The sequence below is a fragment of the Bidens hawaiensis genome, unplaced genomic scaffold (genome assembly GCF_021521415.1).
Source record: "Bidens hawaiensis isolate Kalapana, Puna unplaced genomic scaffold, B.hawaiensis_p1.1 tig00419509_1, whole genome shotgun sequence".
Classification (NCBI taxonomy): Eukaryota; Viridiplantae; Streptophyta; class Magnoliopsida; order Asterales; family Asteraceae; genus Bidens; species Bidens hawaiensis.
The window spans coordinates 179,590-303,879 of record NW_027504884.1 but is presented as its reverse complement, the minus strand read 5'-3'; the positions used below and the strand labels follow the sequence as shown (position 1 = coordinate 303,879).

The 124,290-nt window shown below is 40.0% G+C and overlaps 4 protein-coding genes and 2 pseudogenes across 6 annotated transcripts; 4 read left to right on the top strand and 2 right to left on the bottom strand.

Annotated features, from left to right (window-relative positions):
* The first annotated feature begins 35,138 nt into the window (after nucleotides 1-35,138).
* LOC143609186 (uncharacterized) lies at nucleotides 35,139-38,033 on the top strand. The gene is made up of 8 exons (XM_077084013.1): nucleotides 35,139-35,457; nucleotides 35,562-35,650; nucleotides 35,739-35,877; nucleotides 36,308-36,382; nucleotides 36,519-36,640; nucleotides 36,716-36,791; nucleotides 36,887-36,946; nucleotides 37,718-38,033. The coding sequence occupies exons 1-8, from the start codon at nucleotides 35,359-35,361 to the stop codon at nucleotides 37,853-37,855; spliced, it is 798 nt and encodes a 265-aa protein (XP_076940128.1). The 5' UTR covers nucleotides 35,139-35,358; the 3' UTR covers nucleotides 37,856-38,033.
* Nucleotides 38,034-38,087: 54 nt separating this feature from the next.
* On the bottom strand, nucleotides 38,088-42,136 carry LOC143609182 (bifunctional bis(5'-adenosyl)-triphosphatase/adenylylsulfatase FHIT-like). Its single transcript, XM_077084009.1, has 5 exons — nucleotides 42,030-42,136; nucleotides 39,075-39,194; nucleotides 38,543-38,698; nucleotides 38,351-38,449; nucleotides 38,088-38,263 (listed from the first exon to the last, which is right to left on the bottom strand). The coding sequence occupies exons 2-5, from the start codon at nucleotides 39,192-39,194 to the stop codon at nucleotides 38,147-38,149; spliced, it is 492 nt and encodes a 163-aa protein (XP_076940124.1). The 5' UTR covers nucleotides 42,030-42,136; the 3' UTR covers nucleotides 38,088-38,146.
* Nucleotides 39,972-42,152, bottom strand: LOC143609173 (bifunctional bis(5'-adenosyl)-triphosphatase/adenylylsulfatase FHIT-like; annotated as a pseudogene). The gene is made up of 5 exons (XR_013149379.1): nucleotides 42,030-42,152; nucleotides 41,856-41,955; nucleotides 40,648-40,795; nucleotides 40,390-40,488; nucleotides 39,972-40,133 (listed from the first exon to the last, which is right to left on the bottom strand). The product of XR_013149379.1 is annotated as a bifunctional bis(5'-adenosyl)-triphosphatase/adenylylsulfatase FHIT-like (transcript).
* A 7,802-nt stretch (nucleotides 42,153-49,954) lies between these two features.
* LOC143609169 (large ribosomal subunit protein bL17c-like) lies at nucleotides 49,955-78,155 on the top strand. Its single transcript, XM_077083998.1, has 2 exons — nucleotides 49,955-50,229; nucleotides 77,599-78,155. Exons 1-2 carry the CDS (start codon nucleotides 50,022-50,024, stop codon nucleotides 78,006-78,008), a joined length of 618 nt encoding a protein of 205 aa, XP_076940113.1. The 5' UTR covers nucleotides 49,955-50,021; the 3' UTR covers nucleotides 78,009-78,155.
* Nucleotides 78,156-79,406: 1,251 nt separating this feature from the next.
* Nucleotides 79,407-90,830, top strand: LOC143609162 (ABC transporter B family member 25, mitochondrial-like; annotated as a pseudogene). Its single transcript, XR_013149377.1, has 20 exons — nucleotides 79,407-79,837; nucleotides 86,185-86,400; nucleotides 86,664-86,849; nucleotides 87,358-87,419; nucleotides 87,501-87,544; nucleotides 87,640-87,742; nucleotides 87,873-87,980; nucleotides 88,229-88,312; nucleotides 88,422-88,482; nucleotides 88,557-88,696; nucleotides 88,800-88,916; nucleotides 89,009-89,094; nucleotides 89,191-89,279; nucleotides 89,359-89,414; nucleotides 89,542-89,622; nucleotides 89,711-89,776; nucleotides 89,878-89,970; nucleotides 90,071-90,135; nucleotides 90,256-90,391; nucleotides 90,484-90,830. The product of XR_013149377.1 is annotated as an ABC transporter B family member 25, mitochondrial-like (transcript).
* A 16,079-nt stretch (nucleotides 90,831-106,909) lies between these two features.
* On the top strand, nucleotides 106,910-112,002 carry LOC143609189 (uncharacterized). The gene is made up of 6 exons (XM_077084016.1): nucleotides 106,910-107,336; nucleotides 108,045-108,227; nucleotides 108,315-108,428; nucleotides 108,546-108,746; nucleotides 109,934-110,101; nucleotides 111,519-112,002. The coding sequence occupies exons 1-6, from the start codon at nucleotides 107,097-107,099 to the stop codon at nucleotides 111,753-111,755; spliced, it is 1,143 nt and encodes a 380-aa protein (XP_076940131.1). The 5' UTR covers nucleotides 106,910-107,096; the 3' UTR covers nucleotides 111,756-112,002.
* The last annotated feature ends 12,288 nt before the right edge of the window (nucleotides 112,003-124,290 follow it).

Here is a 124,290-nt window from a genome sequence, read left to right as displayed (position 1 = left end):
TAAAACTTGCAATTTATTTGTAATTTTAGTGATTTATGAACTTTTCATTCTTCATTATTATATGTAATATATAACGTATTTAAAAAGATTTATCAATTATACCGTTTTTAATGTTCAACCCGTGTAATACATGGGTTCCTAACCCAGTTTACAATATATATAGATGAACCGGGTTTGTGGGGTACTACAAAATATATGTTGCAATACTCCTCACGGTATGAAACCGGACGCTCTAACTGGAAAACTGTGAGTCCCAAATAACGGGTTGATTACAATTTGATATCAAGTTGACACGGCGTTTAGACAGAATCTAAATACCGTTATGATTTTAGAACAATATATTAACAAAATGAAGATGACGAGTACGTAACTAAATGCTCCAGACAACGACTTCTGTTAGTTAAAAGGAGCTTCTTCCTTTTATATATGTTATCTAAAGTATTAAACTATTGAATATAAAAACTAGTTGAAGAATGGTATTAAATCTTTTTTCTTCTATTGCTAGGCAGCTATGGTGACGTGATAGTGTCAAATGGTCTTATTATATGGTCCATTGTCTCTGCCATAATATTTATTCAATTATTCATTATCCAAATTTTTGGCTAGTAATAATACCACTGGAAATAAATTCAGTAATATTTGATATTATCAAACTATTGAGTTAAAATTTGATTTGAGTTTATGTGAGAGTTTACAAGTTTAAGTTCAAGCTCGAGCATAATCAAACCTAGCTCAAGTTTAGGTGTTGTACCCCGGGAGACAAACGTGTTCTCAATGGAGACGAGGAAACTGTTACAATCAGGGAACCGTGTCAAACACGTGCCTCAACTTTCTATTTCTACCACTTTCTTCGTATTTGCTTATTTCAGTTCAAAGGGTTCGTAGAAGAAGATTATTCAATAAAGGTCATGACGATATCTTCTCAAATCACAATTTACCATTCATGTTTAGTGTTTATATGTTTCATTTGGTGCATAAAGTTCATGAAACATGTTTATAACGTTATCCTTTTAGAATGTGAAATAAATAATTACGTTTAGGGTGTATTTTGATTATATAAGCGTACTTAGAAACTAGTATAGGTTGAACATAAAACGAGGGGAGCAGATAATGTAATTAATTTGTGTGAATATGTGTTTTTCTTTTATCCTTTTACAAATTATAGACACTATAATTTTCGAATGTAGTACATTGATGGTGGTTACGTGATACAAACGGGATGAGGCAATATCAAAAGAGAGAATGAAGTGAGCAGTGCTGGATCTGATGAGGCGCGACGTTGAGAGCGCAAAACATCCAACATGGGGCACCTTGGTGGATGGACAGAGCGAGTTTATTATTTCAATTACTTTTAAGAAAGAGTAAACTGTGGTTTTCGTCCTTATGGTTTGTCCAAATATGCGGTTTTAGTCCAATAGTTTCAAATTTGCGATTTTTGTCCATATGGTTTCATTTCACCTACAATTAAACCCAAATTCATTAACATCGTTAAGTCTGGTCGTTAAACCCATCAGCGTACCCTTCACGTGAGGGGCAATTTTGTCCTTTTTTTTCCACAAATACGCCCCATCCCCTCACGTGAGGAGGGGTTGTTTATTTAGGTAGAAAAAGGACAAAAATGCCCCTCATGTAAGGGCCACACTGATGGGTTTAACAACCAGACTTAACGGGCTTAATAAATTCGGGTTTGATTGCAAGTTAAATGAAACTACATGGACGAAAATCGCAAATTTGAAACTATTTGACTAAAACCGCAAATTTGGACAAAACACAAGAACGAAAACCGCAGTTCACTATTTAAGAAAATTGCATAACTAGTGTAACATTACGAAAATTTCGAGTCAATAATGTCAAGTTTTCCAAAGACAATGGACCAATTTTGTTAATTTCCAAACCCCAAGGGTTAAAATGAAAATTCTAATTCTTTGGCCTATCGCGATACGCGACGGCCTTAGAATCAAGGTCATCGCGATGACCCTTCTCGCAAAATGTGACACGTGTGCCACGTGGCAATCAGTGGCACTATGTGTTGCCACGTGTCACCACGTGGCAAACGGATTGCCACGTGTTGCCACGTGGCGCAACGCCTAGTCACGGCTGGCCTTGGCTACGTCGCGATACGCGACGGGCCTAGCCAAAGGGCCTTCGCGTATCGCGATGGGACCCTAAGTTTTGCCTATAAATAGCAAGTCCGAGATCTTCACAATTCACATACATAATTCTCTCTCTAACATCTCTCTAAGCCTGAGAATATACCCTAGATCCACCTCGATAAACGTGTCCTCGATTCCTCGTAAACCGTGCCAAAATACCAATGTTCCTCGAATTGCGTGCCATCTTCCGACGACGTTCCAATCAAAGAAGGTGTCGTTATTCCAACGTCCCGACGACTCGCCTCGAAAAGCATGCCGACGTGTGGAGAAGTGTTAGTGACTCGAAAAGCGTGCCACGAAAGAGTGTTGATCAAGAAAATAAGGAAAACAAAGCGGCAACAAAGTGCTGCTCGATTGTGTAGGGTTTGATAAGCCGACAAAGGTAGGCATAATACCCGAATAAAATAATAATAAAATATTATAAAAAGGCTTAAAACCCTAAGTCGGGGTTATATTCGATATTTTAAACTAAGGTTTAAAGATAAAAGAAATTACTTTATAACTAAAGGTTTTAAAATAAAATCGAGGTGGTGATTATAAAACAAGACTAAAGGTCTTAAGCCGAATTGTATATCCGACTAACAAATAGTTATACTCGTACTATAGGTTCGAGATAGCAACGGGAAAGACCCTCGGACGGTGTTTGAAGCCGATCCAAAGCAAAAAGTTGAATACGCCCCACTTTACAAACTTATTTTCAAACGAGTCAAACGTGTTATATGAAAAGATTTACATGAGACTACGTGTCTCTAAAATATTTATAAACAAGAGTAAAAACACAAGCCTTCAGGCTATAGTATACGTTTGTCTGGATCCTTACATATGTGGTAAAATGCGGTGGGCATATCACACCACACTTGGTTATAGTACGCTCACCTGCGGGGAGTAATGACCATGTGTATATCTATGGTACCTAAGTAATGTCGAATGTTGCGGTGTTGATGAGGTGTTATGAGTAGAGACTTAAGTTTATAAATTGTGTTGTTTATAACTTGATTATTCCTAAGCCACGACGGGACGGACATAAGTTATGTCTCGAAGAGTAATCAAGTAAAAGAAAATATTTTAGCGTCAACATATTCACCAGCATTTATTGCTGACGTATTTTCTAACATTTTGCAAGTAACCAATAATAGGGCTTGCAGAACGAAGTGCTCATGAATCCGATTGCTCAGATCTTTTTTATAAAACTTAATTATTAATGGTGGTTTGTAAAAGTATAAACAAGTAAATTTAATTGAGACTTTTGTCTCATCTTTTGTAATGCAAATATTTACAACTTTAATTCACAAGTTTTCTAAGACTTCCGCTATTAACTCGTAACTCTGATTTATTTATAAATGTGGTACCAACTGTTGGTCGCACTCATAGACCTAAGATGAGGGTGTGACAACTAGCCTACTTATTTTGTCAAAAAAATTGAAGAAACACTAAGTGACCCCGGGCAGATTATGGGTAATCTGGGGGCTAAGTAATGTTTCCCTCGAAGGTTAGGTCCAGCAGAGTAAGTTGTACTTCAGGGAACCTGCAAAACAGACACCGTGAGCTCGTCACTGAGAAGGGGGGGGGGGTTCCTCCTTGTGACCACCCTCCGGCGTGAGAATCAGTCTATATTGCTCTTTAAATATAAAAGTATATGAATACTATTAGAGCAATTATCAAGTAAGTTATACGAGATAGTAGATGATGAAATGATAATACCATTTGCTGTCTTTTATAGCCGAAGGTGGGTTTCCAAGGGGTTTAGCCGGCCCAACACGCTACCAACTGTAACCTATGCACGTGCCCTACCTGTGAGTGGTGGATAGGTAGCGGCTGACACAGAGCAGGCGTGCCGTGCACTCTTCGTCTTCTACCAACTGCAGGCTAGGCACGTGGTCTGGCAGGAGTTGGTGGGCAGGCGGCGGCTATTGGTCACAGTGCTGTGGCGTGCTGTCTGCCACGCTGCTGTCAGTGAGCTGTCGCATTCTTGGTCAGATCTTTTGTCTTTACCTCGTCAGGTATCACGCAAAAGATCCTCCATCATACGGACTGGCCCATTTTGGCGGGAGTTTTCCCCCTCCCGCCTTTGCTCATTCTTTCAGGTGACACTGAATATTTGTAAGTGTTAAGCCTTATGCGTGTAGCTATGCTGTGCGGGTAGCCTTCCCTGATGGCTTGTATCCGCAACTGCGGGAACAGGCGGGTTACTTTACCATTGGGAGGCTTTTCCCTGCGTATGCAGCTTGCATACTGCGCGTAGGCTTCTCTGAGCATGGTGGGTCCTGCGGGAGTAGATGGTCTTTGCGCAGACATCCCTGTTCAAGGTGAGTCATGCGGGACCAACTGAGCCCTGCTGGGACCTACCTCTTCAAGTCCCCCCAGTCCAATGTTCTTCTCACGAATGTCTAATAAAGTGAGGTGAACTTTTGGACTTAAGCAAAGGGTTTTGAAAAGGGGTTTTTGTAAGGTTTTCCATGGGGGTTCTTCCCGCGGAAGTCCTTGTCACTTGCAGAAATTCCCGAGTTTCCTGCTTGGTCTTTGGGTATGATGCGGGTAGGTCTGTAACCTCCTCGCAAGTCAGGAGCATTGAGTCTTAGTTGTGCGGATTCTCCCTGTGGTTCTGGTAGTTTTTGAACATAGTGATCAATTATGTTTAAACCACCAATTCCATCTTGGAGCCTCAAACAACGTAGTACTCGATGTTCCCGCTATGCGGGGATATTATTTCCGTTTTCACAAGCATTGCCCAGAAGATCCTTCCTGGTTTCAATTCTCAGCGGGTGCTAGGTATGTGAAGGGTTTTGCCTTTACACTGTACCTGCATCCGTCTTACGGTTACTTTACTTCCAAGGTATTCCTGGCGTCCATTCCCTGCGGGTGCTAGGTATGTGAAGGGTTTTGCCTTTACACTGTACCCGCACCCGTCTTATGGTTACTTGGTTGCCAAATATTTTGGCTTCAATTCCCTGCGGGTGTTAGGTATGTGAAGGGTTTTGCCTTTACACTGTACCCACACCCGGCTTATGGTTACTTGTTTGCCAAGGTAAGGGGTATTTTCCCGCTTACTTTTTTGAACCTTAGTCTTCAAATTTTTAAATTTTGAAATTTGAAGAGTTGGTGGATGGATAACAACCCAATACCTCAAACGTCGTGCGACGGTTTCTTCTGACTGTGTCAGGACGTGCCAGAAGTTATGGCGACATGACATTATGTGGTCATTCCAGTTGCTTTTTCAGGCGCGTGGGCACGGGATTTCGGGCGCGTAGCCGCGAAATCTCTGGCACACGTCCTTTTGACAGCTGTTGCCAGCTTGCCTTTGCCACGCGTCATAGTTTCATTGCACCTTTGATTTCTCTCTCTTCCGTATTAAATTCATCGCATTAATTGCGATTACTATATAAAGGGGGAGAGGGTTATTTGCAATTCACACTTTCCACTTTCATCTCTTCTTCTCCAGTAATTTCCGGCGAATTTCTCTTTTTCGGTAAAGCATTACTCTGAAATCTCTTCTTTCTTCCACCATGTCTTCTCACGATGCTGATGATCAGAAGACTGCTGGCGAATGCCAGTGTTCTCTTCCTGTCGAGCTGTACCAGTATATCGTCAGGAAGTTCATGCTCGAGTCTCTCGAGCCTGAGTTTCCTGAGCCCCACCATACTGTGTACGATGCCCCTAGTGGCAAGATCGGGGTTTATGCTGCATTCTTTGTCTACGGGAACCTTAGGTTTCCGTTGACAAAGTTTGTGTACCGTGTCCTAGAGAGGCACGGTGTGCACCTGACAGACGTGCACCCCATGGCCATTGCCAAGGTCCGGCACTTTGAGTGGGTGTGCCGGATACTGGGCCTTGAGCCCCTCGTTGACCGCCTGATGACCTTCTATACTTGGAGGTGCATCCAAGGGTGGTACACTCTTACAACCCGTATCAAGGGTTTAAAGATTTGTACCACCGAGCGGAGTCTTCGCTCATGGAGAAGAGAGTTCTTCTTCATATCCGCTCGAGCCATCCCCATTGCCATGAAGTTCAAGAATGGCCAGACGCTTCCGAACCTTCCCGCCATCAACTATGAGGAGGCGGAATGGTTCGCGAAGATATCCCGGGTCCAGTCCCCGGTTTTCCGTTTTCCGGAGTCGGCGATGGTGATGCTGGGGATGAGCCGGGTGTGGAAGGCGGCGAATGCGGATAAGGTTCCGATCGTCCTCGAATATGGTTCGAACTCTGTCCCTTATGGTATGTCTTGTTTCTTTTTGCTGACTTCGATTTTTTCTAACTTTCTTGTTGATTTCAGAGGGTAACGATCTTCAGTCGCTCCTGAATCCGCGGGAGGAAGATGGTCCTGCGCGGATGGGTACTCGTGCTCTGGACGAGAACGAGTTGCCCATCTTAGAGCAGACCGCGGGTCGGTTCGTGGAGGTTTACCCGCCGGGCCAAGAGATCTTGAGCCACCGACGGCCAGGTAAGCCTATCTTCTATCCTGAACCCCTCAATGCTGTGCCTGCTGCTGGAGTTAACATGTCTTCTTCTGAGGAATCCGCAGAAGGTCCTCCGCTGGTGCGGAAGAAGAAGGCTGCCGTCGGGAAAGGCAAGGAGAAGGTCGCCTCTACGGCCGACCCGGTAGTCCTATCTGACTCAGAATCAGATAGTGCAGAAGTGGCGGGGAAACCCGGTGGTGAGGAGACCACCGCTCCGGAGGCTATAGCTGTTACCTCCGGGGAGGAAACGACGACGATGGTTACCGGTGTCAAGAGGCCGGTTCCCTCGGGTTCGCCCCCGCTCGTCCGTACGTTCAAGCTCAAGAGACCCCGTAAGTACCATCATGATTCTTGTCTAAATTTATTTCAAATAAATTTTTCTAACACTTTTGTTTGTGCAGGTGTGGATGTTAACGCATTCCAGGGTGGATTTGGAGCGAGTATTCCCCCGCCAATGACGGTAGGCTCGGTCAGCCTTCCCGAGGCGTCGACCCAGGCGCCTGCGCCTGCTTCCGCTGGTTCCAGCCTTCCTGAGGCTGTTCCGGCTGAGAAGATGTCTCCGCCGGCTGTGAGTGCAATTTTTACAGCATCTCTCACGGAGCCGGCGGTTACTGCTGCTGAGGAGGCGGCGCCAACAATGGCAACCACAGCGGCTGCCACTATGCCTGCGCCCCCGGCACCGACGGCCGAACCATCAGGTATGCGCCGGGCTTCCCGCCGATCTATGCCACCTTCCCGTCTGCCTGACCTGTTGGATGGATTTCCTTTAGGTTCAGGTGATGGGTCTGGCGGCTATCGGCCTGTTATTGACCCTACAGGTACGTAGGGTTCTTTTTCCCTTATATATTTTTATCATCTTTTCCTAACTGCCTTTGTTTCTTTTGCAGTGTCGGATTCCAATGAAGTGTATGTTCCAAGATGGAACATACGCCGAGGAACAACCCTTCGCACCCCTGTGGAGTGCGTGGACTGGGCTCGCCACGCTGCTCCTCATGGTGCGTTGGGGGAAGCCATGGCTAGCTACCAAGAGGGTAGGCTAACCAATGAGCTTCGGGTTCTCCAGGCCCGGACGCAGCCCCGCGTCGAGCTGCTTTGTCGTGAAAACGACAAGTTAAAAGCAGCGCGCGCCAAAGATGTATCTGAAGCGCGGGCTCTTCGGGAGGAGAACCGGCAGTTGGCCGCTGCCGCAGCCGAGAAGGAGAAGGCATTCAAGGCCCTCGAGGTTGAAGTCCAGGCGCGACTCGAGGCCCGCTCCAAGGCTGCCCAAGCTGTGAATGAACAGCTTCGGCTGGCCAAGGAGACTGCGCGAAACTCAACTGAGAGGGCTGCCAAGGCTGAAGCTGTTGCTGAGCCACTTCGCGAAGAGAATGAGCAGCTTAAATGTAAATTAAAGGCTCTTCAGCATGCTCATGACGCCTTGGCAATGGAAGATGCCAAGAAGCTGCAGGAGATCCTTGACCAGAGGGGGGTGCTTGACCGCACTGAAAGGAAACTCAAAAGCGTCGAAGAAGCTGCCGCCAAGGAAGTTCAACTTGCCAACCTTGATAAAAGCGGAGCCGAACGTGCTTACAAAGAAAGTCAAGCTACCCTCCAATGGCTGCTTCGAGAAGCGTTGCCTCAGGTATCCTCTTTTTTTTCTTCTCTTTCTACTTGTAATTAGAAAATGTTCTAACTTGTAATTTTCTTTTGTAGGTTGTGCGTCGGGTCCTTTCAGAGACCTCTTACGACGATGCAATGAGCGCAGCCCTCAACGCTTCTCATGAGGATGGGGAGAAGACTGGCTTCCTGCTTGGTCTAGGGTTTGCTGAGAGAGGCTTTCCGCCCTCCAACTTCCCTTTATTCAATGTTAACACTGCAGTTGCTTATGACCAAGCAGTGAACCAGTACGCTGCCTTCCCGCATCCGGTGGTGGAGAAGGTGAATGAAGCTGCTGCTGCTGATGATGGGCTAAGCATCCTTAAGACTTTCCTTGGACAGCCGCGCTCTGACGGTGCTGGTCCAAGCGGAGGTGGTCCTGAAGCCTGATCCTGAAGATCCCTTCCCACTGCTAGGATAGAATTAGCTTTGTATAGATTTCTTTTAGGCGGGTAGTTACCCGGCCACTGTTGTAATATATCATTGAAATATACGATTGTTATTCCTTTCATTGGATTCTTTGCTTTATAAACTTATGACTTGCATACTTAGTTTAAATTAGCAATTTTCCAAGTGTTTAGAATAAGTTAACCTGTGAACGTGGTTGATGATGGGTTAGAGTTTTGCTTCCTCCTTCGTGATTGTGCGGGTATAACCGTCACTTGCACTTGGTAGGATGGCTGAACTTTTGCCTTCATCTGACCGCGTGTAGGTTTTTCTTATCCTTTTTTAAGTGTTCATAAGTTAACCTTTTAACGTGGTAGATGGTAAGTTAAGTTTGGCTTCCTTGTTTGTGATTGTGCGGGTAAGACCGTCACTTGCACTTACAAGGATGGCTAAACTTTACCTACATCTGACCTGCGTGTAGGTTTTCCTTAGAACTTTTTAACATTTTGGCGTTGTGTTTATGCGGGTATTGCCGCCTTCCACACGCAACTACTTCTTCCCGTAAGGGAAGTTCATAGGTTACAAGCTATCAATACATCATGAAAGGAGAATCATTTCCATTAGAAGTGGCTCTAGGCCTTTTCTTTACAAGTTGGAATTGATCTACATATAACATTTGCGTAATTGAGCTCCATTCCATGTTCTAGGGATGGGAGTGCCATCGAGCCTTTCGAGCCGGTATGCGCCCTTTCCCAGAACTTCTTTGATAACGTATGGCCCTTCCCAAATCGGGGCCAACTTTCCTGGGCGTTGTTGGTTCGAAGCCTCGTTGTTACGCAGTATGTAGTCTCCTTCATTGAAATTGCAGAGTTTTACCCGCGTGTTGTAGTATTTTTGCATTTGTCGTTTGTAGTTTTCTTCACGCACGGCGGCTAAGTCTCTGCGCTCTTCGGTTAGCATAAGGTCTAACCGTCTTTCCGCATCATTGTCTTCTGGTTGGATTAAGACCCTTGGTGAGGGTAAACCGATTTCGACTGGGATCATGGCTTCAGTGCCATAAGTGAGACTGAACGGGGTTTCTCCCGTACTGGTCTTCTTCAGCGTTCTGTTTGCCCAAAGGACGTGTGGAAGCTCGTCCACCCAACCGGATCTATGTTCCAAGAGTCTTCTCTTTATGCCTTCGACAATGCTCTTATTTGCTCTTTCCACCTCACCGTTACCTTGCGGGTGTGCCACTGAGGTAAAGGTGTGGGTGATTTGAAGTTCTTTCAGCCACTGCTGTAGCTTCTTGTCAGCAAAGTTGGTGCCATTATCGCTTACCAAATTCTGTGGAAGTCCAAAACGACAAATAATAAATTCCCAAATGAATTTTTTGATATGCTTTGCGGTTGTTTGGGCTAAAGGTTTCGCTTCTATCCATTTGGTGAAGTAGTCAATGGCTACCACTAGGAACTGAACATTCCCAGCTGCTGTAGGAAATGGGCCTGTCACGTCAATGGCCCACTTCTGAAATGGCCACGAGGAAGTGACAGGAACAAGTTCATTTTTCGGGCGATGCGTGTTGGGTGCGTAAAGCTGGCAAGATCTGCATTTTCTGATGTATGCCAACGCGTCCATATGCATCCCCGGCCAGAAGTATCCCGCGTTGTTTAGCTTGGCTACCACAGCGCGGGGGCCTGCGTGTACTCCACAGATGCCTTCGTGAACCTCCCTTAGGAGGTAGTCAGCATCTTGGTTGTCCACGCATCTTAACAATGGGCCAAGAAAGTTACGTCTGTAAAGGGTGTCATTGACCAGCTGATAATTCAGTGCTTTACAGCGTAGTTTTCTTGCCTGTGACTTTGACTCTGGTAACGTTCCTGCTTCAAGGTATTTTATTATTGGGGTCATCCATGTTTCTGTACAGGTTTGGATGACACAAATTTCCTTGTGCGGGACTGATGGTGTTTCGAGGAGTTCAACGCGGATGTCCTTTCCCAAGTGGGTGAAGGCCAGTGATGCAAGCTTGCTTAACGCATCCGCATATTTGTTTTCGCTGCGCTTGACGTGTATCACTTTACAATCATTAAAATCGCGCATGATGGCTTTGGCCTGGGCAAGGTACAGGGCCATTGTGTCGTTCACAGCCGTGTACGTCCCGTTTATTTGGTTTGCCACTAGCATGGAATCTACATGGGCTTCCAAATTTTTTACACCCATTTTACGCGCAATCCTCAATCCGGCCAGGAATGCTTCATATTCAGCTTCGTTATTCGTACTTGGAAAATCCAGCCGAATAGCATAAGTATATTCCTGGCCTGCTGGATTTGTTAATTTTAACCCTGCGCCTGAACCCTCGTTACTAGCTGCTCCATCAGTGTAGAGTCGCCAGACCTCATTGATTTCGTGTGCTGGGGAGGGTTGAACCTCCTCCTGACACTCTTTCTCCCGTGAAGCGGGGACTTCTGCAATAAAATCAGCCAGGACCTGGCCTTTAATGGCTGGTCTCGGCTTGTATTGAATCGCATATTCTCCCAATTCAATTGCCCATTTGGCTAGACGTCCCGATAACTCGGGTTTGCCTAGAACATTTGAGAGTTTGAAGTTGGTGAGAATAGTGATTGGGTGACCCTGGAAATATCGTCTCAACCTGCGTGAAGCGTGTATAAGTGCCAAGACTAGTTTTTCCAGGGTAGAGTACCGGGTTTCCGCGTCTGCCAGCACGCGGCTAACATAATAGATTGGCATCTGGATGCCTTTTCGTTCTACAAGCAGGACTGCCCCGGTTGCTCTATCTGTTGCGGAGAGGTATAGGATTAACTCCTCCCCCGCTTGTGGTGCTGTGAGTGTTGGGAGTTCGATCAGGCGTGATCGAATCTCCTGAAAAGCTGCTTCCGCTTCTGGTGTCCAGCGGAAGTGCGTTTTCTTTAAACAATTTCTTAGCGTTGACACAAAAGGGAACGACCTATCCGCATGGTTTGCCAAAAAGCGGTTAAGCGCGACTAGTCGTCCATTCAGTGTTTGAGCCTGTTTTATGGTGGTAGGTGATTCCATTTTGACAATGGCTTCGACCTTTTCAGGGTTCGCTCTGAAGCCATTTTTAGTAATAATGACTCCCAAGAACTTCCCTTCTTCCACCCCAAATGAACACTTGCTCGGGTTGAGCTTCATGTTTATCTTTCTGAGCGTGTTGAAAGTTTCGTCAATGTCTTTCAACATCGCCTCTGGCTCGGGGCTTTTGATGACCAAATCATCCATATAGACTTCCAAGTTTCTCCCAATTTGGGCGTGAAACTCTTTGTCCATTAGTCGTTGGTACGTGGACCCCGCGTTCTTAAGTCCGAATGGCATCATTTTATAACAAAATGTGCCATCGGGCGTCCGAAAGGCGGTTTTGTCCTGGTCATCTACAGCCATGTGGATTTGATGGTACCCCTTATACGCATCCAAGAAGCATTTAAGGCGAAATGGTGCCACCGAATCCACCTTGAGATCAATTTCTGGCAACGGATAACAATCTTTGGGGCATGCTTTATTCAAATCTTTGAAATCTATGCACATGCGCCATTGTTTGTTATTCTTCGGTACCATTACGGGATTTGCAACCCATGTTTGATATTTGCTAACGCGCACGATGCCCGCGTCAAGGAGTTCTTTGACTTGGGTTCTGCACGCGTTGGTTTGCTCGGGCCCCATTACTCTGCGCTTTTGTACGATCGGCGTAACGGCCGGATCGCATTTGAGCTTATGCTCTGCCTTACTCCGGGGTACACCAGTCATGTCGGCTGGTGTCCACGCGAAGATGTCTGCGTTTCGCTGCAGTAAGCGCTTGAGTAAGGTGCGTGTTGGATCAACAATTGTCGGGCCAATGGTAACGGCCTGATCGGGATATTTCCCATTGAATGCCCACTTTTCAGGTTCAGTGATGGTTTGTTTGGCCATCTTCGGTTTGGGTTTAGAGGAGACGGATGCGATGCATACCTGGGGAATGCCCGTGATCATCGCTACGCCTTCAGTTGTTGGCCATCCCATCATGCCGTGGACTGAGGATACCACGGCGTTGAATCTTGCCATCCCGTCTCTCCCGAATAGGATGTCATACGTATGATGTGGTTTTTTCATTACAACAAAATCCACATCCTCCGTGCGTGAATAATTCCCATCGGTGAGAGTGACGGGGAAAGATAGGGTGCCCAAGGGAGTGTTCATGCTGCCGTCAAACCCTTCCATTGAAGCGTAGATCGTCTCCAGGCGTTCCTTGTCTTCATCGTCTAGCTTGTCGAAGAACTGCCTGTACATCACTGTCGACGATGCGCCATTGTCAACGAGGGTGCGGGAGGTGATGTAGTGCCCCAGCTGGCTTTTAATGACAATGGGGCCTTCTTTGTTTGGGCCTCCCGGCACTCGCGGGAAGCGCACTTCTGCTTCCTTCCATGCGCATGGTTCGGTCATCGGTCTCTTTCTTCCTCTGACCTTACCATGGACCATGTTGATGCTGATGTCGACGGGCTTTCGTCCGTTACCCCTGTACCTGTTGTCGTTCCTTCCTCCCTTCTTGATAGATGCCACGAGGTGTGCGAGCCTCCCATCCTTGACGAATGTCTCGACGATGTCCCTCAAGGATGTGCACTCCTCAGTGCTATGGCCCTTTGTCCCATGGAAGTCACAAGACTTGCTTTGATCCGCATTGGGTTTCTGTCGGATCGCTGGGGCTTTTGGCCATGGCAGTTTTTCCGTGGCAAATATCTCCGTGACGCTCTTGGTGAGTGGCGTCCAACGGTTTTTCCGGTTCGAAGGGTGCGTGTTGTCCCTTCCGCCAACCAGAGGGCGAGAGCTTGAGGGGGTGTCAAAGTTTATCCTTGACTGCCAAATACCTTGCCGCCTCTTTTTGTTTAGCCGGGCGGTTCTCACATTGTTCTCCCTTGTCCTCTGTGTGTAGAGGTTTGTATTCTGGGGGAGATCTCTTCCCAGCTGTTTCTCCGTTTCGGCAAAGCGTTTGGCTGCCGTCATTATGGCATCCCATGTGGATGGCATGCCGTCTTTACCTGTCAGAGTGCGGATAAGTTCTGGGTACTCAGCGCCCTGAATGAAAGCGGCGCGAACGAGGTCTTCGCTGATGTTGCCCAGACTCAGCTTCTTGGAGTTGAAGCGGGTGATGAAGTCCAGTAAGGATTCATCCTCTTCTCTCACACAGTTGAGGATCGTCCACTGCTCCTCAGTGTGCTTCCTCTGTTGACTAAACTGTTGACTGAACTTGTTCTGGAAGTCTGCCCAGTCATAAATGTGGTGGACCGGTAAACGGTCGAACCATGCTCTGGCTGCTCCTACCAGAGTCATCTGGAACATGTAGCACCACGTGGGTTCCGTCCAGTTACTGACGGTTGCCCCCGCAATGAACCTGTTCAGATGGTCATCTGGGTCGGATAGACCATCGTATGTGCCAATGTTGGACATTTGTTTGGCACTCCTCGGGGCGATTGCTTCTGCAATGTCCCTTGCAAATTTTGACCTTCCTGCGTTTGTGGCAGTAGGTCTAAAGGCCTTGGAGAAGTCACGCGAGCTTTTTTCCGTGACTGGTTGGAATGCTTCCCCAAAATTCCTTTTTGGCTGGGGATCCGTTTCCTTACGCTTCCCTTTCGCCCTATGGCGAGGGTTCGCGTCGGTGTCGGAGTCTTCCCTCTCGTCGTCTGAGTACTCGTACTCACTACTCATGTTGAGGTGCTGGCGAGTACTACCGAATTCCTCAGCTTGTTGGACTGAACGCAAGCGTTCGTCCAACTCAGCCTGAAATTCTCTTTGACGTGCCTCGGCCCATGCCTTCACTTGATCAAGTGTTTGGCGAGGGGCTCGAGTTCGTTTTTCCAGCTGGGCATCAGTGAATCCCAGTGGAATATTTACTCCACTTGCCCCTACATGAGTGACTGGGGTAGTGTTCGTAAAATGTACTTCACTTGCCCCAGCTTGGGTGGCTGGGGTAGTGTTTGTAAACATTGTGTTGCCGGTGTTTACCCCAGTGGCTGGGGTTGTGGTTACCGGAATTTCTCTAGTCATCTTGGAAGTTTTGAAAAACTGGAGAAAGATGTAGTTCTAGCTTTATGCACGGATGGCGCCAATGAAGAAACACTAAGTGACCCCGGGCAGATTATGGGTAATCTGGGGGCTAAGTAATGTTTCCCTCGAAGGTTAGGTCCAGCAGAGTAAGTTGTACTTCAGGGAACCTGCAAAACAGACACCGTGAGCTCGTCACTGAGAAGGGGGGGGGTTCCTCCTTGTGACCACCCTCCGGCGTGAGAATCAGTCTATATTGCTCTTTAAATATAAAAGTATATGAATACTATTAGAGCAATTATCAAGTAAGTTATACGAGATAGTAGATGATGAAATGATAATACCATTTGCTGTCTTTTATAGCCGAAGGTGGGTTTCCAAGGGGTTTAGCCGGCCCAACACGCTACCAACTGTAACCTATGCACGTGCCCTACCTGTGAGTGGTGGATAGGTAGCGGCTGACACAGAGCAGGCGTGCCGTGCACTCTTCGTCTTCTACCAACTGCAGGCTAGGCACGTGGTCTGGCAGGAGTTGGTGGGCAGGCGGCGGCTATTGGTCACAGTGCTGTGGCGTGCTGTCTGCCACGCTGCTGTCAGTGAGCTGTCGCATTCTTGGTCAGATCTTTTGTCTTTACCTCGTCAGGTATCACGCAAAAGATCCTCCATCATACGGACTGGCCCATTTTGGCGGGAGTTTTCCCCCTCCCGCCTTTGCTCATTCTTTCAGGTGACACTGAATATTTGTAAGTGTTAAGCCTTATGCGTGTAGCTATGCTGTGCGGGTAGCCTTCCCTGATGGCTTGTATCCGCAACTGCGGGAACAGGCGGGTTACTTTACCATTGGGAGGCTTTTCCCTGCGTATGCAGCTTGCATACTGCGCGTAGGCTTCTCTGAGCATGGTGGGTCCTGCGGGAGTAGATGGTCTTTGCGCAGACATCCCTGTTCAAGGTGAGTCATGCGGGACCAACTGAGCCCTGCTGGGACCTACCTCTTCAAAAATAAAGTAGTAATTCTACATAAATTTTGAAGAAACTTACATTGTTTTAGAACCCCAAACGTGTTACACAACGAGAACCACGTATAACCCAAACGTGTAAAATTTTAAACTTCAACCTCAAATGTGCGATTTTGACCAAACAACATAAATGCCACGTAATTAATCACTCAAGATAATATGAATCTCGCATTCTCACCTACGATTAATTGTGTAAAATTTTTACATATAAGTAACCGGTAACCATAACATAATAAAAAGATAATAATAAATAGAGCAAGGTACATTACAAAATTAGAAACAAGTTTCTTTTATGAATCAAGAGTAACGTGCCCGACCTCATCACTTTATTGATTATTGGTAAATTGACTTCACATAATCTGAATTATGCTTGATTGGCAAATATAAGTCCCAGCTATTGAAATGACAAAAAATAATCTCAACTACGCATGTGGGATTGTGGGTACAAAGTTAATGGAAACTTAACCAACCATTAGTTTTTGGTGACATGGCCGCTGATATGTCTCTTAACTAGCTAACAGGGACGATGAGTTGTCATTAACCAGCTGAATGGGACGATGGGTTGTAATTAATTAAAATAATAATAATAATAAATCCACTTCATCTTCATGTCATCTCTCTCGTCACTCTCTCCGGCCACCATCTCACCATCTCTGACCACCGTCATCATCCGCCCCGACCACCGTCATAAGCCTCGTCCACCCATCACCACTATCTCTGTACACTATCTTCATTGGTACGACAAATCACGCATGTCCATTTGCAGATTCTTTCGATTGTACGGCGAGTGTCGTGAACAAGATCGTTTTTATATGCATACCAACGAATATATTAAGGAGTGTAACATGTAAGTTTCTGTGTTTTTTCTTTCGATTGTATTGTCTTCACTTATAACTACTTTTATAAAATATTAAAAATTTATTAAGGATAAAAAGTGTTTCTTCAATTTATTTATCAACATTAACTTTTTTCCTCTTCTTCACTTATAGCCGCTTATAACTTCTCTAAACAATATAGAAAGCACACTCACAACATGTAAATGCTCTAAGTGGTTTTATTTTTCTTTAAGAGATGGAAAGTTAAAAATCGAGGTTTTTTCCAGACACATCCCTTTTTGGGAAAACAATGTTCTATACATCACGTATGAACCGGTGTTCCCCAAAATGTGTTTTTTTGTCTTATTATGTATGCTTTCGCTTTCTTTGTAATATATGTTTGTTTTTGTACCTTTTTAATTAATACTTGGCTCGATTTCAAAATTCTAACAAAACAAATATATATAAAACGAGTTCTTACAAATATAACACTTAAAAGTATTATAAATATTAGATTATGTGAAAAAAAAATAGATCCACACACGCGTTATTACACGGATATTAAATGGGAAAAAATTTTCGTAGAAACATAAAACCATACACGCAAGTTGCGACGTGTTAAACGCAAAATTATAAGAAAACGTAAAACGAAATATTTGTAAAAGATAAAAAAATATATGGAACCAAAGTTGCAATGCTAAATAGCGTACGCCCGTCCCCAGTCCTCACCGCCTTGACAATACATCAAATCGAGAAACCAAGAACAACAGAAGACACCAGGCGATGTATCTCCGCGACCGTCGCTCCATGTTCATCATCAGCTCATTGCCATGGTTGGACGTGTTAATCTAAGATTTCGCCGCCACATAGACAACTATATATTGTTATCCCCAAACCACGCTAAAGACCAAAGGATCATCATAGCCAATTTAAACTGATAGAACAAATTCAATGTCACCTTCACAGCCACTGTGTTAGGAATATGCACCCCCCACCCCCAACCCAAAAAAAAAAGAATCTCTAATCAATAACCATTAAAAATAAATTGCAATCATTTGCAATAGGGGTCTTGACCCATAGGTTGAATGAGTTGTATCAAAATGCATAAGATGGGTCAGAATAGGTCAACTAAAAGAAGAAAATGATTGAAACAGGTCAAAACGGGTTGACATTTCTCGGTTTTCTTATGGAACGAAAAAAACGAAGGAAGCTTTTTGGTATTTTTACTTTTTAAGTTTTTGATTTATATTTCGGGTTATAATTTTTTAATTATTTTTTGGTGAGAGTTTTGAAATAGGTCAAAATGGGTTGAGATTTCAAAACCCATTTCAAAACCTCACACCCAAAAATTCAAAAAATATAATTAAAAAATTATAACTCGAAATATGAATCAAAAACTTAAAAAGTCAAAATACCAAAAGTTTCCTCCGTTTTTCTCGTTCCATAAAAGTAAAAAAAAAAAAAACCGAGAAATGTCAACTCGTTTTGACCCGTTTCAATCATTTTCGTTTTTCGGTTTGACCCATTCTGACCCATCTTATACATTTTGATACAACCCATTCAACCCTATGGTCAAGATTGCCACCACTAATTTGCAAACAACACAAACAACCAACGAATTTATGTGGCTAGAGAATCTCTAATCAAATAATCAATAACCAGTAAAACAATAGTTAACTGAAAGCAAAAATAAACGCGTATCTTTTACTGAATTTGTTTTAGGATAAGTTAGTTTTGTTTTGTTTCATGGTGTTTAAATTCCATCAATGAAAAGTTAAGTTTATGATATGATAAGTTATTTAGGCTGACACACCGAAGCTATATGAAATGAGATAGGAATTAAAGTGGTTTTACTGTGCTTTTACAGTCTAAGACACTCCCATTAACAAACTATCTATGGTTTGTTACACTATTCGAAAAAAAAATTCAAAAGATCGAAGCTAACGGTTTGTGTCGACAAACTAGCTTGAAAACCCTCACATGGCCACATGCCAACTTTTTTATGGATCTTTTTTTTATATATTTTCTCTTTTTATTTCACACTAACTAGTTTTAACTGTAATATTGTTTTCTTCTAATAACTTTTAATAATTACGTTTTTTTTTAAATCTGAAAACATAGTCTTGCTCAGTGTTTTTTTTTGTGAACACGGCAACAATGAAGATGGTGGAACGTACCGCTACCCTCCAACAACCAACCAACGCCACGAAAGCTTGTTGCTATGTTTGAATTGCGGTAAATGGATACAAGACTACGAATTCCTTGTCACGGCCAGGTTAAACGAAGAGGCTGCATTATTGGAAGAACAACGATTTCAAAAAATGCAAGAAAATTATGGATATTAGTTTTATGTTTTTTTTATTATGTATTTTTTTGTATTTATTTTCTAATTTTAATGTATTTTTATTGGTTTATTTAATTTGATGGGTTTTTATTTGTTTAATTTTATTATAAAAAGAAAATAATAAAAAGATGATGTGGCAAAAGAGGAGCTACAACACCATTATACCTCTAAAAACAAAAACCAATTTTTGTTAACTAGACGCCACATGTCGTAAGTCGCTCCATTTTACATACCCTCCACTACACATAGCCTAATAGTACATGTCATAAAATATGGCAAATGTCGTTGTATTGTCTCTATCAGCTTTTGAAAATAGGCCCCCACCACTCCACCAGACCTTTTCTTCTGACTCTATTGTTGTATATACTTGTACCATCACCTTTATATTATCTCCACTTAGAACTACTTTTATAAAATATAAAACAGTAATTAAGGATTAACAGTGTTTCTTCAATTTATTTATCAACACTAACTTTTCCTCCTCTTCCTCACTCACAATCACTTATAATTTCTCTAAACAATATAGAATACACAGTCACAGCATTAGAGGTACTGTTGTAAATGCTCTTATATGTTTCTTTAAAGAAAGAGATGGAAAGTTAAAAATCAGGATTATCTCCAGACGTAGCCCCTTATGGGGAAACTAGGGGTGCAAACGAGCCGACCCGAGCCCGAGCTCGACTAGGCTCGGGCTCGGCTCGTTTAACTTACACAGAGCTCGAGCTCGATCTCGGCTCGTTTCGAGCTCTATTTTCAAAGCTCGAGCTCGGCTCGTGAATGGATTTTGAAGCTCGAGCTCGGCTCGGGCTCGGCTCGTTTATTATTTATTAATTATATTTTTATATAATTATGATTATTTTATATATTTTTTATATTATAATTTTATTTATAAAAGAATATATATTATTTAGTTATTTTTATTTATTTTTTCACAACATAATATTTATTAACTAATAATTATTAAATATATATTTTAAAAAAATTATATAAATGGCAGGCTCTTTTAGGCTCGCGAGCCGGCTCGGGCTTGATAAGTAAAGCTCGGGCTCGGGCTCGTTTATTAAACGAGCTTATTTTTAGGCTCGAGCTCGATAAAGCTCGACTCGATCGAGCTTTTTAAGGAGCCGATCTCGAGTTGCTCGCGAGCAGCTCAGCTCATTTGCACCCCTAGGGGAAACACCGACCTATACACCACATATGAACCGGTGTTCCCCAAATGGTGTTTTTTTGTCCTATTATGTATGTTTTCGCTTTCTTTTTATTTTATTTTTGTTTTTGTATCTTTTTTAATTAAACTATCGTTATCAATATTTGGCTCGATTTCAAAATTCTAACAAAACAAGTATATATAAAACGAGTTCTTACAAATATAACAACACTTAAAAGTATTATAAATATTAATTTATGTGAAAAATATAGAACCACACACGCAAGCTGCGACGTGTTAAACGCAAAATTATACGAAAATGTAAAACAATATATTTGTAAAAGTAAAAAAAGTATAGGGGACCAAAGTTGAAAGAGTAAAAAAGTGTTGAGGTTAAATTGTAAAAATATTAAGGTTAAAAGCAAAAAAAATTAAAGATAAATAGAAAAGTGGTTAGAAAAAAATATACATCCATACTTGATTTACATAACAGAAAGCTTGTTGTAAAACTAATGATGCACGCTAAGGTTGCAAATTATATATGTATATAATTATATATATATATATATATACACATACTAGTAGGAGAGCCCGCGCGTTGCAGCGGAAACGCAACAAGAATTTGGTCGGTAGTGGTTTGACTCGTTATATAACGAGCTATTATATCGTTATCTTGTTTTCTGAATAAGTACTTATCATTATTAGAGATCATCTTAGATTGATAGACTCAAAATTAGATAACAATTAGGATTGGTTTATATATTACTTGTTTTGATTATCAACCCGCTAATAATTATAGTTTTTTCAAGATCCCACCAAAAAGAATAAAAGTTTGTGAGTTGCGCGCAACTAATTTCATCATAAAAACATAGGTGGTAATTGAAATAGACCCAAAATATCGTTAAAATGATAATCACACACAAAGTGACTACCTTGCAATGCAGAAACAATTCGCATATGTTGGATGGCAACAAACTGTTCGTCATGGTGTTTTGATGTAATTGTCATTTGGTGCACCTAATAAAATTCTCCAAGATAAATGCAATCACATAAATTCAAACTAATTAAGAAAGAAAATGAGCGAAATATTCATTATTACTATGTTTAAATTAGATATATATGATACATAAAGATGGTAAATATACAAAACCGGTTGCCACTTGCCACTATTTACAAATCAACAATTAGAAACAAACATGACAAGTATCTTCTTATTTGGGTTCCTCCACTTGCCTAATTGTCCATATATAGTTGCTACCAACAACCAATTCACCATAAAACCAAATGAAGATTAGGCGAATTAATTGACGCAAATATATTTTTAAAAAACCGACACCGGTTCATAGCATGCAGGTTTTGGTTTTCGGTTTTTCAAATGGGTTCGGTTCAGTCTTGGGTTCAAAGTGTTTGAGTGAAACCGAAACCGAAATAACCATACCCAGACAATAACCATCTTTTTGGTTGTATGTTTGGCTTAGCACGAAAAAAATCTAAAAAGATTAATAACTTATATTGCATAAAAAGTTTAAAAAGATTAAAAAAAGTTTAAAAAGTCAATTACTTAAAAAGATACCTTGATTAGAAACTTTCTCGTGGTCACGAACGAATTAGTTACTACGATTTCTTGTTTGAATATAGTAAGTTTATTCTCAAAGTAAACCTAAAAAAGATGTAAACTTGACTACTTGCTGCAACACGAATTGTGCTGTAAGCCATGCAGGGTTTTCAATCTGCATACCATTCCAAGAAAGTCAAACACTATGTCAATGTATTACCTATATATTTTTTGTCATTGTTGAACATGATATTTAATATTACATTTAACTAATATTCAAGAAAGAGTGATTCTCAAAACCGTTATCTAACCCCTAATTTTTTGACCAGTTTCTACCAAAATTAAAGATACTACCCATTTGACCCGTTGACTGTTTCAGCTATAATTATAGAATTTACCCATTTGACCCTTTGACCCATGACCCATTTCAGCCAAGACTAAAGAAGTTACCCATTTGAGTCGTTGACCCGTTGTAGCCAAAATTATAGAATTTACCCATGACGGTTAATATCTTACATGCCGATCTTTATATGGTAATTGAATCGTCTCAAAGAAAATGTATTTTGCTCCCAGTTCTCCGATAGATACGACTGCAAAAATAATAGAAAAAATAACTTTTCCCACCACTAAACAAGCAATTAAATTTAAAAAAAAACTGTTTACAAATATTGTAACCCAATGACGCTTGCCCCCCTAATTGTAAGATAATTATAATTGGCTCGCTCAAAGCTCGAATGAAGACAAGATTAAACAAGCTTGAGCGTGAGCCAAAAAGTAAGCACATTTAATAAATGAGTCCGACCCGAGCTTCGCTTATTGAACTCAACGAGCCTATTATATTTTAGATCTTTATTTCAGTTTTAAATATATAAGTAATTTGACATGGGCATGTATAAACAAGTAAACATCAATACTATCATTTTAAATATATGAAAGCAATAGTAATTTTTCACTAATCATACTCGCAATGGGCCGTTGCCCGTGATGATACAAGTATTGCCTTAGTTTTCTAGAACAAACACCGCCATCACAAAGCCATTTAGCAGCAGATGCAGATTGCAATCCTTTCTAACTAAAGCTGTTGTCGTCCCCGAATCAAGTGGGCTTGTGGCAGATAATGCAGCAACAGGTGTTGGTGTTGGTGTTGGTGTTGGTGTTGTTGATGTCTTAATCTTTATTAGAGGGTGCCTCTATAAATTAATTATTAGCAATTATATATATATATATATATATAATAAGTGTCAAACTCACAGGCTAGTTAATCTTGTTGTCAGATGATGCACTCTACACTAACAACTTAAAATGGAAACAAAAACTATAATGCTGAATAAAATAATTTGTGGTAGATATTGTATTAAGTGTGATTATAGTCTGAATAACATTATTACTGTTTGACTGTCAAAATCGGTTAAATTTTTAGTTTAGTTAATTTTGACAGTTGACTCTGAGACGTCACAGATGACCCAATTTTACGAGTGTTGGCAGTTTGAATTTTTAAGGCCAAATTTGAAAGAATTTTATTGCATTTTGTGTTTGTGTGTAAGGCTATTTTGTTGAAAAGTATTGGAAGTTGAAAGTAATTTTAGTTAAGTGCTTAATGCTATTTTGTTCTAGAAGTTGTGTTTGTGTGTAAGGCTATTACGGTGTCTCATGAGAGAGAGTATAGGAAGTTGAAAAGTCATCTATATGTTTTATAATGTAGTATAGATAATAATGTGGTATGCATGCTGGTTGAAGCAACCACAAAAAAGAAATTGCACAATATACATTTCTCTATCTTCGCTTCCTCCTCCTCCATCCCTCTCTCTCTCTCTCTAAATATACATACACATATAATTTTCCGGCCAACCACTTCATCATCGTCTTCACATATAACACATAGAGCAGTCTTCTATCCGGTTTTATTCAAACTTATTTTTTACTTTTCCAATTCTAGCCAAAAGGATTTAGGGTTTCTCCACAGTTTTCATTCCATCTACTCATTCTAGTCTCGGTTGTTTTAGTGGTTGGATCTTCTTATCCCATGAAGTTGTGTTTGTGTGTAAGGCTATTTTGTTACAAGATCCCATGGCTATTATTTTCTTCATCTCTTTGTTGGAATCGGTGATCTCGGAATATGGTATAATTTTTTTTGTTTCTTACGATCTTAGTTACTTTGTATGCATATATTTTGTATAAGTGTATGAAATCTGACTTTTTTCGACTACTGTGTTAAAAAACTTGTCCCGAGTAACGAACATAGTTGAGGAACATAGTATAAGTGTATGTCCCGACGAACATAGTTGAGGAACGAAATTTCATCCGAGTAGGTGTGGATGTGAAAAATAAATGGTAGCGGTGGTTTGGAGGCACATTAGAATCACCGGAATCCATGGCGGTACGTACTGTGAGTGAGGAGTGAGAGTGTTTGTTGCGTGAAGAAGGTGTGTGAGTGACAACTAAACACAACTTCCATGTGGATATCAATGGAGGTAATTGTAACAAAATTAGTTGGTAGAATCCCCGTGTTGCGGGAGGGGGGTACATGACAAATCCGTTTAAAAAGACTCCAAAAACTATCATATGCCACCGCGAGACAACTCTAGCCTGACAAGACCGGCATACAAACATCAAAATAGTTAAGAAGACATTATATTTTAGCATAAAGGCCTAAATATTAACATTGATATATGTACACAAAAATACATAAACTCAATTACAAAGTTTGTTGTTCTTTCCAATATTGTTATCAACCATCACATTTACAAATTCATATCCTCCTATTCTGAAACAGAAAAAACATGTCAAGATACCTAAAACAGAACAATGGTTGTCCTATCTGTTTATTGTAATAAAAACATGTTATCTACCAAAAAGAACTCACAGTATGAGACAAATACTCAAGGCTCATATCTTCGTCATGGTTGCAACTTAAGTTTCCATGTCAAATAGTGGGCCGTCGTCACAACCTTTATATCTAACCAAGAAAGGCTCAAGCCTCCACCATGGCTGCAACATAAGTTGCAATGCTAAATAGCGTACGTCCGTCCTCAGTCCCTACCTCCTTCACAATACAGTAAATCGAGAAACCAAGAACAACAGAAGACACTGGTTATATAGGTCCACGACCGTCGCTCCCTGTTCATCATCAGCTCATGGCCATGGATGGTCGTGTTAATCTAAGATTTCGCCGCCACATAGACAACTAGATATTGTTATCCCCAAGCCACGCCAAAGACCAAGACAAATTCAATGTCACCTTGACAGCCACTGTGTTAGGAATATGCCCCAAAAACTGAATCTCTAATCAATAACCATTATAAAGAAATTGCAATCCTTTGCAAACAACAACACAAACAACCAACGAATTTATGTGGCTAGAGAATCTCTAATCAAATAATCAATAACCATTAAAATAAAGATTTTAGTTAACTGAAAGCAAAAATAAACGCGTATCTTATACTGAATTTGTTTAGAGATAAGTTAGTTTTGTTTTGTTTCCTGGTGTTTAAATTCCATCAATGAAAAGTTAAGTTTATGATATAAAAAGTTATTTTAGGCTGACACACCGAAGCTACATATATGAAATGAGATATAGGAATTAAAGTGGTTTTTAATAGGATTGGTTTCCTGTTTAAAAGGGGTTAGTTTCCACATGAAGAATCTTCAAAGATTCCTAAGGAAGATTTCTAAAACCAACAACGTGGATGACCTCTTTATTGAACACGATAGCAAATTTAATATGGTGCTTACACGATATCAAAGTGAATTTGGTGGTAACACGTGTCAGAATCTGTTTTCATTTATTATATATAGAGATAAAGATTATCATATTGTAAGTTGTGTTTATTAATATAATAATAATATTACATCTTGATCAAAGTTTAGGTACGATTAAATACCTAATTCGCTAAGATCGATGGCTCTGATACCAACCTGTCACGCCCCAATTTAGGGCATAGGCGTGTGACCAATAGTTGGTACATGTTTTGTAAATCTATCAGAGTTTAAGGTTGTAAAGCAGAAGTTATGATTAAAATATTATTATATTTCAAAAGACGGGAATTAAACACCCGTTAGTTTGTTACAAAAGAATTAAAGTTATAAACCATAATTTATAATATTTTAATATTAAAACTTCATGAGCCATCGGATCATCTAACGGCTGGACTCCAACTCCAAACGTCTAATCTTGATTACCTGAAAACAGTTATAAAATACGTCAGCAACGCATGCTGGTGAACATGTTGACACAAAATATTTTAATACTTAATTATTCCCTCGAGACATCGTAGGCCTCGGCCCAACGTGACTTAGGAAACAATCAAGTTCTAAAAGTCTGAATAACTATTACAAACTCCAGCTCAACTCGAAACTGCTCAGCAAACACTACAGTGTTCCAGATCGTAGCCACTACCTACATACACAAGATTATCCCCACTCAAACATCGTAGGTCCCTCCCAACGTGGTGGAGGCATAATCAAGCGTGGTGTGGTGTGTCCATCATCTAACCACATATGAAAGGATCCAGACTAACGTATACGATAGCCTGAAGGCCAGCAATTACCTTTGTTTATAACGTTTTAGGGATATGTAATCCCATGTAATCATTTATAAGACTCGATTTATAGAGTTGTAAAGAGTTGGACATATTCACATTTGTTATGATTAGTGTAGTTCACTGATATATTTCCTTGTTCCCTCGGACCTATAGTACGAGAATAACATTTTATAAATACTAGATCAACGATCTAGCTTTGACCTTTAGTCTATTTGCATAATCATTACCTTGATAATCATTTTTCTTTTATAAAATACTTGGACCTTTAATCCAAGATGTTTTATCATTTAAACACTATGTTTCTTATTCATGAAGAAACGTATATACAAAGTTTCTTATTCTTAAGAAACATTATGAAATCTTTTTAATTATAAATGTAACATCCCGAAATTTCTAAGAATAATATTATATATATTATTTATTTATGAAGGGGAACGTTTACTTGAATTGGTAGAAAAGTAGTAAAATAACAAAGATGGTTCAAGTGGGCTAGTTAGATGGAATTAAATATGGACCAAGAATGAAAGATGGGCCTTAGGTCCATGGGCTTAAGGTAGTATAAATACCCCTTAAACCCTAATCCTTTCCATTATTATCTCTACACCATAGCCTACACCTTAGAATAATATTATATATATTATTTATTTATAAATACACACAACCCGAGTCTAGATCCGAAGGGGAAAACCCGAGCTTGTTGGTGCTAGATCATCGTAGCAAACCTAAACAACATCAAGACCAGCTCGTGCTTGTAGAACGACTCCTTTAAGGTACGTTTATATTTAGAAATCGTTCCTATAGGTTCGGTTTGGTTTGGGAAAATCATAGATCTGTTGTAGTATGTTATAAACGAGTCCAAAGCAACAAATCTTATGGAAATTGAATAACATTTGATAGGTTAATTGTTAACATAAGGTAACCCGTAACTAGATGCACAAATCGCATCCCTTAAACATGGATGTTTGGCCGATTTGATGGTTAGGGTTTGTAGGCGCTGGTTAGACTAATCCGTTGATACCTAAATCGTGATTTTTCGTTAAGATTTGAGGGTTTAATTGCAGATCTGGCTTAGGTTGACTGTGGGTGTTCTTGACGATTTTGACTTTGACTCATGGATAAGATTGAACAATTCGTTATAAAGAGATAACGAATTAGTAAACCAATTCGTCATAGCAAGATAACGAATTAGTTCACCAATTTGTTATGTCCAATTAACGAATCAGCCCTCCAGTTCGTTAAGGTAAGGTAACGAATCAAGTGGTTCGTTACTACCTAATTCGTTAGCGAATCAACCAGCGAACCAGATCTTGCAAGATAACGAATTAATTTGTGTCTGGGTAACGAATCAGATGAAGGTAAGGTAACGAATCAGTTAGCAAATCAGACTCAATTCGTTATAATTGAGATAACGACTAGGCCATTCGTTATAGCGAATGAAGGAGGATTTTGTAACGAATTAGACTTTAAATTCATAACGAATTAGCCAACGAAATAGGCTCAATTCGTTATAGAAAATGAGTTAACGAGTTAGATAGTAATTAAAAATCATAATGGAAAATGTGTTAAGACAGTTAATGGAAATAAAATTTTTCCAAGCTGACCTGGCAGCTCGACCCCAGTCAGGGGATCTGCCCCTTGGACCCTGCTAGGGGCTGCCGCCCCTAGAACCCTGCCGTCAGGGGCGCTGCCCCCGAACCTCCGTTCATTGAGGGTTATAATTGGACCAGGAACGCGTTATTAGTAGTGATAGTTAATTGATACGTATAATTGTTATACAGTTAGTCACGCACAGCTCGAGAAGGAATAACCAGTAGCAGAAGAAGTAATCGCATTCAGGTGAGTTTCTAGCCCCATTCCTTGTTATGTTTTCGGGGATGTGTGCATACTCGATGTGATTAGTTAATACACTTACCTTAAGTGGTAAGTGTATGCTATATATGATATGTGATAGATATGAATGACTGTTTGTCGGTACGTGAACGATCTTCGGATATTGCGTGTACTGTCAGGTTAATATAAAGATATGAATGTTATATGTAACGTATAGATGATGTATGACCGTGATAGATGAATGCTTGTCGGGGCGGGAACGATCTTCAGATATTGCATGTATCGACAAGGAGTATGATTGTTAAATGAATGATGTGAAGAACACCTAGAGTGTTCTTATGCTACGATGTGATTATTGTATATGCAAATAAGTGTATGCAGGTACAGGAATGGCAAATGAGTTCTATATCTGACTTAGTAAGTTAGGATGGCAAATCCCTCTAACTTCCGTTGAACATAGACTTGGCATGTGATGGCGAAGTTAAGGACGGCGGGCTTTATACGAGTTATATACGATAGATGAGATCGTAGTTAAGGACTGTGGACCTTATACGTGTTTATGAAATAGGAAAGGACTGCGGGCCTTATACTTGCTGTAATTGTGTTGTGATAGCTTAGGGGAGTACTGCGGACCTCTTACGTGCTAAGAAATAGGTTGTAACACAGGGAAGGACTGCGAACCTTGCACGTGTTGTTAATATAGGATGGTACAGGGAAGGACTGCGGACTTTGTACGTACCATAAATAGTGAACATAGGTAAAGACGGCGGACCTTTTTCGTGTTCACGACCCTGAGTATAGGTATAGACGGCGGACTATGAACATACTCTCGGTGGATTTAGGTAGGTTGTAGTAAGTATGTATGTAGAATAGAAGATTAACTGGATAAGTATGAATATGTATCTTCGGATACATAAGTATGTATGATATGCGTATGTATTGTATGTTACCTGATTAACTAGAACTCACTCAGCGTAGTTGACTTTTAGTATGCATGCAGGTATATATGTTTATCGTGATGGCATGAGGATGGCACATGGCATGGATTGAGCGGATGGCTTCTGAAGATAGAAGAAACGATGTTTTAATTATGATGCTTTATGTTATGGTTTTTAAGAAAATATTGAATGTTTTGTAGCGAATGTTTAATGTTTTATATTCCCCGAAAGTTTTAATAAACTCTTATCTATAGAACTGCGTTTATAAGTAAATCAAACACCAAAGTAGGGCTACCGATAACAGAGCCTTACAATAAAGAAATAATATTTTATTTATACACTCGTCTTATGAAAACTATATTCCACTTATTATTTAATCAAGGTATAGACTATAGACTATACCCTCGACTAGGGTCTAACCCATATATAATAAATTAATCAGGCGGAACCCCTACCTTGTATGGCTTGTATTTCTAGAAATGCATAAGCTTGACGCAGGCAGCACTCCTACATGTCTTCGGTATCGAGGGAATAATCTAACAACACTTATACGCCTTGCATGTATTTCGAGAACAGATCGTCGGGACAACGGGATCAAGGCACGTATTTCGAGACAAGTGATTGGGAAGTGAGAATTTAGGATGCATAAAGCAGAGCCCGACACCCCTATTTATAGGGCTGAGATTGTGACCCATCGCGATACGCGATGGGTCAAAAAGGGATCTATCGCGTATCGTGATGGATCTGTTAACCGCCTTTGAATATAATATTCCATCGCGTATCGCGATAGAATTTTCGTTTGGCTATTGCGTATCGCGAGGCCACCCACTAGGCCTGATTGGTCACATATTATACCTGTCACGTGGCTGGACATGTGTCACGATTACTTCGCCTGGTCTCGCGATGACCCAAAAGGTTGGGCGAACGCGTATCGCGACACTGCCCATCATGGGGCACTATGATGTACCCACGACGATGTGAGAAGTGCGCCCCATTACACCCAACGCCCTTCGCCCGAGCCCGTGCGTGTCGGGTGCTCCGCACCCTCTACTATGACCACTTGGTGCATGCTAAGCATAAAAGAATATTACTATGGAAACTTCATCCTTAAAGCTTTCAAAATCTTTCCCACTTTCCATGTGAGATAAAATATATTTTCCTTATCTATACCCATGAAAAAGAATTCAATTTTCTTTCTCCTTTTCATGTGGGATGGAATACTCTTCTCCATTTCCTTAATATAAATTTTTCTAACTTAATATAATCCATATATTATTTTCTTTACCATAATTATTATTAAATTATTTTTGGGTCATTCTATTTTCAAAGTTGACATTTTAACCCAAAAATAAATATGGTATTTTTCGAGATGTTACATTCTTTACTTTTAGACGCCACAACAAAGAAAAATAAAAACGCGGAACCGCCGTCACTGCAATATGATAAATAGCAATTTCATAATCGTGAAATATTACACTCAAACAATTACGTACAAACGTTAATATTACGCAATATTTTGCCGATAATATTATGTATTTTGCTCAAATCGGTTTGAGTGTTAATTTACATAACTAAGCGTGATAATTATTTATGTCCGAAAGTAAAAGAACAAACACCATTGCATTACGCCATTATATATCCGGTTTACATTGCAAAGCATCAACCATAAATTATTGATGTTGTCATATTGCTCGATCCAATAAAGTCCAACACATGTTACTACTTAAATCAAAAAAATAAACAGCGAATCCTTTGTCTGAAACGACAACTCGACAAGATCATATTACGAACAACATCATGCAAAACTCGACGTTCACGAACACTACCTTTGTCTTGTGAAGACTCATTCTCTATTCGTAACATCAATTAATGCCCACAAAGCAGTGGCGGCCCAAGGTTTTCGGAGGCCTTAAGCTAACTAAAATGTTTGGGGCCTTTTCAAAATCTTTTTAACATAAACCCTTATTCTTTACTAGGGTTTGAGACCGACAATAATAAATTAAAAAGCAACGGAGTTAAAAATATTTACTTTCAGCAATTCAATTAAAGCCTCCATTTTTATTTTTTTTTCTTGCCTTTTTTCATAATCAGGTATGTAAGTTCGGTGCCGATTTGAGATTTAAACAAGTACCAAATAACAATGTATTCAAGTAGCAAAACATAACATAGTTAGATTTACATATTCTAAAAGATTAAAAATTAAATAAGAAACTAGCAAAAGTTAACCCAGATTGTAAATTGCCATATAATTATGAACACAAGTATATAAAGTGTAACTAAACTAACCTCAATCGGTTGACTAGCAGATCCAAAATCACTTGACCGGCAAAACCAAAATCAATTGACAATCGTCAAATCCAATCCAAACATCCAAATCGAAAGTAAAAATTAAATTGGGTGATTTAAATACACAACACACCAATTTAGTACATCATATTACTCATATCAAAAATCGAGTCAAATAAACAGAGACATGAGACTTAGACTATTAGGTGTGGATGTCATTTTGCTTCTCACCTTACACTGCCACGTCAGCGCCACATAATACCCTACTTCATTTCACTCTCTTTCACAATATCAAGGAAATAGTCACCAATTTACCAATTCACCATTTTTCTCCATTTTCAAATAAAAAATAATAATGTTTATATAACTAAAATTAATTTAATATAACTAAAATTAATTTTATTTTATTTTTTAAAGTAATTAATATAACTAAAATTATAAAAACAAAGTATTTGATATTAAACATTAAAAAAAATTACATTTAAAGTACTCCGAATAAAATAAAACGCATAACTTTATTAATATAATTAAAATTCAGCATAATTTCAATATATAAAAAATTAATCACCTACCCAACCCTCCATTTTCTCACTATAACCTCTCTTCCACATAGCCTTCTCAACTCCATATTCTATAAAAAAATAACTCTTTTACTTTGAAATATCAAACACACAGCGGTATTTTCATCGGTAATTCCTCCATCAAAATTTCACCGCTAGCGGCGCCGATGTGAGCGGGGCGGTGTTCACCGCCAGCCACGTAGATTCCTCCAGCGGCAAATCACCACCCACACCAAGAAAGAAATTGGCGATAGGAATTCTAAATTCTAGAGTCATTAGCCATTAATAATGATTTATTTATTTCATTTTCCATTTCATCAATATCATTAAATCGTGTGTGTGGAATGTTTCCAAGATTGCCGTTTCAGTATTTTCCATGCGTAAAAACTAAAAAATAATATATATATATATATATATATATATTTTAAATAAAAATTTGGTGGCCTAAAGTCCTAGCTTGGCCCAACAAAGTTATTGGGCCGGCCCTGCCACAAAGGTAATAATAAAATATAAAAAAAATGATATAATCAAATCGTTTAGAGATTTCGTTGCTAAGTATAATTTGGATTTTTAAGAGTGCTTTCAAAGAAGTAAATAATAATATGATTTACACCAATTCTAGTTTTATTTAGTTCTTTTTACATAAATGCAACACGATACGCTTGATACAATGTGTAACCTGTTTAGGAAAGGCTCGGAGGGTGTGCGAGCTGCACTATCGGCTTGGACACATAAGTTTTGGGGGCACAAACTTTTTTATACATGTTACATATATATGTTTTTTGGTGTTAAAAAAATGTTATTCGCAATGGTTTATAATATAATTACATGCTCAAATAAATCGGTCGATAAAAGTTTTATCCATGTATATTAGCGAATAAAAAATTTTCGTTAAGGCCTACGAGCCTTTTTATTTTGGCTCAGCTGAGGTATTTAAATTCTTAGAGACGTCCCTGAAACTGTCTTATATGGCTATATACATTTGAATGTGATTGACCAATGATACATAATGGTCTAATAGAGTAATAGGTGCTCTACAGAGAATCATGATTTTAACGTTATTTATGAGCAAACCAAATATGCAGTAGAAAAATCAAAGAAGAGTGATATTAAATACCAATTTAAAATAATAATTATAACTAAAAAAAAGCCTAAAAAGATGTTTTCAAAATATGTATAAACTCAAAAGAGTAATAAATGAGTTAGAGAAAGAACTAAAAGATAACCACCTTTACAAATGAGAAAAATTTCGATCTTATAAACTATATATACAATACCCCATATAAATGTATTTGACGATTACTTTTATGTTTTACAAGTATACACGTACATTATGAATAGTGTGAATTCTTAATCATCAATAATATTTTGAAAGTGTTTCGATTAAATCAACCAATATCAACTAGAGACTTAAATAAAATCTATAATCTATATAAACGAAAACGTAAAAATCCTATGTGTCGCGATGTGGTCGCTCCCCCTTTTTTTGGAGTCACCAGATTACTTGATTTTTAAATGGAGGCTTCTCATGCATTTGACCCGAATTCATGGGTATGGGTCTTACCAAACCCATTCATTCCTTAAACGGGTTATAACATCTCAATAAATTAAAAATTATTCTCACCAAATTATTGATGTAAAATCTTATAAAATAGGATATACTAAAAATTAATATCTTATTTATTTTTAAAAAGATACATATATTATTTAAATTAAAAACCCAATTTTATAGTAAAAAAATAAACGGGTCTTGGGTTTCATCAAGCCATAAGTATATTATTAACTTTCATAAATATTATTTATAATTAAAAAATCAATTTTATAGTAAAAGAAATAAACGGGTCTTGGGTCTCATCAAAACCATATAGCTTTTAAATCGGGTTATAACATCTTATTTATTTGTGAAACAATTTATCACCAAATCATAAGTATATTATTAACTTTCATACAATAAAAAAATATAAATTCAAAAAATAAATAAATATTAGAACAAATAATATAAAACAACCCCGTAATATGGGGATAAAAACTAGTAGAATCATAAATATTAATTTCGGTCAAAATAACCGACAATAATATTTAAAATATGTCATACAAGGATTACTTTTTGGGACTCATGCCAATATTAATTTGTTCACCTTTTCTTTTCCGAATTACCATTGATCCACATAGAAAATAACTTATAAAGTTATAATAATGTTTGTTTTTCATTTTATGAATCTTGTCCAACTTAAGCACCAAGGAAGTAGAATATTGTTGAGAGGTTGAAGTAAACAAGATAACTAGAATTCATTCCCTCATGTACAAGGCATGTGTAAATTGGTAGTTGTTTAACGGTAAACAAATAGTCGTTAAAAAGGTCCAAAAGGAGAGGAGTTCAATCACGTTAAACTTATAGAAATTAATAACTAATTTGAAGCAAAGAACCTTTGTTGTTAATTTGCCAAATTAAGTTATCATAATTTAATACTTAGATCTTAAAATTAACTATGTATGTGTTTAACTTTAAATAAATGATATCGCCAGTTAAGGGTGAATTAAAACGGTTGAATTAAGGGATTTACAAGTAATGAAACACATAACACAAGTTTAAACAAGGACAAAAAAGTCATTATAACATCAAAACTCACCTGTTTTTTAAATTGTTTTAAAATAGTTACAATTTTTCTTCTTAAGTATAATCATCTTTTTTGTAAATTTAATGTATAGTTACAATTATAACCCTTAATCGTTTACTCATGTTTATATATATGTTTTCACTTCCCCCCACCCCCCACCCCAATGATTTATAAACGTTAATATTTTTTTAAAATTGTACCATAAAAACGAGCATATTTTTCTCTTTAATTTAAGTATCGTATTGTTATAGTTTTTTTTTTCAATTTAAAAAAAATTTTTTTGCGTAAGGGTGCTTACGGTGTGGGTATGGTTTTCAAGTTAAACCGTGAACCAAACTGTTAGTAACCTTTTTTTGTCGCCGTAAACCGAACCGAACCATTGAAAATTGAAAACGGCTAGCCAAAAGCTAAAGAAAAAAAATCAACCGTGAAATCAAACCAATGACCGATTTTAACAGTTTTTACGGTTTCAAACCAAACAATGAACACCCATAAACTTGTTACGTGATTACCGAGTCAATGTTTCGCGTTATATCGTACGGACACCCGTTTAGTTATAGTTATGTTTAAACTTTAAAGCATAACAATTAAGTCATCATCATTATTATATTATATGGGTTAATAAAATAAAAGAAGACCTTGAATGAAAACGAAACCCAAATCCAAACGCAAAAGAATGGAATTATGTAAAGGATGATCAAACGTCGCCTACATAATAATATTAATAATAATATATTATTATTGTTGTCGTTATTCCTATCCCATATACATCTCCGACTCCAACAAACAAAACACCCTTCTCCGCCATTATTCATCCATAATCTTATTATTATTATTATTATTATTATTATTATTATTATTATTCAATCAAGGGGTTCTTGTTTCATCGATTCCCAAGATTTTGATATTGTTTCATATATAAATCATATAAAACCCAGTGTATGTAACGTTTTTTTATTATTAACTAGTGACATAATATTTTGACGTTGAATTTTTATGTTTCTAATTTTGTTTTGTTTTTTTTGGTTTGTTTTGATTACTGAAGAATCATCATGATGTTGGGTTTGGATATACCTGATTATTATTCTAGTTTAAGTACCCAAACACGATGGTTGGTTTCGGCTTTCGGTGGCATCATCATGTGTAAACTTGTAAGTTTGTGTTTTTGTTTGTGTTTCTGGTTTTGCATTCATGCAGTTTATTTGTAACTAATTTTCTGACATGTTGTTACATTATTTTTTTATTCTTTTTGTAGTCTTATGAATTTACAGGAATAGTTACCCCTTTAATGTTTAAAGGTTTTAGCAAACTTAACAAGGAACAGAAACTTGAATGGAAGAACAGGTTATTTACCTTTTTGCCCCTTACTCATGATTATTATTATGTTGTAATAATCTGATGTTAATGTGTGTTATTAACTTGTGTGTTTCAGAGGATTTTCCACCTTCCATGCACTTTATGTGGCCATTGCTTCTCTTTACATTTTTCTGATCTCGGATCTTTTTGACGAAAGTATTAATGATGAATTGATTGTTTACCGAAAGTCTACCTTGTCAGAGACCATACTCGGGGTATTTATCCACGTGTTTCAAAACTTACTTTTGTGTTGGAAAAATTGCCGTTTGTGTCGTAAATGTACTTTTGAGTCATATGATGTAAACCAATCAGATTATGTCACGTGTTAAATGTGTTATTATGACAGGGTGAGGCAACATGTCTTGTTGACTTAAAAGTACCGTCACGTGTGGCCTTCCCAGTGGTTTCCCAAAAATTGAAAAGTTAAAAAATGATAATTTAAAAATAATAATTGATTGTTAATTTGTTTTTATCGTTCGCGGGTCCCGTTTACTTGATGTAATGGATGTAGAAAATGAAGTTGCAAGAGTCAAGAAAATTAAATTAGTATAAGCAACTTTTTAGTGGCTTTTAACATTTGTTGTGTTATATATTATGCTTTTTTAAATATGCACTAACTTGTTTTTATTCATTGTATGATTGCAGATGTCTTCTGGTTATTTTTTGTCTGATATGGCTATGATCATCTGGACTTATCCAACTTTAGGTGGTCTTGAATATGTAAGAAACATCTTTTGTCATGTATTTCAATAATCAGTTTCCAAGTTCTATAATTAAAATATGTATTTTTAAAGACAACTCTTTCCTTTGACCTAAAAAGTCAACTCTTTGACCAAGTTGTGACCATTTTTCTTAGGTATTGCACCATGGGCTCTCAACTTTTGCAATCATGCAATCCATTTTAACCGGTGAAGCCGAATATTACGTCTTCATGGTTCTTTTTACCGAAAGTACAACACCGTTTGTCAATTTAAGATGGTAATTAAAGTGATCTAAATCTTTAAATTTTTATAACATTTATAGGCTGCAAGTCTATTTAACACATGGTTGCAGGTACCTTGATGTTGCTGGTATGAAGTCTTCGGTGTTTTATGTTTGGAATGGTATTGCAATGTTCTTAGGTTGGCTGGTACGCGTTACATACATTAAACAATAATAAAGTTTATGGTGTTTGTAGTAATAAAATACTAAAATTGTTGACATGAAACTGTGTGGTTTGTTCAGGTTGCAAGAATTGTGTTGTTTGGCTTCTTTTTTTACCACATGTATTACCACATTGATCAGGTAAATTGTTATGACTAGGACTTTTTGAATGTTACCAAATAGTTATTTGATTCAAGGTTAAACGGATTGACACGACATGATAAAATAATCATGTTTTGGTTGTCATATATAACGTGTTTAATAAACAGTCATGCGTAAGTTGATCTGTTTAATTAAATGCGTCCCGTTTGACTCGTTTAGATAAAAGTCAATTTGAAGGTCATTTTTTTGACTTTTATTTACTTTTTTTGTCATTCTTTATGGTTTATCTGATTTCAAAAATATGAAAAAAAAAAATTCAATGAATTTAAAATATGTCTATTTTAGATTACTCTAAATTGAGACATATTTTGTGCAAAATATTGCAAAAATTAAGTTCTTTTATTGATTGGGCTGAAAATTGGAGATATCGATATATAGAAAACTCATTCCATATCCATATAGTAAATAAAGTAACATATAATAAAATAATGAAATAAAAAAATTAAGAAGTCAGAAAGTTATTCAAATTTTTTTAACATGGAATGAATTAGTTTCAACACGTCATTAATTTGAACTAAAAAGCTTATATCTTAAACGGGTCTTGTTCAGGTTGCACGATTTTGATAGCGTCCATGTCAGGGTTGATATCTTTGACACGAATAAACATATGGGCATGTCTGATTTAAATAATTCAACCTTTCAACCCAACCCGATTGACACTCTGCTTTTTTGGGTCATCATTATTTTGACCCAAAATATATACAATTTGTTCTTGGTATGACATTGGATTAACAGTTTTTTTAATTTCAGGTAAGACAACTTCATATGGTCACCTTTTACGCGTTACATATGATTCCACCGGTGCTGGCGATCATGAATTTGTTGTGGTTCTTTAAAATCGCCAAAGGGATGGTACGAACGCTCACGAAAAAGACTCACACCAGCTGATTTCTAAGGACAGGGCTAGTTATGTAATTATTACATCCTGTGTAGCTCAAACTTTGTACAGTCTTATTCTCATATTTAAGCCAACTTTTTTATTTTGGCTCACATAATTTGCTTTATGTATTAACTTTGTTTATATTCTAAAATTGGAATGTTTATTATTCAACTTCATTTCATTGCATGTAATGTTTTTAAAACAATTATTAAGATCCAGTAAATAGGCAAACACATACTGGTGATCAAACATGTAAAGTTGAACATCAAGTAACCGAGTGGTGACGGTTCTTGTGTATATTAGAAAGAAAAGTGCTTTCTGTATTCGGCCGCCTCTCGAGCCCTTTCCTCCATGCTTCTATCTTTCCTTTCCTTTTCCATATCGAGTTTTTTCTTTAACTTCTCCTTCTCATCAATCTGCAAATATATAATAACAAAGCATCGTGTTTTTTAATGATTATGTTTACGAAAAGTATGAAGTGTATGAACATTGAACAAACTTACAGCATCATAGATCTCATCATTGTTTTCAAAATCACCGTCTTTTCTCGGGACGATATGGATGTGAACATGAGGAACTGTTTGTCCCGCCTGCGGCCCATCCTGCAATATTATGTATATGTGTGTGTGTATATATACAAGGCACAAGAATGAATGAATGAACACAGATTTGAATTGAATATGCAGGGAGATTACTTGGATGGTAAATGTAAGTGAAGAAGCTTTGTGGTAATTCTCGAGCTGTTTACCGATTTTATGGGCTGAAATCCATAAGTCAGTAGCCTCCTCAGCGGTCAGGTCAACAAAGCGTTTGACTTCACGCTTTGGGACGACAAGCACATGTGGTTCATCGTCAAGTCAACCAAAGAAAAAAACTTGTAAAATATGAATAGTGCGATGAACTAAGCGGGTTGGATAATGAGCTGACCCGCGACCTGACTCGTAAATAGTTTTATATTGAGTTGTATGGAGAATAAATGCATAAAATATGGTTAAGAAACTATATAGTTACAATGATAACCTATATGAATGAATAAAAAGAATGCACTTGAGCACATCATCATTTTTATTTACTTATAAGGTAATGCATAATAAATTTCTGATCATAATATTGCATATATATAACACCAAGTGCATGTTGTTCAAGGATATGACCTGCCAAAAAGAAAATTAAAATAAATCAAAATCTTATTTTTTATAAATTAACCATCACATTAACATGTCTAATCCTAAATATACCAGGAAGAACAGGACGGAGATTGACAAAAGCATATGAAAGATCAGTAGAGTAAAACGCTTCCTTTTGATAGATCGTATACGGTCCAAATTTATAATGTTCTGGCTCCATCTACACTCGTCAATTTTCAGCGAATGTCAAATTAGTAATTTGAATTCCAAACAGCTACCTGAGTAGAATGTGATGCCGGTATACTTTTCATTCGTGTATTTAAATATTTGTAGTGGGAAATGGTTCTAACAAACCTCTGTACAACGTCGTTTCACGCTACGTATAATATGTTACGACAAATGATTGTCTATAAACCATGACAAACCATGGGCACCTGCTGCATTTTTTATTATATTTTTTTTAATGTATAGACAATTTGTTCAATAGATTTTGACTAAATTACAGTGGTTGCTGATTCAGACTTAAAAACCAAGTGTCTCTTTCAGTGGTTTTCAAAATAATACAACTTTTTTCTTGTCAAGATGGACTTTATTACACTCAGAATGGCTTCTTTAAGATTAAGTGTTAAATTAGATGAAAACCTTATATTAAATGGATGAAGTTGATATCATAAATAAGATACAAATCTATTTTAAACTTTTATAAACAAAACTGTCAAAGTACATTTAAACGTATCGACCCGTTTATATTTTAACAAAGTTATTATTTTTTACCAACAGGTTAGTATAGTCAGAGTGCTTCAGTTGTGTTTCGACACTACACTTTGAATTTGTTATATCCACATGACACCCAAAGAGAATGAATGTCACATGTATAGAATAGTCATGTTGCATGACAATTGGTTCTTAATGATTAATTAGATTCAAAATCTCTACATAAAACTTGTTGTCAATCAAATAACCTGCCCTCACACTTTAATCTTTTTAAAATCTTGAACAAATTGCTAGATGTTTGTCATTTAAACGACAACAAAACACGAAATTAGATGAAAAGCTTTCTGTATTCTGCTGCTTCTTGAGCCATTTCGTCTATGCATCTATCTGTCCTTTCCTTGTCCAAGTCGAACGTTTTCTTTAGTTCCTTCTCTTTCTCATCAATCTACATATATATATATAAACAAATTATGATCCTTTGTGATGCTATCAATCAATTTAGATAAAGACTATATTTTGCCTTTTATTTTCTTTTGGTAACCACAAGAACCCGTTAACAAAAAAACTCAAAAAACCCCATCAATACCCAGTGCTAACCAAAAGGATATCATGTAAATTCAAGTGCTTATCAGCGAGTTGTCCCATTGAAAACTTTAAAGATTATATCTTAAGAAAAGTAAAATGAGTATGAACGAACTTACAGCTTCATAGATCTCATCATTGTTCTCAAAATCCCCGCCTTTTCGAGGAAGAATATGGATATGAATATGAGGAACTGTTTGTCCTGCATGGGGACCGTCCTGTAACAAGATTTACATAAAATTTGAAGCACATATTACACTTTATCACTATTAACTATTAACATAAGATACCACATGTCGGTAATATAAACATATATATATACAAGACACAAGCATGAATGAACAAAATAATTTAGTTGATTTATAGATCAAACTTACTTGGATAGTAAATGTAAGTGAAGAAGCTTTGTGGTAGTTCTCAAGCTGTTTCCCAATTTTTTGGGCTGAAATCCACAAGTCGTTAGTCTCCTCGGATGTAAGGTCAACAAAGCGTTTGACTTCACGCCTCGGGCAGACAAGCACATGTGATTCATTGTCAAGTCAAGCAAAGAGATAAAATATAAACTTAGCCAGTTAGGAAGGTTGGTAATTGGTAATGACTAATGAGCCTATATTGGCTACGGGGTCGGGTCAAATAGTGCCGAGTCAAGCCAACCCACAAATACTTATTCTTCAGTTCTAGAAGTTATTAGTGTTATATATGGTTAAAGAAAGCATATACTTACAATGATACACTAAAGCTTGAAATTAAACCGTAGATTATATGCACTGTAAATACACTTTGGCTGGCTTTTAACACTATAAAATCTATGCGACTGATTCAACTTGTTTTCAAAATTATCTGATCAATAGATCACTCATTTAACAACTGACCTGTTAGAGCCAATGCGTAAGTGTATACCGTGTACCTCAGGTTAACATTGACCTTTTTATCCATAACTAGGTCTAATCATTTGCAGCATTTATGAAGGCCATTAACTTATATCATTGTTTACATACCAAGATGTATTATTCTTATATTCCAATCAAATCTATTCTATCAGTCTTCACTTAAATTGCAAATGTAAAACAGTTAAGGTTCATGTAAGACAAACCCTTAAAGCTATTTAATCATTCATAATCCATATATATATATATATATATATATATATATATATATATATATGTATAAATGCAATGCACATCATCAATCAATCATCGTACTCAGTATATCCCACCAATAGCAAAGCTATGGTAGGGCCTAAGGAGGGTAAGATGTAGACAGCCTTACCTCTACCCTCTAGGAATAGAGAGGCTGCTTCCGGTGAGACCCCCGGCTCGACATCTTACCTCTACCCTCTAGCAATGCACATCATCAATATCAGTAAATAGCACTAGACGAGACCATGGGCGTATCGACATAGACAAATTACACCATGTGCATAGGTTGTTCAAGGATATGACCTGCAAAGAAAAATTAAAACAAATCATAATCCTAATTATTTATTTTATATTTATGGATCCTATTATATCATCCATAAACCATTAGGTTTAAATTAATAATAAGGTTTATAAAACAAAAATGAAACCCTAGAATAATAAACACACCAGGAAGAACAGGACGGAGATTGACCAAAGCATATGACAGATCAGTAGAGTAAAACACTTCCTTTTGATCAATTTGTAAAGTCCAAATTTGTAATCCATCTACACACGTCAATTTTCAACCAACATCAAATTAGTAATAGATAGCAATTAGGATTACAGAGATGAACAATTACCTGAGTAGCTGAAGATGATGTCGCCTTTGCGATTTGGAAACGGCCGGCGATGTGGCGGAGTGCGACGGAGGAACGACGGAGAGAGGAGAATGGTAGCGACGGCAGCAGCAGCCGCCTTGCCATTCGCTCACTTTAACAATGTGTTATAGAGTCCCATTTAACGAGGGGAGGTGAGGGGAAGGAAATTAGGAGAGAGAAGAAACGAGATGAAAAATCTTTTTTTTTTATTTTGTTCTCAAGTTTAAAGAAAAGGGAAGGAAAATAAAGGATTTTAAATATTTTTTGTGTTTCCAAGTTGGAAGGAAAAGAAAAGAAAATTATAATTTTACCATTATACCCTTTAAGTAAAACTAAAATAGAAAATACATTTAATAGCATTTGTTCCCTTTTATTGTATACAGACTGTTGGTTGGTTTAGACGCGGACATGGAACGTGCAAGTAATGCTTGATCATCTGCATGCTGTTGCATTCCGAGGCAGTCCCCTCGGTAGGACGATTCTTGGAGCTGCAAAAAACATCAAGAAGATTACAAAGAAATATATTCAAGACTACTTTTCAACACACTATGCACCCCACAGAATGGTAATATCAGCCTACGGACCAGCTATGTCATTGTAAATATACAATGTAGAATCCTCTTTAACAATTATTTTTGTATAAATGCAATCACAAAGTATACTAGCTATGTCGTTGTCTTTCTTCGCAGTTTATTACATATGGGCGTAGAATCCCAATTACCGAGTTATTTTCCAGAATCGATGCAGTTGTTGTTGCCACCTTCAAACGTGTCGCTAACAGATTTATATTTGATCAGGTAATATTAATATATGCCTCACCTATTCATAGTAGAATATTATAAACTTACATATTTCAAGATTTGATTACATGACATAGTAGTGGTAGCATCCTGACCTATCAAGGAATTGCCAGACTACAAACTTTCACGTTCTCGCACTTACTTATTCCACGCTTACACTGTTAAAAAAATGACTAGATATAGCTGAAAAGGGAGGGCGGCCGACCCATTCCAGTCTCTCGAGAGACCTATAAAATGACTCATTGATGTAATGGATTTTCCTAAGAGTTGAAGGAGCTACTGTCACTCCGTAGTACATTTGACTAAAAAGTCAATGCGTCTTCTTTGTTTATAATAAATGGAGGCATATTATCCACCTTATGTAAATAAAGTTTCGAGATCGATACGGTTTTATGTTGTATTTTATACCCTTACCTTATGTGTTATGCTATGTAATATACAAAAGTGTCAGGTTTTTATCACCCCAGGCCAAGTTGTCATCTCGTTAAAAACATGTAAAAAATTAAAGTATTATATGAATATTTTCAATTCTTAATTGGCAGATAAATGAGTGAAAAAAATAAGTATTATATGAATATGTTCCATTCTTAATTGGCAGATACATGAATGGGCTTTGAAACAGAATCTTTGCAAATTAAAATTAAGATAATAATCTTCATATAAGCCAAATATGAAACTTGGGGCCCTAAACTGTGATGGCATGAAGCTGTCGACAAACCTCAGACAAAGATTGGTCCAACACAAAGCATATATATTCACAAGATGTGTTTAACTAGGGTAAATCATTGAATAATTGAAAGGAGACAAGCTAACCTGATTCAAGATGAGATGATTCTAGGATGATGAGAGTTTGAGAGGTCCAGTGACGCCAAAAAACTGCAGTTTTGGAAATGGAGAAAGTGATGGTTGTTTTTATAATAAAGATTGATACGAGGGTAATTTAGGAAATGAAAAGACGATAAAATTATACCAAGACCTTTTCTCTCATAATATCTCCATATTGGAAAGACATATATACATTCCCATTTTCTACTCTTTTCCCTCCCCTCCCCTCCCATTCTTTCCTTAAAAAATATTAGGAACATGACTTTTATACATTTTCTTCCCATTCCCTCATTAAATAAGACTCGGGAACAAAGTGTAAATTAAATGGAAAATTCCACAAATAGCTTTCAAAAAAATTCTAAAAGAAATTAGCTTCGTGATCGGTACGCTACCGGTATTTTTCGAATTTTTATCTTCAATACTAGTACCGAACCGAATATATCGGTACCGATACCAAGAATTTGTGATTTTCGGGATCGATATTTTCGGTACCGGTACCGAGCTCATCCCTAGATCTGACGTAATAATGCATCCAATCATAAGTTGCCATGTGCCCTAATTGTTTTCGTCGTCGAACCCTAGATTTTCTATTTAGAGGTTTTTTATTTCGAGTTCCAAATGAAATTTAACACTATGGTTGCGTTCTTCTCAGAAAACTAAGGAGGTTTTGTTCATGGAGTTCTTTGAAATTGGAATTGGAATGAGAATTGGAAATGGAATTTGAATTGGAATTGAAAGGATTCTATTGAAGTCCTTTTAGTGTGTTTGGTTGGTGTATTTGTTTATGAAATTGGAATGTAAAAGTGCACAAAGAGACAAAATTGCCCCTCAAACACTCATAATATACACAGGCAAACTTGTCCCTTCAAACACATAATATACATATACAGAATTCTAGATCACTATTCACACAAATTAATACACACTATTTCATACTACAAAACAAACGATAAAAATTCGTTGCTTTGTGGCGGTGGCCGTCGGCGGGGGTGGCGGTGACAGAGGTGACGGTCGGTAGTAGGTGGGGGTGGGTGACAATTGGTGGCAGTGATGTCCAATCGGCCGTTTGCGATCGGCGGCGTCGATGGCGACGGTGTCACTGAGTGGCGAGAGGGGCTGAGGCAACAGGAGGTGGTGGTGACGTGGCTACTGCGCCGGTTTAGTAGCGGTCGATGGGTGGCGCCGTTGATTAGTCCGGCGACGGTTTGTGTCGGGGGGGTAAAGGTTGGGGTTATTTATGGTATTCAACAACATTCCGTTGAAATCCTTCAAGGTACTGGTGTAATTTGAATTCCATCAAGTATATGATTCGGTAAAAACAATATAAAGCTAAAAGAAGAGAAACACGGAATCCGTACCTTATAAGCTGAATGGTGTTAACTGCAATAAAACTTAAGCTTGATTAAACGTCACAAGACCCTACAATATTATTATAACTCATGTTATAGTTATGGTATTCACGTTTATTGTTGTGTTTACGTACTAATTAACTCGTATATAATAATTGAATAAAGCTCAGAAGCTGAGTATTTCATTTTTATAAGCATTCTTTTACGCAAACCGTAGCCTAAATACACATTAATTATTATACCAATTTATATAAAGCAAAGTGGTTTAATTATTTTTGACTTCTTTAAATCAATTTTCTAGGTTGGGTATGCTACTGTGGGTTATGAAATATGCAGAACTTTTTAATTAATAACTTGTCGTTCAAATCGATAGAAACCAAACATAGACATAAATCGAACGCGTGTTACGCCGTTACCTTCGATGGTGGCAAATCTTAACGTGTCGCGGTAGTGGCAGAGTAGTTCCCGATGACGCGGCCTAATTTCATACACTGTTAAATTTCATTTAAAAGAAACTGTTTGTGTATTCGCGTATATATAAACGAGTTGCCGTAAAATTTGTGATAATATCTAATATTTGAAAATATCAAGCAAATTGTTGATCACGTCTTGCAGTCCATGTGCTCTTCAAGTTGAGTTTCACGAAAGGGCAAAAATGGCCCCTCTACTTTGTTTCATAATTTATTTAAACATTTACACTTCCAACCTTTAAGTTTAGAAATAAATTTTAAACAACCCTAACCTTATCGTTATCGATATCTTGTCCTTATTAGTTAGCAAAATATATTTATATTTAAAGTCTTCGATTTTTTTTCTTTGTCAACGTTTTATTGATCCTACAAGTTATTAACTCTTACAATGTCCGACTTATTAATTCGACAATTAATATTTTTGGTTTTCAATTTTTGTATATTACAATTATTATACACTTCTAAGTTCTAATTAATAGTCTTGTGTTTTATATTGACCAAACCGAAAACTTGGGCATCCAATTAAGAAATCCTAGCGCTTAGAAGCACTAATCCAATGAAAATAAAATTCTAACCCTTTTATATGGAGTCAAGTAACCTCACACCTTTTTTTATTTATGTTGCCCGTATTATCACAAATCGATTACCCTGTTGTTTTCCGGACAATGACCATGGAATTAACTTGTGTGTGGTATATAATATTATGCATTTGATTGGATCGGTAATCATTTTAATCATTCATTAAACAATTAACTGCATGTTGGATGCGTGTTTAATCTTATGTGGCGTGCCAAACGTTTGATGACTGCGTACTTTGTAACAAAGGTTTCTTGGCTGATCGTGTTAATAAATAGACAAGGCTAATGTTTGAAACTCTAGAAGGTTAGAAATCGTGTTTAACCCGAGGACTGCAAAGTAGTTTTGCCTGCTCCGCTCATTTGGTTGCCAAAATCCAACAACGACAAGACCAGCCGACTGATATATGCGAGATCAATATTTTACATTTTACAAAGTTCGTCGTCGCACTTTACGTTCCTTTAAATCTTTAGAAGATTACTTGACGTTTGTGATTTAGAATATCCGTTTCAGAGATTGTGTTGAGACTGTGAGATATAATATCTTCATAACAGATATTTTAAATGACAAAACAAAATACAAAATTATAACACCAAAGCTAGTTCTTGTTCAAAGATACTTCCTGTTCTCATCAAATAACAACCATCCAGGTTTATATATAGGTAAAATGTGTGAAGTTTTAGATTAAAAGAAAAGCTTTCTGTATTCGGCTGCTTCTTGAGCCATTTCCTCCATGCTTCTATCTTTCCTTTGCTTGTCCAAATCGTGTATTTTCTTTCGTTCTCTTTCCTTCTCGTTAATCTACAAATGTTCAATAACGAGTAATCAAAATTTCATAAAATACGCCACTTTTCTTTTAAAAAAAGTACCGTATTCTTAAAAGATAATATTTTAGCCCCCGTCTAAAGGAACACCACTGGCACAATATATAGACACTACTGACAGACATGCCAAACAGGCTATAATGTTTTATACGAATTGTGTGAGCTGGTGTCATATAACTATACAGCCCGTATGATGTTGTACACAGATAGAAAAAATGATTGGCGTGACCACTAACATCACTAGTGTATCTATAGCCTCGTACCTATAGCAGCCTCGAGTTTTTAAAGAAAGTAAAAGGTGTATGAACTTACAGCGTCATGGATATCGTCATCATTCTCAAAACCCCTGACTTTTCGAGGGACAATATGGATGTGAACATGAGGAACTGTTTGTCCTGATTGAGGACCGTCCTGTAATAAAATTTCTCATAAATTTTGAAACACAAGTTAAAATATATAATTAACAATTAACACGTAGACACATATGTAATGTACCACAAGCATGAAGCATGAATGAACAAAAAAAATTAAGCTGATTTATATAACAAGCTTAATTGGATGGCAAATGTAAGTGAAGAAGCTTTGTGGTAGTTCTCAAGCTGTTTCCCAACTTTTTGGGCTAAAATCCACAAGTCGTTAGTCTCATCGGTTGTAAGGTCAACAAAGCGTTTGACTTCATGCCTTGGGACGACAAGCACATGTGATTCAATGTCAAGTCAACCAAAGAGATAAAATTCTCAAAAAACCGAACAGTGTGATGAACTATAATGTGAATACACTATGGGAGAGTTTTGACACTTTTAATCCGCTTGACTCGATGAATCTATTTTAAACTAGCTAATGTTTTTAAGTTCACTCTTTTGACCCGTTAGAGGCAATGTATAGCTCAAATTGACCTGCTAATCCATAACTAGGTCTAAACATTTGCCAGACCATAAACATAATCACAAAGCTAAAAAACTCTCTATCCCCTTGGGGTAGAGGTAAGGCTGTCTACATCTTACCCTCCTCAGACCCTACCATAGCTTTGCTATTGGTGGGATATACTGAGTACGATGATGATGATGATGACAAAGCTAAAAAACTAGATAAAATATTTTTGATCATAATATTGCAGACTTGCAGTATTACACCAAGTGCGTATTGTTCAAGGATATGACCTACAAAGAAAGAAAAATGAAAACAAGTCATAATCCTAATTTTTTGAAATTGCCCTATCAGCCTATCACATTAACATGTCAAAATCCTATTATTTCCTTTATTACCATTAGGTTGAGATAATGAAAACTTGAGAGCTATACACTTATTGGTAGATAAAAATCGAGCTACTTGAGATCGGATTGATAAAAATCTCGAAATGAATCGAGCCTTTTGCAAGCTTGAGCCTTGTATGGGGAGGGGCCGCTCGTTAGGCTCGTCGAGCCTTGTGTTTTTTTTAAGTTTGACCTCTTTTGGACTTCTATGCATTAATTTCACACCGCACAACCAAAATGTGACTCGTTTAAAGTACTAGCGCACTACACGAACCAAGCTTAGGCTCGTTTAAGGTTTTTCTCAAATTATATAAAATTAATTAAAAACGTATAATAATTACTTAATTAATTAATACAAATGAGCCAAGGTTGAAAAAAAAGACTCACGAGCTGAGCTCGAGCTCTCGTTGGTCAAAATGAGCTTGTTTACACTCCTATTTAATTATAGAACATCTAAACTATTAATTAACAAATTAATGTGTATATGATTATAGTAACAGGTGCAGAGATTACATAATTATGCGATCATCAGATGCCTGAAAACAATAACGATAACGAAAACCGTAGAACGATAAACAACGATTACGACTACAAGAAGAAACAATTACCAGGATGAGCAGGGCGGAGATTGACCAAAGCATATGACAGATGAGTCGAGTAAAACACTGCCTTTGGATCAATATTATGCGGTCCAAACTTATAATGTTCATCCTCCATCTGCGCACACGTCAATTATCAACGAACATCAAATTAGTAATTTCAGTTTAAACGAAAACCGAAAGTCAAAACAATGAGACGATCAAAATGATGAATATTTTATAGCTATAAAGTTTCACTATGAACCCTTTAATTTTAGTAAAGCTCATGGAAACCCGTATCTTCGAATTTAGTCAACTTCAGCACTCAAGCTTTAAAAATGTACAATTTAAACCTGAAACTTTTAAACAATTCGACTTAAATATTAAAAAAAAAAGAAGAAGTTAAAACCATAAAATATATTTGCTTTTTAATTGTCACATTTGGGGGTGCAAAGTGTAAACGAGCTGAACCACTCTAAAGTTTGAGTCTGAATTGGTAAAAGCTTGAAATTAAAAGAGTTTAAATTTAACCGAGTCTGTCACTTGAATTTTGTGTATTGGGACTCAAACTAAATATTTCAAGTATTATACTTGTGTGGGTACGTCAGTTTCCCTTAACTTTTCAATCCAAGTATTTACTTTTGTTTTTACTTTGGTCTTCAAACAAGTTAACATTTATTTGAAGACAAACGATGGCCAGTATTACAAAATGAATAGTAGATATAAAATATAATCACCGATGTTCAAGAAGTCAACTATTACCTAAGAAAATGATAGCACGTAAGTATAGAAACGAACAACTCGTGATGGTAATCAATAGATATATAGGTAAAATGGTGAGTTTTGATGGTGTGGCACGTGATAAAATAGTAGGATGATAAGATAACTCTCTACATTACAAATTAAAAATAGTGTTAGATAATCGATTAGAGCATTCAAATTCAAGCATCTTGACTAACACCTGGTAGGATGTCACAAGACAACTGTTTCAAAGTACAATTCGAACGTAACAGCTCTAAACATCCATGCTACGGATGCGTCGAACCATGAACAGTCCTAGACAATGAATGTCATGTCAACCAAGTTCAAATAAAAGGAAAATTGAACGAGTGGTCACTAATTTCATAATTTACTAATAATCTTTTGTGGTCCAAATATAATAAACCTTAATTGAGTGGCCAAAATTACAAAACAAATTAAGGGCAGATAGATAACCAGTTATCCATCCAACCATCCTTTACATAACAACATCATCTTCACCATCACCAACAACACTTGCAGACTGAAGCCATAATAACAATGGCGAGTGCTACAACCACATGGAGCATGTCGTCTCTGAAGTCATCACTTCCATCAATTTCCAGTTCAACTTCTTCTTCAACTCGCTGTTCGTTCCGTCCCCCAAATTCCACTCGATTTAGACCTAATAATAATAATAATTCGAAACCTGTTTTTGGTTCTTTCCTCGGTCTTGCTCCACTTAATCCTCTTCCGACTCTCACTTCAGGTATAATATAATAACCCGAACTTTGATATTGGATAATAAATATATATATATATATATATATGATAATAATAATAATAATAATAATGGATGGGTTCAAACTCAAGACTAACCACATGTGCATTATTTTAAATTTCCATTTATCATCAAGTTGGCTTCTTCAAATTCAAACTTTCGGATATATCTGAGATGATCGATTCGTTTCTTTATAAGCACCCTAACTCTATCAACATCACAAAACCCTTAATCTTGTTTCTGCTTATCGTATTACGACCACCGCCGCCTCCCGTTCCTTTGCGACTCAAACTGCCACACCTACCAACAAGGATTGCCACCACCACAGCCACCACCACAAAACTTCCGGTTGGTTGTCACCTCCGCCTCGTCACCGTTATACCCCTACGGCCCTACCACAACCACCGACGTAAGCAACAAAGGAGAAATAAGGTCACGCTCTCCACGTTTGGTAATCCGCCACGGCACCACCTTGTGACTTTGCCGCCCTCCGCGCCGTTTGTTATCGTGATCGTAGTTAACCACCATTGTTGCACTTCTCCGCCTTGTCCATCATTCTGAACTAGCCGCCATCCCGCATTCGTGCGCCGTCTCTCGTCTCACACTCTGATTGTTTGGTTCGACTATTAAGGTACTGAATAGAAACCTCCATTTGATTTAAACTTAAAGATAGAAATTTTGGCATCGTTTTGATCAGTTCCGGCGACCGCGGTTTCGTTTATTTTTGGTTAATTAATATGTGTGTGCTGGATGTGTGCGGCGTGTGTGCATGCGGTTGTATTTGTGTATTGTGTGTGTGTGTGTTTTTATAAGTGTACGTGTGTGTTAGCATGTGTGTAGTACATGCATGAGTTTATTGTGGGTGTGTGCATGGTGTGTGTTATAATTTTGTTCAAAAGTGTGGGGTTGTGTGGATGGAGTTGTATCCACCTGTGTGCTTGCTTGTGTGTTTTGGGTTCTACTCACGTGAAATCAAATTAAATAATCATTAAATAGTTTATTTTATCAACTAGTGTGAATCTGATTTCATAAATTGAAGAAACACTAACCGGACCCCGGACAGATTACTGGTAACCTGGGGGTTGGAGAGATGTTTCCCACGAGGGGTTAGACCCTTGGAAGATGGTTCTTCTGATAACCTGCAAAACAGACACCGTGAGCTCGTCACTGAGAAGGGGGGGGGTTCCTCCTTGTGACCACCCTCCGGCGTGAGAATCAGACTAGATTGCTCTTTAAATATAAAAGTATATTAAGTGATTGCTAGAGCAGATATCAGGTATAATATGATAATGTAGTAAGATATGTTAAGATGAGATGGTCATACCATTTGTGGTATTTATAGCCGAAGGTAGGTTTCCAAAGAGGTATGGCCGACTGCAACAGTGTTCCTGTTCCACCAACAGTAGCCTACGCACGTGCCCTGCTGGTAGTTGGTGGGTAGGTAGCGGCTGATAGTGACCAGGCCTGCTGTATACTATTCCTGTTCCACCAACTGACGGCTACGCACGTGGTATGGCAGTAGTTGGTGAGTAGGCAGCGGCTAATAGTGATACAGTACAGGAGCATGCTGCTCGCCATACTGTATCAGTGAGCTGTCGTATCACTGATCAGATCTTTCGCCCATACCTCGTCAGGTACAGTAAAAGATCCTTCAGTATACGGACTGGCTTATTTGGGCGGGAGTATTCCCCCTCCCGCCTCTGTGCGGGATTGCTTCCGGCTTGGCTCATTCCTTCAGGTGACACTGAATGATCGAGCGCTAAGTGCCTTGTGCGTGTAGCCATGCTGCGCGGGTGGCCTTCCCTAATGGCTTGTATCCGAGGCTGCGGGGACAGGCGGAGTCCTTCACCATTGGGAGGCATTTCCTGCGGGACCAGCTTGCGTACTGCGCGTAAGGACGTCACGTCTCTGAGCATGGTTGGTCCTGCGGATCCAGTTGGTCTCTGCGCAGACGTCCCTGTTTAAGGTGAGTCTTGCGGGTCCAACTGGGCTCTGCTGGGACCTATCTCTTCAAGTCCCCCCAGTCCAATGTTCTTCTCATGAGTGTTTAATAAAGTGAGGTGAACTTTTGGACTTGAGCAAAGGGTTTTGAAAAGGGTTTTGTAAGGTTTTCCATGGGGATTCTTTCCGCGGAAGTCCTTGTCACTTGCAGAAATGCCCGAGTTTCCTGCTTGGTCTTTGGGTATGATGCGGGTAGGTCTGTAACCTCCTCGCAAGTCAGGAGCATTGAGTCCCAGTTGTATGTATTTTCCATGAGGTTTTGGTAGTTTTGAACATAGTGATCAATTATGTTAAGACCACCAATTCCATCCTGGAGCTTCAAACAACGTAGTTCTCGACGTTCCCGCTATGCGGGGATGTTATTTCCGTTTCCGCAAGCATTGCCCAGAAGATCCTTCTTGGTTTCAATTCCCAGCGGAGCGCTAGGTATGTGAAGGGTTTTGCCTTAACACTGTACCTGCGCTCGTCTTACGGTTACTTTACTTCCAAGGTATTCCTGGCGTCAATTCCCTGCGGGTGCTAGGTATGTGAAGGGTTTTGCCTTTACACTGTACCCGCACCCGTCTTATAGTTACTTGGTTGCCGAGGTACTTGGCTTCAATTCCCTGCGGGTGCTAGGTATGTGAAGGGTTTTGCCTTAACACTGTACCCGCATCCGTCTTACGGTTACTTGTTCACCAAGGTTTTCTTGGCTTCAATTCCCTGTGGGTGCTAGGTATGTGAAGGGTTTTGCCTTAACACTGTACCCGCATCCGTCTTACGGTTACTTGTTCACCAAGGTTTATTTGGCTTCAATTCCCTGCGGGTGCTAGGTATGTGAAGGGTTTTGCCTTTACACTGTACCCGCATCCGTCTTACGGTTACTTGCTTGCCAAGGGGTAAGGGGTATTTTCCCGCTTACTTTTTAATATTTTCGAATTTTGAATTTTGAAATTCGAAGAGTTGGTGAAAAGATAACAGTCCAAACCTCTGAAACGTCGTGCGACAGTTTCTTCTGTGTCAGGACGTGCAGGAAGTTATGGTGACGTGACAGAACATGGTCATTCCAGTCGCTTTTTCAGGCGCGTGGGCGTGTTTTTTCGGGCGCGTGGCCGCGAAGTTACTGGCACGTCCTTTCAACAGCTGTTGCCAGCTTGCTTTTTGCCACGTGTCATAGTTTCATTGCACTGTCGATTTCTCTCTCCTCCGCATTAAATTCACCGCATTAATTGCGATTACTATATAAAGGGGAAGAGGGTTATTTGCAATTCACACTTTCACCTCTCTTCTTCTTCTTCTTAGTGATTTCCGGCAAATACTCCCCTTTTTCAGGCAAGCATTTTCCCGAAATCACTCTTCTTTCTGCAAAAATGTCTTCTCATGATGCTGAAGCTGTAGCCGACGATAGGAGTACTGCTGGCGAGTGCCAGTGTGTTCTACCTGTCGATCAGTACCAGTACATCGTCAGGAAGTTCATGCTCGAGTCTCTCGAGCCTGAGTTTCCTGAATCTCACCAGACTGTGTACGATGCCCCCAGTGGCAAGATCAGGGTATATGCTGCATTCTTTGTTTATGGAAACCTTAGGTTCCCATTGACAAAGTTTATGTACCGTGTCCTGGAGAGGCACGGGGTGCACCTGACCGAGGTGCATCCGATGGCGATTGCCAAGGTCCGGCACTTCGAGTGGGTGTGCCGGATTCTGGGTATTGAGCCCTACGTGGACCGCCTGATGACCTTCTATACTTGGAGGTGCGTCCAAGGGTGGTACACCCTGACAACCCGTATTAAGGGTTTAAAGATCTGCGTGACCGAGCGCAGTCTCCGATCGTGGAAGCGGGAGTTCTTCTACATCTCTGCCCGCGCCATCCCCATTGCTATGAAGTTCAAGAAGGGTCAAGCGCTTCCGAGCCTTCACGCTTCCAGCTACCAGGAGGCGGAATGGTTCGCGAAGATATCCCGGGTCCAATCTCCGGTTTACCGGTTTGCGGAGTCCGGGATGGTGCTGCTGGGGATGAGCCGGGTATGGAAGGATGCGTCTCGGTTTCCTATCCTTCTCGAATACGGTTTGAACTCTATTCCTTATGGTATGTCTTGTCTTTCTTGCTGATATTAGTTTATTTTCTAACTGTTTCTTTTCTTTCAGAGGGGAATAATTTGGAGTCGCTCCTGTTCCCGCGGGAAGCTGACAGTCCCGTGCGGGTGGGCACTCGTGCTCTGGACGACAATGAGTTGCCCATCCTGGAGCAAACGGCGGATAGGTTTGTGGAGGTCTATCCGCCGGGCCAAGAGATCCTGAGCCACCGGCGGCCAGGTAAGGAGATATTTTATCCCGAACCCCTCAATGCTGTACCCGCTGTTGGAAATCCTTACATCCTATCTTCTTCTGAGGAATCCGCAGATGGTCCTCCCCTTGTGCGGAAGAAGAAGACTGCTGCCGGCGTGAAGGGGAAGGAGAAGGCCTCCACAGCTGATCCAGTGGTTCTATCTGACACGGAGTCAGATAGTGAAGAGGTGGCGGGGAAGCCCGGTAGTGAGAAGACCACTGCTCCGGAGGCTACGACCGTTACCTCCGGAGAACCAACGAAGACGACGGTGACCGGTACCAAGAGGCCGGCTCCATCGGGTTCCTCCCCGCCCGTCCGTACGTTCAGGGTCAAGAAAACCCGTAAGTATAATCATAATGCCTTTGTAGATTTGTCACTTCATAATTTTCTTTTTAACACTTTCTTCTTTGTGCAGGCGTGGATGTTGACGCAATCCGGGGTGAAACGCAGGGGAGTACCTCCTCGCCAATGACGTTAGGCTCGGTCAGCCTTCCTGAGGCGTCGACCCAGTCGCCTGCGCCTGCATCCGCTGGTCCAGTTGCTCGTTCCGTCGAGCCAACTGTTCCGGCCGAGATGACGTCACCGCCGGCCGTGAGTGCGATTTTTACAGCATCCTTCACGGAACCGGCGGTTACTGCTGCTTTTAAGGAGGCGGCGACCGTGGCGGAGACCACGACGGCGACCACGGAGGCTGCCACCATGCCCGCGCCACCGGCACCGACAGCCGGACCATCAGGTACGCGCAGGGCTTCCCGCCGATCTTTGCCACCTTCCCATCTGCCTGACCTGTTGGATGGATTTCCTTTAGGTTCAGGTGATGGGTTTGGCGGATATCGGCCTGTCATTGACCCTACAGGTGCGTAGGGTTCCTTTGTTTTTCCCCTTTTTTTTTTTTTTTTTTTTTTTTATCATCTTTTCCTTACTGTCTTTGTTTCTTTTGCAGTGTCGGATTCCAATGAAGTGTATGTTCCACGATGGAACATACGCCGAGGAACAACCCTTCGTACCCCTGTGGAGTGCGTGGACTGGGCTCGCCACGCTGCTCCTCATGGTGCGTTGGGGGAAGCCATGGCTAGCTACCAGGAGGGTAGGCTAACCAATGAGCTTCGGGTTCTCCAGGCCCGGATGCAGCCGCGCATCGAGCTGCTTTGTCGTGAAAACGACAAGTTGAAAGCAGCTCGCGCCAAAGACGTATCTGAAGCGCGTGCTCTCCGGGAGGAGAACCAACAGCTGGCGGCAGCTGCCGCCGCCAAGGAGGAGGCCTTCAAGGCCCTCGAGGTTGAAGTTCAGGCGCGACTCGAGGCCCGTTCCAAGGCTGCCCAAGCTGTGAATGAACAGCTTCGGCTGGCCAGGGAAACTGCGCGAAACGCAACCGAGAGGGCTGCCCAGGCTGAAGCCGTTGCTGAGCCTCTGCATTTGGAGAATGAGGAGCTGAAAGGCAAATTAGAGGCTCTCCAACGCGCTCATGATGCCTTGGCAATGGAAGATGCCAAGAAACTCCAGGAAATCCTGGACCAGAGGGGGGTGCTTGACCAAACCGAGCGGAAGCTTAAGGGCGTCGAAGAGGCTGCCGCTAAGGAAGTTTTACTTGCCAACCTTAACAAGAGCGAAGCCGAACGCGCCCATACCGAAGCTCAAGCTGCCCTCCAATGGCTTTTTCGAGAAGCGTTGCCTCAGGTATGTTTAGATTTATCTTCACGCATTTCTTTTGTAAGAAGATTCTAATACTTGTATTTTTTTCTTTGTAGGTTGTGCGTCGGGTCTTTTCAGAGACCTCCTACGATGATGCTATGACCGCAGCCCTCAACGCTTCTCATGATGATGGGGAAAAGGCCGGCTTCATGCTTGGTCTAGGGTTTGTTGAGAAAGGCGTCCCGCCTTCCAACTTCCCTTTGTTCGATGTGGATACCGAAGCCATTTACGACCAAGCATTGAACCAATACGCCGCCTTCCCGCATCCAGTGGTGGAAAAGGTGGATGAAGTAGCTGTTGCTGATGATGGGTTAGCTGTCCTCAAAGCTTTCCTCGAACCACCCCGTTCTTCTGACGGAGCGGGTCCTAGTGGAGGCGGCCCTGAAGCTTGACCCCGAAGATCCCTTTCCATTGCTTAGACTTGTATAGATTCTCTTCTAGGCGGGTAGTAACCCGGCCATTCTTGTAATATATTATTGAAATATAAATCTTTTTGCGTATAAGATTGTTATTTCCTTCTTTGGATTCCTTGCTTTATAAACTCATGACTTGCATACTTAGTTTAAGTTAGCAATTTTCCAAGTGTTTAGAATAAGAACCTTTGAACGTGGTTGATAATGGGTTAAAGTTTCGCTTCCTCCTTCGTGATTGTGCGGGTAGAACCGTCACTTGCACTTGGTAGGATGGCTAAACTTTAGCCTTCATTTGACCTGCGTGTAGGTTTTCTTTTTCGAAATTTCTAAGGCATTAAGATAAGTTAACCTTTGAACGTGGTTGATAATAGGTGTGAAGTTTTGTTTCCTCTTTCGTGATTGTGCGGGTAGAACCGTCACTTGCACTTAGTAGGATGGCAAAACTTTACCCTTATCTGACCTGCGTGTGGGTTTTCCTCATCCTTTGAGGATAAGTTAACCTTTGAACGTGGTTGATAATAGGTGTGAAGTTTTGTTTCCTCTTTCGTGATTGTGCGGGTAGAACCGTCACTTGCACTTAGTAGGGTGGCAAAACTTTACCCTTATCTGACCTGCGTGTAGGTTTTCCTTTTAAGAATTTTGTTTTTGACCATTCGACGCGCGGTTGTCGATAAGTTAGTGTTCAGTTTCCTTTCATGATTCATGCGGATAGACCGGCACTTTCATTTAATGGGAGAATTGAACTTTTCCTTCAACTGACCTGCGTGAAGGTTTGCCACGTTATTGGGTTCGTGCGGGTAGGACCGCCTTCCCACGCAACGACTTCACGTAATGTGAATGCCGTCACCAGTGTTGCATAGTTTAACCGTTCGACGCGCGGTTGCGTGAAGGTTTGTCACGTTTTTTGGGTTCGTGCGGGTAGGACCGCCTTCCCATGCAATGACCTCACGTAATTATGCGGTGAAAACCAGCATATTAGTGTTCAGAAAAGTATAAATGTAAAATCATCAGCTTCGATGTTCTTAAAAGAGAATCATTTCCATTAGAAGTGGCTCTTGGCCTTTTCTTTACAAATTGGAATTGATTTACATGCAAACTGTGTAAATGAGCTCCCTTCCATGTTGGGATAGGAGCGCCATCGAGTCGATACGCACCTGGTTCGGGATCTCGTTCTTTACGCAGCATGTAGTCTCAATGTTGAAGCTGGAATTTTTATTCGTTTTCCCCAGCTGGGGTTCTACACGCATCCGCCTGCTCAGCCTTTATTGCGCCACGAGATGCGCGAGCGTCCCATCTCTGACAAATGCTTCGACCATGTCTTTTACATCTATGCATTCTTCAGTGTTGTGGCCCTTTGTCTTGTGAAAGTCACAGTATTTGCTCCGATCAGCATCGTGACGATGTCGGATTATCGGAGGTTTTGGCCACGGGAGCTCTTCAGTGGCGAATATCTCAGTGACGCTTTTGGTGAGTGGCGTCCATCTGGAGTTTCGGTGCGGCTGTACATTATCCCTTCCGCCCAACCGATGTTGCAAGCCGGATGAGGTGTCAAAGTTTACCCTTGACTGCCAAATGCCTAGCTTTCGTTTTTTATTTAGTCGGGCTGTGAGGACGTTGTCCTCTCTCGTCCTCTGGGTGTAGAGGTTTGTGCTCTGTGGGAGATCTTTACCCAGTTGCTTCTCCGTTTCCGCATAGCTTTTTGCTGCTGTCATGATGCCATCCCATGTGGATGGCATGCCATCTTTACCCGTTAGGGTGCGGATGAGCTCTGGGTCATGTGCGCCCTGGATGAAGGCAGCGCGAACAAGATCTTCGCTGATATTGCCCAAACTTAGCTTCTTTGAGTTGAAGCGGGTGATGAAGTTTGGCAGAGATTCATCTTCCTCTCGTATGCATTTGAGGATTGTCCATTGCTCCTCGGTATACTTCCGTTGCTGGCTGAAGTGTTGGCTAAACTTCTGTTGGAAGTCTGCCCAGTCGTAGATGTGGTTGACCGGTAGACGATCAAACCAAGCTCTAGCAGCCCCAACAAGCGTCATTTGGAACATGTAGCACCACGTGGGTTCCGTCCAATTGCTGACGGTTGCCCCCGCTATGAACCTGTTCAAATGATCGTCTGGATCAGATAAACCATCATATGTGCCTATGTTAGGCATTTGTTTGGCACTCTTTGGGGCGATTGCTTCCGCAATGTCCCTTGCAAACTTGGACGTTCCTGCATTTGCAACGTTTGGTCTAAACGTTTTGGAGAAGTCTCGTGGACTTCCACCTGTGCTTTTTGGTTTGAAGGCTTGTCCAAAATGCCTTTTCGGTTGGGATTCCGTTTCCTTATGCTTCCCTTTTGCCCTATGGCGAGGGTTCGCGTCGGAGTCGGATTCCTCCGAGTCATCCTCCCAGTACTCGAATTCGTCGGCCTGTTGCACGGAACGCAAGCGTTCGTCCAACTCAGCCTGGAATTCCTTTTGTCGTGCCTCCGCCCATGCCTTAACTTCATCGAGAGTCTGGCGGGGGAGTCTTCGTTTCTCAAACTGGGTATCGGTGGATCCCAGTAGGCGATCATTTACTGCACTTGCCCCAGCTTTGGTAAGTGGGGTAGTGTTCGTAAAATTTACTTCACTTACCCCGGCTTCGGTAGCCGGGGTAGTGTTCGTAAAAACTGTGTTGCCGGTACTCCCCCTAGTAGCTGGGGTTGTGGTTACCGGAATTTCTCTAACCATCTTTGTAGAAGTTTGAAAAAACTGGAGAAAATTGTAGTTCTAGCTTTATGCACGGATGGCGCCAATGAAGAAACACTAACCGGACCCCGGACAGATTACTGGTAACCTGGGGGTTGGAGAGATGTTTCCCACGAGGGGTTAGACCCTTGGAAGATGGTTCTTCTGATAACCTGCAAAACAGACACCGTGAGTGTAACACCCCGACCAAAGGCGGATTATACATCGGGGCGCCACATATTGTTTCATTACTCGTGACACTATTGGTGTCAATATTTATTAATACACATTTTATCGCGCACGCGCAGCGGGGAAAATAAAGAACATAAATCAAACATAAGTCAATATATTATAAATTATAACATTCAAACAACATTAACTTGTCTTGATACATTTTAATTCTAGGTCCAAAAGTAAAAACGTCCTACGTGTCCACAAGCTCCAAAACAGCTACTGCAAACCTGAACATGTGTTAAAATAAACGTCAAACACTTGCGTGTTGGTGAGAAATCAAGTTTAATACAATACATAGATAACAATAAATCTGCGCGCAACATGTGTATGTCTGGTTTTCAACAAGGGTGTAATCTGATCGGGACCAACTCTAAGAGACAAGACTGCCAGTGCTCACAATTGAGCTCACAAACAAGACTAACTGTGCAAGTGTAACAAAAGAGAAAATCATAAACGAATGTTCTCCCGTGTTCATCTAATGGTACCATGAAAACTGCGGAATAGACCGACAAGACGGTTAATGATCCACACATACAAATAAACAGCCAAGTCTACGTCCTCAACACATGGGATACTGCGCGACTAAAGTTCATAAACAGTTTAAGACTCAAGTTTTGTATGAACACATGAACATCCCAAAGCATTTAAAATAAAAAGGGATTAGATACGAGATAACTCACCTGATAAACGATGCGGTGTAAGATAAAGCAAGAACCAACTTTAAACAAGCACAAGTTAACCTATAAATAAGATTATTGTTTTAATGGTTGGTTTTGAGTCTTGATTATAAGTTAGCATAATTAATAAGTAAACTATTATATATATATATTACCGGAAAAGCAGGGCAGAACAGGGAGGAAGACGGAGGCAGAGAGGGAGGCGGCAGAGAGAGCAAGGAGGAGGACAGGAGAGATTAAGTGTTTTGTGTGTGTAGTGTTATGAAAATATTATTATTATATATAGGAAAACCCTAGGAGACACAAACCCTAGAAAAAGGGGAAAAGATCTCAAAAAGTAAAAGAAAAGATATCAACGGTAAAAAGTTCTGAAAAGTAAAGATATCAAAAGATATGGCAGCTGCAGGGGGCAAGATAAAGCTGACAGGGAACAGTAAAAAGCATGGGCGGATCAGATAAAGGTACTGGTCAAGCATGGCAAAAGCAGATCTCAAAAGATTATGTCAGTCACTTTTTCTGTCAACCAATGGGGTTGGTACGCATGCTGCGCCGAAAGTAACTATTCAGACATTAGATAGGTTAGGTCAACGGCTCAAAAGATAAGACAACACAAAAGCAAACGGCTAGATTTAAACAGAAGATACAAAGGTTAAGCGCGGGAAGGCTGAGTGCGCGAGCGCGAAGGCTGGCACAACAATCCTTAGCGCACTGCGGGAAGAATCACATCCTTAGCGTGCTGCGTGAACTAGAATTCTAAGCGCATCGCGGGAAGAACATGCATTCTTAGCGCGCTGCGAGAAGAACATGCATTCTTAGCGCGCTGCGAGAAGAGTTCTCTTCACGCATCGCAGGAACAAGATGTCTTCACGCAGGCTTCCATGTAAGGAGTCTGGCGCGTGGAGCTGCAGACATCCTTAGGCGGGAAGAACCAAAGGACAAGCAAAGAGGAGGGAGACAAGGCTTAAGGGCGGGACGGCGACAAGAGGGAAAAGAAGGCGGAATGAGAGAAGGAAGAGGGAGGGGACGGCGGAAAGAAAGAGAGAGAAAGAGGCGGGAAGGAAATATATATTTTTATTATTAAAAGTAAAATATAAGTATAAATAAATACTAAATCACAAAAGAAAGAGATCGGATAAGAGAAACGGGTACCTGGGTCGGGTCGGATCGGGGCAGATGTCACAGTCTCCCCTACTTTAAGAAATTTCGTCCCGAAATTTATCTCGAAGTAGGTTGCGCAGAGAACAGGTGCGGGTACTTGATCTTCATTTGATCTTCCCTTTCCCATGTAAACTCGGCTCCGCGCTTGGACTCCCAACGAACTTTCACGATAGGGATACGACTGCGCTTGGTTTGCTTAACCTCGCGATCCATAATCTCAACAGGCTTCTCAACGAAATGCATAGATTCATCAACTTGAACTTCATCAAGTGGGATGTGAAGGTTCTCGTCAGCTAAACACTTCTTGAGATTGGAAACATGGAACGTTGGATGCACATTACTGAGCGCGAGCGGCAGGTCAAGTCTGTAGGCAACTTTTCCCACACGCGCGAGAATCTTGAATGGACCAACATAACGAGGAGCAAGCTTACCCTTCTTCCCAAAGCGGACAACACCTTTCCAGGGCGACACTTTGAGGAGAACAAGATCACCAACTTGAAATTCGAGAGGCTTTCGCCTACGATCTGCGTAACTCTTCTGTCGGCTTCTGGCAGTCAGCAGATGATCACGGATCTTGGCGATTTTATCGGTTGTCTCTTGAACAAGTTCGGGTCCTGTGATTTGAGTTTCACCCACTTCGCTCCAACAGATCGGGGAGCGGCATTTACGACCGTAAAGTGCTTCAAATGGGGCCATACCGATACTGGAATGATAGCTGTTGTTATAAGAAAACTCGATCAAAGGCAGGTGTGAATCCCAATTACCTCCAAAATCAAGAACACAAGATCGGAGCATATCCTCAAGAGTTTGAATAGTTCGCTCAGACTGACCGTCAGTCTGAGGATGATATGCCGTACTCATGTCCAAGCGAGTTCCTAGTGCAGATTGGAGAGATTTCCAAAAGCGAGATATAAAACGGCCATCGCGATCGGATATGATGCTCAAAGGAGTACCATGGCGGCAGACAATTTCCTTGACATAAAGCTGCGCGAGTTGCTCAACACGGTAGTTTTCACGAATGGGCAGAAAGTGAGCAGATTTAGTCAATCGATCCACTACTACCCAAATGCCATCATGTTTGCTTGCAGTCAAAGGTAACTTGGTAATAAAGTCCATCGCTACACATTCCCATTTCCACGTAGGAATTTCTGGTTGTTCGAGCAAACCAGATGGGCGTTGGTGTTCAGCTTTAACTTTAGAACAAGTCAGGCACTTAGCTACGAACACAGCAATATCCTTTTTCATACCGGGCCACCAATAAGTTATGCGCAAATCCTTGTACATCTTATCAGCGCCAGGATGAATAGAATACCGAGATTTGTGCGCTTCACTCAGGATATCAGCGCGAAGATTCTCATCAAAGGGAATCCAGATGCGATTAAGATAACAGAGAATTCCACTCAGATTAGGGACAAAGTGTGCTTCCGCGCCACACGCTAACTCGGCGCGAAGGTTACCGTTACTGATGGATGCGCGCTGCGCGTCACGAATACGCGATTCAAGGTTGCTTTGAATCGGCGCAAAGTGAAGATGCGTGCGCGGCAAGATACAGTTAAGTTGGCAGGGTTTTCGGCTGAGCGCATCGGCTACCACATTAGCCTTACCAGGATGATACCGGATCTCACAATCGTAATCGCTGATGAGTTCGTTCCATCGGCGTTGCCTCATGTTAAGTTCCTTCTGATCAAAGATGTGCTGAAGGCTTTTATGGTCAGTGTAGAGGATACACTTAGTACCATAAAGGTAGTGTCTCCAGATCTTCAAGGCAAAAACAACTGCACCAAGTTCGAGGTCGTGAGTTGTATAATTCTTTTCGTGAATCTTAAGTTGCCTCGATGCATAAGCGATAACCTTGCCTCGTTGCATAAGAACACAACCGAGACCTTGGTTGGATGCGTCGCAATACACGACAAAATCATCATTACCCTTAGGTAGCGCAAGAACAGGAGCTTCACACAACAAACGCTTGAGCGTTAGAAAGGCTTCTTCTTGCTTCGAGCCCCAAATATACGGTTTACCTTTGTGCGTCAGAGCTGTTAAAGGCAAAGCGATCTTCGAGAAGTTCGAAATAAAGCGCCGGTAATAACCAGCTAAGCCTAGAAAGGAACGGATCTCTGAAGGAGAGGATGGCGTAATCCAGTTCTTGATTGCTTCAATCTTGGATGGGTCGACATGAATACCCATCTTGTTTACAACATGACCAAGAAACTGTACTTCATCAGACCAGAATTCACACTTGGAAAGCTTAGCATAGAGCTGCTTGGTTCGAAGCTTCTGCAACACCAACCGAAGATGTTGCTCATGCTCGGCCTTGGTCTTAGAATACACCAGAACATCATCGATAAACACGATCACGAATTTATCCAAGAAAGGTCTACACACCCGATTCATAAGATCCATGAAAACGGCGGGTGCGTTGGTTAGACCGAAGGACATGACCAAGAATTCAAAATGGCCATAACGAGTTCGAAAAGCAGTTTTCGGAACATCTTCATCGCGGATGCGCAACTGATGATAGCCAGAGCGGAGATCAATCTTCGAGAAACAAGAGGCACCTTGGAGTTGATCAAAGAGGTCGTCAATACGCGGTAAGGGATACCGGTTTTTAATGGTGAGTTTGTTCAACTCGCGGTAATCAATACACATGCGAAACGATCCATCTTTCTTTTTAACGAACAACACCGGAGCACCCCAGGGCGAAGAGCTAGGGCGGATGAATCCTTTAGCAGTCAACTCTTGAAGTTGGCTTGCCAATTCTTGCATCTCAGCGGGTGCAAGACGATAAGGAGATTTAGCCACGGGGGAAGCATCAGGGACAAGATCAATACGGAACTCGACTTCACGAGCGGGAGGGATACCAGGAAGATCATCAGGAAAAACTTCAGGGAAATCACGCACAACAGGGATATCGCGAAGCTTCTTTCCTTCATCGGGTTTAACCACATGGGCTAGAAATGCAATACACTTCTTCCGCATGAGTCTTTGGGCTTCGGCGCAAGACATAAGTTTAAGACCACTGGAGGGTTTTTCGCCGTAGATGTGAAGATCACCATTTTCTCGAGGTATGCGAATCAATTTCTTGGCGCAAATAACTTCGGCGCGATTATGCGAGAGCCAGTCCATACCAATGATAACATCAAAGCTTCCAAGAGGCATAGGGATGAGGTCGATCAGAAAATCGTTTTCGTTAAGGTTAAGCGTGCAATCTTTAATCACTGAGTTTATTAAAACAGTTTCACCATTAGCCAATTCAACTGAAAAATCCTCTTTTAAGTTATCGCGCGGTCGCGCAAGCTTCTGCTCGAAGGCGCGAGAAATAAAACTTCGATCGGCGCCAGTATCAAAAAGTACAGAAGCATAAAATCCGTTAAGTAAAAATGTACCATTAACTACGTCATTATTCGCTTGCGCTTGGTGCGCGGTTATGTTAAAAGCTCGTCCACGCGTCACTTGGTTCGAAATCTGGTTCACCGGATTCGCTTGCGTAATCTGAACTTGTAGTCTTGGGCACGCGTTCCGGAAATGACTGGGATCACCGCAGTTAAAGCACGATCTGGGTCGTGGGTTTTGGTAGGTTGGTTGTGGGTTCTGCGGGTAGACTGGTGGTGTTGGCGCAATTGGATTGGCGGGAAGGACTCTACAGTTTTCAGCAGTGTGACCAGTACGGCCACATCGGGTACAAAGTCGACACGGGGTTTGGGTTGGGTGGTGAAATCTACAGGTTGGGCAAAAGGGATGGTTTCCTGTGTAAGGTTTCTTAGGAGGCGGGGCAGGGAGTGCTGGATTGGTTAAGGCATAGTTATGGACTGCAGGAGGTGCTGGGTAGGTTGACAGTGGGTTAGGCGCGTAAACTGGGGGTTGGTAAACGGGTTGCTGGACAATGGGCGGGTTGGTAAGCGCATAGGCCTTGCGCCTGCGCTTGAGGTTGTTACGGTTTGAGGGTTCTGGTTTGGTTTCTGCGGGTTCAGGGACAGTTTTGGTGGTTTTGGTCTTCTCAGTTCCCCGCAGGAACAGAGTTCCTGCTCTGACATGGTTGTCGCTGAGCACAGCGGCCAACTCAATGGCGTCAGAGAGGGTAACTGGGTTTCTGGCCCATACAGAATCTTGAATTTCCATGGGGAGACCCCCAAGGAATTTCTCGATTGCTCGGCGTGAAGGGGTAACAAGGTGAGGGACAAGCAGGCTTAGTTCATGGAAGCGCGTCGCGTACTCGCGCGCTTCACCGCTGTATTGCTTCAAGTTCCAGAATTCTTCCTCCAGGCGCTTAACTTCGTTGGGAGGGCAGAATTCTCGCGTAAGAATTTCCTTGAATTCCTCCCATGTCATGCTAGAAGCAGCCTCTGCGCCACGCGCATGAGCTACTCCATTCCACCATGTAAGCGCTCTGGATTCCAGGACACTGGAAGCATATAGGGTTCGTCTGTCTGAGGGGCATTGGGTGTGGAGGAAAGTGTTTTCAATCTTCTCAAGCCATTGGAGCATCACGGTGGCTCCTTCAAGACCTGTGAACTTCGGAGGGTTACCCGCATTAAAGGACTTAATTTTATAACTCGAGGTGTTGGTATTGTTTTGGCTCAAAGCTTGGGCTATTGCGGCGGCCATTTCCTGAGAACGTTGCTGTCTACGCATGCGCGAGGCTTCTCTTCTCTGAAATCGGCGAGATAGCGGAGGCATTCTATAAAAATTTTAATTTTAGTTAATATCTTGGTTTTTATCGCAAAGTTTTAATCTTATAAAGCTTGGTTTCACGGAGTTAGATGCTATCAAAAGTTAAAGTAGATTAAATGACCCTAAATGCAGACTTAATAAAGGTAACAAATTCGAATCAGAAATCGACAATTCATGTATCACCATGACTTTCCGAATTCCCAATTTAAAATATACGAGTAAACGAGTATTGGAGATTGACGATTCATGTATCACCATGACTTTCCAATCTTCAATATAAAATATACAAGAAAATGAGTATTGGAGGTTGACAATTCATGTATCACCATAACTTTTCAAGTCTCCAACCTCAGAACATAATCGTAAATGGAAATTGAAAATCAACTATTCATGTATCACCATGACTTTTCGGATTTTCAATCCCAACAAACGAATATGTAAGTAAAATCAATAAAAATCGAAATTCAACAAAAATCGAAATATCGCGGAATAAAACATAAAATCATATACTGCGCAAGCGCGAGCATATTCATAAATAACGAGTAATTAACAATAAGCGCGCAAACATGAGATTTCTCTCATGCGCGAGAAGGGACTCTTAGGTATTCTAGGCCGTTACGTCTAACCACCTATCCTAAAGTCAACGAGCTCTGATACCAATCTGTAACACCCCGACCAAAGGCGGATTATACATCGGGGCGCCACATATTGTTTCATTACTCGTGACACTATTGGTGTCAATATTTATTAATACACATTTTATCGCGCACGCGCAGCGGGGAAAATAAAGAACATAAATCAAACATAAGTCAATATATTATAAATTATAACATTCAAACAACATTAACTTGTCTTGATACATTTTAATTCTAGGTCCAAAAGTAAAAACGTCCTACGTGTCCACAAGCTCCAAAACAGCTACTGCAAACCTGAACATGTGTTAAAATAAACGTCAAACACTTGCGTGTTGGTGAGAAATCAAGTTTAATACAATACATATATAACAATAAATCTGCGCGCAACATGTGTATGTCTGGTTTTCAACAAGGGTGTAATCTGATCGGGACCAACTCTAAGAGACAAGACTGCCAGTGCTCACAATTGAGCTCACAAACAAGACTAACTGTGCAAGTGTAACAAAAGAGAAAATCATAAACGAATGTTCTCCCGTGTTCATCTAATGGTACCATGAAAACTGCGGAATAGACCGACAAGACGGTTAATGATCCACACATACAAATAAACAGCCAAGTCTACGTCCTCAACACATGGGATACTGCGCGACTAAAGTTCATAAACAGTTTAAGACTCAAGTTTTGTATGAACACATGAACATCCCAAAGCATTTAAAATAAAAAGGGATTAGATACGAGATAACTCACCTGATAAACGATGCGGTGTAAGATAAAGCAAGAACCAACTTTAAACAAGCACAAGTTAACCTATAAATAAGATTATTGTTTTAATGGTTGGTTTTAAGTCTTGATTATAAGTTAGCATAATTAATAAGTAAACTATTATATATATATATTACCGGAAAAGCAGGGCAGAACAGGGAGGAAGACGGAGGCAGAGAGGGAGGCGGCAGAGAGAGCAAGGAGGAGGACAGGAGAGATTAAGTGTTTTGTGTGTGTAGTGTTATGAAAATATTATTATTATATATAGGAAAACCCTAGGAGACACAAACCCTAGAAAAAGGGGAAAAGATCTCAAAAAGTAAAAGAAAAGATATCAACGGTAAAAAGTTCTGAAAAGTAAAGATATCAAAAGATATGGCAGCTGCAGGGGGCAAGATAAAGCTGACAGGGAACAGTAAAAAGCATGGGCGGATCAGATAAAGGTACTGGTCAAGCATGGCAAAAGCAGATCTCAAAAGATTATGTCAGTCACTTTTTCTGTCAACCAATGGGGTTGGTACGCATGCTGCGCCGAAAGTAACTATTCAGACATTAGATAGGTTAGGTCAACGGCTCAAAAGATAAGACAACACAAAAGCAAACGGCTAGATTTAAACAGAAGATACAAAGGTTAAGCGCGGGAAGGCTGAGTGCGCGAGCGCGAAGGCTGGCACAACAATCCTTAGCGCACTGCGGGAAGAATCACATCCTTAGCGTGCTGCGTGAACTAGAATTCTAAGCGCATCGCGGGAAGAACATGCATTCTTAGCGCGCTGCGAGAAGAACATGCATTCTTAGCGCGCTGCGAGAAGAGTTCTCTTCACGCATCGCAGGAACAAGATGTCTTCACGCAGGCTTCCATGTAAGGAGTCTGGCGCGTGGAGCTGCAGACATCCTTAGGCGGGAAGAACCAAAGGACAAGCAAAGAGGAGGGAGACAAGGCTTAAGGGCGGGACGGCGACAAGAGGGAAAAGAAGGCGGAATGAGAGAAGGAAGAGGGAGGGGACGGCGGAAAGAAAGAGAGAGAAAGAGGCGGGAAGGAAATATATATTTTTATTATTAAAAGTAAAATATAAGTATAAATAAATACTAAATCACAAAAGAAAGAGATCGGATAAGAGAAACGGGTACCTGGGTCGGGTCGGATCGGGGCAGATGTCACAGTGAGCTCGTCACTGAGAAGGGGGGGGGGGTTCCTCCTTGTGACCACCCTCCTGCGTGAGAATCAGACTAGATTGCTCTTTAAATATAAAAGTATATTAAGAGATTGCTAGAGCAGATATCAGGTATAATATGATAATGTAGTAAGATATGTTAAGATGAGATGGTCATACCATTTGTGGTATTTATAGCCGAAGGTAGGTTTCCAAAGAGGTATGGCCGACTGCAACAGTGTTCCTGTTCCACCAACAGTAGCCTACGCACGTGCCCTGCTGGTAGTTGGTGGGTAGGTAGCGGCTGATAGTGACCAGGCCTGCTGTATACTATTCCTGTTCCACCAACTGACGGCTACGCACGTGGTATGGCAGTAGTTGGTGAGTAGGCAGCGGCTAATAGTGATACAGTACAGGAGCATGCTGCTCGCCATACTGTATCAGTGAGCTGTCGTATCACTGATCAGATCTTTCGCCCATACCTCGTCAGGTACAGTAAAAGATCCTTCAGTATACGGACTGGCTTATTTGGGCGGGAGTATTCCCCCTCCCGCCTCTGTGCGGGATTGCTTCCGGCTTGGCTCATTCCTTCAGGTGACACTGAATGATCGAGCGCTAAGTGCCTTGTGCGTGTAGCCATGCTGCGCGGGTGGCCTTCCCTAATGGCTTGTATCCGAGGCTGCGGGGACAGGCGGAGTCCTTCACCATTGGGAGGCATTTCCTGCGGGACCAGCTTGCGTACTGCGCGTAAGGACGTCACGTCTCTGAGCATGGTTGGTCCTGCGGATCCAGTTGGTCTCTGCGCAGACGTCCCTGTTTAAGGTGAGTCTTGCGGGTCCAACTGGGCTCTGCTGGGACCTATCTCTTCATAAATTTAATAAGTTGTTTCACACCCTTTTCACTAAAATCGTACATATTTGTGACGGTCTTGTAAAACGGTGTCTAAATAGACTTGATTATTTTGTTAATGTTGATATAGTAGGGTTTTTTTTGATGAACTTTAAATTATAAATGTTTTTACACTTCGATCAACATACTTCAAAACTGGTATTTAATGTATGTTAGATGGATTAAATTGTGAAAACTTCCATCTTTGAGTATATGACTTAGTAAAGATTTTAAACGTCTCCGTCGCCGGACCAGAAGGTACAAACGAATATAACAACTAAATTAAGTTTTGTAAATTTAATTCAAACTATAAATAAAATGTAGGTGTTAGTACAACTTAATGTGGCTCGACTTTGCGTGCTTACTTATTGACTGCTAAGGTACGGTTTCTGGTTTCATTCACTCATAGTATTAATTATATTCCGTTACTTCGTAGTACGGATTCTGGTTTCTGTCACTCACAGTATAAATTATATTCTGTTACTTCGTAGTACGGTTTCCTGTTTTTGCTATTTTTAGTATTAATTATAGTCCGTTAGTTTGTTGTACGGATTCTGTTTTTCTTCACTCATAGTATTGGTTCTAGTCCATTTTACATTCGATGTCCGTCACTTCGTAGTGCGGATTTTTGTTATCTGTCAGTTACAGATCTAGTTCGGTTTATTCGTATGAGATGTTTATATTAATTTTATAGCATGCAATAGGTTATATATATTTTGAATTCATTATTGCATGTTCCTGTTTGAATATTTTTAGTTATACGATTTTAGTTTTTGTACTCTGTTACCCGAGCAATTTCTGACTTGTCGTTGGGGCGTCAACGACATGGCACTTATCGTGACAGTGCGTAATCAAAGTTCACGGCGTCTCTGAAAGTACTCATGTAGTACCTCGGCCACTTAGAGGCGTATAGATCGATCTTAGCTCCGACTCCTGACTCCTGACTCCTGACATGGCACTTATCGTGACAGTGCGTAATCAAAGTTCACGGCGTCTCTGAAAGTACTCATGTAGTACCTCGGCCACTTAGAGGCGCATAGATCGATCTTAGCTCTGACTCCTGACTCCTGACTCCTGACTTCTGTTTGAGATGGAACAATGTGTGCACGCCACCCACACCGTCTCCTTGGTGCATGGACTAGCTAGCTGTGTACCCCTCTGTTTAGGCTCTGGGTGCTTCCGTATTACACGACCTATTTATTTTAACATCATCGTCGTGTATTTTAGTAATTATATTTTGTTTCGCTATATTTCTGGTCCGTTTTGATATGTGTATATGCATTTGATTAAATTTGAGTATATTCAGATTACGTCCCGATCGTGTATCGGATTATGTTTCGCATTAAATTATAGTTCAGTTAAATGTTACACGTTATATGTTACTCGTCACACATTATATGTTACAAGTTATATGTTTCTGGCTCTGGGTGTTTTTGTTATAGTTCTGATATATTTCCGCATGCGTTTGACCATGTTCTGGCCAAGTGTCGGATCATACATCCGAATTTTATTAAGTATATGTTTAGGTAAAAAAAGGTTGGTTTCGAGTTTGAATTGAAGTTCGTATATTTATTCTCTTACGTCTGTCCTTACCTATACTATTGTTCTTTCCGTTGCTGGGCAATTTTTGGCTCAGCCGTGTTTTCTTGTTTTGTTTTTCTTATTTTGTTTTCAGGTAATCCGGGATTCTGGGAATTTAGTGATGAGAGATAAAAAAAATGAAGTGCAAGCTTCTAAAAGTTAATTCATTTGGTTTAATAATATGACGTAGGTTGCATTAATTTTTGTTGTATTTTGGATTGTGGCGTTGATTTGATATCTGTAATAGTGACACGTCAGCCTGCTCCGGGTTGGGGTGTTACAGTTATGGTATCAGAGCTCAGGCTCTTTCCTGTATAATACTTATACAATAAATAATTAATCATGTGAGTTAATGGGTAGACGTCGGGTTAGGATTCCTCTTTTCGTTCTCCGCGTATTCCGTAAATCTTTATCTTTCAGCTCATACGCTACCTTACTTCCAGATGCCTCCTAGAAGACGTGTGAATCGCCAAAACGAGAATGATGCTGGAAACGACCCTCCTCTTGCGACCCTTGTTACTAACGCCGTCAATGCAGCTGTTGCGGAAATAGTCCCTAACATCATACAACAGTTGCAGCAGAACAATGCCGGTGGCAACAATGTCGGTGGCAACAATGTCGGTGGTAACAACGCCGGTGGCAACAACGCCAGTGGAAACAATGCTGGAGGCAACAATCATCCTGTTGGTATTCATGTCTGGCTTGAGCGTTTTCAAAAGCAAAAGCCAAAATCCTTTAGTACTGCTAGTTCTCCAGTAGAAGCTGAAAACTGGATCGCGCACATCGAGAAACTGTTTGAAGTGCTGGGTGTTGAAGATGTGTTTAAGGTTCGGTTAGCTACTTACAAGCTCGAAGATGACGCTCACAGATGGTGGAAGACACTGAAAGCTGCACGTGGTGGAGACAATTATGCTGCGACACTTCCTTGGAATGAATTCCGTACTTTGTTTTACCAACAGTATTTCACTGATGCTGATCGCAGTGAATATTTGAGAGAATATTCTTCAATTATTCAGGCTAATGATGAGCCCATCGTTGAGTTTAAAAATCGTTTCAGTCGATTGGTTAGTTTTCTTGGCCCAACTGTAGGCACGCAAGAACAACAGACCAACCATTTCAAGTGGGCCATTTGTGACCGAGATAGGAAGTTTATCTTGAACCTCCGTTTTAATGACATAAATGAGATAGTTGATGCGGTTAAGAACCTTGATAATGATAAGAAACACCGCCAGAAGTCTTTTGATGAAAGCCGTAAGCGGCCAAGAGAAAATAATCAGGGTCAATCTTCTGCTCAGGTTGGAACCGAACAGTCCCTTGTACCCCGAGACCGTAGACAGCGTACTGATGGGAATTTCAACAATCAGCCACGAAATGGGGGAAATCAAAATCAGAATCATAGGACCGCACAGAATAATATGCAACAACATCATAACCCCACCAGAGCTCAACCACTTAATCAACAAAACCGAAATACTCCTCTGTGTGGCACGTGTGGGAAACGTCATGGAGGTGCTTGTCGTCGAGCTGAAGGTCGTTGTTTTAAATGCGGAGATGCAGGACACATGATCAGAGACTGCCCTCAGCGGGACCCTAGAGCTAATAATGGAGAAAACGCTAGACCTGCGCAAAAAGATTAGTTCTGGGGAAATTGAAGCCATGAACCGTTTTAATTATCCGTATTTGTTTTCGTTTTAGTACCCCGTATTTCAGTTTATTTGGGTTTGATTTCGTACGAATTTGGATTTTGTTAAGTTTCACACTCTGTTTATCTGTCATGTTAGAAGACTCTTATGTTTGGTATGTTTGAAGTTTAGCATATTTGGGTCGTGTTTCGTATCATTTATGTCAAGATTTTGACATCATTTTTTTTTTAGTATGTCAACACGTCATTTTTTTTTTTTATAAGTTTAGTCTTTAAGATGTGTAATGGAAGGACCGTTAGGACACACTCGTAAGGTAAATTGATGATTACGGTCGCGAACGTAACCATGAATTTACAGGTATGTATGTGTGCTACTAAAATCCATTTTGCAGCTTAATGTTCCTCTAATATTTAGATACGACATTGTCTTAAGTTTTCGCTATTATCTGCTAGTGTTACGTGTCTTTTATTATATATTTATTTATTTTTATATCAGTGTAGAAATGCATGTTAATATTCAAAATATGTTTTTGAAAATTTACGTTTTAAGTCTTGATTTTTTTTTTTTTAGTATTCCATTAGTTATCACATTTTATTTCCACTTATAAGTCACATGTTTCAGTTATCTGTCTTTCGTTTTGGTTATTAGTTACACAATTTAGTCATAGGCTTTAGCTCATCAAAATTTATTTATTTTGGTTATTAGTTATCCACTATGTTATATGTAATTCTGTGTTCAAATGAAATTTTTGATTTCCGTTTATAAGAACTAGTATTATCCGATACAAGTTTTAGGTTACCCATAGTTTCGTTCAATATCATCATGGCAACGAGTCAGCTATTTCAGTTTGGATGGTTTTGATTTCATATGAATTCTGTTTTATATGTCCTAATATTTGTTTCCAAGACTTTGCAATTGTCATGTCTGAATTTATGAAAGTTTTAAGTTTGTTTCGTTTCCGTGATATCCGAAAGTATGTGTCACCGTCTTACAATTTCGAGGACGAAATTTTTTTTTAGGGGAGTATAATTATAATAACCCGAACTTTGATATTGGATAATAAATATATATATATATATATGATAATAATAATAATAATAATAATAATAATGGATGGGTTCAAACTCAAGACTAACCACATGTGCATTATTTTAAATTTCCATTTATCATCAAGTTGGCTTCTTCAAATTCAAACTTTCGGATATATCTGAGATGATCGATTCGTTTCTTTATAAGCACCCTAACTCTATCAACATCACAAAACCCTTAATCTTGTTTCTGCTTATCGTATTACGACCACCGCCGCCTCCCGTTCCTTTGCGACTCAAACTGCCACACCTACCAACAAGGATTGCCACCACCACAGCCACCACCACAAAACTTCCGGTTGGTTGTCACCTCCGCCTCGTCACCGTTATACCCCTACGGCCCTACCACAACCACCGACGTAAGCAACAAAGGAGAAATAAGGTCACGCTCTCCACGTTTGGTAATCCGCCACGGCACCACCTTGTGACTTTGCCGCCCTCCGCGCCGTTTGTTATCGTGATCGTAGTTAACCACCATTGTTGCACTTCTCCGCCTTGTCCATCATTCTGAACTAGCCGCCATCCCGCATTCGTGCGCCGTCTCTCGTCTCACACTCTGATTGTTTGGTTCGACTATTAAGGTACTGAATAGAAACCTCCATTTGATTTAAACTTAAAGATAGAAATTTTGGCATCGTTTTGATCAGTTCCGGCGACCGCGGTTTCGTTTATTTTTGGTTAATTAATATGTGTGTGCTGGATGTGTGCGGCGTGTGTGCATGCGGTTGTATTTGTGTATTGTGTGTGTGTGTGTTTTTATAAGTGTACGTGTATGTTAGCATGTGTGTAGTACATGCATGAGTTTATTGTGGGTGTGTGCATGGTGTGTGTTATAATTTTGTTCAAAAGTGTGGGGTTGTGTGGATGGAGTTGTATCCACCTGTGTGCTTGCTTGTGTGTTTTGGGTTCTACTCACGTGAAATCAAATTAAATAATCATTAAATAGTTTATTTTATCAACTAGTGTGAATCTGATTTCATAAATTTAATAAGTTGTTTCACACCCTTTTCACTAAAATCGTACATATTTGTGACGGTCTTGTAAAACGGTGTCTAAATAGACTTGATTATTTTGTTAATGTTGATATAGTAGGCTTTTTTTTGATGAACTTTAAATTATAAATGTTTTTACACTTCGATCAACATACTTCATAACTGGTATTTAATGTATGTTAGATGGATTAAATTGTGAAAACTTCCATCTTTGAGTATATGACTTAGTAAAGATTTTAAACGTCTCCGTCGCCGGACCAGAAGGTACAAACGAATATAACAACTAAATTAAGTTTTGTAAATTTAATTCAAACTATAAATAAAATGTAGGTGTTAGTACAACTTAATGTGGCTCGACTTTGCGTGCTTACTTATTGACTGCTAAGGTACGGTTTCTAGTTTCATTCACTCATAGTATTAATTATATTCCGTTACTTCGTAGTACGGATTCTGGTTTCTGTCACTCACAGTATAAATTATATTCTGTTACTTCGTAGTACGGTTTCCTGTTTTTGCTATTTTTAGTATTAATTATAGTCCGTTAGTTTGTTGTACGGATTCTGTTTTTCTTCACTCATAGTATTGGTTCTAGTCCATTTTACATTCGATGTCCGTCACTTCGTAGTGCGGATTTTTGTTATCTGTCAGTTACAGATCTAGTTCGGTTTATTCGTATGAGATGTTTATATTAATTTTATAGCATGCAATAGGTTATATATATTTTGAATTCATTATTGCATGTTCCTGTTTGAATATTTTTAGTTATACGATTTTAGTTTTTGTACTCTGTTACCCGAGCAATTTCTGACTTGTCGTTGGGGCGTCAACGACATGGCACTTATCGTGACAGTGCGTAATCAAAGTTCACGGCGTCTCTGAAAGTACTCATGTAGTACCTCGGCCACTTAGAGGCGTATAGATCGATCTTAGCTCCGACTCCTGACTCCTGACTCCTGACATGGCACTTATCGTGACAGTGCGTAATCAAAGTTCACGGCGTCTCTGAAAGTACTCATGTAGTACCTCGGCCACTTAGAGGCGCATAGATCGATCTTAGCTCTGACTCCTGACTCCTGACTCCTGACTTCTGTTTGAGATGGAACAATGTGTGCACGCCACCCACACCGTCTCCTTGGTGCATGGACTAGCTAGCTGTGTACCCCTCTGTTTAGGCTCTGGGTGCTTCCGTATTACACGACCTATTTATTTTAACATCATCGTCGTGTATTTTAGTAATTATATTTTGTTTCGCTATATTTCTGGTCCGTTTTGATATGTGTATATGCATTTGATTAAATTTGAGTATATTCAGATTACGTCCCGATCGTGTATCGGATTATGTTTCGCATTAAATTATAGTTCAGTTAAATGTTACACGTTATATGTTACTCGTCACACATTATATGTTACAAGTTATATGTTTCTGGCTCTGGGTGTTTTTGTTATAGTTCTGATATATTTCCGCATGCGTTTGACCATGTTCTGGCCAAGTGTCGGATCATACATCCGAATTTTATTAAGTATATGTTTAGGTAAAAAAAGGTTGGTTTCGAGTTTGAATTGAAGTTCGTATATTTATTCTCTTACGTCTGTCCTTACCTATACTATTGTTCTTTCCGTTGCTGGGCAATTTTTGGCTCAGCCGTGTTTTCTTGTTTTGTTTTTCTTATTTTGTTTTCAGGTAATCCGGGATTCTGGGAATTTAGTGATGAGAGATAAAAAAAAATGAAGTGCAAGCTTCTAAAAGTTAATTCATTTGGTTTAATAATATGACGTAGGTTGCATTAATTTTTGTTGTATTTTGGATTGTGGCGTTGATTTGATATCTGTAATAGTGACACGTCAGCCTGCTCCGGGTTGGGGTGTTACATATAATGTGTTGTTATATATTGTTTTAGTGTGTATGGTGTGTTTTGTTGCTGTCAATTTGGTCATTTATTGTGAATTGGTGGTTGTATGAGTTTGATAATGTGATAAATTGAGCTTTGTTTGTGAAAAAAAATTATTAATTAGGATTTAGGAACAAATAATTGATTATTGTAAAGGTATATAGTGGAAATTTGAATTCTAGGGTTTGTTCTGTAAATTGTAATATGGTAGCTGAACACTTGAAAATTAGGGGTGCAAATGAGCCGAGACGAGCCCGAGCTCAACTCGTTTCAATCTCTTTTCTAAAGCTCGAGCTCGGCTCCAGAGTAGTTTTTTCAACCTTGGGACGGACTTGTTTATTATTTATAAATTATACGTGTTTTAATATGTTATGAGAAAAACCTTGAACTAACCTAAGCTCGTATAGTACCTTAAACGAGCCAAATCCCGGCTCGAGCTCGGTTGTTTAATGTGAAAATAATACATAGAAGTCCAAAGCAGTAAAACTTAAAAATGCACGAGGCTTGAGATTAGGCTCGATAACTAAAGGAGCTTTATTTAAGGTTCGGGCTCAGCTCGTTTGCATCCCTATGATGAAAATTGGAAGGAAGAGGTAATCATTTGTCGATAAACCTAACCTTAAATTGTTAAAGTTCATTTTTACGGTTTATATAAACTTGATATCACATTACTATGACAAAACGTAAGGAAATTTTAGAACAAGTGTTAAGAAGTTCAGGTAATCGTGTTGAAGATATGTGAAATTGTGATATGGAGATTAATTGCTTCACGAAGAACCATCTAATGATTATTCAGTTTTTCTCTTGAATATAACTCTGCAACAGTCTTGCTTATATTATACATAATCTTGTCTAATTCTACAGGAAACAACAGTTATGAAGATAACTTCACCACCATTGACAATGGTGGTCGTGTCTCCGCCATGAGACACGGAAGACGGGTCCCCAAGCTCAACCGCCCACCTGACCAGCGAAAAGCGCTTCTTCGTGGGCTAACTACTCAACTTCTAAAACACGGGCGGATCAAAACCACCCGAGCCCGGGCCAGTGCCGTGAGAAAATACGTGGACAAGATGATCACTTTGGCTAAAGAAGGGTCGCTTCACAAAAGGCGACAAGCTCTTGGGTTCATTTACGAGAAGCAAATTGTGCATGCGTTGTTTGCTGAGGTCCCGGAAAGATATGGTGAAAGGAATGGAGGGTACACGAGGATTATTAGAACCTTGCCTAGGAGAGGGGATAATGCACCCATGGCATACATTGAACTTGTTTAGTTTGTATGTCATGTCATGTTTCTGTTTATGTTAATGATATAGTTATTCACATGTGTTTTGATGTTCTATTGGTGTATGATACAATTTTGAACTGCTGTTTGTATGAAGCTGATGGATGATCTAGGATGTTGTTGTGAGTTGACTGTTGATTGTTGGGTTTGAATGTTGATGTATCAAATTTTAGTATGTTGATGTATCAAATTTTAGTAGGGCTGTCAGTTCGTGTCTTAACGTGTTTAACAGGTTAGAGACGACGCGATTAACACAAGTATCTAGCATGAAAATGACTCGTTTAACAATTGACTTTGGTGGTTTAATCATGACAGCTATACGTTTTATGTACCAACAAAGAGAAATGATGTACTCTGTCTTAATTTTAATTACTTTTAAAAAAGTACAAAATTGCGCAGCGTACTTTTTTGCTAAACATGTCTTATCGTGTCTGACGGCCCTAAATTTTAGTCGGGTACTAACTTTTTTTTTTCTTGTAAGAACAATTCAAGCCAAAGTGATGGCCACAAAGGATTACTTGTGTATTGTTATTTGTTTGTAGATTCATGTATAGGATGATCAACTTAATGTTTAGACGAATAAAGCAGGAGGTTTGAAAATCGTTAAAACCAACCAAACCATCAAAATCTAGCTAAATCGATTGGTTAGGCTAGGCTGGTTTAGGATCTGGGTTTCATGTCCTGTTTACGGTTTGGAAAAGAGTTCAGCGGGTCGTGCACCTCAACGACGCCAAAGAAATGAAAATTCAATGCATATATATAAAAAAAAAAGTTTGGAAACCGCTTGGTAAACCAATCCTGCCAATATATAAATAAAAATATACTTTCTAATCTATATGATTTTAATAAGAAGCTAAAATATATTCTTATTTTCTTCGTCGTATAGAATATTAATTTAACAGTTTCATGCTCTTAAGTATTTTTTATTTCTTTCTTTACTCTTTACATAAACTCCTTAATGGTTAACTTTTAAAATCATTTTATTGATCCTTAAAAACGTAATGCTACGATTATATGATTATAAAAATTGGCCCAAATTGTCGAAGCCGAACCATTTTGTCTACCTTACCTAGCTTAGTTTAGTTTCTTCAAAATTGTCAGAATCCGTAATGACCTGTCAAAATAAACCGTAAACATCTCTCGAACAAAGTAGGGATGAAATCGGTATCAAAAATCCCAATTTAAAAATCGCAAATTCTTGGTACGGTACCGAAATTTTCGTTTCGACGATGAAAATACTCAACAAGATACATATATGAATCATCGGTGATAGTCATAAAGATTCAGATTCCTGAATCTACTTAACTTTGAGGTTCCATACATTAATCAGACACATCAAAAAGGATTTAAACCCACCAACAAAAAACAAACCCTGAATCCTGCCGCCACAAACTCAACTTGTTCACTACGTTACTTCAAACTCAATTAGGGCTTTGCAACTACGTGTTCGAATCCTAGTCAACGACTTTCCAATGTTAAATTAAACCCAGCATGCAATCAACTATGGCCACAAGGTGCGTTAGGGCTACTAAACTCATCTTCCGTACCACAACAACCACTAATAACAAGATGCTGATGAGTTCGAGCTACAACACCTGTAGTAATAATAATATTATTATTGTTGCTCGTTCGGTCCAACCTCGAGCTACTAGTTTCATCAGTGGCTCGCATAGTTTGACTAATCGTGTTTTCACCGGACAACAATTGGCCGTCCGCCGGCGTAATTCGTGGACCGGTTCGACGAGTTCGGGTCGGTTTTTACGGAATTTGAATGCCTTTGTTTCGGATTTTTCTTCTACTCCCCAGCAGCAAAAACCTGTAAGAGTTTGTAATGTTTATTAGACAAGTATATTATATGAAAGTGTGTATGTATAAGAGATGCTAAGTATTTGAATTTGAATGTGTGAAAAAAGTTATATATATGCTTGTGTGCCTAAGTTATATGCTTTTATAGTTGTAACCACAAAGCTTGATTTCTTAACACTAAATTGTTGCTTGAAACAAAAAAAATTAACTTAAAATTGTTTAATTTTTCTTACTGGATTACCTTTTTAAAACTTCTACTTTTACTACTAGGCTTGAGCTTGGCTCGTTTTAACTTACGAGAGCTCGAGCTCGTCTTGTTTCAAGCTCATCTTTTAAAGGTCGGGCTTTATTAATTAATTAATTAATTTATGCATGTCTTTTTTATTATTTTTTTAATATATTTTGAGAAAAACCTTAAACGAGCCAAAGTTCGGCTCAAGCTCGGTTGTGGAAGGTGAAATTAGTATATAGAAGTTCAACAGAGGTAAAGCTTAAAAAATACACAAGACTTATTAAGGCTTGACGGGTCTAAACGAGCTTCTTATACAAGGCTCGAGCTCTGGTTCGATAACTAAGAAAACTTTGTTTGAGACTCGGGCTTGCTTGAGCTCGAAAACGCTTGGCTAGTGTCAAAACATGGAATGAATCTGACCTGATCCATGACGATGTTTCCACGGATGTCGAGATGAACGAACCACGTCTTGATCTTCTTCTTCGGTTGCTTGAGATCTGCAATGGCCTTTTGGGGGTGTGGAGGTGACTGCTAAGAAATCTCAAGGATCTCTTGTTTACAGACACAAAAATGGTTATGGTGGTGGCTCTTATTGAGCATGACCCCTTAATAAGGAGGTGGAGACCTCGTTATATAGAGAGCCTCATGGCCAACATCATGGTACCCTAATGGGCCTAGCCCAGTTAGGGTTACCTCCACAAAAACCCCCTCAGCCCAATAACATTGTATTAGTCCATATAATAAAATAAGCCAAACATAATAAATTTAGGGTCGTAAAACCGGGTTTAGTACCATACCCCTACAAGCCCCCCAAGTCCAGTGTTGCTCCTAGGCGTGCAAGCGTTTAGGTGGAGCGCTGGACTTTATAAGGTGTGTTAGGACATGAGGCGGTTTTTTCCCTTTTCTTCGGCCTTGTCTTTATTGTATTTGAGTTTTGGGAGGTTTTCTCCATGATGGTTATATGTTGTGGTCCTTATGATAATGATGGTGCACTAGCATGAATAAGATATAGCACGCATCATAACAATAGTGGCGCGGGGCCTGATAAAAGATAGAGTGCGCGTCTCGATAATAATGTAATGTAACTTGCGCGCGAGGCAGCTTACGAGCTATAAAAATAATAAAGCTTGCGCGCGAGGCGACTTACGAGCTATAAAAATAATGAAGCATGCGCGAGTTGCGGCTTATGAGCCACAAAAATAATGAAGCATGCGCGAGTTGCGGCCTACAAGCTGTAAAAATAATAAAGCTTGCGCGCGAGGCGACTTACGAGCTATAAAAATAATTAAGCTTGCGCGCGAGGCGACTTACGAGCTATAATATGATGATAATGACTGGCCCACAAGGGCCTCTTCTGCGCAGGATGACTATCCCGGCTTGTCTTCAAAATAATAATGGAGGCACAAACGGCCAGATAATAATAATAATAATGTCATAGGTGCTTGTGCGACTCGTAGCCGAACCTGCAAAAACATATCAACTAAAAGTGGATGTATTGCATGGTTCCCCTCCTCGGGCAATATATGAGGTGTGCCCAACCTACGTTGGCGCGTGGCCGTTTGGGTTTATGAGGATTCCCAACCTTTAAGTTTGGCGCTATAGCCGTATGGGTTTGTAAGGATTCCCCACCTATAATTAGGACGTCTTCCATAGGCGAATTATGAGGTGAGCCCAACCTAGTATTTGGTGCATAGCTGTGTGTTTTGGGGAATTTGTAACCAAGCATGTGCTATTGTTAGCGTTCTGGGATTTGGCTACCAGTATTCCACGTCTCTGACACGAGCATCTTTCCTGATTGAGGGAGGTTTCCTTGTCATACTTGTAGTAACCCGAGGGTGGTAGAATGTCAATATCTAAACCCTTACTTTGTTATCATAATTAATATAATGGCAAAAGTTTAGGGGCCCTTTTGGGATTTTGAAAATTAATTCCTTTTTGTTGGAAAACCTGTAACATTCACGTGCCGTGTCGTTTTTATCCACTGACTTGCATCAGTGACCTGCGAATGTTCATAGGTGACCCGCGGCGTTCATAATGATCCGCGGTGATCGGTGTTCGCCTAACAGAGTGTTTGTCTGCGGTGCGCGCATGCATGACAGAGAGTTGAGCGCGCATGCATGGCGAAGGATTGAGCGCGCATGCATGGCGGGAGTTGAGCGCGCGTGCGTGGCGGAGGATTGAGCGCGCATGCATGGCGCAGGTTTGAGCGCGCATGCATGCCGGGAGTTGAGCGCGCGTGCGTGGCGCAAGATTGAGCGCGCATGCATGGCGGGAGTTGAGCGCGCGTGCGTGGCGCAGGATTGAGCGCGCATGCATGGCGGTGTGTTGCTTAGCGATGCGCATGCACGGTGGCGATCAACTGTTGAGGTGGTGTGGTATTTATAGTATTAGGATTTCCAATGATTGGGCTCAGACCCAATTATGGCCTTTTTTGGCCTCCTCCTATTGCTTCGCGCCACGTGTACTGAGGACACCTGGTGCTTTTCATTGATTATTCTCTGACCAAAGTATTTCATCTGACCCATGTGCCATCACGTGGTGGCACATGGGCTTTGCTGAGTTGTCCACCCTTCATTGGCAGCTGTCAACACCAGCACAGTCTTTATTCCTTAAAAGATACCTTCTGGAAGGTTGTTTGATAAGTGGAGAGTGACTCATTTGTTGATTTGGATTAGACTATTGTCTCGTCTGATGAGTACAATCATGGTTGTCCTTATCCTGATTTGGATTAGACTGTTCCTCATTTGTTGTGTCGCTTACGCGCGGCCTGCGCAAGGTCTCCTTTATTTTCACGCGCAGATGTGATATGCGTGAGCATATGTGATATGCGCCATGCGCAGATGTGATATGCGTGAGCATACGTGATGCGCGAGCATATGTGATGCTCGAGCACATGTGATATGCGTGAGCATATGTGATGCGTGAGCATATGATATGCGTGAGCATACGTGATGCGTGAACATATGTGATATGCGTGAGCATATGTGATGCGTGAGCATATGATATGCGTGAGCATACGTGATGCGTGAGCATATGTGATATGCGCCACGCGCATAGGTTTTGGCTTTGTGTCTTCATGACATCCTGATTTTAAGCCTCGTCTATATTTTGTGGGTTGACCCGCCCCGCTCGATGTTAAGGCGGGTGCATACCCCCTTCAAGCCCCCCAGTCTAATGTGTCTTGTCTCGCGCGAGCGAGATAAGATAGTTATTAGACTAGTTTGCTTTTTCAATAGGGTTTATTTTTTCTTTTTCTTTTCTTGCACGCGCGTTGCGCGCAATTCCATCCTTTTGGTTAAAACGAATCGTCAATGCACGTGGTTGGTTGGTGTTTGATCGCGGTGGTGCGGTGCTCGGCGCCAGCGCGCATGTGTGATGGCGCGCTGCTGCTTCATAGCGGTGGCACTCATGCATGGTGGGATGCACCATGGCGGCCAGATGGTTATCCGCGGTGGCGTGTACGCGTGGTGGCGCAATGACCTTACGCGGTGGCGAGGTTCACTTGTCGTGGCGCGAATGAATGTCGACGGAATGTTAATCCGCGACTGTGCGCATGTTTGGTGGCGGATTATTGACCCGTGACGACGCATCGTGATCCGTGGTGACGCGCTGCTGCTTCATGGCGATGTATTGAATCGCGGTGGCGCATGCGTGATGGCGGTACATCGAACCATGGTGGCGCATACGCGATGGCGCGCGCGTGTGCTTGTTGAATATAAGGTATGCTTACACATTGAAATTTGAACAAGGTTGTAAGGAAATTATTAAGTACCTCTTAATAGTTGTCATATTTCAAGCTATTTTGCGATATTTTGAATATGCTGACACGCGCCTTGGCATTTCGTTATTCCTCTTTTGCGCGACGTTATCGTGCATTTATTATAGGGAATTATGAATGAGTTTTTTAGCCTTTACGTGTCAGTATGTGTTACTCTGCCTATATCCATTATAATCCCATGCGCGGCCCCGACCTGAAACCTCAACAACTATGTTTTGGCATGTGCTTTGCCTTAGTTGTGCTTAGGTAGGTTATGGTCCAGCTGCGCAATGCGTGGGATGGATGCTATGAGTAATTTGAGCTAAGGCTCATATTATTGGGCTAAGACCCTGACGTTTTAGAGTTAAAACTCGTCAACGCGTCTGAGCTTGAAGCTCGCGCATGTATGTTTTACTTCGTTTTATTTTTAGTTTGATGTCAATATAATGTTGTCATATTGCTCAAATTAATAAAAGGAAGTGTGAAACATGTATGCAAAAATCAAAATCAGGCTTGCACATGCATGGCGGCGGAGTCGTGACTCGCGGGCGCGCATGCATGGCGGGCGCGCTGGACTTTATGAGCTAAGGCTCATATTATTGGGCTAAGGCCCTGACGTTTTAGAGTTAAAACTCGTCAACGCGTCTGAGCTTGAAGCTCGCGCATGTATGTTTTACTTCGTTTTATTTTTAGTTTGATGTCAATATAATGTTGTCATATTGCTCAAATTAATAAAAGGAAGTGTGAAACATGTATGCAAAAATCAAAATCAGGCTTGCACATGCATGGCGGCGGAGTCGTGACTCGCGGGCGTGCATGCATGGTGGCGAAGCTTGATCCTTGGTAGCGCGCATGCACGGCGGCGGAGTGGTGACTCGCGGGCGCGCATGCATGGCGGAGAGTTGCGTGGGCATGCATGGCGGCGAGTCTTTTGCGCAAAACCCACATGGTGGTTTCCGCGGTGGTTTTCACGGGCGCTCACGCATGTCGGCGGAATGGTGACCCGCTGGCGAGCATGCATGGTGGCAGTCTTCTGCGCAAAACCCACATGGTGGCGGTCTTTTGCGCAAAACCCACATGGTGGTTTCCGCGGAGTGAGAATTCGCGGGCGCGCGTGCATGGCGGCGGAAGTCTCCGTAATCTAGACTGTAATTTTAAACCTAAAATCCAGGTCTGTAATCCAGATCTAGATCTGTAAATCAGATCTAGATAGATCTAAAGCTCGGAGCGGAGAGAATTTAAAACCATCACAGATCCGGAGGCTTGATCATCCGAATCAGGTAGTTTCTTTTTTGGATCTACAAATCCTTTTCAGCTTCATTTTTGCACAGATCTGGAAGCCTCTTTTAGATCTATGGATCTTTTTGAGCTTTAATAGAACAAGTCTTGAAGCCTCTTTCTGTAAACTTCCAGATCTGGGTTTTTCTTGGGAGAGATCTGAGAACCGAGACGAAAATCGAAGGGTAGTTCGTTGCCGTCCCACGGATGGCGCCAATGTAGAAACATGGAATGAATCTGACCTGATCCATGACGATGTTTCCACGGATGTCGAGATGAACGAACCACGTCTTGATCTTCTTCTCCGGTTGCTTGAGATCTGCAATGGCCTTTTGGGGGTGTGGAGGTGACTGCTAAGAAATCTCAAGGATCTCTTGTTTACAGACACGAAAATGGTTATGGTGGTGGCTCTTATTGAGCATGACCCCTTAATAAGGAGGTGGAGACCTCCTTATATAGAGAGCCTCATGGCCACCATCATGGTACCCTAATGGGCCTAGCCCAGTTAGGGTTACCTCCACAAAAACCCCCTCAGCCCAATAACATTGTATTAGTCCATATAATAAAATAAGCCAAACATAATAAATTTAGGGTCGTAAAACCGGGTTTAGTACCATACCCCTACAGCTAGTTTTGAACTTTGTATCGATCCGATCTTGAGTAGCTCACGAGCTGCTCGGCATTTGCACCCCTATGTGCAGGTAATGTGTAGGTAATATAACATATGCATTGCGCAGCTTATGTATAGGATGTGTACACATGAGTACATGACTTGCACATATATAGGTTTTATAAATAAATGAAAATTTTTCATATATTTTTTTTAATTTCAATATAGATGGACAAGCATTGCATTTCGACCAATCTTTTATTTAATAAAAGATTTTACGATTGGAAAATTAAAAGATTTATTTTATGAGTTTGATCTCGCAAGAAACTGTTTTGCGTATAGGTTACAAAAAAGATTTGTATGGTTTATATTGATTTTGAGCTCCCTTTTGAATAGCCTGACTATAAAATTGTTAAGGCAAGTGTGTACTATGTGTTAATAATGGCATTTCTGATGCGTGTTTATATAACTGTAATTACCAGGGTTCTGTGACGAATGGGTTTCCTTCATTACCAACATCAAGTGGGGCACAAGACACAAAGAATAATAAAAAAGATGAAAAGAAGCTTGTTACAAAAGCGGAGGAGATTAGTAACACAAAGATTCTTAGTACACTGGCAAAATATCTGTGGATGAAAGATAATATTGAGTTTAGATTGCGTGTACTCACTGCATTGGGTTTCTTGGTTGGAGCCAAGGTGAGTAACTGAGCCCATTTAGCAAATCAGGTTATATTTCATTGCTAGCGGGTCAATCTCGACCCATACTTCTGAAAACCTGGATGTTTTGGGTCCTATTTTATCTTTTAAGTTTTTAACATGTCAAATGGGGTCAACCCAATCCAGCCCGATTTGACCCATCACAAAAAGCTACAAACTTTGACCCGTTACACAGCTCACATTTTGCCAACTGTATTGGTTCTTTATGGCCTAAAGACACTACTTATTTTTTGTGAAACCAGGTACTGAATGTTCAGGTTCCATTCTTGTTCAAGCTAACGATTGATTGGTTAACAACAGCAACAGGAACCCTAGTTCGTTAGCTGAGTTTGCAGCCGCTAATCCAACGGCTCTAGCTGTTTTTGTGAGCCCTGCAGCTGTGTTGGTTGGTTATGGTATTGCGCGGTCAGGGGCTTCTGCTTTCAACGGTACTTCATTATGAAGTAATTGCTTGTGCTTGTCTTTATATTTTTATACCCAAAAATCAAATTTTGATAATAAATAAAAAATAAACTTAAATTGTGTCGGGTTGGTAGGTGATCGCCATCTAGTAAACATGCTAATTGAATTGGGTGGCTTGTAAAAAAATGGGTTAAACAGGTCATAAACGGGTTAGTTGCTCGACATGTTTAGCTAATCCGGTTGGCGGGTTGACTTGTTTAACTAAACGAGTTAAACAAGTCCAAACACGACCCATTTAATTTAACAGTTCAACCTGAACACGACCTGTTTTTCAAATGGGTTTGACACGCCTACCCAAAATCTGGTTATTCGTGTCGTGTTGGAAACTGCTACGCCTAGAAGTTGTAGACAAAGTACCTTTATTGCCCCTCGAATTTGTAGACAAAGTACCTTTATTACCCCTAGAATTTGTAGACGAAGTACCTTTATTGCCCTCAATTTCACTCTTATTCTTGTTCATATGTCTTGTTGCAGAGTTAAGAACTGCAGTGTTTTCGAAGGTCGCGTTGCGGACTATTAGATCGGTTTCAAGGAAGGTAAATATCATACTGACCCCCCCCCCCCCCCACCCACACACTTACCTATGTAGAAATAATTATATTCTCGGTGTATTACAGGTGTTTGCACATTTGCATGAGCTTGATCTAAGATACCATCTAAGGTGTGTTTAAACACGACCAAGTCAAATAGTGTTGCTTAAGCTAAACTCATATTATGCGATTATAGAATGCTAATAATCAACCTTTCTATTTGCAGTCGAGAAACAGGGGCTTTAAACAGAATTATTGATCGTGGTAGCCGAGCTATCAATTTTATTCTTGGAGCCATGGTGTTTAATGTTGTACCCACAGTATTAGAGGTGATCTTTTTTGTTCTCTTTTATTATACTCATCGTATTAAATGTTGTACCTACATATTATTCATGTTATATTCCAATTTTGTTATTCAAATAATTGGTTGCTTATGTTTTATTCATCTTGTGTTTTCAGATTTCTTTGGTAGCAAGTATTCTGGCATACAAATTTGGACCAAAGTTTGCATGGATTACTTCTTTGTCGTTTGTTGCATATGTTGCCTTCACATTAACCATAACACAAGTATGCAATAATCTAATTATTAATGCTCAAAACATCCTGTTATTTTTCATGAAATAACTCACTTATTTTTTTCATTGTATAATTTATTAAAACCAGACATCTGATTATTTGAATTTTATAACTTAAAATAGTAGAACCACATCAAAACTATATTCTCTACTGCCTGTTTACTCTTTGCTGATTATATGAGCTTAATTATTCGATATCACATAATTACTTATTTTAAGTTTCCAATTTTACTTTTTTAGTGGAGGACTAAATTCAGGAAGGTAATGAATAAAGCTGATAACGATGCAAGCACTAGGGCAATCGATTCACTTATAAATTATGAGGTACGGGAGTTTCGGATTGATATTACTTGTTGGTGCAATTATAATATGCAACACCATTATACCTTTTGTATTTTTAACCTTTAACCGAACTAATAATATTTTTGGTCAGACTGTGAAGTATTTTAACAACGAGCATTATGAAGCCGAGGAGTATGATAAATATTTACAGAGTGAGTAGTTTCTCTCGTTATACACGGTCATGATATGTAGGATATCATTATTTTAAATTTAAATTGTATTTCAGGGTATGAAGATGCTGCATTGAAGACACAACGAAGTCTTGCATTTTTAAACTTTGGTCAAAGTCTAGTATTCAGTATAGCTCTTTCATCGGCTATGGTATTGGCTTCAAATGGCATATTGAAAGGTCAAATGACTGTTGGTGTCTGGTATACCTTTTTTATAGTCTCATTATTACAACCTGTATTCCTCAAAATCACAATTTATTAATAAAAAAATTGTATATCTTATGTTTGAAAACACACAGGTTATGATAAATGGACTTCTGTTCCAATTGTCTCTTCCTCTCAACTTTCTTGGAAGCGTTTATCGTGAAACCGTTCAGAGTCTTGTTGACATGAAATCCATGTTTCAATTGCTTGAGGTAGAACTCGGTTCTTTCTTGCATGTTTGTGATTTTTAGATCTTAATAAATACTTTTTTTAGATTAAATATTCAACCTTTTTATTTATACAGGAAAGAGCAGAAGTTGGAGATGCAGACGATGCAAAGCCTCTAAAGTTAGGCGGAGGAAGTATAGAATTTGAAAATGTTAATTTCAGGCAAGTATTTATAATTGTGTGCAGATACATAACATACAGTATAATGGTTTTGTGGATTTAGTTGCTGATGCGCAGTTTGTTTTCATGTGTTTTTAGTTATTTGCCAGAAAGGAAGATTCTTGATGGAATATCGTTTGTGGTGCCATCTGGCAAAAGTGTAGCGATTGTTGGAACTAGTGGCAGTGGTAATAATACTCCTCTTCTGGTCAGTTATATGAATTACGATGCATATACAATGATTAATACGTTTTAATTTATGTGCAGGTAAATCAACCATTCTTAGAAAGATATTCAGATTCTTCGACACTAATTCTGGCACGGTAACTCATTCTTCAACGTTTTCTTTTTCTTTTTTATTTTTTTTGTTCATGTTTTGTGTGATTTTCTAGTTGGATATATATATAGACCATGCTCATAATTTATAATTGTAACGTTTTTACATGACAGGTGAGAGTAGATGGTCAGGATATAAGAAAAGTTACACTCGAAAGCCTTAGAAAATATACTGGTGTGGTCCCACAAGATACGGTATTATTATTATTTATTTATTTTACTTATTATTGATTTTCACATTTTGGGCTATTTATATATAATTCATACAACCTTTGCTTAACAGGTATTATTCAATGATACAATATTTCATAACATTCACTATGGTCGTCTTTCAGCCTCACCTGAAGAGGTTAATGTCACATTTCTTTGTAAAATGCTGTCAATAATATAAAAATAATAATAAAATAAAGAAGGTGATTTCTTATTGTCTAACTGATTTACTACAAACAGGTGTACGATGCTGCTCGGAAAGCAGCAATTCATGATACTATAATGAACTTCCCACAACAATATTCTACTCTCGTAGGGGAACGTGGCCTTAAGGTAGGTTCGGTTTGGTTGTTATATAGTTAAAGAATCTCTAGATTTTTCAGAATATACATTAAAAAAATTAGTATAAATTTTCTTATGTTGAATCATGCAGCTTAGTGGCGGTGAGAAACAAAGAGTTGCACTCGCTCGCACATTTTTGAAAGCTCCTCCTATTTTGTAAGTTCCTTTTTTTATGCATTTTAATAAAGTAAAATAATTAAACCTCGTTTGTCATTTTTTAATTTTAAAAAATTCGTAATTATGTGAATATAAAATGGTGTTTGGTTTTTATTTAAGGTTGTGTGATGAAGCAACAAGTGCACTTGATAGCACAACTGAAGCAGAGATTCTGACTGCATTGAGGTCACTTGCCAATAACCGAACAGCCGTTTTTGTTGCTCATAGACTTACAACTGCAATGCAGTGTGACGAGGCAAGCCCATTTTTTTTTCAAAATATTCTCTTTTTTTTTCTTTTCAGTTACATGTTAATATTTTGGTAAAAACAATATTTTCGATGTTTCAGATTATTGTTTTGGAGAAAGGACGCGTGGTCGAACAAGGTCCTCATGAAGTTTTATTGTCGAAAGGTGGTCGATATGCACAACTGTGGTCACAGCAAAATAATACAGTTGATGATCTTGATGCAGCCATCAAATTAGAAGCCTGAAATAAATCCTTCTATATAATATATTAGTCATTGCTTGTGTTATTCATATTCGGGTTGGGTTAGTGGATATCGATTACGATTTGTTTGTATAGTCAAGGATATTCAATCCTGATTTTCGTGTGATATAACATTCTATGTTTCAACGATAACCCTTACCGTAATTTCTTGCAACTGTCTTGGGGAACACCAAACTGGTTGTGTTTTCCGTTTCACGGTCTGGCATTGACGATTTATTTTTCCAAAATCGTCAGCTTGTATTTAATACTTTTAGGCCTAACTGGAGCTGTCAAAACCGAACTGTTTGGATCTTAAACCGAACGAACCAACGAACTTGTAATGGCTAAATGAACCAAATATGATGAGCCAACTTGCTTTGAGCCCAGATCCTGAGCCCAACTTGGTTTAAGTGTCTAACAATTCATAACTATTTGGTAGAATTACAATTTAATATGTTATGTGCCTAAACCCATGCACTTCATGCACAAGGAACATGTGAAGCCCATGAAGCCTTGATCTCACGTTCTATTTTATTATATTTATTTGAATTGCTTTTTGTTTGTCATGTATTTCCTGTACGTTATTTTCCAGTTAGTTAGGAAGTAGTTTTGAATTATTCTTGTTTGTTTCCCTTTAAAAGGCTTTGCCTTCATTTTAATATATATGCAGAAAATTATTCCATACTCTCTCTCTCTAAGCTCATCTACCTTCTTTCTTATTTTCTTGGTTATTAAACCAAATCTGTTCTACCCACATCATAATATTTAATCAGCTAGATAATATATAATACATGTCTGCTAGTTTGGGTAAAAATGGCTTTAAAAGTCAGTTAATCATGTCTGCTATTCTATTCATTCATGTATTTTAAAATGACATTTCACATACAATCTATTTTTTTTAAATTACATTTTATTAACAACTAGTATTTACACCCAGTGTAAAGTTGGGAGGAAAAAAAAAGAACTCGAAAACACAAAGAGATAGGGACTTGTAGCTCTCTCCAATGTGTACCAATATTATTTACCTTAAAAGAAGCTGGTAACAACTTTCTCGACTAAAACTTGTATACAAACTCTAAAATGGTCTAAACTTTGCAAAACATATAATGTGGCATGACCGTTCAGTTATTTCATGCTTGTGATACGGATTTGCTAAATTAGTAAAAATACCAACTCATTTGTAATTAATTTATCAAATACATACACGCTATACATGTCCGTAATACTTAAAGCTTGTAAAGCCACATAACCGTGGGAACCTTGTAAAACCTGCACATATTAATCATTAGCTAAATTTAAGTCAAACATAGAAATAAAAACAGTGCAGAAAAGTATGTTCAACATCATATGAAACCATAACATGTAAAAAAAGCCACACAAACACCATCACTGTAATTTAAGAGATCCAAATTCCAAAATGATTGGAATTTTCTCATAAACTCCATAAAAAAATTCCTCCTCATTTATTATTGGATATACATAATTTACAGTAAGCAAGTCTAAACCAAAACTTGAAAACCATACATATTGGCCTTTCCTTTTTCCTGATATTAATTAAGCATGAAAGAATTGAACTTCATGATAAAAATCATTAATCGAATCAGCTTAATTTAGGCATATGTAGTTAGAAGCTCAACCTTGGCTTCTTCTAGTCCACTCTTTCCTCTAGAGATGCCAAGGTTTAAGCACGTCACTGACTTTGATGATGTTAAGATAGTGGTCACAACCTCTCAGATCATACAATTGTAGTTGCTTGCTTCCAAGCACCATTGTAACCGCACCAAGAGTCAGTCATCATTGCCCAAAACCCAACAGGTGCTAAACCTCCAATCAAAGATGTTTAAAGAAAGGGCAAACACACATAAAATACCAAACAAACATCACAGACAGTAACTTATAAGGCATCGTGCATTAAGCATTCCACATTTAGGGCTAATCGCATCAGTTCAGATAGAAAGCAACCACATCAGTTCTAGGGTTTCCACGGCCACTTAGGTTTAGATGGAACAACACATTGATAAGAAAACATAAGGGAACACCGCCGCTATAAACCACCGTCCAAATAGAAACCAACCAACCACCTAGGGTTTCCAGATGGTGGTTGAAGACGATGGCAATGGTGGTTGTTCAATGAAGAAACGTGGATCGACTCACTTGCAGACGATCTACTTTCCTCGGGTTGTGATTATGCTATTTCACCGATGGTTCTCTGGGATCTGATGGATCTGGGTTCTTCCACCTACAAAATGAACAGCACCGTAAACTTACCCCTCAGAAAGGGACAGAGGGGTCCTCTTTGGGGGTAACCCTCCGGTGTGAGAATAAGTATTTGTGGGAGAAGATAATAATATGAGAGTAAGGAAAAATGGAGTGTATTGCTTAATAGCTGAATACTCTGTTATTGTGTGTAATTGGATGTTCTTGGATGCAATTTTATCATCTCTCCTTGTGGAGTTGATGTGGTATTTATAGTGCTAGGGTTCCAATGATTGGGCTCAGACCCAATTAGGGCTTTGTTGGCCTCTTCCAGTTGCTTTGCGCCACGTGTCCTTTGGGACACCTGGTGCTTTTTCATTGGTTATAATCACGTGGTAGCACATGGGTTTTGCTGAGTTGTCCACCTTTCATTGGCAGCTGTCAACATCAGCATATTCTTATTCCTTAAAAAGATACCTTCTGGAAGGTTGTCTGACGTGCACAATCAAGGTTGCCCTAATCCTGATTTGGATAGGGACGAGGTTGATTATGTGCATGTGTGATACGCGCCTATCCTGAGGATGCGCGAGGTCTTCTCTTTATTCTCACGCGCAGATGTTTCATGCGCAGATGTGATATGCACGAGCATGTGATATGCGCCACGCGCGGATGCGCCACGCGCATATGTGATATGCGTGAGCATATGTGATGCGTGAGCATATGTGATGCCTGAGCATCTGTGGTGCCTGAGCATATGATGCCTGAGCATGTGATGCATGAGCATATGTGATGCCTGAGCATCTGTGGTGCCTGAGCATCTGTGGTGCCTGAGCATATGATGCCTGAGCATGTGATGCATGAGCATATGTGATACGCGTGAGCATATGTGATATGCGCCATGCGCGTAGGTTTTGGCTTTGTGCCTTCATAATGTCTTGATTTCAAGCCTCTTGTCCATATCTTGTGGGTTGACCCGCCTCGCTCGGTGTTGAGGCGGGTACATACCTCTTCAAGCCCCTCCAGTCTAATGTGTGTCTTGTCTCGCGCGAGCGAGGCAAGATAGATATTAGACTTAACAGTTTGCTCTTTTAGTAGGGGTTTGTCTTTTTCTTCTTATTACTCATCTTTGCGCGAAATTCTATCCTTTTGGTTGAAAACGAATCGTCCCTGTACGTGGTTGGTTGTTGCTGACGTGCGTCAGTGATGGAGACGTGTCAGGCCTTTCGTGTGCTCGAGGTGCTACAGTTGCCTTTCGTGTCCCCTCACATAGTGTCAGGGACACGTGTCGCGCTCGCGTTGGTCCGTTCGTGCGAGTGGTGGCGCGTGAATTCTGGCAGCAGCTGTAGAGTTTCTTTTCGTGTCCCCTCACACAGTGTCAGGGACACGTGTCGCGCTCGCGTTGGCTTACACCTGCGAGTGGGGGCGCGTGAAGTCCGATCAGCACCAATATTTCTCTCTCATGGGCCTATAAAAGCCAGCCCTTAGAGTTTTTATTCTTCATCTTCTTTGCTGTTTTATTCAAAGCTTTCATTTCTTTCCTTGTATTCCGATTACCTTTGTTCTGCTTCCAGATATCTGTTCTTCAGAAGCATCCTTTGTTCGTTGTCACAGTTGTATGTCTGATAGCTCAGACAACACAATCTCCCCCATCCATTGCCGTGTGAAATCGTTAGTGATGTCTACATTGAAGAAGACCGGCAAAGGAAAAGAGGGCTGCTGAGGCCTCATCGGAGGAGGTAGGGAGGACCAAGGCCGTGAAGAGGTGGGATGAGATCCCCTGCAAACTTAGGCAGTCCGATTTTGACAGCCTTATCACCTCTCAGGGTTTTCTCCCTGAGTTTGGCTGCATGTTGCCTGGGGCCGGGCAAACGGAGGCGGACCCGCCCACCGGCTATATATCCCTTTACTGCCATTTTTTCACCCACTGCAACCTTCGTCTCCCGATGACAAGGTTTGTGGGTGCGGTGCTCAGGTTTTATGGGATTCATATATCCCAAGTCCATCCGTTTGGACTCGTGCGCATGACTCACTTTGAGTTCATGTGCAAATCTCAGCGCGAGGAGCCCACCCCTCGTCGCTTTCAATTTTTTTATAAGCCCAAGATCCAAGATTCTTGGTTCTCATTTATTCCTCGCAGTCAGAAGGTCAAGTGCTGCACTGTTTCATTCAAGAGCCTTCATGACTGGTCTGAGAGGTTTTTTTATATCAGGGCTGGTGTGATCCCCATCCGCATGACCATGCGCGCGATCTCTTCTGCGCCTGCGGATGTGGGTGTCTTCAAGAACCCAACTGGCGCCTGGGTGAAAAAGTTGACTGCCGAACCATCCCCCGCCAAGAAAATTTGCGAGGAGGCGCTGGTGGGGGTTGGTATGAGCAGGAGGTGGGCTGACAGCGCGACCGAGCCCGTTATCCAAGTTGACGGCTTGTGTAAGTTAATCTCATTGCATTACTTCTACGCGAATACTTATCTTTTTGCTGATATCATTTGACTTGTTTTGTGCAGTCAGCAAGGAGTATGTCCACGCCGCCTATGATGAGCATATGGAGGGTGCCTCCGTCGCGCTGGGCGCTGGGGAGGTTGGCTTCCCCGATCGCTTCGATGACATGTTCATCCCTGTTGATCTGGGATTTCTCTTTGACAGCGATGCGCCTGGTAAGCCTTTGTACTTATGCATTTTGCCTTTATAATACCAAATTTGGCTAACACTTCTTTTGCACGTATTGTAGACGCGCTTGAAAACTACGAGCTGGAGCTCGCGGAAGAGGAGGAGGAGGAGGAGGCGCCCCAACTTAAGCGTAAAGCTAAGGGGAAAACTGGCGCAGGGGCCAGTAAGAAACAGAAGAAAGATGTTGCCCCTGTTGCTCAGGATCCTCCTACTCAGGCGAGGGGATTTGAGAAAACCCAGGAATTTCCCCCCAAGTTTTCCTTATCTTCCCTGCCTCAAAAAGTAGGCAGACCTCCTGTCCACACAAGGTATGGTGCTACTACCTCCTCCCTTCGCGCGGTGGAAAAGGGAAGCGGCGTTGCGCCTTCGACAGGTATACTTTGCTTATCCTTTGCTTATCTTTCATGGTTCTATGAGCGCGATTCTGATAGAATTACTAATGAATCTTTGCTCACTCAAATGTTTGTAGAGCCGGCGACCTTGGTGGATCAACCTCAAGCGCAACAAGATGCCGAGGCTGCGCCGGAGGTCGCTTCGAAGTCCCCTGTTTTACCCTCGAAAAAGGGTAGAATGGACTTCATGGCGATGTTTGCCTCGCGAACGGAGTTGCGCCAAGGTACATATTGTGCTTTTATTTTCTGACTTTTTTCTTTTAGATCAAGTCATGAACCATTTCTTTTTGTTGATTTTTTCATAGGAGTCTTAGCTGGCGTACAAGCTGCTGGCGGCACTCCTGGCGCCGGTGCCAGCGCCGTTGGCTCTGCTCCTGCTCCTGCAGGCGATGAATCTCCCCTCATCGGGATTACTAAGGAGGAGGAGGCCGTTTTACGCGCCGATCTGGCGGCGTCGCGACCTCCCTCACCTCCTCCTGCGCACAGCCCTCCTCGCGAGACTGATTTTGATTCTAGGTCGCAGGAGAAAAGGCCTGTTTCTGAGGAGGATGAGGAAGTTCAAGCTGAAGGCTCCGACAGCGGCCGCGCCAGCCCTGCAGCGCCACGAGGTTTCGCGGCGCCGTCTTCTCGTGGGCCTGCCGCTGACTTTTCTGCTTCGTCCCCGCAGGTATAAGTTCGTTTTTGCTCCGCTGCGCGGACTTTCATATTAGTGTTTTGATGACTTAGATCATTACTTTGTGTTTGCAGGAAGCCGATCACATCTACCGCCCGAGATGGAACATTACTGAGGACAGCTCATTTCAGTCCATGGGTGTGTGTGAGGACTTCTGGGCTCATTCTGTGCCTCCAGCTGAAAGGAGGTTTCAGGAGGCCCGCGCTCGCGATGACTTGCTCAAAGATCATCTGTTTGCTGGGTCGGCTTTCTTTGCTGCCTCCCAAGAGCTTCGCTATGATTACGTAAAGGTACGTGATGCTCTTGCGGAAGCCAAGCAAGAGGCTAAAGTATCTGCTTGGCATCTTTCTGATGCTCGAGAGAGAGCTGAGAAGCTCCAAGCAGAGCTCAGTGAGAACAGGGCAAGTGCCAACACCGCCTTTGTGAAGCGCGGGCATGAGCTCCAGGCTGCGCGGGAGAAGCTTCAGGCAGCCGAGGCGGACGCGGCCAAGTACGCGCGTAGAGTGCGCGACTTGGAGCTGGACGCGGAGGCGCGTGACCAAGCTCTTGTCCAGTCTATAACTGACAAATCATCGCTGGAGAGTGAGGTTGCGCGCCTGAAGAGGGAGCTGGCGGCCGCGCAGGCCGAAAAAGATGAAGCCTTGGCGACGGCAGCGTCTAGCCAGGAAGCACTCGATCTTGCGCGAGCGGAAAAAGAAGAAGTCCTGGCGGCAGCAGCGTCCGACAAAGACGAGCTGAAACAGACTAAGGAAACTGTGGAGTTGTTAAACTCTCAGATTCCTGCTCTTGAGACGTCTGTTGCTTCCCTCGCGCAGGATCGCCAATGGCTAATCTCACAGGGTATGACTCGTTGCGCTTACGCGATGAAATACTCAGACGAGTTTCAGGCCCTTGTGATGGATTGCAACGCTGCCGCGCGCTTGGTGGGTCGAGCTGAAGGGTTTACGGATGGCTATGAATATGGTATGTTGAAGAAGAACCCATCCGAGTACCCTTATCAGAGCGACGTTGCCTGCGCGGACATGGCCGCGATGGGGGAGAAGTATTTGAATACTCCCATTCCCATCCTTGCGCAGGTATTTTAACCTTAATGAGATAACCTTGACTTATTTTCCAAGTCTTTTTGTACTCATATTTTTCCTTATGATTTGCAGATATCCGCACTTGCTGACCAGCCCGATCTCGGCGCGCTAAAGAAATTACTTGACGAGTGCGAGGGGGCTGGTGGCGGCGATGATGGCGCGGGGCATGCTGCCCCTGCTAGCGGCTCTGGCGTGGCCAAAGGATCCGCTCCTGACACTATTGTAATAGAAGAATCCATTCAGGACGAAGAACTTGACTATGGTCAGTTTGGAGATGACGAGGAGCGGGCTGCGCCAGGTGCTGAGGGCGGTGATGAGGACTATGAAGAGGCTGACGTCGACGTGGAGACTTGAGAAGCCCTTCATGTTTTTTATTTTTATTTGTAGTTTGTATCTCATCATCTTGTAAACTTGTAAATTTCAATGCTTTGGAATGAAATTTTGTTTTTCCCTTCTTCGCATCTTGCGCATTCTCCATTCATCTCTTTATATTGCATGTTTGCTTGTTGAATATAAGATATGCTTGCACGTTGAAATAAGAACAAGGTTGTAAGGAAATTATTATACTTAATCCTTGTCATATTGTAAGTGATTTTGCCATATCTTGATTATGTTGACACGTGCCTAGGCGTTTTCATTATTCCTCTTATGCGCGACGTTATCGCGCATTTATTATATGGAATTATGAGTTTTTTAGCCTTTACGCATCAATATGTGTTGCTCAGATATCCATTACAATTACATGCGCGACCTCGACCTGAGACCTTAACAACTATGTTTTGGCATTTGTTTTGCCTTAGTTGTGTTTAGGTATTTTTATGGTTAGGCTGCGCAGTATGTAGGATGGATGTTGTGAGTGATTTGAGCTAAGGCTAACATTATTGGGCTAAGGCCCTGACGTTTTAGAGTTAAGACTCGTTAACGCGTTTGAGCTTGAAGCTCGCGCATGTATGTTTTACTTCGTTTTATTTCATTTTGATGTCAATACAATGTTGTCATATTGCTCAAAATTAATAAAGGGAAGTGTGAAACATGTATGCAAAAGGTAATAGAATCCCCATTAAGAGAAGATAGCGCGTATCATTATTCATAATGGCTTAAAAAGCCTTGATTACAAACTTGACATTTTTTACATGAAACATTTTCTAAGCTGTGCCGCGTTCCATGCGCGCGGGATCTTCTTTCCATTCAAATCTTTTAAAGCGTATGCGCCTTTTCCCAATTCTTCCGAGACTTGATAAGGTCCCTCCCAATTGGGGGACATTTTTCCCGGGGGTATCGCGCGGCTAGCTTCATTGTTTCGAATGACAAAATCATTTTTCTTGAAGTGGCATTCTTTCACACGCTGGTTGTAATATTTTTCCAGTTTTTTCTTGTATTTGGCTTCACTGATGATAGCCGCCTCTCTGCGCCCTTCAAGTAAGTTGAGATCCAACCTTCTTTCGCGCTCGTTATCAATCTTGCTCATCATGAGCACTCTATGGGATGGGCATCCAATTTCTGCTGGAATCATTGCCTCCGTTCCATAGGTTAGGCTGAACGGGGATTCGCCATTGCTGGTTTTGCTTAATGTCCTGTGTGCCCACAGGACATTAGGTAGCTCTTCGACCCAAGAATGGGATTCTCCCTCCAACCTTTTCTTCAGCCCATTTAACAAGCTTTGATTCGCGCGCTCCACTTGGCCATTCCCCTGAGGGTGGTATACCGAAGTGAAGATTTGGTTGATGCGCAATTCCTTGAGCCAGTTTGATATCTTCCTGTCAGTGAATTGTTTGCCATTATCGCTCACAATTTCCATGGGCAAGCCAAAACGGCATATGATGTGGCTCCAAATAAACTGCTTCATCGCTTCGGCTGTGATTTTTGCTAGTGGCTTGGCTTCAACCCATTTTGTAAAATAGTCTACTGCCACTACCAAAAATTTTACTCGCCCTTGCGCTTGCGGTAGGGGACCCACAATATCGATTGCCCATTTGTGGAAAGGCCATGCGGAGGTCACCGGAATCAAGTTGTTCTTTGGCCGCATGGTGTTTGGCGCATAGCTCTGACATGCTCTGCATTTTTGGATCTCTTTTAAAGCGTCCAAGTACATGCCTGGCCAATAGTATCCTGCGCTCATTGCCTTGGTAACCACCATGCGCGGGCCAGCATGTATTCCACAGATTCCCTCGTGTATCTCTCTGATCACATAGCTTGCTTCCTCAGCATCTAGGCATTTCATGAGCGGTCCCAGATAAGAGCGTCGATATAATGTACCATCAAGCAGTTCATAGTTCTGCGACTTGTGTCTTATCTTCCTCGCCTGTGCGCGATCGTCTGGTACTTTTCCCTCCTTCAAGAATTCCATTACTGGAGTTATCCATGATGAAGGGGTTGTATGAGTTACAAGGACAGACTTCGCTCCCACCGACGGTTTCTCATTACTTCTACCCTGACATCTTTGCCAAAGTGATCGAAGCTGGTTGATGCCATCTTGCTCAGCGCGTCAGCAGATTTGTTTTCACTGCGCGGAATATGAATGATTCTGAAGCAGTCAAATTGCTCGATGAGCTTTTTCGCCTGCTCTAGATACAGAGGCATGGTGTTCTCCTTGGCATCATAAAGGCCATTGACCTGTGCTACTACAAAGTATGAATCAACATGGGCCTCTAGCTTTTTAACTCCGAATTTCTGCGCGATGCGCAGGCCAGCCAGCAAGGCTTCATACTCAGCTTCATTGTTGGTGCTCTTGAAGTCCAACCTGATGGCGTAAGTATATTCATGATTCTCTGGATCCACCAGCTTGAGGCCTGCGCCGGATCCTTCGTTGTTTGAAGCTCCGTCGGTGAATAATCTCCACACATTTTCTTCATCATTGGCTCGCGGAGGGTCTACCTCGCGCTGAGCCTCTTCAATTTTTCCTTCGGGGACTTCTGCAATGAAATCAGCCAAGACTTGTCCCTTTATTGCTGGACGGGGCTTATAGGCGATCGTGTGCTCACCTAATTCCAGCGCCCACTTTGTCAGCCTTCCCGAGAGCGCGGGGCGCCGCAAGACTTGCTGGATGTTGTAACCAGTCAGAACTTCAATGGGATGACCATTGAAATATCTATGAAGCTTGCGCGACGCGTGTGTTAGTGACAAAACTAACTTTTCCATGATGGAGTAGCGCGTCTCAGGATCTGTCAGCACCCGACTCACATAGTATATTGGCGTTTGGATTCCCTTGCGATCCACCAATAATACTGCGCCGATGGCGCGCTCTCCTGCTGATAGGTACAATGTCAAAGTTTCACCAGGAAGTGGAGCTGTGAGCGCGGGCAAATTTATCAAACATTCTTTTATCTCACTGAAAGCTTGCTCGGCCTCAGGAGTCCATTTGAACTGGCTTTTCTTTAAGCAGTTTCTCAATGTATTGACAAATGGGGTAGATTTGCTTGCATGGTTCGCTAGGAACCTGTTGATTGAAACCAATCTACCATTCAGCTTCTGGACTTCTTTCATGGTGGATGGCGAGGGCATGTCAAGGATGGCCTCCACCTTCTCAGGGTTCACCTTGAAACCATCCTTGGTGACCATTACACCTAGAAATTTTCCATCTTGTACGCCGAAAGTGCATTTGCTCGGATTGAGCTTCATGTTAACTTCCTTTAGGCGCCCAAGGGTTTCTTCGATGTCTTTGAGCATTTGTTTTTCCTCCCTGCTTTTGATCACCAAATCATCCACATAGACTTCTAGGTTTCTTCCAATCTGCTCGCTGAAAACGGCATCCATAAGTCTTTGGTAGGTGGCTCCCGCATTCTTCAAACCAAAGGGCATTTTTGTGTAACAAAAAACACCCTTGTCGGTTCTGAAGGCGGTCTTGTCCTCGTCTTGTGGTGCCATTTGAATCTGGTGATAGCCCTTGTAGGCATCCAGGAAACATTTGAGCTTGAATGGCGCCACGGAGTCCACCTTTGCGTCGATGTTTGGGAGGGGGTAACAATCTTTTGGGCACGCTTTGTTGAGGTCCTTGAAGTCAATGCACATCCTCCACGACCCGCTACTTTTCTTTACCATCACAGGATTGGCTACCCATGTCTGGTATCGTATCGGGCGGATGATGTTTGCGCGCAATAGATCCTCAACCTGCTCATTCATGGCCCTCGCCTTCTCATCCCCCATGACTCTCTTCTTTTGAGCAATTGGCTCTACAGACTTGAAGGTGTTGAGAGAATGTTGCGCCAGGTCTCGCGGAACCCCAGTCATATCAGAGTGTTGCCACGTGAAGACCGACATATATGCTGTGAGCAATCTTTTCATTCTCAACCTCGTGTCGTCTGATATCGTAGCGCCAATTGTGACTGTTTGCTCCGGGAATTTTGGGTTGAGAATCCATTCCTCTGGCGCGTTGTTTGCCATTGGAAGTTTCATTCTCCCTTCCCGCGGAGTACTTGTCACTGCACACAGATGATCTCGGTATACAAAAGTTACACCTGTTGGTGTTGGGAACCCTAACGCGCCGTGCGCTGGCGACGGTATGGCGTTGAATTGGGCAATCGTTCCCCTACCCAAGATCATGTTGTGGCAAGAAGTGGTGGGCAAGACCAAGAAATTGACAACTTCGGCTCGCTTGTGTTTTTCATCCCCCATGGTTAGTTCAAATTGTATTTGACCTAGGGGATGAATGATTTCATTTGAAACACCAGAGATCGGTGCATTCACAATCTCAAGCCTTGCTTGGTCTGCCGGATCCAGTTTCCTGAAACATTGCTCATACATGATGTCTGATTCGCTGCCAGTGTCCACCAGGACTTTTGACACTTCATAATGAGCAATGTGTGTAGTGATGACAAGAGGACTGCTGATGGAAGGGCCTCCCCTGATTCTTGGGAAGATGACTTGTTGCTCGCGCCAATCTCCTTGGATTTGCGCGCTTCTCTTTCTTGATATTTGCCCTTGCCTTCCTCCCTCGGCTACACAGATTCTTTTGTACTTTTTGCTGGCTGAGGCTCCTGATTGTTCATTTTCTGGTCTTGAGTTTTTTACCAGGTGAGCCAGCTTGCCTGATTTCACATCTTTTTCAATTGCATCCTTCAAGTGGTGGCATGCATCAGTGTTGTGTCCTGTGGACTTGTGAAACTCACAGTACTTGCCACTGTCTGATGGTCCCTTGTAGTGTAGTGGCTTGGGGCTTTTGAATTGGACATTCTCAGTGCTTAACACCTGTGAAGGCGTTTTAGTGAGGGGAGTCCATATTCTTGGCAGGGGTCTGTTAGGATCTCTGCCGCCTTCCCTCTTGTCACCCTCCCCGCGATTACGAACGTCTTTTTGGGGCTGGGGTGAGCTTGGTTGCGCCTGCTTTTCTGCGGAAGAAAAACTGGTTGGTTGCAACCTGGACCATACAGAGTTCTGTTTGCCCCTTTTTTCGTTGCTGCGCGGTGACTCAGCTTGATGCGCTCTTTCTCTTGCCTTATCTTGGGCAATTTGTTTTTCATTTCTCGCGAAGACTCGCGATGCTTCCATTAGTTTGGCCCAAGTGGTTGGCATGCCATCTCTGCTTACGAGAGCTCGGCGGAGTTGATCACTGCGCGCGCCTTGAATAAAGGCCACGCGCAAGAGTTGCTCAGTGATACCTCCGATTGCCAGAGACTCCTGATTGAAACGAGTTATGTAGTCTTCAATCGTTTCATCATTCTTGCGCACGCAGTGCATGATGTCATCAGGGTCGCGCGTGTGTCTGCGCTGCTGTACGAAGTGGGCTTGGAACTTTTCCAATAGCTCCTCGAACCCATCGATTTGCCCAGTCGGCAAGCTCTCGAACCAGACACGCGCCGCGCCCGTGAGGCAGCGAGCAAACATGTGACACCATGTTGGCATCGTCCAGCTTTCTAGGTTTCCTGTGTTGTAAAACCCTTGTAAGAAATCGTCTGGATCTGTTGTGCCGTCATATTTGCCCAAACCACTTGGCATCTTGGATTTGTGCTGAATGGGGGCCTTCGCGATGCGCTCGGTGAACTTTGAATGTTTCACCAAGATGGCTGGCCTGTATGGTGTGGTTACGTCCACTTGCCCTCTTACTGGTGGGCTGTATGGCGTGTGCAGATCCAGATCGGCTCTGGCTCCAGGCGCCATGTTCATGTGCGCGCGGAGCTGTGAGCCTCCTGCATGAGTATCTCGCGTCTTCCTCATGCTGTGCACTTCTTCATCACTAAACTCAGTGTGTGCAGTGTGAACGGAATGACCATCTTCCGGCGCGCGCGCCCTTTTTGTTCCATGAACGTTTTGCTTGTCAAACGCTAGGCGTTGTGTTAAGTCGGCTGACTTTTTGTGTTTGACCATCTCATTGTACTTGTCCATTAGACGTCGTTGCTCGTTTATGAGCCATTCTTTGGGGTCATTGGTTTCATCTTCTGGACCCATTGGTCCTTTTTGTTTCGCGCCGGCAAGATTTTGTAACGTGAGATCGTCTGGAGAAGTTTCAGTCTGGCCATGAGGAGTTGTGATGAAGGGACGGTTACTGGTGGCGCGCGTAGAATCACGGATGGCGCCAATGAAGAAACGTGGATCGACTCACTTGTAGACGATCTACTTTCCTCGGGTGTGATTATGCTATTTCACCGATGGTTCTCTGGGATCTGATGGATATGGGTTCTTCCACCTACAAAATGAACAGCACCGTAAACTTACCCCTCAGAAAGGGACAGAGGGGTCCTCTTTGGGGTAACCCTCCGGTGTGAGAATAAGTATTTGTGGGAGAAGATAATAATATGAGAGTAAGGAAAAATGGAGTGTATTGCTTAATAGCTGAATACTCTGTTATTGTGTGTAATTGGATGTTCTTGGATGCAATTTTATCATCTCTCCTTGTGGAGTTGATGTGGTATTTATAGTGCTAGGGTTTCCAATGATTGGGCTCAGACCCAATTAGGGCTTTGTTGGCCTCTTCCAGTTGCTTTGCGCCACGTGTCCTTTGGGACACCTGGTGATTTTTTATTGGTTATAATCACGTGGTAGCACATGGGTTTTGCTGAGTTGTCCACCTTTCATTGGCAGCTGTCAACATCAGCATATTCTTATTCCTTAAAAAGATACCTTCTGGAAGGTTGTCTGACGTGCACAATCAAGGTTGCCCTAATCCTGATTTGGATAGGGACGAGGTTGATTATGTGCTTGTGTGATACGCGCCTATCCTGAGGATGCGCGAGGTCTTCTCTTTATTCTCACGCGCAGATGTTTCATGCGCAGATGTGATATGCACGAGCATGTGATATGCGCCACGCGCGGATGCGCCACGCGCATATGTGATATGCGTGAGCATATGTGATGCGTGAGCATATGTGATGCCTGAGCATCTGTGGTGCCTGAGCATATGATGCCTGAGCATGTGATGCATGAGCATATGTGATGCATGAGCATATGTGATGCCTGAGCATCTGTGGTGCCTGAGCATATGGTGCCTGAGCATATGATGTCTGAGCATGTGATGCATGAGCATATGTGATACGCGTGAGCATATGTGATATGCGCCATGCGCGTAGGTTTTGGCTTTGTGCCTTCATAATGTCTTGATTTCAAGCCTCTTGTCCATATCTTGTGGGTTGACCCGCCTCGCTCGGTGTTGAGGCGGGTACATACCTCTTCATTCAACACCGTGGTACCTACGATGATGATGATGGTGGTGCCTGTGAAGTCTAGGAGAGAGAGAGCATTGGTATATCAAGACAACGTGTTTTGAATCAAATGGTGGTAGAGATACGTGTAAAGTAAGAGATACGTGTAAGCCAAACGAATAAGTACAATACACAATGCTGGACATACGACTTTTTAAGCAATTGTTACAACCTTTAAAGCAACAAATACAACCTCTAAAGCACACTTTTGGTTAAAGAAGTTGTAAATTAATATTAATAACAAGACATGAATCTCATCACTTAGAAAAATAAAGTAAAATCCAGTTTTTTTCTTACATAGAAATACAAAATTTGAGTTTGTTTTATAGAAAAAATTAATTCACTTCTATTTAGCATTTTAATTGGATAAAGTAAAACTGTATAGTTTATGTTTATAATAAAAAAATTCTAATATGTATAAAATTTTTATTTTAAATGAATTTAGTTTATAACTTTATTTGATGTAAATTGATGAATAACATTTTTGTAATTTAACAATTTCTTTTTAGTTGATAAAATAATCATTGGACGACATATAGTTTAGCGATGCTAAGGTGTATGAAAATAGACGTTGCCAACCAAGTTATCAAAATCAACACATCCTAAACATTGATTTTCACAACCAACAAAAAAGAAACATGAATTATAGAGAGAAACATCCGTATGTCACTATGTTGCTTAAAAAAACATGATTAACCTTCAAATGGTGTACAAATTGTGATTTATCTTATCTTGTTAGTTAGCATGATATTGATGTGATACCCTAAGTCTTCCAGGAATAAGTTCTTACACTTTACTAAAAGTCATGACTTACTTGTAGGAAATTTCTATGCACAATTAACTCAATTAGAAATCGGTTTTGTCTTAATTAGAATGCTAATATAGTTTAGGTCGAATGTGTACTGCTAAGAATCCTAATTGAGTAATTGCTCTTATATTTGTTAGTTTATTTATTTTATTTTATTTATGTATTTTCTATTTCTTTACAGATTTTATTATAGGCAGACAATCTAGAATAGTAATTAGGGGTGTGCAAGAAACCCAAAAAATCAACCCGAAACCAAAAAATATGAGAAATCCGGACGAAAAAACTTAAACGAAACAAAAACCGACGGTTTGGTTTATGTTTTTGTAAAAACCGCACTAACGGTTCGTTTTGATTTTGCATGTAAAAAAACGAAAAACCAAACCGAATCGAATGTTTTTTATATTTTATATTAAATAATTTATAATAATTATGTAAATATGTAACTCCAATATATTTGATCAAATGTATAACAATATATTATTTTACAGTTAACAAAGTTATTTATATCTAAATTCATTACTTTTTGCCAACTTTTTTTTCGGCCTAAAGTTTTTAAGCTCAAATGACAAAAACCAAAACCGAACCGAACACTTTCAAAAACTCCAAAAGTCGAAGTTTTGATTTTCGGTTTGATTTTAGCAAAAAAAACTGCGCCGAATCGCAACACGCACAACCCAGATAGTAATAAATGTCTTTTAACAATATTTATTTAGTTACCATACATATAAAATTACCCTTTTCATTTGTCCTAAAAATTTCAAATTTGAACACAAAACAAACACCAATACATTTCGTGTATTCTACTTAACTTACCCGAACGAGTGTCAAATACATAACCCGAACCCGTAACACTTATTACACACACTCCATTCAAAAGGTTGACCATTCGAAATCTTATTATTATTATTATTACAGCGGGACTGTCGGTGGCCGGAATATACTCCTTATTACACAGCCGGAGTTAGCCGTTTACCTAATTCACATCTACCAATCGCCGTTGACTTCTGCGGTATTAGTTTGCCTATATGGCGTATAGAAGACGTCAAGGTTTTGCAACGTCTGTTGAACAATTTGGAAACCCTAACCCTAGCGGTTATCCGACGACTGGCTTAGAGGAAACGCCGTCGCTTGCGGCTAAGGCGATCAGAGCTTCTTCGGCGGCCAACCGTGACTCGGCTCTCTCGTCGGCGTATGGTCAACCGGCGATTTCGCCGAGGAGTGTGAAGTCGATATCGGTTCGAGATTCGCAGTCGTCTGCTCCGAAGGTTTTCGGCTGCTGTTATGCTTGATTATTATTATAATTATTTTTATATTTGTATTTGTGTTATATTGATATTATTGAATTAAGTAGGATTAGTGTAGGTCATAAGATGTAGGTGTTTGTTTAATGTCCTTAGAATAATAGATCATTTCAGATATGATATGCGGTTATGTCGTTAGAATGATAGATTACATGGATGAACATAATATAGGTTTAGAGCATCTGCATAACATAAATGGTTCCTTGGTTAATCTCTTTTGATGAGGCGTTCGTTTTAAAAAGCGTACTTTAAGTGCACCGTAGTGCGAACCGACACAAGGCGATGGCCTTGACGGTCCTGCCTACACAAGGCGACCAAAGCGGTGAAGTCCAAAGAGCGCAGATGAGGTGCATTTTGTAGACAAAAAAAGCTCTCTACGGCGTGCACCTTATGTGCACGGGTCATTTTTATGCTTCAGAATGATGTACCACACATTTAGGTTGTAAATCTAGGTTATTTTTATACTAACTTTTGTATAGTGCTAACTTATAGATAATTGTTGGTAGGGGGTGCTAAAAACCTATGACATGTATAAAAATGTTGTATAAGAACCTTGCGCCTCGCATACGAAAATCGATGCACTTTTTGTGCTTGGGTTTTGACCCGTCGCTTTTGTGCGCGTTTTGCTTTTTAGAACCAAAAATGATCTAATAAATGTGTATGCTGTTACAGGATGATTCTGTGAAATATGATTACACATCAATGAAGAATTTGGAAAAACCGAAGCGTGGATTTTGGGGCGTTTTGGCTAGAAAAGCCAGATCCATTATTGAAGATGATGACGATGTGGCACAGCAATATGAAACACCAGAAAGAAGGAGGCAGCAGATGTCTGATGCAGAAACAAGAAGTCAGGTAATGGTTATACACGAACATGCTTGTTACAGTTATACGAAATACATGAATAATAGCACGATCCTTATTATTATGTGCTTTTTTCAGAATTCTAGCCTGCATCAGAAGTCAGAAGTTTATCAAAAGCCAGAAAGTCCTGGATTGCAAAAGGGTTTAGGAGTAATTCAATCATCTCTTAATTACATCGGTAATGCTCTTGAGGTATGAAAATGCTATAAAGATTCAGTCTTTTTTTAGTTTTGGTGTCATATTATATTGATATTATATAGATGGCATTCAATGTTCATATCATTCATGTTTATTGCTTACTCTTAACAGGAAGGCAAGACAATTGTGGAGAACAGAACAGCCGACATAATTCAAGAAACACGCAAACTACATATAAAGAAAAAAAGTGGCGTCCCTGAGACCCAGACCACATCTACTGTTGGGATTAATAAGCAATTTCAGCAGTTGTGCGTTCAAACTCAACCCCAAACAGAAACAGATATAGAAATTCAATTGAAGGCATCAAGAGATGTAAGGTTTCATTTATGCATCATTGGTTTACATTCAAACCCGTCTTGTATAGGTGGCAATTTTCATCCATATACATAAAAATGGGTCAAATCAACATAATTAGCCAAAAAGGAAATGCGTCGAAACTGTCTCCCCAAACTGTAAATTGTTACAGTGTAGTCTGAGCAATCATATTTAACATGCTAAGTATTTTATAATTTTTTTTAAATACGGACATGAAGTGTTTACGAGTAACTAAACTCTATTTGACCTGTTTGGGCATTTATTATAAAATTTCATGTCTTTACCCGAACCATTTTGGCATGTCATACATCTTGCCAGCCCTGCCCATTTTGCCATCTATACTGCCATGCATGCTTAGATCTTGATGTCACAATTGGCATCTATAACCTAATTTAAGCAGAGACCTACAGGAATTACATAATGCACTTTTACACAATTTTAGAGAGAGGGAGTGCAGTAAGCGGGTGCATAACGGTCATATGTACTAAGGTTAAATCAAAAAACTTTTTATTTCACTTTAGTACATAAGACGGTTATGCACCCGCTTTCCGCACTCTCTTTCTAAAATTGTGTAAAAGTGCATTAGGAGGTTTTCACATGTCTTTATATAAGACTGGTTATGTAATGAACACATGTGTATATATTATAGGTGGCTATCATGACCCATCGTTATAATAATGGGTTAATTTGGGCAAAATTAAGTTTTATATACGGGTCAAAATGAATCAGCTTAAGTTTGTCAATGGGTCAAAACAGGTAACTGTTAAAAAGGTCTAAATGTGTTGGCACCACTCATGATCATATTTTGTATTCACCTACTTGTCGTCGCCCCCGTCACCTTTGACATTCCACCCCGTCATTGCTGTCACTGGCACACGCATCACTGCCTCACCCCCACCGCCGCCACCACAACCGTGGTAGGAGTGGGTGGGTACTTTTTTTCTAAAACAATTTATTTTACCTGATTCCATTTTGCCAAACCCATTGACCCGAATTCATTTTGCTTAGAACGTTTTTTGATCCTATCCCATTTTTCCTAGAACCCATTTTGACTCGTAGCCCGAGCTCGGCCAATTTGTCAGTCATGATGCATTTGGGTGCATGATTTTTATATTCAAAATAAGTTTCATCTCTTTGCTTAATATATGTAACATGCGAGATATATTTTTCGGTTTCCACTACAGGTTTCCATGGCAATGGCTGCGAAAGCAAAGCTTCTACTTCGGGAGCTTAAAACCGTGAAGGCGGATCTTGCGTTCGCAAAGGAGCGTTGCGCACAGCTAGAAGAGGAAAATAAAAGCCTCAGGGAGAAGTCAGTTGGAGATGGAGACAACCCTGAAGATGATGATCTGGTATGCTTGATTTCCTTAGCATTATCTCAGGGTGTGCATTGGGCTTAAACCGGATTGGACCCGGGCCCAAATGGAAACCCAGAAGTTTTTAGACCAAACCGTATGAAAGCTAGTCGTTTCTAGTCTGTTACCCGAACAAACCGAGAACCGTTTAATCAATGGTATTATAAAAAGTATAGAACCAAGAACTGAACGAAAATCTTGATGGTAAAAAGTAAAAAATATTTTGGCCCAACCGCCCAAGAACAAAATGAACATAGCTGGTTTTCGTCTGGTTTGGTCGGGTCCCGGTACAGTTTTGTTGGTCCAGGCCGAATTTGGGACACCCCTACTCTCAAACAGATGTAAATCTTATTTTAGTGTTCCCTGACATATGATTTGTCATCTTACATAAATGTTTTTAAAATTACCCCACCAGTGATGGGTTCTGCATCTCCACCTCATCTGAAAATGACATCATCATCTCCAGCACGTGTGACCATGTGACCTGGATTTTATATTATAGCATCAAACCACTACTTTCCTGTCCCAAGAAAATTACATGTTACTAGTAGATACAATTTACAGAGTATTCTATTTTTAGCCACACAAGATACAATAATACATATAACATTGTTCATATATGCATATGTAGACAAAATGTTATTGGCTTTGACCCGTTTCTTTTTTAATAACTTTCTTTCTATTTGACCCGATAAGTATAAAACATAACTGATATTAGGGGTGTTCTTCGGGTTCGTTTCTCGGGTTTTTCGGGTCGGGTTCTTCCAGTTTCAAAGTTTTAAATCTTGACCCAAAACCCAACCCAAATCTCTCACGGGTTTTTTGGGTTCGGATTTTTTCGGGTTGGGCTAATCGGGTTTCGAGTATCCTAGAATACAAAACAAAAAAATTTAAAAAACTACAATGCTAAAATTAAAACAACATATTATTTTTTGCTCGTAAGCAAATAATCAAATAATAAACCAACATAGCTTGATAAAACAATCCAAAAGAAGAGTAAAACTAACTCGAACCATATTTGTCTTCAATCGGGCGTGATTTGGTTGTTCGATTACGGTTGCTATTAGTAATAAATGGAAAACATAAATCAACAATAAGCAATCGATCTTTAATAGTTGTAATGACAACAATCGATTAAGGACCAGATTCTGATAACGTTAGTGGCTAAGACTAAGCCTATTATACCTAAAAATATATTTATTTTCAAAACTAAAAGTTTATTCGGGTTGACCCGAAACTTATAAATCAAACCCGAGAACCAACCTGAATTACTTCGGTTCGGGTTCGGGTTAGTCTTTTCTTGGGTTCGGGTATGTGTTTTCTCGGGTTGGGTTTCGGGTTTCGGGTAAAAGTGACAGCCCTAACTGATATCGTCAAATGGGCCTGTTATTAAACACTTATATTTATGTTGCAGATACGGCTCCAACTGGAGTCGCTTTTAGCAGAGAAAGCGCGGTTAGCCCAGGAGAATTCAGTTTACGCGAGAGAAAACCGGTTCTTAAGAGAAATAGTGGAATACCATCAACTTACAATGCAAGATGTTGTTTACATAGATGAAAATAATGAAGAGGTGAGCCAAGTATACCCCATTAATAATCTATCAACACATAATCTACAATCCATTGTAATACCAACTATACCCCCTGCATAATCACCAGCAGCTTCACATACTTTAAATACAAACAAACAGGCCCAACCCAGTAGTCCTGTTATGTAAATAGTTTGTTTGTTTGTTTGTCTCTATTTGTTTAAACGAGAACGATTAAATAATTAGTAAACAAATTGTTTGTTTTTATTTATTTATTTTGTTAGAAAGATTTGTTTATGGAAATGTCTAGATGGTCAAATCTTGAACTCTTGTCATCTTGTGTCAAATGAGAAGGTATAATATATGATACAGTGGTGGATTGTAACTTGTTTACATGATAAAATAATAATTTTTATAATCATATTAGTCATACTTCTTTTTAAAATTTATTATTGCTTTATTTTTTGTTATTTATTCAAGGACTAATATCTTTTTTTCTGACTCAATTTTACTCCGTATCTTAACTAAAACTAAAACCCTTAGCCTTTTAGTCGAAGGTCATACACTTGCTATTAGACTAAGCTAGTTGTTATTTTTACTGATTTTTTTCGTATGTGTTTAAATTGATCGATATTAGTGACACAATTATCAAAGTTGGTTATCGTACGAATCCATATTCATGTGTTTAAATTCATATCTTTTTTTGGGAAAATTAAACAAAATAACCCGTCAGAGGAGAGGTTTTAAAAATGACCCACCTTTTTTAAAAACTCCCAACATAGCCTTAGTCTCATCTTTGCGATGAGATTCAACGTCCAATAAGAATTTGGCATGTGGCCTCAAAATATCATTTTCAAGATGAGATTTGAGCTCAAATTTAATAGTCACAATGAGATTGATCTTGATGAGATTTGAGACCAATCTAATTGTGAAGATGAGATTTGAGAGCCACTTGTCATCATGTCAATGGTCGAACAATCTCACCATCCGACAAGCAAAACTCATCTTCGTGATTGGTTTGGGACGGGCTGTTTTCGGAATTAAGCAAAATGACGGGTCATTATGGGAATCTCTCTATTTTGAGTGGTCATTTCGGGAATTTTCCCTTATTTAATTTAGGGTCAGATTATTCTATAAATGGGAATTAAAATGAGAAAGATGAGAATGATTTGTGACAAAAAAAAGTTAATAAAAAAATAATAACTCAAAATAAATATGAAATAAAAACAAAGGAGATATGTGGGGTGGCGGTCAGGCTACATCCTGTAACACCCTTGGCAAACACAAAATCGTCTCACTCTTAGGCTATCCCACATCGGCCGTGGACAAGAGAGATCCTTGGTTCATAAGTAATGTCCTGCCTCTTAACATCACCAACGCGTTTTGGGCAACCAAAAACAAATCCGTGAGCTCTTCGTGGGCAGAGCGGACAATATTGGTGGTGCGAGGGGCCGGGGTGTTACACATCCGGACATTAGGGTAGCCGTATTGGGGCGACAAATGCCTACAAATTAGAGCGGTTTTGTTGGTGAACACTGCCCCCCCGGCGATGAATGGGGCGATAGGGGAGGGAGCGAGTGTTTTTTGTCGCCAGAGATCTCTTTAAAGAATATTATTATATTGTATTGTTTGTGGTGTGTGTGTGTGTGTATTGGGCTACAACACCACTACATCCCTAAAATTAAAACAAACTCTTAACATTTGCTGATTTGACGTCACATGTCACAAAACGTTTCATTTTATAGTCTCTCCAATACACATAGCCTTATGGCCTTATGGGTGCTTTTAAACAAAAGTAACAATATTGGTCAAACCACGTAAATGAAAATACGAACTTAACTTCAAGAAAAAATACAAAAGAATTAAAAAAAGATATCAAATAAACTTAGTTATTTTTTGGTGTTATATTCTCTCATAATTGAAATATAAAGTTGGTATTGGTGGGAATCATTAGGCATTTGTGTAGTAAATTTTGGAGGTTGACTGGTGGTGGTGGTGGCGGCGGCATATTATTATTTCAGTAGTGTCAGACCATGATTTATCCAACATATGGAAGGGGACCTGATTTCTTCCTCATTCATTGTTATTAAATATTAGGCTGAGGGGTGTGGGGCTTCAGCGGGGGCGCGAGAGCCCCTCCGCTCGCGCCCCCAGGCGCGAGTACCACACCACCGGGGCGCGAGAGGGGCGCGAGCACGGAATTCAAAGCAGGCGCAAGGTGGGTCGCGGGACAAAGCTGGCGTAAAGGAGCATTGGGAGACGTGAAATAGCCGTTGGGAGTACACAAATGAGCCGTTGGGCTCTTTAATTTAATAAAAAAAAAATTATTCTTCCTATATATAAACCCAATATCACCTAAAACAATTACCACACCCAAAATCACATAAAACAATTACCACAACTTCAAAAAAAAACCCAAAATCAACCCATCTTCCAAACTTTTTTTTAAAAACATGTCTGGAAATTGGTACCCAAACCTAGATTCAGGTTATAGTTACGACGATTTATGGTCGTCACCAGACCAATCGATGTTTTTTTCGGGGTCGCAAGAAACATCCGGCTTTCAACAATCCAACATACAACCGTCTCCTAACTTTGTTGTTCCGGAGACACAAGAATCACACGGTGATGCTACGGGAGCAAGAAGACGCGTCCACCGAAAAAAACAACTTGCAACGGACGGGCCGGGACCGGCTTCGACTCCGAGGATGAAACGGAAAACCACTCCGTGGTCATCGGATGAGAAGGAAGCCTTGTGTCGGGCTTGGATAGTCATTTCTGAGGATCGGCGTTGCGGTAATTGTTTTAACGTTTTTAAAAATGATTTTTAATAAAAAAGTTAAATAAAAAAGTTAACTGGAAATCTAATTTAATTATTCATTTTGCAGCCGACTACCAAAAAAGCAAGGTTTTTTGGACAAAGGTTAGGGAGACGTTCTATACGCTCTTTGGGAGTACAGAGCGAAACGCCGATATGATTTCGGGTCGGTGGTCCGAAATCAGAAAATTTGTCGGCTTGTTTACTAATCTTTTCAACAGGAACGCCGATCGTATGAGACCAAGTGGCAGTGATGATTTGGCGGTTAACAATTTCACTGTCGAAGAGTGGAAGCAGGAGTGTTTGCGGAGGTATGGGACGGTGAAGACGTGGGACGATGTAAAGTTGTGGGAGAGGTTGAAAAGGTGTTCCAAGTGGGTTGAGCTGGTGGCGCCGGACCATGATGCGGAAGTAGGGCCGAAACGGACTAAAACTAGTTCGTCTGGAGCGTATAGCACTTCTGCCGGGTCGGATTGCCGCGTTGGATTCGACCTAAACATTGCGGGGGAGGAAACGTCTTCACCGCCGAGGAGGCGGCCATTGGGACGGGACGCCAAGGGGAAAAAACCGGCTGAGGGGGGAGCCGTAAACATCGTCGATCTTGTTGAATCCCTCAATAAATTCAACAAAACCATGGAGGTGGTCTCTAATGACAAAAAGGAAAAAAGTCGAATGTGAGATTTGGACTTCCTTACAAGAGACTTCAGTAACCTAAATCCGGTCGATCAAATGCTGATGGAAAAGCAAAAGGAACGTATCCGAAAGAGGTTGATCGAAGAAGACCAAGCCGAAGAATAAGAATAATGTTTTTTTAGTACTTTAATTTTTTTTTATTTTTAGATATTAATGTGTTTTTTTTAATGTGTGTTTTTTTAATAATTTATGAGTTTTTTTAATAATACGTTTTTTGAATATATTTATAAAAAAATAAAAAAAAAATCCGCTGGAGCCCCTGCTGGAGCCCCTCCACACCAGGGCCAGGGGCTCCAGCGGGGGCTCCATCACCCATCTTATCCAGTTTCTCTCTCTGCCACACGTCACAATATTATTGGCTGGAGCCCCCACTCGCGCCCCCGTTAGAGCCCCCCACAACCCTCAGCCTTACTTTTAAAAGTTACAACACATTATGTTGTGAGTAAATATAACATTAATACTGCAAAATAACGTTACAAATATTTATTTGTATGTAGCTATCGCTATCGTCTGTAAAACTGTAGTTCATGTCTGAAATTATTCTTATCAAGTACATATTTTTATTAACCGTGTATGTGGGTTTTTTAAGGTTGAGAAGTATGAGTGTGGTAAGTTGATAACTGATAACGGCCGTTGATATGGTATTTATGAATATGTGTGTAATATAATACACGAACCAATCAAAAAGTTACATGTGACGTGGAATGCTAACTCACTACACGTCTACACCTAGGCTTAATAAAAAATAAATGTACCTATGTTTTTGTATATACAAGAGCATTCACATCTTATTTCCTAAATTTATGTGAGGAGAGTATGTAAATTATAGGGTGATGTTTTGAGTGGTTGTAAGTGTAAATTATAGGGTGATGTTTTGAGTGGTTGTAAGTGTAAATTATAGGTGTTAACGTGTTGTCAATGTGTCTAGTGATTTTTTGTAAATTTGGGGAAAATTGTTTGCCTCTATTTATTTTTTAATATTTGTTGGATTGGTTGTGAGTAGAGGAGAGAGAAAACTGTAGTGATAAATGTATAAAAATATTATTTAATTAAACAGAAGAGAGAAATGTAGTGTTTTTAGTGTAATTATAGAGATAAAGATGAAGAATGAGATGAGAATGCTCTAAGTACTAATAAATATAAGGGGTTTTCCTAACTTACCATTGTATTATGTATATCTTTAATCGGTCCCAATACAACTAGGCAAATATGGAAAGCCGAGAAATGAAGCAATTCTATCTTTGACCTTATCAATAACTTATAAAATGGCAAAAGCTATGGGTATGTCTCATCACTTAGTTAGAGCTATCTAACAAACATAAATGAACCGACTAATTTAGGTAAAAGCTAAAAGACTGAACATAAGGCTATGTGTAGTGGAGGGGCACAAATTGAGGCGTTTTGCGCGTGTGACGTCCAGTCAGCAAGGGATGAAAATTTGTTTTTGGGGTGTAATGGTGTAGGGGCTACAATAGTAATATATATATATATATATATATATATGTATATATAGCACACACACATACTAATATATTAATAATATAATCAAAGTGAAGCAAGGCGACAAGCAGTCCTCGCCCCACCCACAATTCGCCCAGGGGGGGCGGTGTTCGCGCCCCAAATCGCATGATTTCGTCCCTTTCTTGCGCCCACTACATATAGCCTAAATGACCGAATAGTTTATGAAGGTATGTTTGTCCAAAATTCTTTTATACATTGTACTTTAGTTTTTATAAAATGTTACACGATTCATTTGTTTATATATATATTTTTACTTCTTTTAAGAAAGAAAAGGCCATATCTAAATGGAAAAAACAGACATGCTCATTGCTTTATATCACGCTATTATATAAAAAGCTGCCATTTTTTCCCCCAAAACAATAACTTTAGATCCAACTTTTATCACATTTTTATTTCTCTCATATTTTTGGTTGTATTTAATTTAATCAATATAAATTATTTCTTTAACGGTCGAATAGTATAAAACCAAAAAACGGAAACCTTCTAATCGGTGGCTGAGAGCCCAAAAAACTTACAAACAAAAATCACTAGGAAAAGTTTAAAAAATAAAAAACAAAAAAAAGCCCGACAAACATGGGCTACAATGTTTCCAATAAAAAGTTTACAAAATTAATAATCTACACCAACTCTCTCAATCAAACATTGATCTCTTACTCCAGTGTTACTTATGATGGAGTTTAATATGTGTATGTTCTTAGCTGATATTGAACACATATTTATTTACTCGAATCAAAACCGAATATATTATATATCGTATAATGTTAAAAAGGTAGTATAAATAGTATTTTTAAGATTGATATAAACTTGAAATTATGAAAACGAAAGTATAAAATTATTAAGACTGAGGGGGTGTTAGGGATTCCTTAGTTTACCTTCGTATAGCTTATAACTTATATGTTATAAGTTATAATGTGTTTGAAAAAGTTAGATTTTATGAGTGTATAATTTATAAATTACAACTTGTAACTTATGACTTGTAATATAAGTCATAAGGAGGTAAAATAAAGAATCCCAAACACCCTCTGAGTTTTGAGTGTTTAGAATCATAATAGATAATTTTAATCGCATAAGAGCATGAGACCAAGCATACTTAATCACATAAGGTATACAATTACACATGAATCTGAGATTACCGAAACTAACATGATATCAACAACTTCATATTTGAACTATTTTTTAATGACAATTGTATAGTCCTAAGATTTTATTAGAAAATATTTATCCTCTGATTTTATGTGCATAACTATATATTCTATTAAATCGATAGCGATTATCAACCCATTTCAATTTAATCTATTTCACCCAAAGCACTACTACCATCAGTGGATTTCCTATCATAAATCATCGCGTTCCTTGACTTCCAAATACATCACATCACAACTTTATTTGTAACTGGAGCACGGTGTAAATTGTATAATCTATTAATGTTTTATTGATTTAATTGAAATGATAATAGAATAGTATATAACATGCTCTTATACTTTTAATTAACTTAAAAACTTGTTATGCACTTTTATTCACTTTTAACCAAACAAAACATTAGGCTTATCACTTTTTTACAAAGGATCAAACACCTAATATGTTTTTCTCTATATAGAAATTAGTTTTTATATTGATAAAAGCTACAAGTTTATGCTGTTTATTATTTACGTTTCAATCTAAAATCCCATTAATTCTATTATTTCCATACCATTAACTAACAAAAATCATCTCCGTCACATAAATACCCTTCCAATTTTTCTTGGGTTTTATTGATGGTTAATATGTCATGCAATTAGATGATTGTTCCAATTAATTTATTTTCCTTGTTATATACTCACAAGCTCGATGTATGCAAGTTATATATTTTATTTTCTTTTCTTAACGTATTAATAAAGATACAAAAATAACTCTCACAGACGTAGTTTTAATTCTAATAAATCCTGTATGTTATAAATTTATTTAACTATTATTTTCATTATTATAATAATTATATAGCAAATTAATTCAAACCCACGCTACAATGTCTGCGCGTGTGATTCAACATTTTTAATTTTAATCTCCGTCTGGTTTAATAGTCATGTCGCAACACACTTGACTTTCTTACATAATGTGTCAAATATTACCGACGTCCTCAACGCACGTATTTAAATAAAATATTTGTTTGTTACATAGCCTTTAAAACACGTAAAACTGTAAAACTTTTCACAGTTTAACGCGTAAAACTTGTAACCGTCAAGCCGCAACACGCGGGTCCCATAACCTGTTTACTAGTTATCTTAAATCTTAAATACATATAAAAGAAACCTTTAAAAACTCTTTGGTTGCTCGATACTTTTTCTCAAGCTATCAGATTGTTTTATTTGTATATGGGGGTTTCTCATGCATTTGACCCGAATTTACAGGTATGAGTCTCACCAAACGGGTTATAACATCTCATTAAATTAAAAATTAATTTCACCTAATATTTGATGTGAAAATCATATAAAATAGGAATATACTAAAAATTATTATCAGGTTTTTTAAAAGATATTATTTATAATTGATAAACAGTTTTATGGCATAAAAAAATAAACGGATTTTGGGTCTCACCAAACTCAGATAGCTTTTAAACCAAGTTATAACATCTTATTTATTTGCGAAACCTTTTATCATCAAACCTTAAATAATAAAATTAAAATTCAATATAGAAATATCATAAACAAATAATATAAAACAAACTCGTAATAGATGGATAAAAATGGTTATTATATATTTATATATCACAAAACAAAAGGTTAGAAAGTATTCACACTTATTTCAAGAACATATCCGTTGTCCACACCTACTCTCTTTACTCTTTACTCTTTACACTTTACTCACCACTTCATGAACTCCAAACTCAAACACAACTGAAACCCAAGATTCCAATCTTCACAATAATATTATTATTATCACCATTAACCCCATCTTCCACTTCCCAATCATTCTCTTCAAGGTTTCTTGACTCCACCCTCCAAGACCATGCATTCCGGTCCATCCCACCCCACCGTCCAAAAACCGGCGTCATTTACGACGGCACCCCACCATCCAACTTAACCGGAGTTTCCATTTCTGCCCTCAGGCTAAGAACCGGCAACTTGAGGCGCCGAGGGTATAATCGGTATAAAGAGTTTATTATCCCAAAAGGTGTTGTTGAACACCCGTTTGTTGAGAGGGTTATTTTGGTATATCATAATTTGGGTAATTGGTCGGATGTTTATTATCCTTTACCTGGGTTTGTTTATTTATCTCCGGTGGTGGGTTTATTGGGTTACAATGCGGTGGTTTTGACGGCTAAAGGGTTACCGGAATTGGATCTCCGGTGGCCGGAAGACCCGGTGTTAATAAAGTTTGAATCTTTGAACATTTTACGAAATGGGTTTTCACCGGTTTGTGTTTTCTTTGATTTATTTGGTGGGGTTGCTTTTGATAAAGTGGTGAATAATAGTGTGTGTAAAAGTGTTTCACAAGGGCATTTTGGGATAGTGGTTGAGGAGATTTCGCCGGCGCCGGAGATGTTGCCGGAAAATCCTATCGCCGGCGCCGGAGGTGGTGGGAGGAGGGGGGTAATAATAATAAGGGGTGGTGAGTGGGTGGGTCGGTGGCGGGAGGGATGTTGTTGGTGGCGTTGGTGGTGGTGTTCGTGTTGTGGGTCCGGTGGTGTAGAGGGGCGAAGAGGATTGAGAAAATGACGGTGGCGGCGGAGCGTGGTGACCCGTTGGCGGTTGCGGCGGTTGGTAGGGCGGAGGTGCCGGTGGCCATGGGGACTAGGACTAAACCGGTTTTGGAGAGTGAGTTTGTGACTTGATTCTTTGATTAATTGTTTTAATTAAATTCAACATTTTTTTTTACTAAATGTGTTTAGGATCACTTTTTTTTCTATGGAATTATTTGCATAAATTTATAAAATCATGTTTTGATGTGTATAGTGTATAGTGTATGTGAAGATTTGTACTTTGTAGATTCATTTTGAACTTGTGTTGGTTAGATTTGGTAAATAGAATGGAATCACCTCGTCTCACAATTAAACGAGGCTAGATACTAACGTTAGCAACTATGCACACTAAACCAACGGCACCTCTTGCGGTCCACACACGACGAATGTCCTACAAACTTTGTCAGTAGTATCAACAAGAATATCTAGTGCAGAACCAAAGAGAAAACAAAAACTGACAAAACATGTTGTTTAATGCAACTAACATGTGGAGGCCAATCTACATGTTAGTATGTTACTCCCATTGCTAGGGTAAATTTGTTAGCTAGTCACTCCTATAATATTGCTAGGTATCATATGTCCACAAGCTAAATTATGAATTGGCCTTATGTATAGATTTTCTCTAACTTTTTGTAGCTAGATTCTCCCTCGTTTTTCTTTCATCTAAAAGTGTCGTGTGGTGGTGACAGTAGTGACATCGACGGTTGTGGTGCACAGGAAAAGAAAGGATATGAAAACGTTTCTCATTTTATCCTTTCCGAAAGAACTCATATGCCAACCTTCAAGTTTACTCCGTCAATTAGTCTTTCATTTGCTATGTGTGAGAAAAACACTTAAGTTAGTGTCGTCCTAGCTTAACGTCTGGCCAAATCATCCTTACACGTTAACACTTCTAAATCCTTCTGATTCGCGTGTTACATTAGCGACCACACAATGATTCTTCAAAATCTTATTTTCAACATAACTTCCAACAATATCACTAACATTTTAGATTTTACCATTTTCTCCAAAAAAAAAGGTGATAATACTAGTATATTTATTTAGTAATAATTCATTAGTACTACAAAGTTATTTGAGTCCGTTTCAAGAAAAAAAAAGATATTTGAGTCAAACTACAAAGTAAATGTACATTAAATGACCGGTCAAGCAATTATCAAAACATGTGATACATTAACTGGCACGATTGGAAGTTGTAACACTTGTAAGTTGTAACCGAGGGGCCACATAACAAATCCATTTTTGTTTTAAAATTTTTCTTTTCATAACTCCAAACAAAACCTAACTGGCATAACCGTTGTGTCGAACAAAGCACATTAAAGTTGGCTACAAGTTCAAGTTCATCTTTACAAATAATTAAACTCGTAGACATCTTCATTAAGCCACTACCCGCTCCTTGGTTTTGCATATCTGCATTCTAAGTTTCAAGTTGCTTCCCTTCATTTACTTGCTGTGACGTATCGACCTATGAGATATTAGGGATAGTCGATTTTGTTAAATGTATCGTTAGACTCGCTAGATTTAGGTTAACTTAATTTCCAAATTTAGTTTACGCGATGTTAAAGTAGTTCTGATTTTACCAAGATAAGTGTACTAGTAAATGAAAAACTATTAATTTAGTTTGTAATCATATTTGGTTACTAATCAATAAGCAAATATACCAAAAATAATTAACAAAATATTCATTGGCTGATTTCTATTTGTGATATGGTATTTTCTTTTCAAGTAATATCTACAACATTTACTTAAGGGTCTTAACTCTTGAACGATTAGCCCAATCTTAACTGTAGGCCCAATAATGAGTAATGTGGCCTTAGGCCCATCTTAGAGATCAGTTTAAGTCGTCTTAAAACATTAAACACCAGAGTGAGCCACTGAGCCCAATCCATAATCCACGTGAAATAGTAATTAGAAGAAAAAAAAATACAGAAAGTGATACGGTAAATCCGAACTCGTTTTATTTAAACAACGAATTTCTATCATCTGAAAGACTTCAACCTAATACCTTCTAACCCCTTGATGTTTTAAAAGTTTTGCCTTTATCAATATGACACCGACCCCCATGGGTTTACATCTCATAAAAAGTTAAAACCGGTTTTACTATTACAAATAATAAAAAAAAATTATTATTAATTACTCTGAGTTTAAGGCAACAAAAAAGTTATACACACACATCATGTAGAGTATATCCATTTTTTGGTCAGTTCAATAGCTTCCAAACCAAGCCTATTGAGTAGACTTAACCCACCATATTGAGTCTTGTCTCTTTCGGGCCTACCTAATTGGCTCACACATGCATATCAACCTCTTTTTATATATGCTTCGTGCATATAAAGTTCTTAATACTTCTCGCATAAGTGTTTGTGTTGGACTTAACGTTGTAGCGTTCATGAAGATACGATCTTAGTGGCGAAGCTTGGACACGAATATCCGGAGGGGGGACTCAAAATGTATTAAAAATCATAAACAAGGGGGGCCCGCCTCAAAATTTTGGCCGAAAATGGGTAAATTTACACTACGTATAAAAATTTTCGAACGAAAAACGGCTAAATTTACACTGTTGCACGAGAAAACAGGGGGGCGGGGGCACCCCTAGCCCTCAATATCCTTCGTCATTGCCTTGGATCCAGATTTCTTACCGATGCATCATAAATGATAAATCTTATTTTCTTGTAATGAAAACTTCAATATTTTAAAATAAAGACAACTAATATTAGAAACTAAACCAACAAAGTACTATTTATTTTCATATATAATAAATCAGTCCAAAAAACGAAATATTCATCAATAAAAAATTAATTAAATAAATGATAGTATATTTAAAATAAAAATGAGCATTCATTATTCCACCATATGTGCACAAGATTCTTTTATATGATTTGAGCAGCCTTTTCCAATAGTTTTTGTTGCGATTCACAATCTGTGTTTGTCACTGGGCCAACGTGCACTGCCACAAACAAACTACTTCCAACCCCCAACTCTCAAGAATCCTATGTATTCACTATTCCCCTACTTAAAATAATAGTTATAGTATAATATATATTTTTTATATTGGTTTTTATTAATCCCCAACTATTATCTTTAGGTCGCCGCTGGTCCTAACTTTTAACGTATTTGTTTCCAACGGTCTGTGACTAACAGAATCCTAACGCCGTAAGTTGCAGGTCGTCGGAAAAACGTTTTTGGTTGGAAAACTCAACATTTTCATCCCAAACATCTTTGTAACTTTGTATCAGACCTTTAGGAACATTTGTCTTGTAAAAGCCCCAATTATTGAAGTCGTCGTAACCCTAGAACCATCGTCGGAATCGGTTGGTGGTGGTGGTGGTGGTCAGGTGGTGTTTTATGGGGAAAAATGTGAGTTTTCCGGCCAAAAACGTTTTTCCGGCGACCTGCAACTAACGATGTTAGGATTCTGTTAATCGCAGATAGTTGGGAACAAATACGTCAAAAGTTTGGACCGTCGGCAACCAATTCGTTAGTTGAGACCGGCAGCGACCAAAAGTCGATAGTTAGGATTAATAAAAACCAATATTCATATCTTTTTTAAACAATTTAGAGAAAATAACAAAAAGATACATGTATTATAATATCTTTATACATTAGCATATATGTCATGTAATTTTACTTAGCTCATACCCTTAACAAACTAGAGACGGTACGGAAAATTTTGCAGCTCGGCGAGCTAACTAGTATATGATGAGTTAGCAGTTACTCAAATGGTTCACTCGTATGAACAGATAGAAATAAAAAGAAAAATATTGAAGAAACGAGTCAATAACTTCAAACAATAACCTTCATAAAATCACTTAAAAATTAATTTGGATTTTCTTTAAATGATTGAGTTTATTATTTGTATTAACTAAGTCTAGAATGTTTGTTATGTACTTATGTTGAATGAAGAAAACTAATAA

Excerpts from the sequence above, each read along its gene's own strand:
- LOC143609186 (XM_077084013.1), top strand. The coding sequence starts at position 35,359 with ATGATGTTGGGTTTGGATATACCTGATTATTATTCTAGTTTAAGTACC. Across the intron at positions 35,878-36,307 it reads TGTCAGAGACCATACTCGGG|ATGTCTTCTGGTTATTTTTT; the intron begins GTATTTATCCAC and ends GTATGATTGCAG. Across the intron at positions 36,641-36,715 it reads CCGTTTGTCAATTTAAGATG|GTACCTTGATGTTGCTGGTA; the intron begins GTAATTAAAGTG and ends ACATGGTTGCAG.
- LOC143609182 (XM_077084009.1), bottom strand. The coding sequence starts at position 39,194 with ATGGAGCCAGAACATTATAAATTTGGACCGTATACGATCTATCAAAAG. Across the intron at positions 38,699-39,074 it reads TTCTTCCTGGTATATTTAGG|GATGAACCACATGTGCTTGT; the intron begins ATTAGACATGTT and ends GGTTGACTTGAC. Across the intron at positions 38,264-38,350 it reads ATGATGAGATCTATGATGCT|ATTGATGAGAAGGAGAAGTT; the intron begins GTAAGTTTGTTC and ends ATATATTTGCAG.
- LOC143609169 (XM_077083998.1), top strand. The coding sequence starts at position 50,022 with ATGGCGAGTGCTACAACCACATGGAGCATGTCGTCTCTGAAGTCATCA. Across the intron at positions 50,230-77,598 it reads TCTTCCGACTCTCACTTCAG|GAAACAACAGTTATGAAGAT; the intron begins GTATAATATAAT and ends CTAATTCTACAG.
- LOC143609189 (XM_077084016.1), top strand. The coding sequence starts at position 107,097 with ATGGCGTATAGAAGACGTCAAGGTTTTGCAACGTCTGTTGAACAATTT. Across the intron at positions 108,747-109,933 it reads AATTGAAGGCATCAAGAGAT|GTTTCCATGGCAATGGCTGC; the intron begins GTAAGGTTTCAT and ends TTTCCACTACAG. Across the intron at positions 110,102-111,518 it reads ACCCTGAAGATGATGATCTG|ATACGGCTCCAACTGGAGTC; the intron begins GTATGCTTGATT and ends TTTATGTTGCAG.